Below are 128,147 nucleotides of genomic sequence, written 5' to 3' on the forward strand. Positions count from 1 at the left end.
GACATTAGGATTGATATGAGGACTTTCAATCAAATAAGTTATATGAAGACAGATTGTGTCACTGCTAAAATGAGGTCATATTGCATGAGGATCTAAGAGGAAAAAGGATATTAAAAAAGACTCTTAGAAGAACTTGCTTGAGCTGAGAGACAAAACAAAGGTCAGGTGGCTTTCAGGACAGCAGAATGGATCACAGCTTGAGATGGATGCTACAGAACATAGTAAAAAAAACCCAATAAACCTGCAGGAATTTTTTACAGAAAAGCAAACTGGAAATTGCAAGGATCTATCTGCAAAATGCAGTCAGAAAGAGCCCGCAAGAAGCAAGAATGAAAAGGTGCACAAATTGTTTAACCAGAGACCAATGTGACTTCCAACACCTGCTTTGGACTTACTAAAGGGAAAATTATATTGAAAATAAAATTCAATTAAGGAGATCAAAGCTGAAGATACAGACCAAGAAAAATTATTTGCAGAACACACACTGAAATAAAACTTCTCCTTGGGAGTGAGTAAAGACAAAGCTTCCTCCGGTGGTGGGGATATCACGCGTAGACATTTCCCAAGCATTTCTAAGTTGAACACTGGCACACCAATTAATGGGCCCTCTGACATCACTGGAAACCATCTGGAAGGGAAATCTCAGCTTATTAAGAACAGATGGATAAGAACCAGGTCAGCCTTCCCTGCTCCTATTTGTAAGCTAGATGTAAAAGTAACCTTGTAAAGACAGTTTGAGATGCTCTGGGAAATCGTGCCTGGGACTCAACATGCCAGACAACAGGCACTGAAGAAGAACAGGAACAACCAGAAAAAGCTGTTGCCTGGGATCTGTCTCCTACAGGCCCCTAACTAAAGGCTCCCGCCCTTCCCCAAACCCTCAGCCCCCATCATTACCACAGTGATCTGGGTTCATTATTCCCTCAATCTAGAAACAGCCTCGTTAAATAATGCAATTGTGGAGCATGTCATGCCAAGAACAATATCTGTGTTTTCTTCACCTGGCACCCATACAGTGGTCATGCTAGGTTATGGGGCTCAGGTTGATTTTTAACAGTTTGAATGTTTTGGAAAATAATATGTCATTCAGCACATTCAATCAAGCATTAGGTTTCTGCAGTTTAATCTTCCTGTAATAAATTCTGTCAAAATTGTTAAAAGGTTTCTTAAAAATACTGAGAAGTCAAACTTGGCACCAGTAAATGAAAAGAAAGCCTGAAAACTTGCTGAGGTGTTATTGAATAGAAAGCCTACACCAGTTGCATGAATATGTAAGCAACTGTGTTAAAGCTAGGCATGCTGTGAAGCCCTAAGAGAACCACAGTAAAATCAATTAGAAATACATTATGAAGAAAAGATCACTTGAGCTTGATCCTTTCAGGCAAAGACAGTACATTTGAACACATAGAAAAAATACATTATTTATATGAGTACAAAATGCATCCATTGATCCTTATGAATAGTTGCTGGTTCCTGAAAAGCAATTGCTAAAGAAATCACTGGAGAAACTGCTGCTGCCCACAGCAGCCTGTCCAGGAGATGACAAAGAGAGGCTGCTGCTGCAGAACAAGCCTCCTGCAGCCCTGCCCATCCTGTGTCAGCCTGGCTGAGGTAGGAAGAAGCAAACCCCTCAGAAGTCAGTGTTCCTCAGGCCAGACCTGTCCCATCACCATCTTGGTGACTGTGAAACTGTCAATCACATGCATGAATCAGAAACAATTTAACCCTTTCTCAAGAGATCTTAATTTTTTTCAGGGGGAAAAAAAAGTGAATGAAAAGCCAATAGATCCATGCTTGGTTCCTGCCAACTAGTGCACACATTGATGATGGTTTGCAAGCACTTCTCATCTAAAAGGGTGCTGAGGAATGTTTTCTGCTTAGTACTTTGAAGGCACCCAGGTTCTCCAGAAGCAGCCAGAGGTTCAGGTTGGGAAGAAGATTTAGCAGATTTATGATCCTGAACAAAAGTCCCATGAAAAAGTATTCATAGATTTTCACTTTTACTAGGAGCTTCTGCTCTCAATGCCTCACTGGCTGAAATATTCCCAAATCTTTTAGCTTTAGATTCCCAGATCTGTTTGGGCTAGAGGTTCAGGATCATCTTATGCCAATTAAAAATCATGCTGCAGCCTGAGCAGCATTCTGTTGGTGTTGACACGAGCAGAACTGGAAACTGCTCATGCTGAACACCATATTTTGGGTTTGGGTTTTGTGGGGGTTTTGGCTAGGTCAGTTTTCAAGCAGGTGAATTCCCTGCATCTGCTCCCCCCATCCAGGTGTGGGGGAAACAGCAGCAGCACCCACCTGGAGGGGGGAGTGCTCCTTTGAGCAGTAGCACGAAGGGAGAGTTGCAGAGAGTGACCCTGAAAGAGCACGGGCTCCTCGGGGAGAACTTTCATGTCAGATCTGGTACTGCAGCACCTGCAGAGCCCCAGCAGTGCCACACCACTGCGCACTGTTACAGCTGCTCACACCAGATCCTGCCTGATCCTCTTGATATAACACCCAGCACCTCATTCTGGAGGCAGCTGGAGGCTGTGAGAAACTCTCCCTCTAGTCAGAAATAGTTTTGACTTACTGGAAAATCTTATTTCTCTTCCAAACTGTGCATGTTTGCACCCGTCTTCTGTTCTCTGCCTGGTTTCCTCTTTTTCAGATCAACAACCCCCTCCTTTTCCTGTGGCTGGCCTGCTTCTCAGCAGGCTCTTCCTTACCTTCTCCTGCCTCTGATGAATTTGGCAATCATACTCTGAAGCCCACCTTGCTGGAAATAACTTTCTCCCACATGATGAGTGGTTTCTTCTGTCATGGAGGAGAAGAATGGGGGAAGATGATTTATACACAGGCATCATTCCACAGAGTATTTTGTATAATAGCAAAACTCTTCCCAAACCCTCCGTCTCCCAGCCCCTGTCCTGCCCAAAGGCTGCACATCCAAGTCCCCTTAAGCTGATGAAGCCATGGAGGACATCTATGGAATGTTGCAAGGACCAATGTAGGGTGACAGCTAAAAATGGTCACTGTTCAGTCCCTTGCCATCCACTTTAAGTCACTTTAGGTGACTTTCATTTTTACTTCCTGACTGTGGAAAGTTCTCTGCTCACCTGTGGCTGACAAGACTAGATCACTAATTTGCAAAAGAACCTTTAGGTTTGTGCAAAGCAGTGAGACATGCATTATTTAGTGCAGCTTAGAGACTTACTGCAGTTACCTGTCTTTCAAAATTCTCTAAAGGCACTGATTGTGCCTGAAGATAGCAGCTTTAGGAAAGCTGATGAGATTCTACACACAGCCCTCCTCCTGGTTCCTCCCAGCTATGGCACACACAGGTGAGCTACTTGTGACTCCTCTGCTGAATTACAACTGACACCTCATGACTGTTTTAAAATAAGACATTCGTTTTTGTTTCCATGCTGTCACTCATCCCAAATGTTATCCCATTATCCACCAAGTTTCAAGTACTGTGACCACAATTCAAGCTTTCTCCACCATCCATCCTAGCTGGAGCACACACCATTGGGACACTTCTCCATCATCAGAAGTTTCAGGCAGCAGCAGGGTAATCCAGAACAGCCACCACCAGTGCCAGCCTGCAGGGTGGCAAGGAGGTGGCCATGCCCTCACAAAGCCCCTGTGTCTCACTGCTCACTGCTGCAGGAGCTGGCTTTGCAGCCCTGGTGGGACACTGCTGTGGGCCATTATTCAGCTCACCATGGACTTCTCACTGCTGCTGTCATGGTATGGTGGGGATCTGACTTCAGCAGCTGACATATCCTTGCTTTTCTTGACCTGAATCCAGTGGGAATAGAGGAAGGACAGGGTGTCACAGAGACATGCAGACTTGACACAGCAGAACAAGATAAGAAGAAATGTCAGCAATGTGACCAGGAAACAAAGCAAAGTTCTTTGCCAGCATTAATTACAAAGCCTTCAGGGTGCAGGAGCTTCCTGCCATTTACTTCAAAGACAGGCCATGGTTCCTCTCTTGAGCACCATGAAGTAGGTACTTTCACTTTTCCTTCTTCCACATTCCCTGCCCAGCCTCCCTTTGGCATATCAGCACCATCACAGGCAAGAATCAAACCAAGGTGAGCATATCAGTGGATCAAGGTCATTTCAACTCAGCAGGTGTCACTGCATCACGGTATGCAAGGCAGGTATGTCCCCATTCCAGGCTAGAGATATGCTGAATGCTAAAGCTTGGCACTGCTTCTGGGGAAAGAATAGCCCCTAACAAAAAACTATGCCCCCCAAACAATCAGGGGATTGATGGCTCACTGCACTACAAAATGCTCTAAAGCTACAACTAAAATTGAACAAACACTTTAAAAAAATGTACTGAAGAGTAATTTATTCAGTGTGAATTCAAAAGACATTCCACCATTCACTACAGGACCACACAGCTGGTCTCAAGGCTGTATTCCAAGATATAGGCAGGGTAAACTTGTTGCTTCTCAAAGATGACAAAGATGGAAGGGTCTGTGGGGTCGTCCACGCAGCTGTCATAAAGTCTGTTTGAGTTTTTGTCTCTGGGCGGAGGGCGGCAGTACTCAGGGCTGCCCCGCACAAAGTCTCCAGCGAGAACCTGAGCTACAAACATGCGGTAGCGCCCACCGAGAGAGGAGCAGTACTCGTGGGAATAACTGGCATCTCTGGCAAAGTAGCTTCCTAGGGAGCAGAAAAGGCCACAGGTCAGACAGCACACCAGCCAAGGGACAAGCACCTGCTACCACCACCTCGGCAGCCAGCAATCCAACAAGCCCAGTGTGGGAACATTCTTGCCAGGTGTTGCCACACTGGCTTATTGTAAAGTACCGACCAACTCCAGTCCACATTTCACCATCACCTCGCAATCTCACCTGTCCAAGAGCAGGCACCTGAGGCAAAGAGAGGTGATTTTAGTCCTTCCTGGAATGGGATTACTGCTGTGGGTGCTACCTAAAGCAATGCAGATGTGCACAGGTGACCGTGCCCTAAAGGCAGGAGTACCTGGGTCAGGAACCATCAGTCACTTTGCACCCACATCCCCAAGCCTGGCTGGGGTCTGCAGTCCCTGCTGCTACAGCCCCTACACACTTCTGCACTTGTACCTTTTCCATACATTGTTCCATGAGTCCCACAGAGTCTCCAGTCAAAGTTCTGCTCACAGATGGCAGACACATGGGATGAATTTGTGCCATGGAACAGGAGCCTCTCGTTCACCCCTTTCGATTTATGAAGCTTCTTCATCTTTTCTTTTTGCCTAGAGAAAACAAAAAAAAAAAAACAAAACCAACCAACCAAGCAAAAAAACCAGAAAAACCCCAAAACAAAATTAAAAAAAACTCACCAAAAACAAACAAAAACACAACATAACAAAAAAAAAAAAAAAAAAAAAAAACAAAACAAAAAAAAAAAAAACCAAAAAACAAACCCCTACTTGTTTTCCTGGTTCAAACAAGGAAAATTTCCCAACTCAACTCCTCCTACTTCTGGGTCATGGAGGAACAGTGACACAAACCACTCTCGGTGGGGTTACTGCCTGCTTTGCACTTCTTCTGGTACTCTGCCACAGAGCTGGCTCCTGCCAGCAAAACAAAAAGTTCTCTGCAGCACTATGGACTGTGTCTCCCACAACTTCATACCACATGAGAGAGTAAAGAGACAAACATCTCTAACTAGGAATTGGTCAGTTCCCACGTTATATAAATCCTGAATACATAAATATGATTATAAAACAGAGCTGTGTGAAACTACAGTGAGAATTGTATAATCTCTGCCCTTATCAGCAAAAAAACTCTCCTCCTTTTTTTTTTTTTCCTAACTCCTATGTGGAAGAGGCTAAAACCAAAAGAATAAACCTGAAACACCAAAGCTCAGTTATGATGAAGGAAAAGAATTTACTTTTTGAATAACACTATCAAGAATCACACACATATCTTGCTAGGGATGAAAGGTTCATTTCTGCACACACAAAAGAATACAGATACAATGCTAACAACTCAGTCACAGAGAGAGGAGCCCCAGTCCCCTTCCATGACTGCCCCAGGGAAGCCTCAGCCTCAGGGAGCCAGGTTTTGGGACAGTCATAAGTCTGGGCCACCAGCCAGACCTGGGCAGAGAGATATGTGTCAGCCTCACCTCTGCTGGACTGCTGAATTTGGCAGCTCCAAATGTAGACTATGGAGGAGAAGAGATCAGGAAATACCAGTCTTCTCATACAGTAAAGATAACGAAATAAAATAGATACAAACCACTGAAAGATGTCCCAAAGTGTTGGGTTCTGAATCCTCTGCAGCTGGTTGATGCAGTAACCTTTCATTGTCTTCTCAAACAGCCTCTTGATTTTTATATATTCTTGGGAATCAGTGCTGAGCTGTATTAACTGAAAATTTTTTAAGCACTAAAAATAAGGTATTACTGGGAGTAACAACACCCAGTCCTTTCAAAGGACTCCTCAGCCTTCTCACATCTGCTGAAAAGTCCTTCCACAAAAATCACAAACTGCTTCTGCTTTTCCTATCAACCCTCCTTTACCATCCATCTCCATGTGGAAGCACAGGCACCAACTGAGGGAAACCAGTGCACCCCCACATAAGCTTCCTTTTGAGGGTGCACCTTCATATCAGGACTATTTGTAGCTCAGAGTAACCTAAAGTTGAAATGCACAGCAGCATTCAGGCTGAAGCAGAGTGAAAGTTTCCCCTTTATCTGACACACTAGTCTACTCTGCCCTACAGGGCTCAGCTGCAGTTTACCACAGCAAATAACATCCTGCCCCAAACTGACAGAGGAAATACCACTTTAAGATACATTTAATCTGGTTTCTCAGGGGATGAAGTGCCTTGGGAGAGTGTAAAGGATAGGTATGAGCAGCAATGGCCTTTCTTACCCTGTGTGGTATTATAGGGGAGATGATACCAGATCATTCTCAGAGAGCCTCCCAGGAAATGCACGTCTGTTCTGAATATGAAACTGCCAGTCTTGTTTCACACCATAGCTGCTTATTTTACAAGACACATTTAAAAGCTGGTAACATCTCAATTGGCTTGAATTATGGTCTTGGAAAAAAAATCAGTACAGGAGAGAGTCCTCCCCACCCACTGGAGAGCTGTAAAGTCCTACCTTGTACCCAATATCAGGCAGTGCAGTTTGGTCCCACTGTGGAGGATAGGCAGGATGTGATAGAGTCATGTTTTGGCTACAGAATAGAAAAAGGAGCCAGTCAGCTGGTGATACTCCTAACCAAATCCCCCTTCTGGTGAATCTAACCATGGGCTCTAAAGCAGCCTTCAGGCATCCATTCACAAGCTATAGTTTGTTTTCTTTTTGAATGAACACACCTTAGGTTGAACCAACATTTTAATTGAACCCTCAGCTTCGCATGCACTCTCTGCTGGTGAGTTGCTAAAGCAGAGACAGCTTTTACTAAAAGAAATCAGTAGCACAAATAACATTTATAAGCAGATATGTTTAAATTAAGCTGAACTTATTTTAGAAAAAGCCATAAGATAGGGTATTTCAAGTAAGTGTCTCTAATTCACTTTATTTCAGTGGATTTGCCTGTTCTGAGTTTTAGTTTATCCTCAGCTTTCCCAGAGATGACATCCACATGCACCACAGCTCTTGGGACTGGCAGTCCCTCGCTCCTAATTGCTGCACAGTTTATTTATTAGTGTTGGGGCATAAATCAAGGAATAAAAATTCCTGGCACAGTTGTGTCAGCCCTATGTGGCCTTGCCTCTCACAGAGAGAGCAGATCTGCTCTAGTGGTCTGTCACAGCTGCCAGAGACTGCCAGCGAACATCCCTCCAGAGAGTTTTACAGAAGCGTTGCATAATTTACAAATACTGTCACTGCAAAATGTACTGTTAAACCAGTCACAAAAAGGTATCTAAAAATTAATTTAAGAAATATAACATTGCATTCTAGGCAGGTAGGAGGAACTTCTTAGCAGAAAGGTGCTGTCCTCTAGAGACACTGTTAAACAATGTGTATTACCTTCCATCTTGTCCATCTTCAGACTCTTTAGGCAGTCGAATAACACTTCTTTGAGTCTTAAAGAGCACATTTGTTTGGACCATGTCTTGAAAGAAAAACACACTAACTCAATAATGAGATAATTCATTGTCTAGGGACAAGCTCTTCCATGTTAAGTAAAAATAAAAGAGGAGGTAGCCCTGAATATTGCATTTGGTGCCCTCTCTATCCCACCCACCCCAGTGCAAACTTCATTCCCACTTGCACTGCTCCTACTTGGAGATCAGCAAGGTCAGCCACCTGCTAGCACAGGCTGTGAAACTTGGAGGCGACCAAGCACCAACTGCACCTGCACTGGTATTCACATCCAGGCTGCTGGCCAGAGAAAACCACATCTGATGGCAGGCCTGCAGCAGGAAAGAGTTTTCAGTGCAATGGGGGCCACAAACCTGGCTTTCCTGGCAGCACAGGGCTGCTCCATGGTGCTAAAAGCAAAGCCTGCCCTCCCTTCTCAGTCCTGTAACAATATCACAGAGCACATGCTGTGTGACATGGCTAATTATCCATTGTTTCCTCCTTTAAACACCACTCTTTACTCATGCCAGGAAACATTTAAAGTTTGGAAAGCTAACAGGAGTTTTAAGATGAGTAAATAAATTAGAAACAGAAAAGCATTTTTCATTTTCCCATTTCTCTCTCTATGCAACCAGCCCTAAATTTTTGTTTGCTGCACTGTGCTTTCTCTCCCTGTAAGAAGCTTCCAAGATGTTCAGTATAGGCTCACTTCTTCACCTTTTGACTTTTCAGTGCCTTTCCCCCCTCCCGATTTCTCATTCTTCTTTTTCAGGTGTATAAACACAAATATATAAGCCAAGGTGCCATTTACTCTCAATTCTTCTTCTGAATGTACAATATTGTCAGGTATGTTTTTTTGACTACAGATGCCCCAAGTGTAGAAGCTCAAGTGGGGCATGTCAAAAGTTTAGAGAAATTTACCTACTACTCAATTTCTGCTTGGAGAAAATTTGCAGGAGGAAGAAGAGCTGTTCAAAGAGATGCAGACATAATGTGAAAACCTTCAAGCCAGCTGCACTATGAAATGAAATTAAAACAAGGAGATACTTCACCTGCAAAGTCTAACTGATACTGCTGAGAACCAGCCCTGAAGAAAATAACACCATTCTTGTCAGTTTGATATTCATTCTCCAGAAATGCAGATGTTACAGTGGCAGTGGCATGACCTGGGTGCTGCAGAAAGAACAACGAAATTACAGGTGTTAGAAACCACCCTTTGGTTTGGGTGCTACTGTGGGGAAATATCAATGTTTCCCCAGCCCCTATGACAGGAGAATGTTTTGAAGTCTCTGTGGCTTCAAGCATTTTGTTCTACAGAGATGGAAGGGTTCCCCACCGAGCACAGCTGCTTCTGACAGCAGCAACAAAGAACCCCACAGCCTGTGTGGTCAGCTCCAGCCAAATGATGTTTGTCAGCTCTGGAAAATGCACCCGCTTCCCAGGCCAGTCCTTTGAAAGCTTTCAGAGAGTTCCAGTCCTGCTTTGAGGGACAATTAAGAAGACAATTCCATGCAGGCACTGGAGCAGCACTGCAGGGGCACCCAGCAGTGCGTGTAGAGCTCACCAGCTGCAGAACAACACACTCTAAAGAACTCTCCAAAGATGGCTTAACAAAAGCTTTTGGCATGAACAGCAGATGAATTTCACCTCTTTCCCATACTCAATCCACTGGTTGGAATCATCGAGCCAATACCAGACATACTCCATTTTCAGGAGCAGGCAGATGAGTCAGGAGACAACACAAGTGCAGAAGAGCTGATGGGCACCTGGCTGCTTGCTCTGCTCTGCATTGGAAAAGAAATCCAGATCAAAGTAGGGGTCTTTTCCAAAACTGTTAAATTGTGCAGTATCCCTGGTCTGATCAGAAATCTCTTCACTTCTTAAAAAAGGAGACCCCTCCCTCCAATTGGAAAATGCAGAACTGAAGAATTTGTGTTTGGATGCTTATGGGGCATAGTTAGTACCTTACAATGACCCTGACCTCTGTGGCTTGGACCTGTGCCACTGATTTTCTCCAAAATGTATCTTCCTAAAAACACATTTTAAGAAAATACACTTGACACCAAGATTCCCCTGCAGCCCATAGAGAAGGCCATGGTGAGACAGCTGTGCCCCTGCAGCATGTGGAGGTCCATGGAGCAGAGATCCACACAGCAGCCCATGGGGAAGTCCATGCTGCAGCATGTGGACAGGGAAGCTGCAGTCCATGGAGAAGAACCCATGCTAGAGCACGTTTATCCTGAAGGACTGCAGCCCATGGGAAATGAACCCTGCTGCAGCACAGGAAATTTTTGAGAATGATGGAGGAGTAGATGGCAAGTCTTACACACTGAGGACAACATCCATTTCCCTTCCCTTCTGCATTGCTTTGGTAGGAGGGGGTAGAAAATTCAGGAATGAAGGAGTGAAGTTGAACCTGGGAATCCATGCAGGGGGGAATAAGTGATCTAATTTTCTTTTCTCACAATTTAAATCTATTTTAATTGGCAATAAATTAACTTCCCCCAAGTGAAGTCTGTCTTGCCCAATGTTCACCTTGGCTTTATCTCAGCTCATGAATCTTATTTTCTCCCTGCTGTCCTGTTGAGGACAGGAGTGAGAAAGCAGCTCTCACTTGCAGGAGGGATATCATTACTTACCAGCAAAGTCTCTGCTCTGCACTCTATCCTAGACACAGCACCTACAAAGAGAAGAAAATGAAACAGATAGCCACCAATAATTCCAACCCATGGGATTTTACTTTTCTTCCTGCTGTGCTTCACCCTTCATTTAATCTCTCCGTACTGGACCCAGAGAACACCTTTTTAAATGTATCTCACCAATTTACTGCCTCTACAACATTGCCTATCATGGATCACATATCCATAGCCAAAAGCTGCCAGCTATTGAGCTTCCAAGGGTCTGTGACAGAGCTGCTCTGAGCTGCCTGAAGAATCTGAACACGATATCGAAACAGAAACTGGAAACGATCATGTATCCAGCTCTGACGCCCTTTGTACTTTGGCAGGGATCAAGGGTATTCAGAGCAAGCCAATGAGGGGAAATCATTACAGGAGCAGCTCCCTCACAGAGCTGTTTACAGTGCAAAGGTCCCCAAAAGAAAGGCGTGGCAGCCCCGCACTGCCAGAGCAAAGAGTGAGGAAGAACCCGGGTCTCCTTCGCAGACAGAGCTCGTTCCAGCACTGCCTGTGTACACAGCAACACCGGCCAGGCCCGATCCTAGAAAAATGCTCCAAACTATTCTTGTCTCCCATTGCAGGGCATTCAAGAGATCCAGCACTACCAGGAGATGTTTTGGACATGGCTGTCCCTTTTTTTCCCCTCTGCACAGCACGATGATGCTGCTGCTATTGGCACGGCTGAAGAATTTGAAGTTGGCAGATTTGAAGGGTGGAATTTGAGGAGGGAGGTGGGGAGCGGGGAAATGGAAAGGAAAGCAGGGAAGTGGGGTGGGATGATGTTTCCAGGCAGCTTCTTTCCACTGCTGCCCAACTCTCTCTTCCCTCTATCCCCACTCCAGATAACCGCTGCTAACCCCTGCCAGCTCCCCTGCCGAGACTTGGGGCTCCCAGTCTGCCCTAATCACATGAGCTTGCAAATCTGTCCCTTTGTGACATTCTTTCCTTTTCACTTTCCAGCATTTCTGCTCCATGCTGGGATTCTCCACTAATCAACTAAGCCCAACTAGAAATAAACAGAGGTGAAACACTTCAAAAGCAGATAGAAATGTTTTGCCAGCAAGAGAGGTAGCGTCTTTCACATTTTGCTGAAGATTTCGCTACATGGTCTTGTGCAACTCTGCATTTGCTTTTTATATCTTAACAGGAATAACTTTATACAGAGAAAAAGTTATACTTAAAAAGCAGCCTCATGCCACCTTTTCCCTTACACAAGAAAAAAGATGAATGAATGAAGATACAAACACAACTTACAGCATGACAAAGTGCAAGCAGGTAACCCTCCAGCAGACCCGAAAGCCAAGCCCACAAGCTATGAAACCTGAACTTCCTGTGTGTCCAATCCTCCCCTCTCAGCTGCATCCTGGGAAGCTGTCAGAGCCCAGCATGTGCCACTTCCCTGGCACAGTTCTGTCCTTGGGCTGCCCGGTCACCACCCTCAGGAGCTGAGGGCATCAGCCTTGTGCTTGCCAGGCTGGATGAGCCTACTTAACCCTTGCTCTGCATGGCAAAGGTGGCCCGGGTGCAGCGAAGTGAGCCAGAGCTGGCTGTGAGGGTGAGCAGAACTGTGAGAGCTCCCTGTGGACTGCCCACAGCACATCTGTACCTCACTGTGTCCCTCGCAGCCTCTCCGTGGAGCACGGTGCTTCTCTGCCACAGACCCTTAAGGAAGTGGGGCTGAGTGACATTTCCTTCTGCTGGTTGCGACAGACGCATGCGCTTCTGCCAAGCACGGCCCAGGGCTTTGGCAGATACAGCTGCAAAATCAGTGTCACTGCAAACCAGCAGAGTTTATCCCTGCTTCTGGGTTCCTGTCATTGCCTTACCTAGAGCCAATTCCTCTCAGCCTTCCAGTGGCTGGGGATATTCAGGACTTGCTCCTCTCTATAACATGCAGCTTCTGTTTAACATCAGTCTTGGAAAGCCAACAGCTGGCATTGCCTTGCAAAGTGCCCCCCCAAATCTCAGTGCAGGAAGTGGGTGTTGTCCATCCCCCTCCCTCCAGGGCTGTGTGGGCACTGCTGGGGGGTTTGCAGCAAGCAGAGCCACACTGAGCCTCCCAAACCTGTGTGTGCTGAGCACAGAGCTCTGCAAGACAGGCTTGCTCAGCCCTCAAAGCTCTGCATGGTCCCAGGTGTTTGTGTTCCTGCACCTTGAAGTCTGAACCTCCTCTCTGCTCCTCCCCACACTAATCAGACAAGGCTTAGGAGCTTTCCACTCTGACCTCCAGCCTTTCAGAAGCTGACAACATTTCCCAGCAGAGCTCTGAGGCATAAAGCTTAACAGCATGTCAAGTAGTCTTAAGATGCAAACTTGTTAAGCCAAAAGCATTTCTTTGACTTTTTTTTCATCTCAGATTGTGTTCAGTTGAACTGCCCAGAACATTTTTCTTTCCTGGCATTCCAGTTATACCAGATCAGTAGTGGCTGAAACACATAAATCTCTGAGTTTCCAGAAAGTGTACACTCTGAGTGCATTCTATAGTCATAGCATTAAAACTAACAAATCAACTCAACAACAACAAAACCCCTAGCACACACAGACAAAAACCAAAACAAAACAAAAAAAACAACACCACAAATGTGATTATGAACTCACTTTCTTTCGCTTCTGGCCATTCTTGAAGCTCTTAGACCCGCTGAGGCCTAAATGCTTCAGTAGACATGAGACAGGAGCTTTAGGAAGAGCATTCTGGCTTGGTAGAAAATGTTTACATATCTTTGCTGGGAGCAGCACACCATCCTCTCTAAAAAACAAACACCTCTCTGCAAGCTGGAAACTTGAGCTCACTGTAAACTGATATCTTCTGAACACCGTATTTTTTATTTTTATCCCTTTCAATTCCAATGTCATCTGTGGAGCTGTTGAACCTCTGATTTCTCAGTCATGGTACTATATCTGTCTGCATTTTCAGTATCTGGGAATGGAACAGGTCTCAGAGCAGTCTTCCTATGTATAGCCCTGCAAGATCATATTCCTGCACGGTCAGCGGAGGCACCCAAGTGTGGTTTCCCAGCATATGTCAAATGACTTATCATTTACAAAGAAGCCATGGTCCAGCAGGTAGCATTACTTAGTTCCTCCCAGGAATTTCAATTCTTGTTCACTTTTTCTCTTCAGAGGAAATGGACAAAGAAGGGACTTTTCACCCTTTGTGTGTGCCTCTGTGACACACAGCATCTCCTTTGCAATTTCAGACTGCTCCAAGGTTTGGTGTGGGAGTCCTGGTCCTACAACACGTGCACACTGTGCTCACATGGGTATTGCAGCCAGGCTGGCAGTACCTCATGCTTTTACCTTAAGATGTGTAAAATCCCCTAAACCAAAGTGGGTGGACCCAGGAAATGTTGGGGTGATTGAGCTCACCTGGTTCTGCAAGGTCTTCTGCAGGTTGGTCCCCCAGCCACCCATACTGGGTGCTGGTCCACCACTGGGTGCTCTGGGAAGGTGTGCCAGGCGGTTCAGCTTCAGGAAAGCCTGGCACGAGGAGGGATTGGCTCTTGTCTGGGATCCTGGAAGCATTTCCAGATCTCACTTGAATCCATTCTATCGTTTAAAGCCAGTAACTTCTCCTGTAGGGTGTGATGGTTTCTGCTGTGAGGATTTTCCCAGTGAGACTGTGTTTCCTGTTGGACAACGTCCAGTGGTTTGTAAATTAAATTCTTGGAGGGTAGTGGGGAAACAAGCCCTGCAACCACACTGCTGCTGTCCCAGCTTAATTCAGCACAGGAACAGGAAGCAATCACTACAAGAATAATAATTCTCAATTGCTTTGAAAATAACCCTAAAGTTGCGTTCCAAAATTTTACATGTTTCAGTAGATTACATTGGATTTGTAAATGGTACTTTGTTTTTATTTTAAGTACATAAATGTTTGATACAACAGATTTAAAAATGCTCCACATTCTGCTGTTCCTCTTTCCAGCAGTCATTAGAGGTGCCTCAGCATGCTACTTCCCATCTTTTAGGAACCAATTAACAATTACATGATTGTAAATAGGTAATTGCTGTATTATCTGGACATAACATCACCACATTAATAATGTAATAATGTAAACCAAAGTAATCCAATAATGGAAACCTTTCTTATGCCATTAGTTCAAATGAGCATTTATGGATTAAATCAGCAAGTCGTGCGCAATTGGCAAGTTAAAGCTTGGATGTGAAGTCACTCATGGCTTCTTACAGCACCAGAAGATGCATTTATTCAGGAATCTGCCCAAGTCTCATCAGTGGTCCTGTCTAATTAAAGGAGGAATTGTATTTCACTGGAGCTAGGCCAAATTCTGAATTTTCAACATCACTGGTAAGGAGTGGGTCTGGGAAGCTGGGGGAGGGACCAGGATGTCTCCTGTCATATTCTAGATGATATTTAACTGATTGTTTTAAAAATGCACTTGTACATTTAAAAATGCAATTTCAGAAAAGTAAGCTTCAAAGTTGAAAGATCATTTCAAGGCTAAAAAACTCATTCTGCTTATACAAAAATCAAAGCAAAACATTCTGACTTTAGTTTGTTAATACTTGAATTTCAAGTATCTTCTCAGTATCTCAGTCTGCAGTTTCTGGTGGATAAAATTTTATCCCCCTGTATTCCCCTTTCCAATTCATCTGCCTTATCTCTAATTAGCTCTGCCAACAAGACTGCTGTAGTGGTTCTGTTTGAAACTTGCATTTGGCCTCCATGTATTGGATTCTAAGTTTTGCAACATGCCCACTTCCTCTATTTGCCAAGCCAGGAAAACAAAATACTGTCTCTGTACTCACACACACACACACAATTTTTCTCAGGACTGGGCCAGGCTGCAAAATTAGGATCTTGGTTTCAAAGACACTCCGCAGGCAAAGCAAGCTCATTTCAGAGAACTAGTTTGCTTTCCTGAAAAAAAATAAAAGGGCAGGAACAGATCCCAGTTGGCAAGCTTAGGAACACTTGCAGCAAGGTTTTGGCTCAGTCATCCTCAGTTGCCCTGACTAAAAAGAATAAAAGCATGGACTGCTTTTGGTAGGATCAAAGGTGTCAAAAATGGTGTGAGCAGATTTTTATTGTCTTCTCTGAGTTTTGATGGTTTTCTCAGTAAGTCTTGATTTCTTGTTGGACAACTTCCAGCAGTAACTGTAGTTTGTGAGTAAGATAATCTGAAAGGGTGGAAAAAAAAGGAAGTTTAGTCCAGAGGCAATCCTGAGACATGAATGAAAATCAAGAGCATCAGCACTGATGGCTGGAGCACTTAATGTTGGCAGATCACTGTATCTGTTTCCTTTCTTGCTATGTGTTGTCTTCTATTGAGTGGTTAGTGATGCACCTCCATCCAACATCAAATCAAAAGAAAACAAGACTTGGAACAGAAACAACAATTTAAACTCAAACCCAGGCTCTCATTTCTGAAAAACCCCTTGTGCCGCCATGCCTACATCCAAAGGAAGTCTGTACTACACTGCCTGGAGTGGAGATGTACTTCATTTCCACAGCTACACTTGTACCCAAACCATCCTGGCCTCTTCACCAAGCACACAGACCTCTGGCAGTACTCTTCTCCTAGCAGTCCTCTCCCCTGCCTTTCAGCAAGCAAGTTTGTGCATGGGCTTACAGCATTTGCCTGTAGCCCCTCCATCCTAACTTGTCATCTTTCTGCTCCATGTCAGACAAATTTCACCCAGAGCTGGGATCCCAAAGATGTGATAAAATTTAGTAGGTATAGGGCTGGGGTGGGAAATAGACCCTCTCTGTTCCCCCCTGTTGGTAGACCTCAGCCTTGTCTTTATTAAAACAAATTTGGCTGTGGAGGCTGTGCCTTGGGAAAGACACCAGAGTGATGCCAGCAGTCATGATTTAGGTTTCATGAGGTCTGTTGGTCAAGGAGCAATTTGCATCAGAGGTGAGCCCTGGCAACAAACCAGCCCCCAGACCCTTGGGCATGTTTAGGTCCACAATACTGAAAGTGAAATGCATACTTACAAAACAGGTTGCGGCAGCGGTCTGACATCTGCCTGTGAATGATGAGGTAGTAGACTGGAAAACCACTCAAAACTATGGTGCATCCAATGCTGATGTTCACAGGGTCTGAGTAGAAAGACATTGCCACTGTGAAGAGGCAGATGATGGTAAAAGAGACAGGAACAAACAGGGGAACCTGAGGAAAAGAGCACAGGAGACTATCAGGGAAAACTGGTGGCTGTAGCCGATCAGCCTCTGTATGTGCCAGCACACGCTGTATCCATTTCTCTGCCTAAAGAAAAGGAGAATAATCATAACCTGTCCTGCAGAATGCTTCTGTACTATCAGACTGCAAACAACTGCATCAGCTTCAGAGCCCAGTGTGCCCTGTGAGGTGCATGCCTCCTATATTCATCTGCACCAAAATCTAAACCTCACTTGCAACTGGAAGCCAAGCAGGGGGAGAAGCCACCTACAGCCCACGGCTCTGTGAATGTCCTGCACCTGTGCATGCACAGGAACACACATACCTATGTGCCCCCTAAGGCAGCCACTGAGGGAATATCTGAAACCAAGAAAGAAGAGACACTTTGAATCAAACTGTTCATTGCTTATAAATCCATGACTAGTGTTGACCTGCCTTCAGTTTGCCTGGGACTTATAGTGACTAAACCAAGACAAACCAGACTCCCTATCTCTGTAGTACCTGCAGCAAGAATTTCAGCTTCAGTGACACCATGGTGAAAATCAAAGCAGCACTCAGCTCTTCAGCCATACCCTATTGGATGAGCCAATTCATCTGGGTTATTTGGAGAGCAAATAGGAAGACTGCAATAAATAATAAAACTGTGAAACACTCCCTCTGTCTCTGGATGCAAACTCTGCCAAGCAACTCCTTGCCACGGCTGATGGAATGAAGGAGCTGCTCTCATATAAGGTGAAAATCTTTACCAGTAATAATGATTGTATTTTAGATACTCAACATGCCAAGTTGGAAGAGTTCTGTTGCTCTAGGTATGGCAGCCATCCAGCCATCAAACTTAGGTACTCTTGTCTTTCCAGCCAGAGCATCCTCTGCCAGCCGCTCCTCCATGCACACGCTCACGCTGCACACATCTGCTTGAGAGGTGTGCGAGCGGACTGCTCCCTCCTCTTTCCCGGGTTTTCTCACCGTTTTTAACTCAGAATGCTACAGAGAGAGCAAGTGCCAACGCTGTGCCACGCTTTGCTGTCCCCGGGCACGGCAGGCGACAGCCGCGGGCGGCCACTAGAGCGCAGCACGGGCCCGCGCCACCTGCGCGCAGCCCTTGCACAGAGCTGACAAAAACCAGAGGAAAGGCGAGGGGAAACGAGCCGAACTGACCAAAGGGCCAGTGTTTCCTTCCCTCGTTTAATCAGCATTTACGAGCCGCTAGAACCAGGGCAAAATCTAAGCATCTGAAACCATCTGCAGTGCCAGCCACTAATAAATCTCCCCTGAGAAGATTGGTTTGAAAGAAAAACTAAACTAAACTTATTCAGTTTGGTTCTGGGGGAGTATGCGAGTGCAGCCAACCAACAAACTGAGAAGCCTCAAGGTCTCTGCTAAATGCGGAGACCGAGAAGAAAAATGACCCCAAACTTTGCAGGAGGATGCACCCAGCTCAGAGAGGACCCCTGGGAGCTGCAGGAAGCATTTCTGTCCCCTGAGCTCCTCACTGCCCAGTGCCCACAGCCCCGGAGGTCCTCTCTGTTCCCGGGAGCTGCTGCCAGGGGACACCACGCAGGGGCGACCAGAGTCAGGAGCAAACTGCACCCGCCTCAAGCACCGCCCCAACCTAATTAATGCCTCCTGCACATTATCCGGCAGTGGGAAAGGTGCCCAAGCACAGGAAAGCTGCTCCAGCATCCCCTGCTGACATGAGGGGGGATCCCAGCACCCAGAGCAGTGAGAAAGGCCACAAGAGGGGCCCACTGCTTTACATGAGACAATATTTCTATACCAGCAGATGATTCCTCCCAAGTCAGCTTTGCTCCCAGGACCCCTCCACCCATGCTCCTTTTCCCCCAAGCCTGACACCTTCCTGCTTCTCAGCCAGAGCTGAGACTTAGCTGCCACTGAAATAACATCCAGGCAAATAACATCCTTCTTGTAGGCCACAGGAGATGAGCCAGAGAACTTCTGTCCGTACATCTCCCAGTCCCAAGCCTGAAACTTTGTTCCTTGTACCAAGCAGTATTCTAACAGGTGCATCTGGTGAGCCCATGTAGAACTGGCTTTATAGGATTTATCACATCTGGCTGTTTGGGCACACCAACCAGTGCTGGTCAGGAGCTCCTCACAGACATTACCAAGCATCAGAGACTGAAACCCCTTACAGCCTAAAGACAGCCAGGGCCATGTGATGCTGTAATTATGAGCAAATCAAGGAGAGGGATGGCAGGGCTGCAGGTTCCTGGCTGCCAGGTCCGTGCTGTGCATTACCTGGAAGGGGCTGTGCAGCTCCGGGTGACGGCAGCGATGGACGATGAGCCCCAGGGTGGCCAGTCCTATGAAGAGCCATCGGGAAAAGCTGAAGAAGTTCAGTAGGTGGTAGATGTCTCCAATGCACACCATGGCAGTGACCAAAGGGAACTGAGCGTTTTGAACATGAAATACAGTCATTACAGCCACGGATCACCTCCTCCAAGCCCCCTGCAACTACTTCACAGCCCCAGCATTTTGGAGGTCAGAGAGTTTCACAAAACAGTGTCACAGACTGAAGGCAAAAGATTAAAGGCATTGATCTGTAGTGCTACAGAAAAGAGTGATCATTCCAAGATCAGCAGCATCTTTGATGCTTCATGTCCAAGCCAGGGCAATTAAAACATGCATGATCCAAAAGCCTGCCCTGCTGGTACACAGGCTATCTACAATGACATCTGCTAAGGTTTTACAAGCTCAGCGAAGCTACAACAGACACTGCACCACAGTTGGGATGGAGCTGGACCATTGCCACAAAAAAACCCTGAACAAACCAAAACACGAGACCAGACCATCTCTACAAATGCTCATTCCCTGCATTTTCACCACACCTGGGAATTTTAAATTTCCAGATAGCCAAAGCCTGGCAGAGCAATTTTCATAGGGCAATATCAAGCAGCACCTGTGGCAGATTGTAGGGACTGTACTTTTAAAAAAGGTGTGTAATGTTATAAGGCAGGGACTTCAAGGTTGTACATTTGGATACCACTGCTGGCTCAAGGGGATTTAATACTTTGCAGCCATTTCCTGTATCCTGCCTTCTTTTTTTTTCTGGGAGAAATTTAATGTCCCAACACCCTCTAAAACTCCTCAGTTTATCCAGTCCTTGCAAGAAAGCCAGGACAGCAAAAGAACAGAGCGTGTCACACAGAGCCAGATCTCCTTACCATCAACATGACAGCAGGAAGGGGGGTATGCCTTCGAATGTGGATCATGGAGAAGAGAGGAGGCCACTGCCCTTCCCTGGAAGCCACAAACAGAGTCCTAGGAAAAGACAGGACTTCATGTACATCAACATTCTACAGCCACATTAGAAATGAGATGAGTCACTGGACTGACCTGAGGCATCAAGGCACCCGCTCCCTTCCCCAGCACAAGTCTGCTGCTATTCGAGGCCACAGTTTTGCCTTTAGCTGCACTTTCATAGAAAGTTTGGGTTGGAACCCACCCTCCCGCCATGGACAGGGACAGCTTCCACTAGACCAAGTTGCTCAGAGCTCCACTTTGTGGAGCATTTGGAAGAAAACCAAGGCTGAGTTCCCACAGCTCTGCCAAGACCAGTTCAGGGCAGTTCAGAGCCCACCATCAGAGCCACTGGCAGGGTCTCCTTGGGTGCCTCATCTGCAGAGACCTCTGGGCAAGTCCAAAGTGGCCATGAATGAACTCAGACTGGAAACAGGAGTAAGAAAGTCTCTTGCCATCAAAAAAGGAATTAATTTTTCCAGTGAAAAGGAAGTGGAGAGGTCACAAACTTCAATTTTTTATAAGAGAAACTGGTGAGTTTATGAAAGGGCATTGTCAGCTTTGAAGCCTATATTCTTACATGTATATATAAAGAAAAAATAAAGTGCAATCTCCTCAAATGACAGATGATTTCCAATCCTCTGGTCAGCTGTTGGAAAATACAGTTTGTCATACTGCCAAGAGACCAGCTACACATAAGAACAGCTACAAAATGAGAGCAGAGAGTTCCTTGCTTGCATCCCTCCTTTGACTCGTGAGAGAGCAATTAGGGAGAAGACAATCACATCCAATTTTAGAAATTTAATATCCTCAAACAAACCATGCCAGAGCATCAGCTGGGCTGAAGCAGGGCCCCAAGCAGCTGGGGCACAAGTGTACAACTGGTTTTATTGCTGTCTCTGTGGCTTTGCAGGGGTGTGGCTGGCAGGCAGCCAGGGAGGCCCCATCAGTGTTTATATGGGCTTTCTGCAGTGATTATGTTAATGATGCCAGGATGGGGGAGAGAAGGTCAGTGGGGGACACTGAGAACCTCTGTGCTGCCCAGAGACTTCTCATCCTCAAAGAAAACAATTATCTGGAGCAGCTAATGGGAATGATCATCCACACCTGTATTTAATACAGGACTTCAGAGTAGTGGATCAGATAATTCATTAGCTTTCAGGCTATGAGACATTCCTTTCAGATCAACTCATTTTTCCCTTTGCAATCAAAGCTGTGAAGCAAAACCCACTGCAGAGAGTTTGCTCAGCTCCACAGGACCAGCACAACATAAGTATGTTGTCCATAAGGCCTGCCCTCCTCTCCAATTTCAAGGCTCCCATAAGGACACAGTGTGGCAGACGGTGAAGCTGGCAAGTTTATTTTTCCATAGGACAAAGCTTTTCTTATTGCTATAACAAGACTTCTTGAACCTTGACTATTGCTTTAGGAATAGCCCATCCCAATGACATTTCACTGACTTCAAAGCAAAGTTCTCAAGGGAGAGTTTGCCTAGAGAGCCTCCCAACAGAGGGACGCCATGCCCTCCAGCAGCACAGCTGGGTCAACCCAGTGGAAGAAGACTCAGTCTCACTGAGCAGCTGCCAACATCAACAGAGCCTTTAGTTCACCAGAAACACTGAAATTTCACTTTAAACTGGAGATTTAAACTAAAGGGTAGGGGAGAAGATAAAAATCTTTGTTTGTGACCAGTCCTGGGTACCAAAGTCTGGATCTGGTCAGAAATAGAAAAAGTAGACTCCTAGCCAAAAGGGACCATCCTGTAGCTGACAACCTGGGAGTCAAAAGCCTTATTTTTCCCACAAGAGTGGCTAAAATGCCACTGTGTGGATGGGTAGTTGCACAGGTTGGTCATGCTTCCCTCTGATTCAATGAGCCAAAATCATAATAGACCCTTAGGGATGTGACCTTGAAAAGGTGAAGATCCCTCCATTCATGGTTCCAAAGCAGGACAGTGCGACAAGCACAGGGACCACGGAGATCAGGCTTTTGAAGGCTCGCTGCACAAAGCTCTGGAGGAAGAGCAAACATGACTTTAGGGAACATGTGGTGATCTCTAGGTGACATCAGGGGCAAAAAAGAAAACTTCTTCCATTGAAGGAGTATAGAAGTCATAAATCTCACCTTTTCTACTGTCATCTCCAGGTTACTTTTCATTATCTTTTAGGCACCACAACAAGAAGAATTTACTGTTGCCCAGTATTCCAGAGAAATTACAAAGCAATAAAGCATTTTATAGGAAAACCATCTCTGAAAGACTTGCCATGACCACAGCACAAGCTGGCCACACTGCAGATATAACAATAGCAATGACAACTCACCACAGCCACAGCAGGAGAAGCCAGAACATCTTCTGTTCCCAGGACTGTGTAATAAGAGACGTTGGTGAGCATGTATCCCACAATTACTGTGATCACAGACACGATGACAGCCAGGGGGATATTTCTGCAAGGAAGGGGAACACACACACACACAAAGAACAAGCTGCTATCCCTTGTTATGCACGGCATTACTGCAGATTTTATCTGGCAGTGATACTGATTGCAGTCAGGTGAACCCACAAAGTTATTCATCCTGCACTGCACTTGGGAAAGGTGTGGGAGCCCCGAGGCCGGTAACCCAGGGCAGCTTCCTGCCAGCCTTACCGTTCAGGTTTGACCAACTCTTCACGCACAAAGCCGGTCTGAAACCTGCACGATGGGAAGAGACGGGGTGAGAGTCAGTCATGCTGAGGGCACCCGTGTGCCGCCCGGGAAGGGCCCTCCCACCGCACCTACCAGCCGGAGTATGCGAACATGCCTGCATAGAAAGCCAGGGGGAGCTTATCCAGAACCAGCGACTGCCTGTCAAAAGCATGCTGGAAGTTCTCCGTGTGGCCTGCAGAGGAGATAAACAACGGAGACAGAGCAGAAGAACATCAGAGACAGGCTTCCTTCCATGTAGAATAACATCCCTTGTACCTCTTGCCCAGGCCTGGGAAGTGTCTGTGATTTCCTGGACAAGGGTATTCAAATTCATTTCATTGCTTTAACTTCAGTGTTGCTGCTGATATGTTTACTTTCCTACAGTGACATTAAAAAACAAAAAAATTATATCCCTTGTCCAGCTAGGGTAGGCATTTCAGGAAGGGCAACAACAATAGCTAGTTGTTTCCAACAGACCCTGATGTGAGAACAGGAGATCATGGAGAGGAGCACATCCATGTTGTCCTCTCCCTCCTTCAGGCCCAAAATTAAGTTGTTGGATTGACCCCCATGTTCAGTCCCCAGCCCCCTCAGCAGCTGGAGACACAGTCCCCTTTGATGTGGTGCAGCCAGCGAGGCAGCTAACTCAGCTCTCACTGTGCTCCCTCCTGTTCCTGCTGCTGGAGCACTGACCCCAGCCCTGTGCTGGCCAGAGCATGGGAACCAGCTGCAGGAGGGGGTGGGAGCAACACCTGCCAGCCTGACCCACCACCACTCACCCACAGGAAAGGGCAGAGTGCAAAGCAAATAACATGTCCAAAGTAGAGGTGTCTCAAAGTAGAGATATTTACCAATATTACCCCTAATTTTCCTTCAAGTTCTCTGCTTGAAACAACAAAACAAAACTTAACAAAAAAAAAAAAAAATTCAAAGTCAGGATTTTCTCTAAATCAAAACAAAAGGATTTAGGGAAGAGAGCAGTTCTGAATTGGCCTCTCATTCAAACGCAGTCAGAAAGAATTGCATTCCCAATATTTTCAAATCCAGGTAGCCCAAGGTTTGGTGCCACATCTATGTTCAATTTTCCATAATAAACTCTCTTCAAGAGATGAGAAGCTTTCCTAGCTGGGATTTACCAGGCAAGGTGTGACATGGCATGGAGCATGTGGAGAAAGTCAGGCCACTTCTGTGGAGGTGCTTCTGCAAGAAGTGCAGTGACAAGATTTGGGCACATGAGCTTGAAATGCCGGCCCAGCAAATCTCTAATATAAGCCTGAGCCAAAAAGCAGGTAATGGCAAAGGAAAGGACAGAAGTGCAATCTAAACAAAGTAGCACAAGGCAAAGCAATCAGGCAAAATTTTGTAAAAGCACAAAACTGATTTTTAAGCAGCAAAAAAAAAGAAAAAATGAAGTCAATTTGAAAATAGGTTTGAAGAAAACTAACCTAAAATATAGGAGTGGGTCTATTGGGGTACTTTTTTATGTTCCAAAATGATGACTGGTAAGTGATAGTGCATGAAAAGGATTTATTGCCTGCAATGCATTAATGAGCAATTTACAGTCCCCCGTGAGTCACATTAAATACAACCTGTCATACTGGAGTCTCTTGGTGAATTCTCCCTCCAGATGTCACCTGCATTTATCCTCCCCACCAAAGGACAGGTGCCAGGGCTCCAGATTGTCATTTGAAGGCATTCCTAACAATAATGGCTGGGGATTCCTAGCTGCAGGGCAGTCCTTTAGTTCAGAAGCCAGCCCAAGGGGAGCTCTGCATGTTCAAAGGAGCCAGCTCCAGACATCAGAAAGAAACATGAACACGGAGCCCATTGCCTATGGTGTTTTCTCTGCAGAAGAAGGTAACAGCATGAAGAGGGAGCAGGCTTCATCCCTTGAGTGGGAATGCCTTGGGCTTTTCTATAAACTGAGGCTTGGATTAAAGCCAGTACTCTTGTATGGTTCACAGAAGATCCTACTGGTAGGGTTTATCTCCCCCACTCTGCATACGGGCATGAAATCCTGTACCAAGTTCATTGTAAATTCACTGAATTACCACCCATCTCAATCTGGAGGTAAAAAACATTAGCTTGTGCCACAGAAGGGTTAGAGATGCCATTACCAGGGCTCAGCTGAGGGCTGTAACTCATTACACAGCTGTGATTGGCACAGGGGATGCTGTCACATATCCTAAATGTCCATCGAATATGTGCTGCTTTGGAAAGATTTTGAGCTACACTGGAAATAGGCAAGTCTGACTCCAGAGGAAGGTTAGGGTGACCTGGGTAGGGGTTCACACATCCTCTGGCACTAAGACCCACTAAATTTTGGAGAAAGCACCCCGCAGCCAGGTGCACCAGCCCAGTGCAATGATGCAGCTTGTGCCAGCTGTGCCGGTCTCAACTCCCAGCTAATTCATATCTGGCACACGGACAGAGGGAGCTCCTGCCAGCTGAGTGAGCACCACACTTGTCACTTGTCACTGATAAAAGCCATGACAGGGGTCACATGGAGCACCCTCCTCAGCCACAGGAGCAGCAACACCTACCCTGGGCCAGCAGCATCATCCCTGGCACGATGATGAGCGCAAGGGCCAGGAGTTTGACGACGGAGAGAGCCATCTGCAGCCGCGCGCTCCAGGTGACGCTCCAGGAATTGAGGGTCAGGACCGTGTCTGGAGAGGAAACAACACTGCTACAGCTGCAGCCTGGGCTCAACACACACAGGAGAAAATACAGCAGCTCTCCCTGTCCTGGGGATGCTGGGGGAAGGCTGCATCTTTATGCCTTAGAGAGGATGCCTGGGATGAGAGATGCCAGGAAACATTGGTCCAGTATACAGTGTTTAAAGAGGGAGCTGACTTACGCTCCTAAAAGGCAGCAGGAACCTGGTTCCTGCTGGGTGATCCACACCTGCCTGGGGGAAAGGTGTGGGACATCTCAGCAGCCCACTTCACAGCATTCCCTGTGCCAGTCCACACCAGTCTGGAGCAGGCAGAACAGCTTCACAGGCTGGATGCACCAGGAGAGGAGTCCAAAACCTCTAGCCTTACACCCACAGCTCATGTGGCTTTTGCACAATTACACATGGAGAGTTTCTTCTCCCACACCTGGCAAAATCCCCCTACCTAGGGCTCCAGCTGGTCAACAGGGAGGCCCATTCCACTTCCTAGAGAATATAGTGGCCCAACACCATCACCTTGAATTGGAACATTTTAGTTAGCTGAGGTGATAATACAGCTGTCTTATCCCACAGCTATCCAGGAAATAACACCCCAAGTGCTCCTAGTCTAGGGCAGGGAGGCCAGGATGGACAATCCCATAAATGTTGGTACTTACAGTAGCCTAGGAGAGACACGAGCTTCACTGCAGGGACAGGGGCAGCACAGGGGGCGAAGAACGGCTCCAGCATGTAGCGCCCAAATGCCAGGGAAACCACAGCACTGTTGGCAGGCCTGGAGTGGGGAGTGTGGGGGGAACCAAGCACAAACTGCTCTGAGCATGGCTGAAAAATGGCAGGAGGTAAAACTGCACAAAACTTGGGAAGGGGAGCAAGTTTCCCCATCTGGCTTAATCCTATCACCCATGCAGATGGTGAATCCCCATCGAGTTTTTCTCATGGGTTTTTCTCAGTAAATGGGTTAAAAACCACATGCTGCAAAATGATTAATTTCCAACTTGAAAGCAAAAGTTGAGATTAATCATACTGAGCAATGCAAGTGTAGTTCATATGTTCTGCCTCATCTAAGCTTACATGAAGGATACAGGTTATTGAGAGGTGAGGACTTGCTTTTTAATGTTAAAAAAGGAAGTAGTTCACAATGTTATAAATTATTTAACTTGGGGCTAAGCCAGGAAGTTGTCTCCACTTTCTGAATCTGAAGAAACCAAAAAAGTTTCACACTGAAAACATAAGATCTGAAATAAATCTGGCATTTATTGCCAGTCTCTGAAATATACCTCAGCTCTTGGGGGATAGGAACTGCCAGGGCAGAAGAGAAATATTCTTCAAGAACAGAACACATTCAACATTTGTAACTATTTCCACATTGTGTCATCTTCCTTTTATCACTGAAAAATCTTGAAAAATCATTCAACTCTTTCCTTTACAAACTGTCTGGACTGTTACCTGGTGCCATAACTTTTGGTATTTTAAATTATCACTGCATCCAGGAAGAGGCAAGCAAATCAAATCTCTTACCTGATAGCAAAAAACTCTGCCCACAGGAATAAGAAGCTTGGCAGAGGCCCTAGTGTCTCCAAAATGTAGATATAATGTCCTCCAGACTTGGTGATTCTTGTTCCAAGCTCGGCATAACACAAGGCACCTGGAAAAGTTCAGGTAGAAATGTACCAAGTAAATAATCCCAGGGATTTTTTTCCCTTTCTGTGTGATTTTTCAGGGATTGAACAAATAATTTTAAATAAGTAGTGAATGAGAGGAAGAAAAATAGGTTTAACAGAACCACTTTTCTCTATTTTTGTGCGCTACTGTGGTTTGAAGTAAGTTCTGAAGTTATTGGCTTACCTGTCAGGTGGAAAGAAATTCTCTATTTTGTGGTTAATGCTACAACATTTCCATGGAAGCTCTGAAGAAAGGTGTGTGATAGAAATGCTGCACAGAGCTACAAGAGGTTTCCTTTGAAAGGTACCCTGGATTCTCACTTCTCCTCACTGTTAGACTGATGAAATGGTGCTCACAAAGCAGCTACAGCAGCTCAGCCACAAGCCATGGCTGAACTGTCATTTCCAGCCTGTTTTTGATCCCAGGCCACATTCTTGTGTCCTTATCTTGCATCTCCACATAAATCCCTTCCCTCCTTTGAAGCCAGTGGTGACATGGCCATGCCTCCAAGTCCCATGGCAATCATGCCATATTCAGGTCATGCAGGATGGTGACAAGCTCAATGTTTCCTGCCTCCCTGTTGGAAAATTTGTGCAGAACTCCTGCTCAAAGCATCAAATATAGGCAGAGAGCTCATCTGGTTTATTCCAGTGGATCCCTTTAAATGCCACAAGCATTTAAGCATTCAAGTATTCATGCATATAAGTATGTTGCTGAACTCATGGGATGGGACTTTATATATACCCCACTTGAAAGGAAAAAAAAAAGCACAAAAGAAAGCATATCTTTTAAATATACTGCAAAAAAGTGTCAGAGAAATGATCAGGGGAGGTCATCAAGCTGATAAAAGAGAAGAACAAACTGACAAATCCAGCTACAAAACGCAATCACTTGGTAAAGAGGCTCCCAAGGCCCTTCCAGGAGAATCTATCAAAGGATGCTGTACAGAGAAAAACCTTTACAAGTGCAGAGCTTGGCTATGTGATTACACATACATTACACACACATTCTCATTTACTGCTCTCCTTGGTTAAAAGAAACACCATGCCCACATTATACTGTCAGCTTTTCTTTAAGCAGAAGTGTATAATTCACCAAACAGCCACTCACAGTTGCAATGTGAAATATTGGTACACATATGCTAAGAGCAAGAACAACTTGTTGCCCTATTAACAATTGAATGTCTCAATTTCTAAACTTGCATGTACATGCCAGTGTCAAAGTGAGTGACACTCACTTTGCTTTTTATTTTTTTCCACATGAAGTATATCTCCTTTCTTATTTTTTTCTTCTGGTGGATTTTTTTTTTTTTTTACAAATTACATCAGAAGAAGAATGTTAAAGTCCCCCACTATAATAAGCATTAGATTTCTCTCCTGGGCTGGGAGAACTTGCAGTTGTCCTAATAGCACCTTTAGAGAGTTTCTGAGATGGTGATTTTTACAGTTAATGAAAGAAACTAAAAGCCACATGTTTTATCCACTGTAACTTAGAAGAGCAACATTATTTCAAAAGAACCAGAATGAAGTTGTCATCAAAAAGACCACCTCTATGAGAAAAGACTGGTAGTAAATGACAGAAATTAAGCCAATAGTAACACACAGAAAGTGGGGCAGCATCAGATATCTCCACACCACGTCTTACAGACACCCAGCACCCCCCCTGGGCTGGTGCATCCCTGCAGCTCCCCAGGCACTCTGCTCCAGCCACTCTCCCTGACAGAAAGGGGTCCCCCCATGGGGCACATTGGGACTCTCCCTTCCTCCTCTCTTCACAGTGAAAAGCACAGCACAGCCCTCAGGTTCCCTTTCAGGTTCCTCCATCTCCTTTCTGCCTTACAGAAGGAGTCCCCTCATTCTCTCCCAGCTTTCCTGGCACAGACCATGCAGTCTCCACTCACAGTCACTGTTCTTCCCCTGCCCTGGACTTGTACATGAATTGATATTACAGACCATAAGTGCTAGGACTTTGTCCATTACCCCAGGGAAATAATTTGAACTAAAAACTCCTAGTGACCATCCCCTGACTTCTAAATCTTTGTTACAGCAGGAACTAGAAATTTTGGGTTTATTCATCTCCCAACTTTCTAAACATAAAAACGTGCAGGCTCCCCTCACCTCCCAGGTGCTTCAGCAAGGGCTCCAAAGCTCAGCACTCACCAAACATGGAGAGGAGCCCACAGGAAAACCAGACAAGCAGGGAGAAGCCCACACTGCCAGAGTTTTTCAGGACTCCCTTGGGGGAGATGAAGATGCCACTGCCAACCATGCTGCCGATGAGCAGTGAGAACGCCCGCAGCAAAGTGATCTTCTTCCTCAGGAAGACGGCCTCTTCTTTCTTGTCTTTCCCCATGGCTTTCTTCTAATCACAGGGGAAGGTCACACATTCAGGAGCTACAGTCTCCCAAGTGTCCTCAAGGTTCACCTGTAAGACAAGGAGTTAGGGATTCAAGGATCTTCTTTTTGGGACAAAATTTTTTTTCAGTAACTGGACAGGAGCTGTTGAATCTGTTCTCCTCAGCTGCAGGAAGTATCAGCCAAACCACAGGTGAGCAGAACACCCTTGCTATCATCTATCTCATCAGTACCCAAGAGACTCTTCAAGTGTTTTCTGATTCTTCTTCCAGGCAGCACAGAGTGTTACCTGTTGCATGCCAGCCACACCTCAGGATGATGCCCAAATTTGACTTTGAGTAACGTCAGATTGCCCAGACTGGAACTGGCCAGTTTGGGATTAATTTAATGGGATCTAATAGGGGGATGCATTGATTTCAGCTCACTTGCAGAAAAGAGATTTAAAGTTGCCAACCTAACCATCAATACCTTGAGAATCTCCAAGATGAGAAAAACATTAAGCTGCATTAGTTGGTGCACGGAGACGATTTAAGCTTTTTTAACTTCCTATCCACCCTGGCTGAATGAACTAGCCCTGATTTCTCACTAGAGCTCCATTTAATCAGTGTTTCTTAATATAGTGTCAAGCTTTTTTGCTTTCAAAGTACTGCAGAGTCAGGAATAAATACTGTTTACAGTTGTAAGACAGAGCTTAGTCATTACTAACAGACGTGCCATTTCTTCTATTAATATAAAAAATTTCTTGGTAATAACAGCAGCAGTGAAGTTTTTCCTAGAAAAGAAGGAACTTCAGACACTTCAGGGATCACAAGTTGATCCAGATTTAGTTCTCACAAACTGCAGCAACCTCCCACTTCCCCTCTCCTCATCTCTCCTGTCTCTCTCTATCACCCCTAAATTGGCAGCTTCACCAAGAAACTCACCTTCTGCTTAGGTAGGTAAGATGAATTCAGGTCAGTTACTACAGCCTAATTTGCTGTAGCAAACCTAGTTGTAGTTTTCCTAATAGCAAGGTAGATGTTTTACACTAGTAATTATCCCTGGAAGAGCAGGCAAGACAAGACTGGAGTGGATAATTTGGCTCTTGTCCAGCCTCCTGCCACACATCCCCAACAATGCTCATGCACTCAGTTTCAGTGATTTTCTTTTCATTATTCTAACACAGCAAATTGCTTTATGGTGAATATTTGCCCCAGCCCCATGGTTGTATATTATTGCAAAGTTAAACTTTACATGAGACCCTATTTTATGGGTTTCTTGAATAATTTAGTAATTGCAGTGGTGTGTCCACAAGGAGACAGTGGTCACCTCTAGGAGCAGACCTAAGCAGACACAAATTGCTTCCTTGGTAGAGAGATAAAAATGTTCCCCCAACTTGGAGGGGACAATTCTTGCCACCACTCACCCATGATACTTCTTTGCCTGCCCTTGGTAAACTCAGTGTAACCAAGGTCTTTTCTCCCCCCTCCCCAGCTCTTTTCTCACCTGGAAGCTGGTGGGAGGAAGCAGGGTTATCACTTTCTCTGCACACATATGACAAGCACATGCAGAAAGCCCTTTCTCCTGCCAGCAGCATGAGCTGGTTCCTCTGAGATTGTGCCAAGCCTGCACAAGCATCTTCTCAATCAAACCAGCCAAGTTTAGTTACTAAACCTCTAATGAGTCCCATAGGGCTCTTTAAGGCTCAGATGGGTCACATCAGCCTCGTCTGGTCCCACAGAGCTGCTCCTCAGAGTCCCAAAACCTCACAGGGCTGCTGGAGACAGTGATTCTGGAAGAGCAGGGATAGACCCCAGGGATCCTCCCAGCCCCTCAGCTGCAGTTCCCTCAGACACCAATTAATTACCTTAGTGTGAAATACCAATATTTTCTGGTATTTCTCAGCTGAAGTGAAACCCACACAGCATTCATTTGCAGGGGTGAAACACAGAGCCTCACCAAACTGGAACTGAATTGAAGAGAGATGCTGTGCAGAGCTACGTCTAAAGCACCGTTTGGAGAGAATTAAAAGTGCACTTATCTGTTTGGCTGGGGGGTTTTAAACAAAGCAGGTGCATTTACAATCCATCAGATTCCTTGCTGGGATCCTGAAGCCACAGAAGACAGCGTCTCTTTGCAGGCTCTGAAATTACACAGAGAGAGCAGGGGAGGAACAAAAAAAACAAAAAAAACAAAAAAAAAAAAAAAACAAAAAAAAAAAAAAAGAGAGAGAGATCAAATCAAATTTACAGACCAGGTTAATGATCCAAAGTAAACACCAAACTGTACTTCTGTCCCCATGCTTTTTTTTTTCTTTATTATTTTTTGTTCCAGAAGGGGTTGAAGGAGGAGGGAAAAAGGTGGAAAAGGGAAAAAATGTAAAGAGTAACAGAAAGCTATTGAATAGAACTTCAAAGAGTCACCTAGCAGAGCCCACAGCCCAGAGAGACCATTCCTGCCTGCTCTGCTTTCCAGCTACATTCCAGCACCAGGCACATTAAAATTCAGGGATGTTAATCCTTGTGGCAATGCTTAAGAATATTCACAATGTGCTTAGTGCAAAGGAAAGAGGCAAAGCTGCTTTTTGTTCACCCCTCTGACTTAAAGGACAGGCTCAGACCCTTCTCTCCCAAAAGGCAGCACCTTTACACGGGAGAGATCATCAGTCACCAGGGCTGGAGAAAAACACCACTTTAAGCTATTGCACAACTTATCACATATACTGGATCTTTCCTTCCTTGTTCTTCATTTACACTGATTTTAATGTTAGTTTGGGGGTTTTTCAGCTGTTAATCTTACCTCACAAGCACTGGAGCATGGACGGAGAAGGTGGAGACAAGCATAAAGGGAGAACCATGCCTGTTACTTGTAGTGGTGTCTGGAAGCCCCAGCCAAGAGCAGGACCCACTGTGCTCAGCACAGAGGCAGAGGGGATATTGCTCTGATGAAAAGCTAGTGAGATAAACAAGCAAGCTGGAAAAGGAGAGGAGAGAGACAGCATCACTCTCAGCTGGGAGCTGAGACCTAGAACAACGAGTGACCTTTCTCTTCCTATCACGCAGGGAGCGAGTGGCATCCCTGGGAAAAGAGACTACACCTCCAGAGTCCCACTTCTATGACCTACCCCCTAAACAGCACCCCAGCTACTAGGGAATCTTCCTAAATATTTACAGCTGTATTTTCTTTGCATCCTCAATCAATGTCATATTGCCAAGAACAGGTTAACCCCTTCCTTTTTGTACAGCAAAAGATGCAGGTGTCAAACTTTTCCTCGCAGTCTCGCTATTTTTTTCTTTTTGGTGCCAAAAATGTCACTCCAATTCAATGTCTACCACAAGGCACAGAATCTAACTAAATAAAATCAGCAGTGAATGGGAGCTTTTTTATTCATGCATGAAAGTAACATAAATAAGCTTTAATGAGGCTGGTGGTGGTCTGTTCTGGGAACTCAATCAGAAAATCTATTTAGGAGACCTGAGAGATGTTTGTTTATAGACCAAAATGAACACAAGAAACAGGCTGAAAGGACAAGACATGCAGCTCAACTTCTTTTCAGCATTGTACAGCTGGTTTGCCACCCTGGATAAGAAACCAAAAGGGACAGTAGTTAATAAATCAGTCTCAGGCTTGCAGCCCCAGATGTAGTAATAAATCCATGCAATTGCCTTAGGTGTAAATGTAAAAATAATTTCCATTGGCTTCTCTTTCTACAGAGTTTCACAAATATCATCTTGTGAACTGTCTATCAAAACACTACTATTTCCTAACACTTCTGTCTAAATGAATTTTTTTTTTTTGCCTTTACAGCAAAACTGCTTTTGGCTCAGGTCACAGAATTTCTGTCATCTCATTTAGGCATTTCCAGTTGTCCTTCCAACAGGGGTGATTTTTCTGGAAAACAGGCTGATGGTATGGTGAGTTTGGACTGCTTGATGATACGAGGATGACCTTTTAATTGAGAACTTAAAAGTGTGGAATCCACACTTTGGCTAAAAATTGGACTAAACCAAGACCAAGATTTTCAAGCAGCTAAATTCCTGTTGGCTTGAGAGTTCCTTGCTACCAGGATTTATATTCTGCACCAAGTTTAAAATTCTTCATTATGACCAGTCTGCCAAAGCAGACAAATGGAGATGTTTTGTAACCATAGTGCTGACTGATTTCCAGGATGCATGGATCATACACCATCATCTCACTTTTCTATGCATCCATAACTCTCCATTCAGCTGCCACAAGGAACTTGTACTTCTGTGTATCCACAATTGATTTGCCATTAATGTTGTTGTGCAGGAGCATTGGCCCTTTCATGAGTATTTCTTCCTCACATGTTGCCAGTGACATGCAAAACACACATCTGGAGACATGCACACCTGGTTAAAGAAGACCCCAGTCTATTTCCACAGCACCAGCTATTAAAGACTGTCAGGAAGGTGCACCAGCATCCCTGTAAGATGAACTAACATGATTCCTCTTTCTTGCAAGCAGGAGCTGAGAATAACCAAGGCACTTTCCTCCCAGCCCATCAGATACAAAGGAGCAACAACACCCAGAGTACCAGGCACTGGAGCACATGAATCCTAGGAAAAGAAAGAAACAAAACACTTAACAAGAGACTGTCTCACATAGTTATGTTTCCTGAGGCCAACATCTTGGCTCTACATTATCTCTAGTGGGGCACAGTGCAGGGAAGTGTCCTCAGAGCTTTGTTCTTTTGTGGACAGTCCTCCAAGTAGCAAGCTGTTTTCACTCTCCAGATCAGACCTCCTCCCTGGAACAAGACAATTTGTCCTATTCAAAACTGTTTTCTTAGCTGCGTAAGACAGAACACAAACAAAAATAAATTTAAACGTTTCTAGCAGAAGACACCCAACAGAGAAGTCTAATGTTGTAGCAAAGTACAGCCAAACTTTCCCCAAATGAGAATTCTTCTCATGCACTTTAAATTAAAAAAAAAAAAAATCCAGAGAGAAATATCCCTCCTCATTCCAATGGTTTGTGGCACTGCATCAGTGTTGAGGTCTGGGGTTTGTCTGCCTTTGATCTGAGATTGGGCAGTGCCAATGCTCAACAGCTCTGCTCCTGCAGGGGAAATTCCTCCATGAACCAGGCCTTTGAGGGCTATAAAGGACACTGCTTCCCAGCCACTGCTTGGCGACTTAGGAAAAAACAAGTTTGAGAGACTCAGGCTGCTTCATGGGAGCTGCTACTCATCCACAGGGCTGCTGTGGTGGGCTCTTCATCAAGGCCAGCATTCCCATCAGCAATAGGCCAATGACACCATCATCCAGAGCCAGGCAGTGCTCTGGAGCTGCACACTGATCCCTAAGCCTCTCCATAAACATTCTGCAAGAACAAGACACATTTCCTGGATGGGGGAAAATGCCAAAATGGTCACGCTCATCACCAGCTTTCCTTACCAAGAGGTAATTTCTCACTAATACCAGCAATCTTATCCTGCTACAGGTCTCTCCTGGTGAAACTCCTGCTGGAGTCAGAAGAAACCCTCCGCTGCTTTTGCTGTTGTCAGATGGTGGGCCCCACCAATAGGGGTTCCTGATCTACCCTGCTTTAACCATCTGGAATGGAATCCTTTGAGAGCTGACTGAAGTAATAAAATTCCTCTTTCTGTATTGGTTCATATATTACATTAGTTTTCCCCTCAACCTCACTGCAGTGCTGATGATTTATCACCTCAGGCCTCCAGTTCCCCTCAGACTCAACCTCAGAGCCTGAGTTTGCTCCTTCTCTTTCCACCTTCAAGGAATTCAAAATGAAATTTAAACATTAAAAAACAACAACCCTTTGCACCTGCATTTGTCACTAACTCTGGTTGCTACACAGTCTAATCCACAGTTAAACCTCAGTGTTTTATGCTAAATCACCCACTCTGGCACCTGACCCACACACAGCCCAACCTCTGCCTTGAACATAGCCCAGGGTGGGGGGAGTCTCTCCTTTTGGCCTTTCTGCTCAGCTGTTACTCATTTAATAAAATATAAGCCAAATATACAATTATGCTGGAAGGAACATGTTTTCTTGTTAGGCCTTTTTGGCTCTTATCCAGCAATTTGCAGGCAATGGGGATTTATATTTTACTACACAACATTTCAGATTAATTCCTTACCATTTTCCAGGCCCCTGATGGAAGGAAGGGGAACAAGAAGGGTTTTCTCTGACCCCAACCTCACCCCCCATAGGACAGCACAGGAACACGTCCTGGTCTGTCCTGGCTAACAGGGAGCAGTGACTTGTAAAGACAGCATGTGTCTTTTTATATAACATGGCGCCATATCATCTCAGGCAGTGCAGCCCCTGCCAGCTCCCCAGAGCCACAGGGATGGCACCAGAAACTAATCAAACACCTAACTCCTATTTTTTTCAGGTAACACACAGGCCAACCCCCATTTTCACTTGTATTTAGTGAGAATCGGATTCTAGGAACAAGCATGTCAACAAAACCAGATCAACATGCTCACTGGGGAGGTTAAGTCAACACAAGGGCATGTTTATTCAATTTTAATGTAAGGACAGTCATGGAGGTATCTGCTGGGAAGGATCTCTGGGTGCCTCTGGCCCTGTCCCCCATAAGAAGCAGGATTGTTGCCAACACTTGCTCAGATCATCCCTTGCTTGGTCTATCAAGGCTTAAACCCCCTCCAGAGTCCCTGACCTCTCTTGGTAACCTGTTCCAGTGCTGCACCACCATCCTGTGGAGAAGCTTCTCCCAAAGGCCACTCAGAACATCCCAAGCACTGCTTGTGGCTGTTCCCCACAGCCATGTCCCTCCAGAGGCCTCCAGGAGCTCTCCTCAGAGATCAGCTCATGGCAGCCTTTGCTGATGGTCCTTGCCAGCCCTCCCTCTCCAGCAGCCAGGGCTCCACCAGCCCCCAGAGGTTCACTTCTCTTTGGGTTTCCCTGAAGCCTGTGGACTCAACACAGCTGCAATTGTGATTGCTTAAGTACAGAGAGCTGCAGGAAATGAAAGGCACCAAATGGATGTTCCCCCCCAGTCTAGAGGCTCCAGCTTGCCTCTGATGTCCCCTGAGCCAGGGGACTGAAATAAACTTCAGCCTTGGAAACTCTATTTTTGGTGCTTTTTTCACCCCCTCCCTCTCCTTTTTCCATCCTGGACTTTGAACCTCCCTAGATCTTGTTGGCTGATTGCATCATTCCTGGCAGGTAAGGTCAGCATGAATGGAAGGAAGTACAAACAGCACTTCACACAGCACCAGCAGCAGGGAGAGCCTGCAGCCAGCAGAGGTTATGGACCCAGTCAGCTCTAATAAAGACCTGCATCAGTGGAGGGGCAGGAACTACACCAGGATTGTTCATGTTGAAAGAGAGGTCACTCCATCTCCTGCTTCAGAGGCAAATCTGAGCCCTGTGGGATGTCTCAGGAGGAGATTTCCTTTGCACATAGCACTGAGCCAGGGCAGCCCAGCAAGGCTCCACTGCAGGCTGCACAAAGGAAGAAATACCACGTGCTTTCTTTCCCTTGTAGCTCAGCACAGATGCAGAATGCACATGGAGAGGAAGGCAGGATTTTCCCTCACAGGACTCGGCTGTCACCCTGTGAGGCCCTTGGATCTGGGGTCACTGTGGCCAGTGCCAAGGAGTCACCACCCTGAATATGGAAAATCTGAATTCAGCTCCTCTCCTGGATGCCTTGAAACAATACCAGCCAGTGTGTCTCTAGCTCCTGGCATCTCCACCTGGCTCCATCTGCTTCAAACCTCTGCTTGTTTCTGTCCCCAGCTGACTTGCCATGTGAGACAAGGAGAACAAGAGGACTGCTCAGGGCACCTACAGCTTCCCAGGTAGTCAGGACAAGGAGACCATTACCTGAGGAAGGTCACTGCTCTGGCAGGGCTAAAGCACTCTCAGCAGTGCTGCTTGCCTCATGGGACACGCCCTCTGTGGCATCAGTGCTTTGGGAGAGGTGCCTCATGCAAGTGAGAACATTGCAAAATTCAGGACATCTGTACAAATTCCAGATTGATGCAGCTGCTGAAATGCAATTATGAAAAGTATTAGCCCTTGAATTGAGAAGGTATTACAAAACATCCAAGGAGAAAGAAAATAAACTAGCATGCTGTGATTGATGTAAGCACGTAACAGCCTCCACACGTCACTGGGACCAGCACAGGCTGCACCAGCTGAGACTCTCCTTCCAGAAATGGAAAAACTTCCAAGGGGAGCAACTACACAGCTGGGGCCAAGCCCTTGTTCCCTGTCACAGTGATAGTGAGCCATGTGGGCCTCTACTGCCACACAAAGATGGGTGTTTGGGAGCACAAACTGGCCACAGTTTGGGCTTCTGCACTCGTCAAAGCTTGGGACTGAAACATAATCAGCTGGGATGAGTTAAACAGATGTCAGGAATACTCCTCAGTCCTGTTCAGAATTGGACCTCTGGGCCACCAAGAGTGTTTGCTTTCAATCAGAAGATGCTGAGCATCCCCAGACTCCACCACCACTAACAGGAACTGCCAGTCCCTGCCAGCCATTTTCCATCCCACTGCAGCCTCAGATAACTGCTGACCTGGCCCTTTGGTGCTGGGCTCTGGAGAGATTCAGGGACAAACAAAGAGGTAGGTCATGGTCAGTGTTGCTCCCTGGACTCACCAACGTGGCCAAGGTTGTCAATCACCCTCTCCTCTCCCAGTGTCTCTTTGGATGCCCCCAACAGGCATCCGAGTACCAGTTTGGTGGGAAGTGTTACCATTCCAGCTCCAACAGCCCAGATCCAAGCCCCAGGTCAATGGGTCATGCATTATGCAACTGTACTCACATGCAAAACACATCTAGCCTCCTGCTGTACTCTCACAAAGTATATCCAGAAAGAAGATGCAACATATCCTGCATATCACTGGAGACAAGACAGTAGGAGCAGTATTAAGAGATTATTCCACATGCATCCAACTGTTTCTATTTAACAGGTGGCTGCTCAGCAGCAGGTACAGAGGATACCAAATCACTAAGTCCTGGCAATCCCTGTAACTCTCTCATCCCTCCCCAGCCACCTGGTGCTCTTTTAGGTGAAGGAAAAATGATGGAAAATGTTTCTTGGGGTTTTTTTCCCCTTCCTCCTCTACACTCTTTGTTTTATCCTGAGAAATGTAACCTAGAAAGGCACCAGCAGAATGCCACAGACAGGAAGCTGATGGAGAAGCAAACCATAATTTCAGTCCATGCAGAAGCCAACAAGTCTTTCCACAGGTTTCAGCAAGTTTTAGGTAAAGACCTCTAGGGTAAGGAAGGAAAGAAAACAGAAACCCTTGCACTTTGATCACACCCTGAAGCAGTGAGGAGCCCGGGATCCTCGAGGTGAAGCTTTGGGGGTGCCCTGTGCCCATGCCATGGGGAGAGAATGGAAGATGTTTATCCATGAGACGGAACGAGCCAGCAAGTACATCCGGCAGTGAGATGGTTTTCTAGGAGGCCTTGGAGACAGCTTGAGGGTTCTGCTGCTGAGCTCTGAGCCAGGCTTTCTGCAGCACAGGCAGAGCCCCTGGCACTGAGCCCTGCAGCTGCACAGGGTCTGGCACGAGCCAGCAGGGCCGATCCTGCCGCTGCCACCCGCCCACTCCAGCCATGGCATCCTCTCGCATCCTCTCAGCAGGAAAGGCTGAGAAATAGGCACCACAGGACAAACCACAGGAAACACAGCCCTTTCTGGGACAGAAGGGACTTGTTGTACAGCACACGCCGTAGACATTGGGACACAGAGGAGGGGTGTAGATTTGGGACTCAAGTGCAAACGCTCTGTCCCTGCTGTGCCACATCACTGGCTGACTTACCCTTAAATATTTTGGTTATTCATCTAAGGGTACATGTTCTGAAATATGTAATTGTCAGGCTTTTCTGGAAGCTCCTCAAATGCAGAATGCCTTAGTCCTTCCTCCCAGACAGCTTCCACCTGCAGGGAAAGACAACCTTGTTACTAAAAGCCTCATTTTCAGCTGCCACCAACTGTTCAGCTCTGCAAAGCAAGCAGCCAGGGCCACTTTTCTTCCTGCTTTCCTGTAGGCCTTCAGAGCAAGGAGTTGTTGAGTATGAAGGCAGCACAGACTTTGGCCAAGCTCTGTGCATGCCACAGCAATGCCTATGTGCACATTCTCCTTCCTTACTTCTCTTTGGACAGGGTTGTCTTACAAAGGACTTGGGGCAAGTGCAGATACAATGCCAGCCCCCAGCCAGGTTTTGGTGTCTCCTGAAAAGCCCAGAGCCTGTGCATGCCAGCTCAGGTGTTTAATACCTGACTCACAGGAACATGGTAGGAAAGGCAGTGCAACTTTGTGGCTGTATTTTCATTTGCTGTGTTTCCAGAGCAGCTCCTCTCCTTTGGTAGACAGCGGGAGTGGGCAGGTAAAGCTGCTTCTGAGGGAAGCAAGTGTCTCACCTCTCAAATGTCTCACTCCAAAGGCAAAGGCAGGGGAGACACAAGTGAGAGCAGCAGCTCTGGAAAGGGAACAAACAGGGGAATTGGAGATTAAAACATCAGATTGAAAGGAACAATAAATCCCTGTTGGGGAATATAAATGGGGGGTAGAGTTGGAACAGAATGCAGCTCAGTAATGAGGCAGATGGCATTTTCTTTGGAATCTGCAAATCCATTTGGGCTTTCTAGCAAACAAAGATGCCACACTATCCAGAAGTCAGCTTGATACATGACCTGCCTCCCCCTCTGCTTTCAGTGGCAAAGCTGCTGGAATGAGCAGCCCTGGTAGAGCCCAGCTGGTCCAGCAGCACAGGCTGAGGCCAGTCTGCTCTCACAGCCAACTCCGTGCTCTGCCTGGGCCACGGGGACAAGGCGACAGCCAGGCTCAGTGTCACAGGCAGGGCCCAGACATGAGGGGCTCTCTAGAACCATTGAGGGCTTGGGGCATCTGGCAAAACACTGTCCTGCTGCAAGGTCCTGGCAGTTCTAACACCGTGGCTCCTCATCGTGCAGGACAGCTCCAGCCACGTGGTTTGCATCTGCAAGGGCTGCAGGCAGCAGTGCAGAGCATTCCAGGATAGGACACCCCTGGAGCAGGGATGTCTCTACCAGCCATCAGTGTTCTGGCAGTGCTGAGGCATTCTTGCAAAACACTTCCAGGGAAGGAGAGGGAGGAAAACCAGCAAGCTGCAGATGCTCACATCGAGCCCCACCCCTCAGTTCCCTGTATTTCATTAGGCAAATAATGCTCAGGGTCAATAGCATCAGCCTCTTTCCTGGAAATGAAATAGCTACAGCCAACTCTCATAGCCAGGCTGGGGACCCAGGGGGGCAACAGAGCAGAGGTCCCTGCTCTGCAATTAGCTTATTTTGGTGTCTTCAGCACTGCTTTGCTTCCATGTCTCTCCTTTGCTGTGGTTTGGGTGACACACATGTATGAGATTGGGCAAGAGCTCCCCCCCACACATTCCTCATGGAAGCCTTGGCAGAATACTCTGGAATAAATGGGTATCAAGTGGTGCATCAGCCCTTGGAAATTCACCTTCCCATCAGCTGGCATGGGCCCTCCCTGACTAGCAGTCAGCTGACACCACAGCAGAGGGACAGGCGCAGAGCTCACCTCACAGCATTTTACAGAGCCCCTTCTGATGCAAAGGGCCAAGACTGTGCCACATGCAACAATTGTAGACTGGCATTACGTGCCTGCAAATGCACAAATGAACTTCCCTCCTCCCTGGCTGCACATCCATTATGTGCTATCACCAGTTTTCCATGGACCATCAGATTTAGCTCTTGCATCTTCCTCTCATGTACAAGTTTTCATCATGCCTTGGGCTCAAGCTCCCTGACACTTCACAACCACCTCTGGCCCTTTATTTCAGGCTGTTGGCTCACAGAGGGTGCTGTGTTGCTGGCTGGAGCTGGCACTGCACCCAGTGTTAAGAAAAACCCATCTGTAAGCAAGCAAGGTCAGTGCATTTTCTGAAAAGTAACAACAAATAGTCAGGCATTATTTAAAATGCATCTCAGACTTTCAGTCACTAAGGTGCTCTGCTTTATCAGCCTTGCTTGCAAAGGACTGAGTACCAACCCCTGTGCTTTGGTTTTTTGATGCTCCTGCCTTGTATGAAAAGATGCTTCAAAATACCTCTCTGTCCCAACTTAAAAAAAAAAATTAAAAAATGAACTAAAAAAATTGTGCTCCAGTCATAGAAAAGCAATGCAAATCCCCATGAGCTGATTTTTTTCCAGGGAGAATCCTTACCTCTAACACTGTTGATAGAAAGTCAATGTTTAACAGAGCAGATGCCACAGAGATACACTTCTGTTTCTGGAAATAAACCTGAAGGCCATACTGGACAGCCCTCACATCCCCAGCATGAGAACCTTCCCACATGGCCCCAAGGACAGCCAGAGCTGCATCTCAGAAAGCTGGCTGGGTTTAGTTGAGGAGACATGAGTGAGAATAACACAGTAAATTGCAGTCCTGAAAAACTGCAGTAATTTCAGGGTCTACATAAACATTCTTCCAAAAGACACTGCAAAATCCAAGGGACAAGTGCAACATCGACTTTCTCCAAGTATTTCAGTGTGGAAAACAAGTTGCAGAGCAGAGGTTTTCCATAGTTTAAAGTAGCAATAAAGTGCCTTCAGGGGTAACAATGCCTCAGCCCAGCTGAACAACACATGGCTTTCTAGAACTGGTGAGACACGACATGTGTAGCTTTCACTGTGAACCATATTTTATTTCTTTACTTCTTTTGAATTCCCTCCAATCTTTTCATTTTAGTGACAGATAGATTGCAAGATGGATCCCAACAAAGAGATACTTGGACTTTTTCTTTCTTTCCTGTGACACTCAACACTTACTTTAACCAACAACCATAAACGCACAGTGAAGATGGCATTGGATTCTCACCTGTGCTTCCTCAAGGAGTGAATGCCTAAAAACTGATGATGGTTCTAAAATCCTTCTAAAAGTTTTACAGCATGCACAAACACCTGAGGAGTGAAGCAGGCATGGGGAACTCTGTCAGGCAACCTGGAGCAGGAAAGCTGCAGGGAAGATCAAAGAACCAAGTGAAAAATAAAAGGCTGTAACACATTACACAGGGAAACCCAGCAGGAAGAGGCATTTGTTCTGCCTTCACATGGGTATCTTCAACCACTGACAGCAACAGCCAGCACTACAATGCTGGATTTCTGATAGACAGGACTGCTGAAAACTCCAAGCCTACCAGAATAGCACAACCCCCGCCACTTATCCAAAACACAAAAACTGTCACAAGTTGGTTTTTTCACTTCCCTCCTCTCTCCCACAGCCTTGTCCCCAGAAAAGCTATTGAATTAAAAAAAAAAAAAAAAAAAAAAAACATTTTGGTGTTATTTTAGGGCAGTGGCTATTTTAAGCTCAAGTTACTTTGAAATAAAAATAGAATTGTTTGCTTCCCTTTCCCTCCCCCCACTGAAGGAGAGCAGTATTAAAACCTAATCTCCTTTCACACACAACATAGGTGCAAGGAATTTGCATTTTCCCTGCAGAAGAACGCTGTGGGAAATACATCCCATACACATCTCCTGAGTTCAAGGGAACTGGAGGTAAACTTGAGGACCAGCTGAGAAATGCAATAAAAAGATTGGCTTTATTCTATTGTAGGAATATCCCTTTGACTGTGACCCTGCCATTTCAGTCATGATTTCTCTGGGGTACCTCGTGCCTAACATCTCCCACTGTACATCCCTGAGAGCAGAGGAAGTGCTGGCCTGCAAAGCTGTCGCTGTCTTTTGTTTCCACCGGATATTTTCAGGGTAGCACAGAAAAAGCAATCACATCTGGGACCACCCCAAGGGGCTGCTGGCAAAATTCCAGAGGCTCCACAGAAGCAGCAGCAGATTGCGGATTTCGGGGCCTTAGGCAGGATGTCTGTTTCCACAATGGCTGGGGAAGGAAGCAATATAAAGGGAGATGGGCTGATAAGAGCTCAGCCATGATAAAAAAGACTCTGTTCAGTACTGATTTCTTTCAGCAAGAAGAAAGGTACCCACAGTCACTGGGTTACAGACATCAGTGTCTTGCCTCAGTGAAAAGGGAATGGATTAGTCTTGAGGCAATGTTGAATACTAGATTTTAAAACAAGTACAAAAATAGAGAGCAGAACAGATGTGACAGACAGTGGGTTCTTCTCATTCATCCTGCAGTTTTGCAGAAAATTGTTAAAATAATTTCTTCATCAATTTCCATGCTGGTGGCTCTGTCCTGTTTTGTCATAGAAGAGGAAAATCAGCAGCTGCAAGGTGAAGCTCTGTGCTCTGAAAAATCAGGCATCATTTCCACAATAAAAACTTCCAGGCTTTAACTTACAAATTTGTTCTGCTGCCCTGGATAACTGGGAACATTCACATTGGTGAAGAGAGTGGCATTACTGACTGGCCTATAAAGAGCTTTACTAAAACTTTAAAAAGCACTGTACCATGGGAACACTCCCCTCTTCTGGCTGCCAGCTGGTGTTTATGCCACCTTGCCTTTTTTTTTTTACCAAGGGGGAAAAGACAGATTTTGGAAGTTTTGTTTGAGGCTAGGATTCTCTGTATAAACAAAGCCATTCACAGCATGATGGATAATCACATTCTCTTACTTCTCAGCATCTGCCCATGGCATTGTCCCACTGCCCTCGGGTTTGGCTGGTTTTACCTTTCCAGGTGTAGTTTTATTTTGTGCATTCCTAGGTCAAATGGCAGCACTGACAGCATCAAGGGGTGGCTGCCCCTGCACTGCTCCCATTCAAGCTCCCTCTCTGGAGGAATCCTGGCAGGCTCGGAGGCTGCAGGCTGTGTCTGAGCTCCTCCTGGCGGTCAGGAATGCCGCATTAACTTCCCTGTGCTAGGAGCTCAAGGATAAAAATACAGATTTCTGCGACTCTTGTATGCTCAAGAAACACAAAGTGGAAATGCAAAATGAGCCACGTATTCTGGGAGTGATGTAAGGCTTTCATTCCTCACTGCTTGCACATGTGGCTAAAGGGAATGAACACATCCTTACCCCTCGTATTTGGGGAATTTTCATAAAAGTCACAAGTTTCACATTTTGTTCCAAGCAGAAGAATTGATTTCATTTGCTGTGCGCTTTCCAGTCTTGCATGACCCACAGCCAAGGAAATACATCCTTCCTAAACATTTATGGCTGTTGGAGCACTCTCCATGCTGAGCGTGCAGGACAACAAGAGGGAAAGGGGAAGGAGTTATCCCTACCATCTTCTGGGGTTGGAATGGAACAGATAGAATGGGGAATTCTATCCTAATCAAACAGCATGGGTAAAAATATTACAGACAGTTGAATTATAACTAATCCTTGTCCAAGGTGGTATCTGAATCTCTTTGTTAGGCACTGCACAATGATCCAGCATCCAACAGCTGCCATCCCAGAAAGGACACATGACAAAGGACAAGCAGTGACACCCTAGTGAAACAAGAGGGAGGAAAGGAAAGAAAACAAAATAAGAGTTTTTGCAAAGACTGTCACTTAGCAATGGTTTCCACTCCCTTTGCGGCTGGCCATGAGAATATGACATTATAGCACTGCAGAACACCTTCTGGTTTCTTTATAAAGATATGTAAATATATGAATATGTGAATACATGTATAAATTTATTTATATTTATTTATTATACACACTCTACCAGCCAGGTAGTAGAAACGTAACCTTGGCACCACATCTGCCTTTAAAGGCTCAGAGCCTTGCCATCAAAAAACAACAGGGAGATTTCAGAGGGAGGCATCAGGCAGTTTCCTCAGGGTGTGCCAACAGAAACTGTTGTTAATCCTGCCCATTTTCTGTACACACCCAAGATGTCTCACATCAGAGCAATTAAATGCAGCATCTTGCACTAGAAAAGCTCCCTTTAGAAATGTTTTGTCCAGCACATCCTTCTGATGACTTGGCAGAGAATTGTTCAACAGCTGACCTAAGTAACATCAGAGGGTTCATTTCCCCCCACAATCTTCAGCATCCCTTCCTTTTCTTTTTTCCCTTGCTGCTTCTACATGATCACTGTCCCTTATTCCATACCTGAGGTGCAAACCATGGACTTCCAAAACCTAGATTTTGCTCAGGTTCTGCCAAAGAGCGAGAGAAGTGGACTACACCATGGCTCAGAGGGACAGCCTGGTCCTCTGTCCAACTGCATTTACCTCACAAATCAACCCCTACTTGTGGGAAAAGCATGGATTAAATGTGCTGCATTCACATGGACACAAATATGCATCTTTCCTTCTGCACAGCTCTAAGATACCTTGCAAAATAAAAATGATGCAGGTTCTATGTCTGAAAGTGGTCTAAAAGTCCTTGCCATAACATCTCCAAAAGAGAAAAAAATCCTTTTTTTCTAAATTTTACTGTTACACTTTTAAAATTTCCTAGGTATTGATGTTATTGATGATGATTTGATGGTGTTGATTTGAAAGTTCTTTGGGCTGTTGAGTTGTACTAGCTGTTCACAGGTATGCCAACCTTTGGGCTCACACTGTGTCATTAATTAGCACTTCCAAATATCAATAGCATTTGAGGAGACAAGAAAATCAGCTAGCAAGAGTTGCACTCAGAAACATCCCCAAAGATTTGGGGAATTTGAAAAATGTAGAAGAGAAGGCCAGAGATGTCTTGGTATACATATGAGAATCACATCAGTGAGAAGGAATCAGTACTTCACTGCATAAATACTGCAAAGCATAACCAAAAAAATTAACTGGAGAAGAAGTAAAAATCAATATAGATCTATAAAATGCTCATTGAGATTATTTAGCTTCCAGCTACAAAAATTAAAAAATATATAGAACTAAGCCATTTAAAATTTATCAGATTTTTCATGTTTAACTTGTATCAAACTTGGTTGCAACAGTATACAAGTCAAGCCATGAGAAATTAAAGATATATTAAAAAAAATAGAGCCAGTAAATATCCTCCAGTTCAGATCCTTTGCAAAGCCAACCAGAGTCTGGACTCATTATAGCCCAATCTTTTTGACAGCTAATTAAGAAATTCAACCAGAGGGATCCAGAGTTTTTAAACAAGTCTCCAAGAGATGCTTAGTTTAGAAGTTTTTTTACGAAAGCAAAATATCTGTTCAACCTCCTTCCATCCTGTTACTGCAGTGGCAGAAATGATGATTCAGGGCCACTAACAGGACTTTCCAGGCAAAGCTGCTCCACTATTCTGTGACTGGAACACCAGACAAAGTCACATTCCACTCAGTTTCAAGGTAACAAAGGAAGGATGAAACAAACCAAAATGGCAATAGTTTAGAAATAACTTTTCCAAAATTGCAAAATTGAGAGGTTCACTTCATATTATGACAGTAGCATAAGTCACTTTGGTTTGGAAAAGTAAGACTTCAGTAACACTTCAAAAAGCTCCAAACCCAAGCTGACCTCAGGGGTTGCATTTATAAGAAAGCTCCCACCATTCCAGGTACAGCTTGGGTAACTCCAGGTTAGTTTTTGTCATGTTTATCACAGGAATGTGCTTAACCTCTGCAATCCTGACATCCATGCCAAGGACAAGAGGAGGCCACTGAGGGGAAGGAGCACCAGAAGCCCTTCCCCATCCTCTCAGCTGCCCACCCCGGGCAGGGGGAGGCAGGGATGTTTCAGGGTCCCACCCTTTCCATGCCATGCACACAGGGGCTGGCAGGGTTGGAATACTCTGCTGACCTGCAATTCCTCTGACCCCTTCCCTCACTATTACACCCCAGTGGTCCTCATCACATTAGCAAAACAAAAGTTTTGATTCAGCAGCACAATCCAAAGTCTTCACCTTCAAAGAATTCCTGCATAGGAGAAAGCAACTCCCAGGCACCACAGAAGGTCATCTTGACTCCTTCCCACAGCAGGCTAGGACAAAGCAAATCACTTTTTTCCAGAAGAGCACTGGGAGTTCTGAATCATCCTAAATCTTGACCAAGGATCTCAAAAGAACAAACCACAGCATCACCTGAAAACCCTCAGAGGAACAGGGACATATTGAAAGATACACCACTGTATCAGCTGAGGCATTAATACTAATGTCATCAGAGTTATCATATGCATGTTCAGTATAAGAACTGGTTAGAAGTAAAGGGTAGACATGGTGTACAAATCAAATAAATTCTTCCCTAAAAAACCAAGCCAGTGGAGCTTCTAGCTAGAAACCAACCCTATTACAGCCCTGCTACTTGCAGTGATTTCTATCAACCTAATCTTTCAGGATTAAGCCTGTTCAGTTCAACTCCTCCATGCAGGTGAGAGTGAAAAATCTAGTATTCCTGTATACAAGTAATAAAAAAATACTTAATTTTATATATATGGTTTCCTTTCTATTCTCTACCACTATGCACATTTTGATCTGATGAGTCAACATGACACCTTTAAGATATCAAGTTATACCTGTGCTCATTTGCTTCATGACTGGAGGTATGGGCTCCACAGAATGTTTAACAGATCAATGATTTCTTTTTTGTGTTGTTCCCAATCTCTAAGTCCTTTTCCGTGAACCACAACAGTGCAGCACAGAATAGTAACTCAGCTTTTTCTTCAAGCCATGAACTGTAAAATATAGTGAGAGCTTGCATCAGTGCAAAATGAAAGAAAAAATACAAAAATGACTCAATGTCCCAACCAAGGGGAAAAGAATTTAAGTATTTTAAGGTATTGACAGGACTATTTTGGTGTCTACTGAAATGTGTAATAAAAGGATTAGTGAAGACATTCCTTTAATTATAGCTAATATGACTAGAGTTTGAGAGTTTGGTAGCTAATATTTTATACTGTTCAAAACTGATATTAGTGGCAACAGAAAATTAATGCCAGCATTACTGAAAACAGTCTATAAGCTATCAGGGCATAGCAGTGGCCCTGTATTGTGAGTACATAAGGTTTGTATGAAGGAAATGTCTTACATCACAACAGTGAGTGCTGCACTGGAATTCCCACTCTCCAAATACTTCAGTTGTTCCAACACAAATCACTTCTGCTTACAGACCTCATTCACAAGGGAGCTGGGATGTATTACACAAAGTATCTTTCATGTTCTGTATAAACTGAACTTCTTAAAGTGAAATCCTCTTAATAGTGAAGAGAATTAACAGAACCAGTGTCTAAAATAACTTCCTGTAGCACCAGAAGAGGTTTGTTACACAGTGGTTTTGAGTTTTCCCAAAGCATCTCACAAATTCCTCTTTTCTGATCTGCTGCAAAAGCTGGAGAATGAGGCACCCTTCACATGCCATGTCTCATTTAATGCTTGGTGTCTCTCCCAAGACTACAGGTCAGCACCACTTGTGGTGCTTAATGCCAGGCACAGCTGTCCAGCAGTGTCTGCAATGCAATCACCCCAATTCACAGCAGTGCACTGCACAGCCCACAGAGTTTTCTTCTCCCCACTCCCAACAGACCTGGGCTGAATACAAACAGACTGGGAAGCAAAATGGTCCCACTCAAGGAAGAACTTCATCTGAACAACAAGTTCTGACATTACTTTAAGGACAGCTGGCATGGGAAATACACTTTGAATGCTCTCCTTTAAGAGGTGCCATGCTTTAACACATGGGAACAGCTCTGTTCAGCAACCACATCATGATGGAATTTAAAACTCTTTCTACAGGAGCTGTTTGAGCACAGGAAAATTTCTACTGGATCAGAACTGCGACAAAGCAATTCAAACACCTTTTGTAAAAAGTAAAAAACCCTTTGTAACTATAAATCAACTCAAGAATTAAGCACAAGATTTAATATCTTCATATTAATACTTGGCTGAAACTGCTGCCAAATTAAGCCAAAATTTCCACAGCCCACAGCCTATTTGAGGAGACCAGAGTAGCAGTTTCTAGAGTTTTGTTGGCTTTTAGCTTAACCAGAAAAAAAAGCCAACTTGTATCTTTATGACTTACCACCAAAGTGTATGATTCGTGGGCAAATGTTTCTTCCAGACAGATATCACATTCTCCAAGTATGGATGGGAACTTTACTCACATTCATTGCAGCAAAATTTCTTACAAGGAATAAACTTTGGGGCAAAGCATCACAAGCAAGCAGACTGTTTGTATACTGGTGTTTTTTTTAGTTGACTTAAAAGTTCCAAAGTAGAGTATTTTTTCCAAGACCAAAGCAAATACAGCAGAAGCAGTACAGATAAATAGATCTATTAAGCCAAACACAATTCTTTGAAAAATTGCAGTAGTTATTCTAAAGACTGAATATAATTGGCTTTTGAAAAATCAGACCTTAGTCTAGACAGAGCAAACTGTGCTATTAGCCAGATGTTAGGTGGAATACTACAAGCTCTGGCAATGACAGATTTTATTCACTGTCTTGATCACCAGCTGTTTTTTCTGCAGATAAAAATTTCAGTCACTACCATTGTAGAAACCAAGGAGTTCAACAATCCTGGTTGTATCAGGAGTTACAATAACATTCTGGTTTTACAGTTTCAGTCCTCATTAACTTTTGGCTTGAGACAGCTGACATTACTTACCGGCACTAAAAGTGTAATTTCAAGGGCTCCCAGGACAAACACTTCTATACAAAGAAAAAACTAAGTTTCTACAGAAACTAACACTCAGCATGATTGACTTTACCATATTCATGCTATTAGTCGTGTTTCCATCATGAATCCAAAGGTCCTCCTAAACAAAATTAACCAGAAAAGGTTTGGTTGAAGATGTTACCTGATGAGCCAACACCACAAAAGCTTCACAGCTTAAGCAGGTCAGGACAAACCCTCTGGAGAGAGCTGAACTTCACTAAATGTACAGAAATGGAAAGCCAGTCTGTAGGCACTTTACCAGTGGGTACTTTACCTCAAACACAGCAGAATACTATTGATTAAAGACCAAAATCAGTATTTCAGTCTTCAGATACCAAGATGGGTATCTTGTTCATTCCCTGACTTTAGAAATTCAATTCTTTTGCTGGATTTGGTAGCCTTGAAATCTTTAAAACCCTTATGTCCCTCAGGAAAGAACAATCCAAGTAATTATTTCTCCATTCTCTGCAAAGAGAAAAGCAGGAGACCAGAAACTGACTTTTAATGAAAATACTGAAGGCTGTCCAGCAGCATTTAAAGCAGCACTTGAGATATTTCATGTTTTCCAGTGTATTATCCTGTCATCCACTAAAATAGCTGAGACAGGAAAAAAAAATCTTTTAATTGTAGCTGGCAAAAAACAAAAGGCCAAATAGTAAAGTTGCTTGTTTAGGTTTTTATACAGGCATGGAACTTGTATTCGTGGCCCACTAAGGAGCTCTCTTAAGTCTATCACTTGAAGACCAAAACATTGGTCTGAGCAGTGAGCTGAGTGTGACAGATCCAGATGAGTATTTGATGGAAATGCATAGGCTGTAGCATTGCTATTCAATCACAGTGATTAAGACCTTTCCAAAATATGCAGTTGCTCTGACAGACAAACAGTTCTTTCAGATCTTTGGCAAATCTTGGGCTAACCAAATTTAAAATCAGTTTTAACACATCAATTGAAAAGATGTAAAGGCATGTCAAAATACAGTGGGAACAGATATCTGAAGTATAAATATTGTATCATCAACCCCTGTACTTGACTCTATTTCTCCCTCCACCCAAATGAAATTTGTTTTTGAAACGGCATCGAAGTTTCTGCTCACCAGATCTGGAACACTATCATGTTTTAAACTTTAGGCCAAACAGCTTCCCAGTTTGCCATGGGTTTTCAGCTGTCCCTTTAGGCAGTACATGGTTTGATGAGGCCAGCATTCTTGTTCTTTTCTGTAAAGCACCTGGCACAAGTCAGATCTCCTAGTCATTACTCCTAGTCACCCAGAAATTCTCTGTAAACCAGAAGCCAGGGTAAGCAGCAAACCTGAGCAGGATGCTGATCTCAAACCCTTTTGCCATCTGATTGTTCCAGTGCCCCTGGTGCATCATTTATCTCAGGCTGACTGACCCTCAGCAGGGCACTGCAGCAGCTCAGTGGGGCACAGGACAAGGCTGCACACCAAGCTGCAAACCAGGTGATGATGCCTGGAGGGAAAAGCAGCAGGGAAGTCCTCCAGGACAAAAGCAAGTGTGGCTAAGCACATGTAAGTGTGAAAGAGAAAGCTCTTCTTGCAGAAACTGCACACACTTCAAGGAAAAAGAAAAAAACAAACCAACCAATAAATCAAGAGCTGAGTCAGCCATCAGTAGCATGAGACAAACCTGAACAGAAACGAAGAGCAAGAATACAAAAATACCATTTGACACCCTTCTTACAAATCTAGATCCAATAATATGATGAATCACAAACACTTCCACCTCCTTTTTATATTACGATTCAAAAAGAATATACACATCTTCACAAAATGCATTTAAGTTGCCATATAATATACTTGGATTGAAATGAAATTTGCACTTTGAAAAATTTTTTTTAAAAATGGTATGAGAATATTCCCTCACATTTCTCCACCAAATTTCTTCTTTAAAATATAACAAGCAAAGGGCACAGAGACTGGACCTAGAAAAGCATTTTTTCTCCTGATGATACTCTGTACATTTTACTGTATTTACACTGAAGTAAATGAGCAGAAGTCTGAAGAAATTAAACGCTTTCCAGTGCTAAAATCAAAACATAAGCATACAATTTTTTAATTTCAGTATTTTAAAGTACAGAAAGTGGAAACTATGAATATCAAATACAAATTTAAACAAAGCCACTTGTCCTCCCCTAGAATAATCAATGTGAACTACTTATAGAAACTTACAAATTTAAAGTAAAATCAAAACAAAATAAATACTGTACATACACTTTCCCTGCCTGCAGGCAAAAGAGGATGGGAAATACTGTTATGAATTGAAAAAAATGCTCTTAAAGCTGCAGCATCCCATTTCCCAGCCAAATACTTAACACAGTAGTGCGTTTCTGTAAAAAGGAAGACACACATACACCGACCCCTACTGAGCAGACAAGCTAACATTTTCAGAAACATTAAGAAGGAAAGATAGAAATTAGACTATGAGAGTAGAAAAAGGAGGAAGAGACAAATGGGCCAGCAAAACATTACTACAAAACTAGTAAATATAGCCAAGAACTAGCCCCATTTTTTGTTTGGTTTTTTTTTTCAAATTCCATGTTTGTTTTTTTTAAAAAAAAAGATTCACCAAAGCATTGGCAGCAATACACATTTCCCAGCAGAAGTGACAATACATATCAATATAATCTGTTAAAGTGATCCCTTTCATTCCCTTCCCACAGCATGAAACTCTTATGGCTTAATTTATATTAAAAGTAGAAAAAGTCTTTTTTTTTTCCAAACAGAAATGCAGCCTATGAAGAACATGCATCTCCTTATCAGTGCTACTTTCATTTCCCATCCACTGCATGACTTATCATTCATACTCTCCCACAAAGAGGGTTACCAGGGTGGTTTTTTGTTGGGTTTATTTTTTAGAAAAATGGATGTTGCAGCTTTTCATCTTGTTTAACAATAAACAGTAAGGCCCTTGGTTCCATTTGTATTTCTTCTGTCAAAGAGTAGTGCTGGGCTCACTCAGCCCCAGAACTACAAACAGCTTTTAATGGTCTGGAAGTATTCTGTGACTGACACTCTGGAAAGACACAAGGCTTGGGGGTCGTGGTGGGAGTGTGAAGGGACAGGTGGGCACGTGGAGCCTGAAGAGGGCACAAGCCACTGGGTCATTCTAGTTCTGCTTAGTCTCCACAGCTACCAAAAAGGGGGTAGGCAAGATTCCCACCAGCTCTGGCTTTGAAATCCTGCAAAAATTTTCAACACTTGCAACTTTATGGTCTCATGAGTGAAGGTAGCTTATGCCTTAAGCAAAGCCAAAGTGTCAAAAAAGTGGTTGTGACACTGTGCTCTCTTACATCTCTACCAAAGGTAACACGAGAACTTCAACCACCAAAAATTAAAAAAAAAAAAAATCAAAACCCCAAAGCCTCTCATGTGATCAGAAAACAACAATTTTAACTCTCAACATCTAACCCTTCCAAAATTCTCTTTAAGAATGAATTCATGTAGAGTATTATAGGTTGCATAGGTAATCTACCTCAGAGGTCAACAAAGGCTACCCTGTAGCCAGGGTTTATTAGCAAGTATAATAGGAAAAGAAAAGGGAAAGTTGCTGGAAGAATCTTGGATATAGTTTCTAGGTGGTCTTTCCATTTTCATATTTGTTTTTTTTTCTGCAATTGTAGGAACATGAGAACTTAAGAGAGTGGGAAAACCCCTACAATATTTCATTTCCTATTGTTCTGCCTACAAACAAAAATTTTTTAAAAATTGAGTTTTATGCCAAATGCAAGTTCTCTGACTTTTCAAAAAATATTACCCTTGAAAAAGTTACCATAGCAGGTGTCATTTGCTGTTGTCTAGCCAGTGTTCCCTACTCCCTCCCTCTTCCACCCCAAGTGAGACAGCAAAGAAAAAAATTGGGCTTTTTCTCTCCACTACAATAACACAAGGTTCAGGCCATCTACAGAAAGACTGGTGCAGAAGTGATTTCAGCTAGAATACAATAAATATATCTCTACATACAAGTACACAAAACAAGTGAGGTCACCACATCCTCTTCATCAGCTACCAGGAGATTTCTTTTTTCTTGTTTGTTGTTTTTGCTTTTTTTTTTTAAATACTGCTCAACATGGCAATTTCTTTTGAATTTACTTGTTCTAAGTTGGAACATCAGATTTAACTTCTGCTGGAAGCATGGATATTTGAAGAAAATGGGAATGAACCTCTGCCTGTTGACAGCCTGTGAAGAGACTATGACATAAATTCATGACAGTGGAGAGCCACTCAGAAAAAAAAAAAAGAAAATTAGAGCAATAGAAAGGATAAAACCAAGAAGAAATAATATATATGGGTCCAGCCATATCTATATTTCAACTGTAAGATACAGATAAATAGCATGGATGGTCAGAAAAGAGACTCTGTATAAACCAATCACATGTACAAGAAAGCATACTCTGTATCTGAAAATTCCTTACTCCAGATTCTATTCTGGCATACTTTTACTTTAGACAAAAATCTGTCTTTAAGGAGAGAGAATTCATTCTTTATTCTGCTCTGAATCTGATTGCTGCCCTAAACTGGAATTTTCTATCATTAGAAATTGCACAGCCAGCAGGAAGGAAGCAGTTTGGTTCAATATGCTAAAGCTGAAACAGTTTCCAAAGCCTGGCAGGCATTAAACCCATTTGCTCAAGTTTAAATGAAGAGAAAATTTATATGGGTATATAATTTTAACTAATATTGACAACATAGTTTATTTCTTTTACTTACTTTGGTGAGAACATATTAGAAGATAGTTAAAACATTCTCTTTTAACTATTTCCATCTAGAAAACATAGCACCTGAGAACAGCAAGTCCTTATAGTCATTTTCAGCACCTGTAGAATACTACTTAGCTTATCTTCTGTTTTTTAGAAATCCTTGACTACCTCGATTCCCAATATTCTAAAGGTGGATAACTTGTGTTAAATTAAAAAAAAGAAAAGACTAAAAACTTGGTTTTGTGAAACATTAATTAGCAAACAAAAAAATAGTTTAAAAATTCACCTACACAAGTCACAGAAGAAGTTAAGTCATCATAATAGAAAAGCAAGGCTGCAAAAAACACTCCTAAACTATAATTTCCAATCTCCAGACAAAGTAAAGCTATGAAAGCTACCTGACTTTTTTTTGCAGTGGCACTCCATTTTGATGCTTCTCCATTTAGAAACAGGATAACATAGTGCTAACTGGTTCTGACCCTGCAGCAATAAAGAACACCTGACATCAGAACTATTTCCACAAATTCCTAAACTCATAGTCTAGCCTAAACAAAAATAACTCTGCACAAATATTCCGGAAAATAAAACTGACTTTGTTTTTAAACCACAAGAGAAAATTATTCCAGTATAGGATATGGAGGAAGGAAAAATTGGTGTGGAAAATTAAAATCAATTTGATGACTTGGACAGCTATGCAGGAGTATTTTTACTCTTACCAATCAAAAAACAAAAACCATAAACCCCAACCAACAATATTGTTGTCATTAGCATATTGACATTTACATTTTGGCTGGACCCTGCAAAATGCCCTTTTTCCAGAATCAAGTAAAAGTATTCCCCTTTCTGCCTTCATCCCCGACCCTCAAAAGTTAAATATTTAATTTTATATTACAGAAAAATACAAATTTTAAATCAAAATTATTTACAATAATTCAGAATTGGCATTTGCTATCAGCTCTGTGTGAAGCCTGACACAAATGGTCATTCTGATACCAGTAAGCTACTTAAATGCTTATATATATGGACCAGTTAAGACTTTCCATTTGCTGTCTTGCCCAGCTTTGAAAGCAGCACACATTCTCCTGCTTTCATGACTCCTCAGTAAAATGTATTTAACATACAATAACATTTTAATGCTTCTTCCATGCTACATTAAGTAAAATGCCAAATCTTTTAACTGCAATGTGTATCTTATAGTTATTTGAGAGCAACTGTTATGAAGAAACTTTTATCTTAACTGATGTACTCGTTCCTCCAAAAGATGTAATGGGTCTTCCTCCTTTGTACTAGCTCTTAAATAACTAGTACAAATACAATTTCAGGGAGTCTTTTTACACAAGAAAATCATCACAGACAGATCATCAGGAGGAAAATATGAACTCAGATTTGAAGGAAAGAGGTGTATTTTAAAACAAGTTAGCTACTGGACCAACATAAGAAAATTCTTCTGTCTTTAGGAGTCTCTTCTAGTCCATTAAATAAATAAATCTGATATTAAAAAGGACAGGTCAAAAAATAATCAAGCTGGCAGAGAATATGCAACTTGCAAGTCAACAGAAGCCCAGCCAATAGCTTACAAAAAGCAGGAAAAAATAATAAGATTCCTTATGCCTTAATTTAAAAAATAATTAATAATGCATCTCACCCCTATTTAAGACTATAACCTGAATATCAAATTTAGGAGTCCAGACTAATCACAATTAATGTGGCTCTCCACTGCACCAAACACACATTATCAAAACAATTTAAAACTTTCACATTATTAAATCTAAATTAATAACCCCCCCCACAGAAAAAGTCTTCCAAATAAATAGTTTCTTAAATGAATTTTAAAGTTGTGAAAAATCTATCAGAAATAAATTATTGATAAACCACCTTCATCATCTTCCCCTCATTAATTTAGGTCAGAAACTACCAGCAACAAATGATATTCAAGCCCTGATGAGAGACTATTTCTCACAGTCCGTGTCTCTCTGAAGATTTCCCCGTTCCCGTATGGTTATTGCTGAGCAGGTGTGGCACAGTGAAAATGCAGCATTGGGTTGGGTTTTTTTGTGTGGGTTTTTTGTTTTTCCTTTTTTTTTTTTTTTTTTCTTTTTCTTTCTTTCTTTTGTTCATCAGGCAGTGTTTTCTATGGTACATGCAAGTCTGCTTCAAGCAGAGGAATAACAGCAGCTCCAGGCTCTGTTGCCCTCAATACTGGTCTGTAGGAAAGACAGCAGTAGTACAGGTAGCAGCTACATTAAACAAAGAAGCGTGCATGGCCGTTCCGGTTCAGCTTCAGGATCTTCCCAAGGCGCTGTTTAGCAGTTGCCATTCCTTTCTTTGGACGTTTGCCTGAAAAACCCAAGCAAGGACTTCAGTCAGCAATTTCAGGACCAATTTTAATTATTGTACAACAATGGTGAAAACCCAGCTTTCAAGTTGAAGCAAGCCAAATTTTCACTGGAATCAGTTTGTAAAACAAGCAGGGAACCAGAGTAGTTAGAAAGAACACACCCAGGAACTGTTTATCATAAATAAAATGAGTGTATTATGGCTATCAGCTCTGTATGAAGCCTGACACAAATGGTCATTCTGATACCAGTAAGCTACTTAAATGCTTATATATATGGACCAGTTAAGACTTTTAACATTTACAAATACTTACAAATATTTCCAGTCTAGGAAGCACAGTGGGTGTAGTAGGCGAGAACTTAAACTGAGCTTCCTGAATTTTATTCAAGTTATTCTTGAGTAAACTGCAGAATATAAACTAGAAACCAAAAACCTACATAGTATGCTCATCAGACTGTTTCTGAAGTGTTAAGAGTTTCTAAACATTTCATTAAGCTAATCTGATTCAGACTAGTTACATCTCTCTTAATTCCACTACCCCATATTCTGTACCAAAATCTGAGTGTCCACAGCATGCTCACTTGGTATTTTCCCTCAAGGTCTAATCCTATCCTTTACTCAGTTTTTGCATTCAGTCTGTTACTTCCCTCCCCCAGCCCTCTTTGCCAAGTCAGCATTACCTTTTGTTGCCTGGTTGCTGATGGGGGGTGGGTTTGATGCTGGCCTCTTCGTTGGGTGCAGTGGGACAGACAAGGACGTTTCCCCATAGGGCCTGTCGGGGCTAAGGCTGCCATCACTCAGCTGACACTCTGCTTGCATCAGGCTGGAGTCTCGTGTGTATTTGCCATGCTGAAAACTCAAGCTGTTGCTGTGGACTATGCTTCTATTTTCCTGAACTTTAAGACTGGCTTCTGGTGCACCCTCCTTCTTGATATATTTTTGAGTTTTATTTGCATCCTAGTATGGAAATGAGAAGAAGAGATGTACAAGTTAGTAGCTTCTGGCTAGAGGTTCACTCCAGTTTTTCCAATTATACTACTGTGTCTTTGAAACAGGTATTTCAGCAGTTCCACCAAAATCTGGCCATTTTATGAGTCCATCATTTCTTTTAGAATAGATAACTCTTAAAGATAACATAGTTTTTTGCAAGGTTTTCCATATTCACCTAAGGGTAAAAGTACACATACTAATGTACTCAATTTCTCCGCTTCTTGTTTTCAGTTTGCAGTGACCAAAACAAATGCAATTGTTCTTGATTAAACCAGCCACTATAACAAGCCATACCATAATCACTGACTACTTTATTGGTAATTTGTTTTCAATATTCAGCTGATAAAAGAATAAATGCTAAATTGGGAATTACAAACTGCAAAGGAGTACCATGCAGTCAAATATTCTTACAAAGCATACACCACAAAGCACACAGTTAAAAAGCCTATTTAATGGCTGTAATTTTGCAACTTTAGTTGTTCTAGTTAATTATTCTAATACTTCTAATACAGACAGGTTCAGAAATATTAAAAAAGTTCACAATGTAGAAAAGCTCAGATTGTCAGAGTGTAAGGCACACAACCTTTCATTCCTTGCTGGATTCCATTTGGACATCAGAAAACAAAACTATTTCTACCTGCTAGCTGTTGAAAGCTATCAGTTTAGCAGTACCAATCTCCTAAGCAAGCATTTTTACTATACATACTATCAACAAGTTCCCCTTGTTCTAATGTTCTGGTAAGGAATAACAATGAATAAACAAAGTGCTTCCCCAGTTGGAATTAATACAAATTCACACATTTTTAATGCAGTAATTTTTATTTTTCAAGATATTGTCCTGAGCACCTTAACATTAGGCACTATGAGAGAAAAGAATTTGAAAGGAAAAAACCCAAAACAACAGGGAAAAAATCCATGACAAAAATAACCCAGTTACCAGAACCAGAAGTATCTGTGAGATACACAGTATTTAGAGACCAGCCCACCATGCCTTCTGTACTTAGAATTTCACCATCTCTTCTCCTATGAAAATGTGTCCAATATATTCTAAGTATTGCTTTACCTGAGGGATAATCCTCGAAGCTTCATTCACGTGTCTAGTCCATGCTGAAGTTCCCAAGTCTCCTTCCTCCTCCTTCACAGACCTACCTAAAGAGAAGTTTAACAAGTTTAAATTTTAATACTTTCACTCTGGCCACAACTTTCCCATTCTTGTAAGTATGCCACAAAACTTTTAGAAGGAAATATTTAGAAATATTTAAATATTCTGATGATAAGCTAAGTTTGCTCCAGTTTTCAGAAGTCATATTTACTTTTAATAGAAAAATACAACAATGCAAACCCACAGAATACACCTTTTAAAATGTCAGTCTGATTTATTTAAAAGCTACTAATCTAATAACTACAAATCTAAAAATGTAACTTTAAGTGATTATTCTGAGCACTGTACCGAAAGCAGGGAGCAGCAGTTCCTCAGTTCAGATACCTACCACATTCCATGGGTTTGTGGCTCTGGGATGGCTGTCTGTCTTTATGCCGACTCCTGGGGTAGCTTCTGTGTTCCTGAAGAGAGGTTCTTTTACTTGTGCAGTCTGTGCTTTGAGTATGACCTGGTAAACATGTAGTATAGTGCAATCCTGCCATAGAAAGCATGCCCTGAATAGCTTCTTCTTCTGTACTTGTCGAGGTAGGACATTCCCTAGGAAAATCAAGGGAGTAGTGAGCAGTTCAAACAGAACCCTTTGAAGGACTGATTTTTACATTGCCATAAAGTAGAACCATAAATACATGCTAAAAGATCTAACAGTTCATAAAAATGCCCACAATGTGCTTACTTTTTACTGGGAGTTTCATTTCTGGATGGCTTCTGGGTATTTTGACAAAGGTCTCGTGTGACCTTAGATTCCTCTTTGAAATTGGATGTTACTTCCTGCTTCTCTTCATCACCTGAGCTTTCTGACTCCTCTGTGGAGGAATCCTTCTGCTGAAACAAGAAGAAACAGTATGCAGAATGGTCACCAGACCTCCTAAACAAAGACTGAATTGATGCCTTAGGTTTTAGCTTTTATATTTTTCAGATTCTGTACTGTTTTAGTGTGTAGTTCTGAGCTTCATATTAAGGGTCAGTAAGCTCTCTTCACAGAGTAGAAAGACAAAACAATTCCTTTCCTAGCTTGGCACCAAGGACAAATGATCCAAATTCCAGGTCCAAGAGCATCAACAATGTGAACTGAAGAAAGAAAAACAAGAAGGATGGCACTTCCTAACCTAAAGCTATAATTGGACAATTAACTCCAATATGAAAATGGACCAGAACTTATTGAAGTATAAGACCCTGTGACTGGTTGTGCATTTTGTGACCATTTTTGAGTCCATCTTGGGTCCAGCTCTGGTTGGGTTCTTGTGCTGCCCAGGGTGGATCTATTGAGGCCTTTTATTAAACATCTACTGTATTCCTTTAGCTCTATCTAGCCTCTGTTCTAGGTCAGTCTTCACAAGGCAGCACTACCTTAATTTATGCTAAGTGAAGAACTCAAAAGTTTCAGAGTCCAACTGTTTTTATACTTATAGTATCCAGAATGCAGTTAATCTGAATACAGCAGCTGAGATGCTACACATTCAAATTTTGCAATACTGATAAGTACATGTTTCACAATACAGAAGGCATCTCCAAAAATCCATTTTTTACAAAGCACCTCACATATTACACCATACACAAATCACTGCATTCTCTTTAATGAGAGCATTAATTATTCTTATCTTCAATATTCAAAGTACAGGATAAAAATACAGAAGTATGGTTCCAAGCAGCAGACAGAATTGATGCCTACTATATATAACAGGACACATTCTGCCCCACAAAACTGCTTCTGGTTCCTGCTCTCACAAAACATAACTTTCAACAGCACCATCTCTGATGAATGACAGATGCTCCCAGGTAAATCCAGAGGACAGCAGGAACACAGACACAACAGCTGCTGCCTCTCTTACAGAGGCACAGCCTCATTTCATGAATGAAAGAGCTTTTCAGCTCCTGCTGAGATTACAGCTTGTATGGGCAGGAGCTTCTCAAAGGTGGAGCAACCATATGTGACTCAATATGCCTTTACAGGAAGCAAGGGCTACAGTACATATGTTCCATCTTGGTAATTCAGACTAATCTATTTTCAACAAGTACAGAGAACATCACTATTTTTTTTCTCAAGCCAAGGAGTATATGTGATACTTAACAGAGGTTTTGAAAACAGAAGATCAGAACATTGATAATTCTTAAAGACTGACACTATTATCCCCACCATCAAAAACAGAAGTGGAATGAATGAAGTGCATTTTATCACCAAGAGGTATTTTTATATAATAGTTTCATTCACACAAGCAGCTTCCTAAAATTAAAAAGCAGGAGAACATGGAAAAGAGAGTAAGTACAGCATAAATATAAAACATTCACTCATTTACAAAGTCACACAAAACTGGCTATATTCTCCTGCAAAGATGAAATGTATCACTTCTGAGCCACCACTGATTCTGTGTCTTAGAAAAGGAAACCTGAGCCAAAGCTGCTGGCAATGCAGTTTAGAAAACCAGAAAAAATCACACCATGAAGGTTCCTATCACTTACTCCAACATTTAGATTATGTAATGATAAAAGACAGGAAGCATAAAAAAAAAATCTTGACCACCATGGAAAAAGTAGGAATATGAAGACTTCTTGTAAAGTCATATAATAGGCTGACAACTGAAAGAAAGACCAAGGCATTAGCCTTCCAGAAGCATGAAACAAAAGTGTCAGGTAATCACTTCACCTTACTGCTAACCAATAAAAATTTAAATTACTAAGTACAAACCCAATTTGCAAATTAAAAAAAAAATTATAGACACATTCACACATCTCTAAATTCTAGAGCTTGTATTAAAAATATGTGTGTAAATATCTACACATATATGTGCATTCATACTTCATTTAATTCTGAAGAAATCACCACAATCTAGACCCTCAAATGGAGGACTCCCATCTATTTCCAACAGTCTAAAATCCCTGAAAAGGATTTAGCCACTCCAGATTGTTTATAAAACTGAATACCTGTAAGATGGTTTCCTATTAACTGTGCTCTAAAAGAAAACTGTGTGGTAGATACTCGCAATTTGAATGAAGAAATTTAGACTTGTTATTGAAGAAATAAAGCAACTGGGACCTGACTTTCCTCAGACTATCTTTGTTCCAGAGCAGGGTTCATCCTCTGCCAACCTCACATCAATGACAAAGAATATGAAATTTCAAGATAGTATAGCTTTTTTCTCACCACTAGAATAAATGAAAAATGAAGCAGCACATTGTTTGATATTAATCTGAACAAGAACTACATACTTTGTTATTGCTGCTTTAATACAAATTTTGACCAGACAAATATGAAGCACATGAGCAAAATTATATTTAATTGCTTCATTCATTTCTGAGGCTTTTTTATATGTACCTGTGTAGTGCAATCAGGCTCAGATTCTTCTGAATCAGAAATATCAGAGTACTCTGAGGATCCATTCCTGAGTTCTGATTTCACACTTTCAAAGAACACTGCAGAGAGAAGGATTAAAATATAAGACACAACATTAACTATGTTAATATTTAACAGCTATTTTTGAAGCAAAATCCAAGAAACACATATTTTTACAGTCTGTAAACAAAGGCAAATGCATACAGTGATCTGGCTCACAAGTTTGCTTAGGATGACAGTCAGTTTTCTACTGCTGACCAACAGACTCCTCAAGCAATTGAACAGATGAAGACAGGAAAAAACAGTTTATATTTCTTCTTTCCCTAAGGGCACCCACTTCAGAGATGTCACTTGGATAGTTTCTGGGTTTTTTTGTACAGGCTGGAGTCAGAGCAGTTTTCACCAGCATGTGCCCTTAAAAGACTGCATTTGTCCCAAGGAACCACAAGCAGGAAACACATTGCTAAGTGTTTGGATTCCAGGGCTCAAGGCCAGGAATGAGCTGTATGTATACCTGGGTCAAGGCTGCTGGCAAAAATTTTGATTAAGTACAAATTCATTAAAGATGACAATATGCAGTTCAGGTAGCATAAGTTTTTTGGAGAAAAGCAAAAAAAGGTAAAAAAAATAATTACTGTTTCAAGAAAATAGGATCTAAAGAAAGAAACATTACTTTAAAAGTATTTATAGTTTCATACAAAACAATGCTGAAAGCAAAACTGAACAAATCAGAAACTAACTTTAGAATGAAGACAAGTAAAATTGAAATGTTGTTTGTTTTCAGCATAGTTTTACATGAAATCATATAAAAACAATTCTTCCTAACTATAATTATGCAAGCATAAAGGATGTACCTGTAACTACGTATACAGTGCAATTCTAGTTGAGGTTTGCTCCTATTGAAGACTGTGGCAAAGATCACAATTAGGCATCAAATATATTTGAAGGGATATTATTGATTTCTAAACACTGCCCAGTGATAACTATTTTTAGAGTCAGAAGGAAGCTAACATGAGATTTGTCATCAGAAAGTGAGTAAATTGAACAGCTGGGACCAAAAGCTAGAGAAGACTGAGTAAACTTAAGAGAGTATTAGAAAGAACCATGAGGAATATCCAAGCACATTAAATGAGCAACACCACTCTATAGGAAATTAGGCTTTATAAAGTAATGCTCAACATATAACGATAAATTAATGCTTTTAATTACTGCAGCTCAAAGCAACTCAAGGGATTTCTGACTATAATTCATGCCTCTGGCTCATTTCAAAAAGGCAAATAAGATTCTAGGATAAGAAAGAGTATGAACAATACAGAAAACATAATTTTAGAGATCAAAAGAACTTTCCTTCAGACTACTATCTTTTCCAAGAAACTATATTGCTCTGTATGCCTCCAGAGACAAGGAGGAATATTCCCCAAATTGGGTAAGTGAGAGTAGTCACTATCTGTGAGATCAGGCTAAGACACTGTGAAGTAAGAAAGCTCTCAAACCACTTTCCCTTCATTCACACCAAGTATGTTGCTCAATTAAGGACAGCACTTGATCTCTGTCCCTGTGCTAACACTGGGTCACCATTTAAAACCAGGATCTTGGCATGACACACAAAGCTAGACAGAGTCTGATCTGTTTAAAGGCATCTGTCTGTGGACATTCCTCTTGGCCTCAATCCCAGTAAGAACAACCAAAGTTGGCAGCTGTTCTGGGAACAGGTAGTTCCTCTGCCAGAATTCTCTGCAGACAATGCCTTTCCCCTCTCTCTCTAGAGTCTCAGTTAAGGTAAAATAATCACACATAACACAAACTCAGGGAAGTCAGAAGACACTCAATATTCAATTAAAAATATCAGAATTAGTCCTGAGTGCTCAATTTTTGGAAGAACAATTCCAACATTCACTTATAGTTCTAAGTACATTTAATGCATTTGGGTACTCGCTGCCATATTCATTCTGTATCAAATAAGAGCAATAATTTTGAAGCAAAGTAACCATTTCTCTGTATGATTTAATCTTTGATTCAAGGGCAAAATTTAGTTAGATTTACTTAGTTTAATTTTAGAAGTTGAAAACCACTACAGTAAGCCTTCACTCAACAAGCTGTTTGCCCTGTTTCAAGAATACCCAAGAGAGACTTCTCTCATGTGCAGGTTTTTTAATACTGTCCTCTGTGACATATGGAAGCACAGTCAACAGGGATTATAGTTTGCCTTGTTAATGAAAATAATTAAATATTTTATTCAGGTTGACAGCAGAGTCAAATGGTATGGTCTGTTGTGCAGGAAACTCAGAACTGGAAGTCTCCAGAGGAGTCTAACCATCTTTTAAGTGTTGACTTCAGTTTTGTAATAGACACCTTCTGAGCCCTTTTAAGCTCTACTGTGAATGGATGTGACTTATAATAAAGCAGCTATGAACAGCTATGTCAAGGACTAATTCTATCTGCACACAGGTAAGAGCTATTAAAAACAGGCATTGGCAACAGGCATTTAGTATTGATACTTTACTAATACACTGTGTGATCATCACTGCTGAACACTTGGCAGGAGGCTACCAAAAACCACTAAAGATTAGTTCCCAGTGAAGGGTGGTTTAAAGCACTGGAAAGTGGAATGAAAGTGTTTTACAGATAACCTAAGTTCTTTCCTAACCTTGCAGATTACAAAGCTCAAATGCATAAGATTTTACTAATGTTAAATTATGTCTTTTCACTTGTATGGAATAAAGCAATTCACTAGTAAAACATACAAAATTGTATGATCAACTATGAAATTGCCAGGTTTAAAATTGGCTATGTATTATGATCTTTCATTCTCCAGAGTGAAATGATGAGTTTTTCACAATGAGGTATATTTTGGTTTTAACAACAAAATCCAATCAGTATTCTTACATTATGAAGCAGACCTAGAGTAACAAATACTCATCCAGAACATCAATTAAATCTCCGCTGTGAAAAATGCTCTCCATAGCATTCATGACAGCACTAACAGAAAAAGGTGAGTTTTACTTTTCATCTCTATCCTGTTAGCTTCTTCAGTAGACAAATACCTAAGAAATGTTTTGTGTAACTTCTAATACTGCTGCTCTGATTTATTTCTTTATCATCTATATACTCAATCAGACTGAAATATTACAAAAGGTAATTAGACCCTCATTGAGACCATCAAAATGTTCAACTGATAGGACATGGGGACAATCTTACTGTTCAGTGGTTTCTGGGCATCTGCATTCCCTTCTCCTTCAAATCCTGAGGGCTGCTCTTCTACCTTCACAGCTGTCTTTTTTGACCTTGTCCTGTCATCTTCATCTTCACTGTCTGCTGTGTAAAGACTTCGATCTGTAAATGGACGCCTCTCATCTCTTCTCACAAGAAAAAAAAAAAAATTAGTTTTTACTCTTAAAAACCTAAAGCAACCATTTTCCTTCCACTATTTACAACACACTTTCAAGACATAACAGTAAGATTCTCTTATGCTCATCTCTTCATTCTGAATTGTAGGTATTCCCACTTACTTCCTATACAACTGTCATTTCAATAAAGATATGAAGTTTAACATCAGAGTACTTTTAATGAGAAGCACTCTTATAAACAGATACAAAACAACTTTTTCTACTTTGAAGCATTCCCTTCAGTACTGAGCAAGTGAATGAAATGCTGTAACAAAGGAATATGCAAAGAATTCCTTCCTCTTCACTTCCTAACTGTGGCTCCACTAGGGGACAGCAGACACAGGCACTCCTGTTTTCCTAGCCAGACTCTTACTGGTAAGAACTTAAGAGCTCTACAAATAGAAATATTAACAACTTGCATACTCCAGACCATAATAACCAGGAAAGAGTGTTCACAAGCAATCCTTTATACCTAATTATTCTTCCATTTGACAGCAGAAGGCGAAGATCATTGTCTTTTGTTCTCCATTCAGGTACTGTAGAAGAGGGCTGAAAGGGCTTGTTAAACCTCCCATTCAGTTTTGAGCTTGTGATATCCTAAAGAGGTAAAAGTAATCTTGCTTATTATTTCCTCCTATGAACTCAATTGGTTTTTTCTGCTCTCCATAAAAGATTAAATTCACTACTAGCATGGTTACCACCTGGAAAACCAACTGAGAAAAGCTCAGACAAAACATGTTTGGATTTAAAGAACTTCAGGAGATGACTGCACCTTCTCCTTCCTTGAATCATTTATACTCTCCTGAAGCACCTGAAACAAATACAACTTTCCTAGAATACTCCTTTTATGTTTCCTTTGGAGAAATACCAATACACTAACGCAAACCAGAAGCTGGGCTTGGAACTGCTACAGCAACTCCTGGGTTGGGTGTGTGCTCCCTGATATTAATATCTCAGAACTGATTTAAAGGACAGCAAAATATCAATAATGGATAGTAACTTGCCTTAAGCAGAACTTTCTTAGCTCAAAGCAATTTAAATTTGACAAACTCTGAAACAATATATTCATATCACATATGACAGAGTTCTAGTCTGTATTCTTACGCATCTTAAAACCATTTTCTTTTCAACAGATTAGAAAACTACTCTGGTTCTGTTTTTTCTCACACACCGCTCAATACTTGCCTCTTCCCATGGTGACATCTCCAGCCTTTTCAGCACCTCCCTAGTGTGAAGTTCCAGGATGTCCAGATTGGAAGGAGTTTTGGTAGCATGGTCTCGCAGCTTCCTCACCCTTCGCCTGGAGTGGTGAGGGGAAGCTGTTTCATGTGAAGATCGTGAACTTGGAGACACACCAAGAATTCCCTGAGTTTTAACTAATTTGCTGTTTTCCTCCTGTAATTAAAAGCACTTTTCAGAATAGTCTCAGAGGAATAAATCCACATATTTAAGTACTGCTTCTTATTCATCTAATTAAATGTAAATTATGTAAGGAAAATTGTTAGACATTTTAGATTAGTAACTACATGTTGCATTTGGATTTGATGTACAAAGTTTAGTTCTACTGCACCTTTTTTTCATTTGAAGCTTTTATGCTATTCCACCAGAACAGTGCCACCAAAACACATGGTTTTATTCAGGAAGGCAGCACAGGATAGACATGTATTGTACACAACAGATCACATCCCCTCAGATTCAATCTCTTCACATGGAAATGTGAAAATTTTTCAAGAATCAATAACCACTGAAGAATAAAGGAGCAAAACACTGATATGGGAAAGCAACAAAAAAAAAAAAAAGCCACCCTCCCCCACTGACTAGAACACACAGCCACAAAACAGAGGAGTGAGCAAAACAGATGACAACTGGACCAGAACTAACTAACACAATAATAATAATTTTAAGTAGTTATAAGTAACTACACTTTAGAAATGCTAAACTACAAATAATTTCACCATTAAAATCTAAAAATCAACAAAAACACATAATTATAAAAATAATAAATAATCACACTGTCCATTTTCTTCAGCTGAAATACCCATAGCTGAGTATTCCAAAGAGTTTTCCTCTTGATATTCTATATTAAATAAATGGTAAATAAATTTAAAGGTGCACATGGTCACCCAGAAGCATAACTTTGATGGAGTTGCCCGAATCAAAGATTTATTTTCTGAAGACTTATGTAGGGCTGCCTCTGTTCTTACCTCTACAGAACGAATCACTTTAGAGAGCTCTTTGATGAGATGCCCAGGCCTAATGTTGTCTGGAATTTCAAAGGCGTGTTCTGTTACAAGCTGTGTGCAAAGAGAGAAGAAAAAGATACTTAGTTTTGGGGTTTTTTCCCAGATAAAAGCAGAAATAATATGAAATAAACAAAACTACAAGGGAAAAAATAAAAGTAAAATAAAAACCAGATTCATTTCTGTAATAATCATCACAAACTGCCAGGACTGATATACACATGCAGGAGCTTCCAGTCCAAGCTTTAGTAGCAAGCAGATATTCCTCAGTGTCTCCAGCATTCCAAAGAAGAGATAACAGAAAGCCATACTGACAACCACTTTATTTTTTTTTTATCCTCAGTACAGTAATCTCCTTTTTTCCCTTTACCATGGTCAGAATAGAGCAATACTTTGACATTCATTAGAGTCATGACTTTAAAAACACCTTAAGACTAAGGGAATGTCACCCTGACAAAAATTTAATCTCAAGAATAACCATGAGTAACCAAGATGCAGATTATTAGACATCTTCCTGACACCCAATTCTTAAAATTTACCTTCTTAGTTTATTTAAAATCTAGCAGGTTGGAAAATGCAACTCAGAAAAATAATGCCTATTCCTTATAAAAATATAGGAAGTTGTAAGAGTTTATGTTCCCTTTAATCCTCTGAAACCATATCAGAGACAGATTTCATATATACACACACAACAAGAGTTCAAATACTCCTTAGTTAGATCCAGCAAAAAATATTTTGTATGTAGTTGAAATGTCCATTTAGAACACTTTTAGCTAGAATTAAACAGATAAAACATCACTTAACACACAGGCTAGAATGACTGCCTTGAATTCATCATCCCTTGAAGAATTCAAAAAAAGACTGGATGTGGCACTTGCTGCCATGATCTAGTTGAATAGTTAGAACATCGGCTGGACTTGATGATCTTATAGGTCTCTTCCAGTCTTGAACTTCTGTGATTCTGTGTGATTCTGTGAATTCCTGTAATCAACTACTTAAATGGAAAAACATCCCAAACACTTTCAGCTACCCACATTTCAAAAATGAGATTCAGCAGCAAAATGATTGCTAGAAGCAATTCAATACTGTATGTGCATTTCATTGAACCTGGCTTCCTCTCAGTCATCATAACAAATGCTTTCTCCACATCCCAAAAAAAAACAACACCAACATATAATCATGATATGATTATTCATTTCAGTGCCCCTAATTCTACAGGGAAGATTAGATCAGCTGCTATTATTTACCATTGTTCATTCTTTGAAGGCATCACACCTCTACACATTCACCCTGGAGAAAACAGTAGCTCTGTCACTAAACTGTGTAATTTTTCCATCAAGTTATCGGTCATTTTAGGATCATTAAATCCTTCCTACTTCACTGTCTCAAAAGAAGATGAGCTTGAAATTCTCCAGAAAATGGCACAAACCAATTCTCTAAGATAATTCACCTATGTTAAAAAGACATGCTCCATGACACAAATGTGAAAGCTCATGAGAGGGGTTCTCACTTGAGGAGCATGTATTTGCCATTTTTCAGGACAGGAACTGTCTGAAATCCTCAGCAGGAGCAGCTCAAACTGCAACGCACAAAGCTCCTCCTGTCCTCACCTGCCCACAGCTCCAAACCTATCACACACATGGTCTGCTGCACAGCAGGACTGGCTCAAGGAGGAAGCAGCAGCCAGAGAAGATGGGTGTAGGGTATGAAACATGATAGCTGGTGGCCAGCAGACATCACTGTGGCTGAATCACTGAGGCTCTGCACTTCACTCACAATGGCTGTGTCTGCTCATCCAGTGGTTTAGGAATACTCAAAGGTCTCATTAATAAGCATTCAGAATGCAGCAAGTGCAATTGATTTCTCTTCCACAGAGAATGAGAGAATGTACCACATTCCACATGAATCAAAATACTCAATGACCTACTAGACAGTACACAAATGCTACAATACTACACTACAGCAATCTAGAAAAAAGGAATGCTAATCCAATTTCAAATCAAAATAAGGATTTACATAGGCTGTGTTTATTATCCATGCCACAGATGCAAAGATGGCTTGGATTCACACATGGTTCAAGAGCTTAGGTCCTGTAAACACTGAGACATTGCTTGCTAACAAGCCTTCATCCAGAACAGCAGAGACCAAGAGACACTGGAGAACCAACTCAGAGGGCCAGCAGAGTTTCATCTGGGATCAGTAATGCTACACAGGCTGGACCCCAGCACATTCCACACATAAAAACCACCTCTGCATTTGCACCTCATGTCCAGTTCCACAGAGCTCATACTTTTGGATGCAGTATTATGCAATTATCATATATAATACCATGCAATATGTATGTATGATAAGTTCTCTTACAAGTAGAATTTGTGAGAAGAAAGAACAGAGAGATCTCAAAGAGCCAGTTCAAGTCTGGCTTGTAACAAGGCAGTATCACAACCAGCAACAAAGTAGAATTAATACCCTCAGTCAGAACCAAACTGCCTGTCAGTGAACAGCACTTCCCAGGAGCACTGCTTCCAAGAGAGTTTATTAGCACAGGCACATGAAAAAACACATGGAGTTAGGCCAGACCCAGCTCTGTGCCAAAACAAGCTTTCCTGGAGAAAAGAGCACCAGCAAAGCCAGCACTGATGGCATACTTATGATTTTACAAGAGTCAATCAATGTTGAGCAAGGAGAGTTTTCAACTGAAGTTAATATTCCTCAATCTGAATTTAAACTGACTCTTCAGCAGGTGTAGCTAAAATGTGCTTTCCACACCACTGACATGAATGGAAAATGGAAAATGCCATGGTATTCCATCCCTCCACTGCCTCAGATGACGATTAATTGAATGTATTAACATATTTCTTAGAAAATTCCCCACTTTATCACCTTATCCTCTGGCACTCTTACCCTATCCTGAGGTAAAGCAAGATTCTACCTCAATCAGCTATAATACTGGAGCTTATTAAATGGCCTAACAGACTTGGAATAATCATGGAATCATGATTATTGGAATGTAAGTCTTGATGAGTCTTGATGCCAAAATCCAATATAAACTTTACCCTAGCCATGGAAACATCAGTTTTTATTTTTTATTAAGTTTATAGGTCATAGCATTGTTCAGTGACTAATCATGGAATATAAAATTGTCATTATGATTCTTCCCCAAATCAGCAGTATATACTTTCAATAGACTTTTTCAGTACTCATTAACAAGCAGATAAAAATAATCCTAAACTTTAAAAGGGCATAGATCTTCAGTTAGTTTTATATCAAAACAGAGCTCACCAAAATAGCAAACAAAATCACTTATACGTACTTCTTTTTTCATCCATAATTTTAAAGCAGTAAGTAAAGCCTTCACTCCTTGCACTAAATAGCTTGGAGGCTGGAAACCATCTTCCCTCAGTTCTAAAAAGGATACAGAAACCAATTTAGAAACACATCAAGAGAAAATACAAAGATACCTACCCTTCAGCCAATAAAGTTGCCATTGTGCAACAGCACAGTAAAGGAAAAATTTTTCAAGCAAATGAAACATGGCATGCTGCATTTATGTGCATACTGTAACAAGAATGACCATGAAAAAACCAAATCCAACACCAGAGTGATTCTACATAAAACTTCCTTTTTTTTAAACTTTTTCTTGTATTAATTAGGGTTAGTTTACAACATACTCAAGGTCATTTAGGAAAAAAATAATCCAGATCTAAAATACAGAACAAAAAAAAAATAACACATTTGAAGAAAGAAATCACTTTTATTTCATTGAGAAATATTTTAGTCAAAGGGGACCAGCAGGATGTGGGATGTATCTCTAAATTTGAATTTGCATTGCTTATCTCCATACCTATGCAAATGGCTCACACTAGCATACTTCCACTTCCCAAACATTTTGTCACCCTTCCAATTATCACAGTTCTCTCTCACATGGTTTACATCATTTTTACTCCCAAAATCAAAGGGACAGGGGGTGGAAACCACCCTGCTTCAGAATCTTCTCTTCTTAGGGAAGTTGTGTTCCCAACTGATTGCAATTCTATTTCATTCTCTCTTTGCTTCATAGGGGTAAAAAAAAGAAGAAAAAATAAATCCTTTATAAGCAGTCAAAAGTAGATTAAAACCTCTCCTCATGTTCCTGATAAATATTTCCACTTGTCAATAGCAAATGGATCAACACTAGAACCATTTGACTCATTTTATGCCCTTAAAAGAACACAGTAATAAAACATCATTCTTATGGATTATTGTATTAGGAAGCTGGCAGGAAAAGGAAGGTTCTGTGAGTAAACAGCTGCTCTTCTCTCCAAGGCCTCCTACTTATTAAAGGGTATGAGAGGTACTGGCAGCAGCAATCTTCCTGCCCATTAGCTGACTTAGTTGGCAAAATTTTAAGAATATAATGGACTACCACAGGCTGAATCTTGTAGATGCAATAGAAACAATTGCATGAGTTAAAAGTAATTCAAATTAATGACTACAGCATCCATGAACTACAGCACACATCGCCTATTTTGAAACACCAAGAATTAAGAAAATTATTTAGGTGAATGCAATAATATTTATCCTGAAACACCTTCTGGCAATAAAAAGTCAAATTCAAAATGTTTATGACCCTGTTACCATTCTATAAAATGAAGCAGAAAGACATGCTGTGCTGATTTTGCTCACTGACCTGAATTTCATAAAAAGTACTGCTAACAGCTGGACATCACCATTACCCCACAAAACTGAACTGGCATCATCCTTAATTCATAAAAAAATGGATTCTGACTAGCAAACACCTAATTCATGTGAGCCTTGATGCCAAAATCCAATATAAACTTCACCCTAGCCATGGAAACATCAGTTTTTATTTTTTGTGATGCTTATAGGTCAAAATGCTGTTCAGTGACAAAACATCTGCTAAACCAAAGATTAATATAATATGAGAATAAGCTTCACAGCTCTTCCCTAAGACACAAGGGGCTCATAGCCTATGGACTCAAGGAGTCATGGGGAAAAAAAAAGGAGAGGGAAGAGTGGGTGAACACACACAGCTTATAGTTAGCTAGATCTTACAGAAACATATGTGCTTTTCCAGCAGGAACACAGTTCCTATGGCTTCTGACGAGTTTGTAAACATTAAATATGCATGAATGAGAGAAACCAAAGCAAGCTTTCAAGATAAAAATACTCTTTTTGGAAGAAGAAGTTTTCTGTAAGTTTGTACTGTTTGGTAAAATTTCTGAGCTGATCTGGGGTCACTGCAAGACTTCAAATACTCATTTCAGGAATTAAGGGCTGTTCAATGTTTTAATTTACTGAAAGGAGAAGAGAATTTTCAATAACCTGTACTGTTTTCACATTAGAAACAGTTACATGGAATTCTGATCTATTACAAAACAGAAATTGAATTCAGCAGCCTCCTCTGAAGGTTGACATCTGTCCTTTGAAATACACTGTATTATTAAGATTAAACAGAGCAGGCAGAGGGCAAGATACTTGAGCAAAAAAAGGTGAAGTCAGATAGGCACTCTCTCAAATATACATGAGTACAATTACAGTAATTAAGGAATGGGTGAGGAAGTTTTGAGAAGAACAACAGCTGTTAAGAACTGGAGGCTGTTGAGACACCTCTTGGATAAACACTGATATAGTGATTTAACACAGCCCATAGGAACTGGTACACATCTTTCCTACAAAAACCCTCACAGACATCTTTCCTTCCACAACCAGCAGCAGAGGACAGCAAGCACTGTGACTGGAAAGGCCAAAGAAAACTGTAGAAGTGCAAGAAAACTTCTGTGTTTGGTTGTGAAGCCACCAAGAAGAAACTCACAGATATAAGTTAGGGGGATCATTTCACAGAAAACTTTGCTTAAAGTAAAGGCTATCAAAGGATATTCAAAGATCTTAAATTATATGAAAAAAGCCTGGGAGAAAAACTGAGGCCATGGTCCATTATCATTTAAGAGAAAAAGAATTGTAAAAGCAGGTGTATGTGCATCTGTTAAAAAAAAACATGCATTACCTTTCAATGTTTCCAGTAAGTTTTTGGCCACAAACCAACAGATGGCTTCAAAGAAAGGAAATTTGAAAAGATCCGGGGTTTTTAGCCTCTTCTCCATTTCATAACACCTGAATAAATGCAATTATTACAAAACATGAATGCTTTAATTATCAAATTCATTATTCAACTATGTAATCATTCAAATTGACACAATGTCCAAAATAAAATGAAATAAAATAACCATGGCCATGATAAATAAAAGAAGTCAAGTACCACATAGTTAAACCCCAACAAGACCACAGACAAGATTGAACTCTGGTCTCATTCAGGCTCTGACCTTATCAAGTTTGACTGCGGCACTTCTAAGAATAAAGTTGGACTTCATAAAACTAGGATACAAACCCAATGTGTGATCTTTTAACAGATGGAATTTTATCGGGATTCCACTGTAATAAATAAAAACAATATGTTTAGAAGACAGCTCTACATCTTGGACAAAAACTAAATACAGCTGCCCTTAGAGCAATGCTGACTTGAGGATGCTCATTTCAACTCGGTGTCGCACACCTGGGCTTGCTTAGTTTTGTTTTACTCACTTATACTAATCTCCAAAGTAGATTTTTTCTTTTTTTTTTCCTTCTTTTAGTCACTTAAATTCTTGCACAGCCATCATTTTGCTTTTGAAACAAACTTTGCAGAAGTAAAACAAGAGAACGTGCTTGATACATTCTAACTGAAAATGCCACTATAGTCTGTTAGAGAGCCTGCACCAATTTGATCCTGGTTAAGTGCATGAAGAAAAATCTCTATGAAAAGAATATCCTACTTACTGGGGAACAAGTACAGGAAGAGCTGAGACTAACCTGAGCTGCATGCCAATGTTGAGGTTGTGCAAAAAGTTTCCCCCAAAAGCCATACAATCCTGAGATGTGAGCACAGCGTGAATCCAGCCTGAAATGACAGATTGTGAAACTTAATACATACTTATGAATTGTTCTAGGACTGTTCTTAAGTACACATATAAGTAAAAACGCTGTTCCTGAAAGAAAAAAGCAAACAGATTTGTATGCTGTGCTAGGAACAAGTAATTTTAACAACATGTAAACTACAGTTTTTCAGAAATCTAATGGAACTGTAGTTTTCTGAAATAATTAAGTTTAAAACATTTATCACTGGGAGGGGGCAGTAAGGATGCAAAGCCAACTTGTCAAGTAAAAATTCCAAAAGTTTTCCCTCCAATCCACAAATATAAACAACTCAGGAATGGAAAAATATACTGAACAAAAGATCAAGTCATAAAAATAAAATTATATGTCTTTCAGTATTTACATGTTGCTTACAGTAACTGGCTTGTTTGAACAACATAAAATCATTTAGCAATACTGAAGTTTCTCAAATAGGAATTCAGAAGTGGTCCCATAAATTATTCTAAATACAGCCATTCTAAGTCAAGTGAAATTATGATCAGTTTAAAACCCAGTCTAGACACGCTATAAACTTTGTCACATAACTGAAATATTGTCCTTCAGAAATCCACTATTCAACACGGTAGAGCATGGCCAACGTTACACTATCGATGTAGCTAATTACTAGGGGATAATTTCAACTAAGCACACAGAAGAACACATTACATGAGCTGCCTGATTAAAAATAGTTATCTGTGAAAGCTTTAGTGTAAGTAAACTGTGGAGCTTTAGTGTAAGTAAACTACAAGGAGACTTTCTCTGTCAAGATCTGATTTTGCATGCCTACAGATGCTCTTTGACACAAGGTGAACTGGCCAGACATTTGCAGACTACTTCATGCTTTCACCGAGTGTAGGCAAGATGGACAAACACAGGAAGTTCCCCAATTTGAGGAAAGATCAGACCAAATCACAAACAACTACATATTACAAACTAGCATTAAATCTATGCCCTAATTCAGCTAATGATGAGCAGTTTCATGGCATACCTGTATCAACCTAAGATAGTAATTTTTTTTCATTCCTGCTTGCTATTTTTATGCTGCACTTTTGATCCAAGTCTACATAACAAGGAATGAAAATTTGGTGTAGACCACACAGAACATCTTGAATAATATTTAAATAACTTTGAAGAGCCTCCCAGTAGATGTTATTCACCTACATGCAGAATTAATTTTAGATAAGACTACACTGAACATATTTCCAAGATTATAAAATAATCATGACATCCACTAGCACCAGTGCAAGCAGAAACAGCAAGTGATTTTCACCAGAGATCAGGGGATTTTTTGTCAAAGTCTTTCCTCAGTCTTACAGATGATTTCCCATTTTTTTAAACACCTGTCTTGAAACCTAGTTTAAATTACAGGTTCTTCTGCTGCACTCCATCATATGTATATGAATATGTGTGTATGCACATACATGCACGTGTGTATTTGGAAGTACTCTTTTATTTGTACACACAATGAAATACATGTACACATGAGAAATTATCATCTGATGATACTTTTCTTCACGGCCATATTACAGTGATAGCTCAGATTCAGCTGATTACTTAGAAAGCTATTTTCTGTCAGTCACAATAAAGTTTGTCATTCTGTAATTCTGCTTTCTCTGTTCATAGATCTTTGCAACTTACATACATGGACAATGAATGCTATTTCTTACTGGAAATACTTGGTTTTAGAAGCTCTGGCTGCTCAGGAATATCAAAAGCACATAGAGGGCCTCATCAAGTAGTGCTTATTCTGCACAAGCTGTGAACTAGAACAGTGAACACTGAACCTCACAGGTACAGAACTGAGCTATGAGAAAAATGAAGTAGTCTAGAAAGTACAGGATGGAATAATGTACTGATCATAATCTTCAAGGTTTCTTCCAGAACTAGAATTGTAAACCATTTTCTTGCTCCATGTATTTAAAGCTTTCTTTCCAGTCAAAAAAGAGAAGACAGCACCCAGTACAAATTTTCAAGAATAAAATACTAAAAAGCATTTCTAGGGACAGGTTGGATAAGCAAAAATACCAAAACCTGGCAGTCACTTCATTGGCAAAATATTGTTTGATTTATTAAAGACTTGTAAGCTTATGGCATTTGGGAGTTTGTGTAGGGTGAGGTGTTTTGTTTGAAGCATTTGTCTGTTTTTTATTCTTTTATTAAAGAATTGTTTTGACACTTCTCACAACAAAAGCAAACCAAAAAACCCACCCAACTTTTATTCTTCATACTCTAGCCTACAGCATAAGAAGTTTATGCAATGTTTCTGTAATAATTAGGCTTAGCAGGCCTTGCAATACTGAAATCTGTAAAAATAAAACTGCATTATAAAATTAGGATAAGAATTCAGTCTGAATACTTAACAAATAGTGAACAATCTGAATTTATTAATCGGAACTGATACTTCCCTGATAATCAAAATCAACTTTAATTTGTTGTCTTCTAATTGAGTAACAAATACCCCTTCATTCCCTGATAATTGTTATGACTATCAGTCAATCTTAAAAGCTAATTACTTGCTTTGAAAATCTACAGTTCTAATTGTTTTATTATTCTCTTTTATCTATAATTTTAGAGGATACCAAATGTCGATAATCCAGTTACTTTACAATATTCATAATTCCTGGTGATTAAAATACCTAATACCTAATACCAAGAGTAAAGTCTTACCTGTTGGGACAAATAAAGTGTGTCCTTGCTTCACAACACACTTGTAACACTTGTCAACCTTGTCCCCAAAATATACTTCACTCTGGGTGACAGATGAACTCCAGGACTCATAGAGAGCCAAATTTTCATCAGTGGGCTTGATCAAATAGAATATCTTCTCACCCTATTAAACAAATATACCAAACAAATAAATTAATGTTTTCCTAGAGGTACATTACAACCTCTGAATCACTCCTAATGAAGTAACAGATTGACCTAAATGTAAAGTATTCCATCTTCCCACTATGGCATGTTCAGGCAGTGTCTCACAAATGCAATCCACCAAGAGCTTAGATACAGCATATTAAACAGGTGGTGTCTTGTGATTTAAAGGAAGCAAACAAACCAATCAGAACTTTTCACGGGAATACAAAAATATCCAGATTTTATAAACAATTCATGGATATGTCCACACCTACCAAAGGAGATAATGAATGGATGAAACCACTTTGCCTCTTCTATGATGTACACATGGTCAGATTTTTGAGAATAAAAAATTGAGATTTTCATTCAATTATTTTTTCCTACTAAAACCTTACTGTATCACCCACAAGTCTACTGAAGTGATCAGTCAACCAATTACAGTCTACAAGTCATGCTAAAATAAAAGCATAAAAATGCAACACCAGAGATTAGTAATTCACTTTCAACCTCCTCCCTTAGCATTGCAAGCCCAAGGTTTCATGCAGGTGATAATGCTACAACAGAAGGCTGCACACCAAGTAACTTTTGTTTCACATAGTCAAAGGCATCCAGGGAGTGGCTGGGCCCTGGAACAGCTCCCCAGCAGAGTGGGCACAGCACCAAGCCTGAGAGAGCTCAGGAAGCGTTTGGACAATGCTCTCAGGCACATGGGGTGACTCTTGGGCTGTCCTGAGCAGGGCCAGGAGTTGGACTTGATGATGCCCATGGACTCCTTCCAACTCAGCATATTCTGTGACTCTGTAAATCAAGCAGCATTCATACCCAGAGAACGTGGTACCAAACTGATGTTCCTCCAAAATCAATATGAAAATCTGTATAGCTGTCCTGGACACCCATTAAGCAATACTTCTGAACAAAAGGCTTAGGGAAGACAGAATCATCTGGCCAATAATTTTCCACCCACGAAAGCTTTCTGGCAATGTCTGGTACTTCCACTAATTCAGACATCCTTTTAAAACACAAACAAACAAAAAAGAACTGTTAATATAAGCAGGAGTAAGCACACCTCTTTTTAAATGACAGCTTCCTACAAAGACATTACTTATGAACTAATAAATATGTTTTATACCCACATTACATGACAGTGGCTGTCTACATAAAATACACCTCCTCCTGTCTTTCCCACTACAGGCATTATATTCCTACACATACTGTTCAGCTTAGTGAAAACCACTTCCTACACCTACAGTCAAGGAATTGAAGTCAATACTCACTTTGTGTCCGAGAACTCCAGGCTGATCACATTCAATACTTTGGGTCGGTCAGGATTTGTGAAGTATTTAATGTAATTATGGAGCTTCATTTTACTGTCTGCTTGTCTTGCTACATCTATGACATCTATCACTTTGTCACCACCTGTGAAAAACAGGATGACCTTCTTAAGGCTATCACAGATAAAAGACATTTCAGGAATTTAAGAGAAAATTAGCTTTTTTCCAGTCTTCATCAAAACATTTCTGCAGAAAAACTCTACTACTATCATTATTCTCTTGGAAGAGAGACAGATCAGTATAAACCAACTTTTTATTAGGTTTAACTTTAATTACTATAATCAGCCGAGGACAGAACTGAAAACACTCTAAAAATAAATCCTCTTTCCTGTGGTTAACCAAAAAGAAAGAGTAGTATAGAATGGCTGCATCTGTTAAAAAAAATTAGGTTTATGGCTGAAATTGCAAAGAGCAGCATGGACAAAGTTATCAAGGCAGATCTCTTCCTCACTTTTCCAATCAAGCACCACCAACCCCCCACCTTCCTTACATACAGGCACAACTTGCAAGCACACAGTACTTTCACTGAATAATTATCATGGGTGTGTTTCATTTCTGATAACAACAGAGAGGGGGTCACAGACCATGTGTTCTGAAGTGATACACTTAGAGAACTAGACAGGCCAAGAGAAAGGACTAACAGCAATTGGTTTATGTCCTTTTAGTTACACAATGGCCAAGTTTGACACTTGATTTTGGAATGTTGGAAACATGCCTAGATGTAGATTATAAACACATTCACTTTAAAAATGTAGGTTTGTATCATCTTGATAAATTCCAGCTGAAATAGTACTTATTCAGTTTTCTTATTTTTAATTTCAATAATATGAAGGTATATCTGTGACATTCCAATTTTTCCCCTGAGCTGGAAAACTTGGCAGGTCAGGATGAGACAGTCAAGTTTCTATGTGAATCCAAAGAGGCAGTAATCCAGAAAAAAAGATTCAGAAATATCACCATAATAATTACTCTTTAAGGCAGAACAGACATTTCTATTTATCCTCACAATGGTGACAACACTGCATATTCTGGTGCCTTTGTAAAATATTGATGGACAGAAAACCTACTTTCAGCACACATCATTAGATCAGGTGATGGTGAGAACACACTCAGAATCTCAGCTATACCATGTGTTACAGGAAATGTCCTGCTGCACTTGCCTCAGCCTCTGTCTGCACACTTACATCAGGCTGGCACAATTACACATTGGTGAGAGATCTGATAAGAAAGAAGTGGCCCTTGGGAAGCCTCTCCTGGCAAAGGATGCCAAGGTAAGAAAATTTCAGGAAGATTTAACTCAGAAAGGCCAATATATTGAGTCCAAAACATTAAGTTTTGTCATAGCCTAACCAATGATTAAATTTATTAATCCTAAGAGTGATTCATTCAATTCTCATTATCCTTGGATTACATGTAGCAGAAAAAACCTTCAGCATTCCACATATAGCTTGCCCTGAAATTAACAGGTTTGAAAGTTGAGACATAAGGCTGTAGTCTTATCACACATCTACCAAACAGACACACACACAAAAAAAAAAGGAGGGGGAAGAAAAAACCACTCCAAACCACAGCGCTGATTTTACACTCTCCTAGTCTTGAACTTAGAATAAATATTTAGCACTCTGGAAGCTCTTATAATCATTTAGTATTTAATCATTTAGTATTAGAAGAATTTATTTTAATTTACAGACAGGACCATTTTAGTAAGTACTCCAGAGTGACTCTTACCCACGTAGTGTTCCACATCTAAAACGGAGAAAGTTGGTGGAGGAAGTCTGAGTCCCAGACCATCTAATTTAGGAACCATAATGGGAACATCAAACCCATGTTTCTCCAGATATCTTTGTGTTAACTGGCTTCCATGCATTTTCAAAATTACTTCATCAGCACTGGTGGAAAGAAAGGATGGAGTATTAGCAAGAAAAGCATCCTCCAAGCACTACTGAAATAAAAAAAGTCTCAGTTTGGGGGAGGACAGACAGGCATGGCTACATCTGAATCAAAAAGAACCACACATTTTACTAAGCATTTAACTAATAGAGCAAGGAAACAACCTCAACAAGCAAAGAAATTTTTGCTGTAACACATCATCTGGAAACTCGCAGTCTTTCTGTATGACCAAAGAGAGTAACTTAAAAGGATGGGGAAAAGGAATTCTCATATAAGGCATTCTGCTAACAACAACCACCAGCTGCTCTAAAGAATTGTAAGTCATTATGTTTCAGTGAGATAGCCAACCAAACTCAGGATTAAAGTATAATCATGTTTCTCCACTTTCTTCTAAAGCATGCAAGGATAGGTAGACTCTACCAGTTCACATGAATGTTCTATGAAACTGAAAACTAAAGGAATAGACGGGCAATATTCTTACATTAAGAGCACCAACACACCCAGCAAACAAAACCAAAACAAACAAACAAAAAAAAAACCAACAAAAAAAAAAAACACCACCAAACCAACCCCAAAACTCAAAACCTCTCAGACCACCCTGCAGCAGTCCCAACAGATAGCCCATCCCAGTGCAAAACTGAACAGCTACTGCATGACAAGGCAAATGTATCCATCTGAAACAGGGATGCACTGGGAAGAATTCTGAAGAAGGAGGAAGTCATCCTCAACCTTCACAATATGAAGCAGAGAAATGTTAGTCACTTCCTTTAAGACATACTCAGATGACATTTCACTGTGTTTTCCCACCAGAGTACGTAAGGAAGGTTCTGTACCTTGGGAAAGAGCGAGCCCGCAGCTGTTTAACAAAGGTCCGTGTTCCAGCCTGCACTGGTTTGGAGCCATCATCTGGCTCTGTGTAGTCATGTCTGTGCCAGTTTCTCCTCTTCTTCACTACAAGTTTCAGAAGGATTAAACATGGAATTAGTTAAGTCAGATGGCTCAGATTAGCAGTCATCCCATCGGTGACACAGACATGCCTCAATCACATTAAAAAAAATAAGGTTTATTAGTCACAGTAATCAGGTGACATTCTACCTATTTCCAACAAATGACATCTGCAAGACACCAGTAACTCTGTACTTTTATGCTCCTTCTACGTGAGAATCTCAGTGCACACTATACATAAATTAAGACTCCATATCCAGTCCAACACAAGTAAACTGGTGCAGCCTGAAAGCTGTACAAATCCAAAAAGACAGCTATAAAACGAACAATCGAACTTTAATTTCTTAAAGCTCAGACATTTTTTTTAAATAAACAAAAGAATCACAGCTCTTGAAAAGCCAAAGACTTCATTTTACATATTCACACAAGGTTACAAGACTTAATCCCACTGTGCTATTACATCCCATAAACACAGCCATATCCAGTCTGATAATATTACTGCTATTCACTACCATTTCTACTGCTTATGTTACAGTTACAGTTTTGTGTGCAAACTGTTTTGGGCAGGTGTGACCTTGACAATATATGTAACAAAAGCACTGTACTCCAAAACATACAACTTCTTAACAGTTTGAAGTTTTAATGCACTGCTGCAGCATAGTAATAAAAAATAAAGAATAAATGAAGTTCTATTACAATTTCGGGAATCTGGAACTGAGAATTCAATAGTAGCAAAATTACATTCCTAACTGCTCCTTATACTTAAAGGACAAGGAAATTGAAACACTAGACATTCTCATAAAAACTTGTTGTGATGATCTCCCTATGACAAATGACAGACACCCAAATGAAAAAAAGCATATATAGAAAAAGTGTATGTACTTTTACAGAATCACAGAATGGTTTGGGGTGGAAGGGACATTAAAGATGATCTAGTTACAACATTGTGGCATGAACAAGGACACCTTCCACTATCCCAGATTGCTCAAGGCTCCATCCAACCTGGCCTTGAACACTTCCAAGATAAGACATCCACCACTTCTCTGGGCAACCTGTGCCAGTGTTTTACTAATCTCACAGTAAAGAATATCTTCTTTAATCTAAATCTACTCTCTTTCAGCTTAAAGCCATCACCCATTGTCCTATCACTAAAGATCTCAGTAAAAATTCATCTTATTTCTTACAAGCCCCCTTTACATATTGGAAAGTTGTTCTGTAAAACTTAGTAAGCTGTATACAGCCTCCCCATTTGAATTTTTTGACCTTGAGTGAAGGAGAGGACAAAGTGACTTATGATATTGTGGTTAACTCAACTGCCTCTCTTCCAATTTTCATAATTTCATAACAAATCATTTCATAATGGTTATTTCATTGATTTGGCTTCCTCAACCACTCATTTTTCATCTCCGTTTATAAAGAGCACAAGCCTTGAACGGAAGCCCTTGGTTGTATCATCTGTTTGTTAGTAAACTGCTCTTTGGAGCACTTCCCCCCTGTACAAATAAACCTCTATTTCTCATCCTCAAACTCTCAACAGGCTGAGAAGCCCTATTAAATCATCAAGAGGTGTCTCTGCAAAAGGAACCACCATCTCACCATTTGGGAATCAACCTCCAAGAGTGCTGAACTTCCTACCTTTATCACTTACTGTACTAAGGAACACACTATGGGTCCCATAATTTTAAGGCTGCATTTCAGTTTTTCCTAAAAAAGCCAAACTCTGCTCCCCAGCTAGACAGCTGCTACTGGAAGACTGCCCCAAGAAGATTTACTGACACCAGATCTGTCATTTAACCACTAATGTTAAACAGAAATTCAGTTACATATGCTCAGGAAATTCAGAAGAGGACAAAGCCAAGGTTATTTGTCAACACAAATAATGTTTTACAGTTGTCTGCCAAACAGCCTGAAATACAACATCCAGCAAAACCACTGCATTAATACAAATTTTAACGTCATGGCAGAGCTCATTCTAAAATTCACTAAGTCATGATGCACTCAAAATGTAAAAAGCACTAGCAATACTGAAAACATAGCTCACTATAATAGGAAGCTGAGGATGTATCAGAAAGAGGAAAATACTTTCTAAAAAAAAAAAAAAACCACCAACTTGCTGCTTCTCCAGATAAAACAGTTGTTTATACAGGAATAATGGACATTTATAGTCATTACACATAAGAGGGAATAATTCCTATTGGTGTGCTGTTTCCCACAGACATGACAACATGGATCCTTTAGATGACTTTTAAGAGAATAAACTGACATTTATAGATCTTTGCTAAACTCAAAACCAGTGCTGCTTAATGAGCCAACTATCCAAATACTTCATAAATAATGAAGACAGGTTTATTAAGTTTTCAAAGCTATTTTCTCAGTCATAAATAATAATGCAAGAAATTAGTGGCTAATACTAATTTTCAACAGAGTAGTTTCCCATAAATTCACTGCTGTTACAACAGCTCATTAAAATTGTAAGATGATACAGCTGCTTAAGAGATTTTATAGCACAGACACACTTTTTAAAGTCTGTCTTTGCAACACTTACAAATCAGAAAATATAATCATTCATTTGCTTGTACTTGGCAATGTACATCATCCTTTCATAAGAGAACACTGAAGAAGAGGAAACAGTAATGAAAACTTTCTCTGTTTACCTATCCCTTCATTTTAGAGTTTTTTAACCCCTTAAGACATTACAGAAACAACTGCAAAATAAAAACATTTTAAATGAATGGATCCTAATGCTCAAATTAAGGAAGGAACCAGTGTTCACCCTTGGTGCTTATAAAAATTGAGGTAAAACCCACTGTGACAACACTGAGAACTACACAAGACAGTTGCAGGGAGGGTGAGGAACAGAAAAGTGTGCTGGAAGTTTTCATGAAAATTAAGTGGAAAGATTACTTTTTCTTTTCTTTTTAATTATATCCCTCCTACACTCAAAACAATGGGCCAATAACTCTACTTAGGCAAACACTCCTCCCTGCCTTCTCCCACTACTGGACTGTTTCCCACAGACATCACCATCTGCTAGACTTCAAATGGAGACCATCAAGAGGTATACACATGTAAAATGAGCCCCCAGGTCCTGGAAGGGGTACTGGAGATTCCCAGAGGCCAAAAAGGCAAGAGAAATGTTGGCACTGGAAGGTTTTAAGGAGCAGGCAGTAAATCACAGCACACTCTGCTAAGGCCTGGTCCAGCATCTCAGTCTCAGCTCAGACCAAGCACAGGCATTAATATCACAAACAAAAAGACACTGGTTGGAGGGTATGACAGAATTGAGAAGGCAAAACCAGATAAAGAAAGTGATGTCCTGACAGCTACAGTCTTATTAACATTTACTGAACATTGTGCTTTCTCAAAGCTCTGGACACCACAAGATGGTGACACAGCTGACTCAGCATTCATACAAATAGAGCATTCTTAGACTTGAGAATCACTGAGAAAACTTTGAAACTAACAAAATTACTATGGATACTCTAAGTCAAATAATCTAAAAAAAACCCACCACATATTACTATTTTTTAAAATTTTTTCTCTTTTTAAGTTACTTATGATTTTAGGATTTATTATTTAGCATTTTGTACACATGGCTGCTTGCTAAAGGTCTTGTAAAACTGTTCTTTCAAATCATGATCAGGATTTTTTCTTAAATACATGGAAAAATTGATTTTTTAACTTCATTTTTCCATCTAACTATGCAGTGGCTTTCTTTTCATTACTGGAACTTTTACACAATTCATTTTGTAGGATACTGAAAGTAACCACCTATTTCTACTGTAAGGTATGTGTTTCTTGTATATTTTAAATAAATTTTTTGCACCACCTCATTTGATTACATATTCTGTTGAAACCACAGATATACTTGCCCTCTTCAACAGTTGAATTTTTGTCTCTTAAAACTCTTTGGCAAAGTGATTTTAGAATATGAAGCTGTAAATTAAAATGCCTTTTTTTTTAGATAATAATTTCATATGAATGAAGTACTCTGGAATATTTCTGCATTACCTGAACTCATGAGACATTCATTATCAGTCTCTTTAAAATCTGAAGGAAGTAGGCCCAAACCACAAACTACCATAGATTTGATTCTGACAGCTGAGAACAATTAATGAAATTCAATGTGAAGACATATTTAATTATATCACCTCTGTCTGGGTTGGTAACTGACATGTCTGAAGTTTCTACTAAATCTAGATGATCTACACACTTGAGGCAATATGAAATAACAAGGATAATTTTTACCACAGCTTCTTGTCTTTTTGAAAAGACTTCCAAAACAAAAATCCCTCTTATCTCACTGTCTAATTGCTGCAGGTGAGACAGCACTTACATTACAGAAAAGATTATTTACAGGCATCAGGGTAAAGCAGACTAGTTCTCACTGATAAAGAAAAGAAAAGAAGTTTCAAATTTACTAGTTTATTATTTTGAAAAGTCTGATATTATCTCTTGTCTACTCCTCTTCCTAGTCCCTCTATTCCACAGGAAAAAAAATAAGAGAGACAGAAGTTAAGGGAAAAAATGGCTGTTTTTTGTATTCTGATTTATAAGACAAACATGCAGATTTTGAACTGAAAATGACCACTGGAATACTAAAAACTACAAGCACATAAACCAGCATTTACTTTACTTTTTAGCTAACAGACCATGAACTCATATATTACAGAAAATGCATATCATGCAACATGTATTAATTATATCAGCTATTGATGCTTAATCACTTTGTTCATACTCCACAAGACTATCACTGAGGGTGGTCTTAAACTTATTTCTAAATGTAAAGTAAATTTAGATTTGGAAATATTTTTTAAGTCAGTATAAACTATAAAACATTATGTGGTGTCTTCAAGGGGAAAACAAAACAAAACCAAAAAAACAACTAAAAAATTTCCAAATAAACAAAAAAACAAATTAACAACAAAAAAAAAACGAAACAAAACCACAACAAACAACAAAACCAACAAACAAACCTGCATTAGGAAACACAAATGACCATGGCTCAGTGCTTGGACAGTGATAACACATTGCTTATAAATACTTTTCAGGTCTGAACACAGAAATTTAATTCATGGTTGGAAAAGTAATTTTTTTTAAATATATTTTTTACAACCCTGTTTCCATTTGAGAAGGGGGGACATGAAGGAAAATCTAGAAGAGTTGGATAAAGCAGTATCCTTTCAGTAGTTAGCAAAAGAAAATCTGTTCCATTTTGCCACTGCAGATCTCTATAGCAAAAAAGAGATGTCTCTTGTTACTCTGTTTCAGACTTTTCTGGCAACTCATTTTGACCCTGGTGGAACCTTGTTCATAAATCAGAAACCTGAGATTTGCAACTGTGTAACTTTTAGGGACATAAATGGGGGGAAACAATAAAATCAAAAACAAACAAAAAAGCACAAACAAACACCATTCACAGGATGTTCATATTCTGCTGTCACTGTTGAAAAGCTGTGTTTGACTATTGCAGCATATAACCTACAACCATCAAGAAAGGAAAGACACCTAACTTGTACATTTTTTCAAAGTTGGCTTCCTAGGTATATTTATCAGAACTTGGATAATTAAAGTATAGGACCTTTGAAACCATCTTTTGTATTTTCCTTTTTTTTAATTACGATTCTCAAATTTTCATTTTCTCACTTTCTGCCAAGTCCAGATTGTTTTCTACTTACCCTGTGCACTTTGATTTCTCCAATCTATAGCTGTGCCTTATATTATACTCTATCTGCATCTCCACATCAGGGAATATTTCAAGATGGTTTGTTTGTTTTGCAGGTTTTTAATCAGCTCAGAGTTAGCCATGCAGAACCAGTGCCTTCTAAATAACCAAACTCATCTTGACTATTCTTCTGAACAGTCCTTTGCAGGTGTATATGGGAAGAAAACAATCTGAAGGTGTAAGAGGAAATTTGAATAACCCATACTTACTTAGAGAAGGTCCATGGAGAATTGCACAGTTGGGACAATGGTATAGATCAATGTCAACAGCATGGTGCTCCTCTACCCCAACGCAGCTGGAATAATATTTTTTACATGTTAATGAGAATGCACACAGGGTTTACTTTTCAAGCTAAAAAATAATTAAATCTTGGGTTTTTATTAAAATGTGCTTACTCTACAAAATTATAATGAGATGCCAGATTATCTCCACTACTGGGCTGCCACATAAATTTTGAGTAACAATTTATCACTGAACACAGAATGCCATTTAAAAAATCATAAACATGAAACAAGAATCAAATTCCTTTAGAAATGAGCAAATCCACAATATATACACCATTACCCCCAAAAACCTTGATCCTAATTACAGGAAACAGTTTTTACAAAACCATTCAAGCAATTTTCCTCACAGAAGCTATGAGTTAAAAAAAAACAAAAAGCAACTGAGGTTTATGCGCTGTTAAATTATAGAAGATATAATGGATATTTTCCTTGTCTTTTTTTCTTTCTGCAAAAATCATGTAACTGACTCCTAGCTCCTAAGACAAATTAATGAAGAATACTTTAATGTTATTCTTGAAATCTTTACAATAGAACTGGATTCAAACTACACAAGTGACCACATAAATAACTTAGAAGAACTGGTTTTGGTTTAAAATAGCAGCAAGTATTTTAAAGAGTGCTTGAGAGATGTAATGTTTTCTCAGTGCATATTTTTTCCAGATAACACAGTGAAAATGTGATTAAAAGCAAAATTTTTACAAGTCATGACAAAGCATTTACTCTGCTGATACCTAAACAAAACAATGTTAAAGTCAATTAAGTACATTTTGTTAGAAGCTGAAACACTAGCGGTTAATTGGAGAACATGTGCTTTTGCACAAAGTTCTTAAGAAAAAAAAAACAAACAAAAAACAAGTAATCCCTGCTTGCTGGTCTGAATCCTGGCAGAGTTCTTCGTTCTGTGAAAAGTTCACTGACACTTACAAACTGCTGACTTTACAGTTAATACAGAAAAACAGTACAACCCTGAACATTTCCACCAAAATGAGGTATGTACACTCAATGCACTCTAGCAACACAAGAACTGGAACAGTGCCCCAGTCACGTAACCCACTCCATATCAACTGTAATGAGTGCTTATACACTGAAGCTTTGAAATGATCCAGCCACACAAAGTCTTTTCCTCAGCAGCCCTGTGCCAAAATGCTGACACGCTCCAGCAAGTGTCAGTACATGCTGCCAAAACAACACAAGAAACAGTCTAGCACTGGAAGCACAATGAGCAAATCCAATCTGAAACTGAAGAGAATCTCCCATGTAACCATCAATGGGAAGTGCATTCCAAGTTCCCCCTAAACATTCAGCTGGTTCTACTTCCCCATTCCCTACATACCACATGAAATCCAGAAATTATTTTGCTTTTTTTATATGCATACTATATTAAAATCTAAACACAAAACTCAGCTGCCATAGTTCATCACAATTCTTGCAATATTTAGCATCTGCTATAAGACCACAGCTACAAGAACCATTGTTACATGAAAATCCAGCTGACATATAAACAAAAAGGAAGGCAGAAGCAGTCTTTAAAAATGCATGTCCCATTTCCTTCTGCTTGTGTTCTCTCTCTTTTTATAGAATAGATGAATGACTCATAATCCTATGCATTATAAGAAAATTGTTTTAAAATGTACATTCTAAAAGCCCCAAATCAGAAGGCTGGTTTTATACATCTTTAGGAATCTCATTATTTTAGCTAAATTTCTAATTTTTGAACAGCTAAAGATATTTATGTTGAACTGTATCTTGATCAAGTTTGCACTTCATTTATTCCCTTCCTTTTTTCTTGGTGTTTATCTGATACATTCATCATCATTCCAATCAGATTATCTTGCTAACCACAAGAAATTTGCATAAAAATATAGCAAAAAATAGCTTTGACAATTATTTGTCCTATTCTGTTTAAGAATCTTAATTCTATTGTCTCTTATCAAATGTTACAGATAACAGAATCTCTGCTTTATTTTCAGGCTTCGTACTAACGACTAACTCCATAACCTTTCATGAAGGCACATGGGATTTTGTGTACAGAGACTGGAATGGTATTATAATGTCTGGAATAGCCATTCAATAAGGGAAGCAAACATTTCCAGTCTATTTATCCTGTAAACCCAGCACTGGAAACACAAAACACTAACTGGAGATCGTGGAAGCGAATCCAGCCGCAGATGCCTGACTGAAGCAAAGGGCAAGCGAGGTGCCAGCACCTGCAGGAACAAGCACTGCCAGGGATGCCACAGAGCACATCAATCACACACAGCACCATTACAAGTCACTTCCCCATGTCCCTTTCTCCAACACACACAGATGAATCTGACATTAATCACTCTGGCTACTAGCAAGCAATCAATTACTGTGGCAAATGCAACTTCAGACCTCACGCATCAAAACAAGGTCACCAAGAGGTAGCAGAGAGCCTGGAAAACATTAACATACTCAAACACTGCAACTCCCAATCTACTGATGTTCTCCTGTATGAAATATTATTACCCTTCACCTTGCAATCAACCCAATCCATTTGGGTTGAAATGTCTTGCGTATATATTACCTAGCTTCTGAATTGCTCATCTCCTACAGGGAGGTCACAGACTAATCCTCAGGAACACTGGAAAGCTTACAGTGTTAAACAATAAAATACAATAATGCTAATTAAAAAGAAAAAACAAAACAGCCATACAAGACTGTTCAAAAATACACCTTTTATTCTGTTCATGAAGGTGAAAAGGTTAACCAGGCCCAATTTCACTTGCAATGCTCTAGAAGGAATAGCAAGGTAGAAAAAAGTTAGTTAAAAATACATTCCATTACATCAGCCTCCGACTGGTGAGACATTCCATACCTCCCATGGTATCTAGCATCAAGGGAAGGTCAACAAGAGGTAGCAGAAGATCTCAGAAAGTGGAAAGTTTTTTCACACACAAGAACATGCCCATCCCTCGCATCTGAAGAAATCCCCTGCCACTGTAAGTCTGAGGAACCCATTCTCCCAACTTAAGTCTCTCTAGAAGGTGCATGTGCATGCTTTTGACTTAGTCTCAGCTTTCCATTTGATCATTACATTTGTACCTATGTAAAAGCAGCCAGTATAAATCAAAAACAATCAGAAGATGACTCCAACATCTGACAAGTACCAGTAGAGCCGTGCTTTTCAATAAAGGGTAAATAAGGCTTCTTCCACAGTGCAGGGGGAAGTCCAGCAGAGGCTGTTCTCTTCTTCAGTATTGTTATTAATTTAGAACTTTAGGAGGTAGGTACTGATAATTCAGAATGACAGATTAAACAACCATTTCACAATTATGCTGGAATGTCTTGTACAAGGAGTTTGCACAAGTCCAGGACAGTTACAGGAACTTTCATCCCTGGAGACTGCATGGCTGTACATTGTGAGCCACCCAAGGCACCTGGCACATCTCCCCTACAGCAGCACAGTGTGAATAAATATTGGATCTGTGTCAGTCACCACACAGGCTGCTGCACCTCCTGCATCTAATACCTGCTTGCTCTCAAGCCAGCCTGGCTTTTCTCTTCCCTGCTTTGGATATTATCAAGCACAACCAAATCATTTTTAGAGATTGCTTAACTACCTTCACTAGTATGACTGAAAGAATCCTGATTTAAGAAAAAATCCAAAGCACTTTTGATCAAAAGCATTATTGTCAGTGTTCTTAAGGGTATATGACTACTTTAAAAACTAATTTATTAAAGCAAATAGTGTATGCACCCTATCATTATACAAAACTCCCAGTGTAAAAGGGAATGCTTACATAAAAAAGCACTCAAGAAATGAGCAAAGTGTGGATGCCCATTTTCCTAGTTTAATTCCTAGATGAAACCAGGGAGCTATTCCTACTAGGAATATTCCAAGATTTCCTGTATATGAGGCATACTGAGAATAAAATCTTGAAAATAGAGATGCAAGCAATTCTCAATGATCTAATAAAAAGACAGCAGAAAACAGATGAATCACCTTCTACAGAAAAAGAGCTAACTTGCCAAGAAGCTGGGTTGTAGATGGGACATCATCCTCTTAGATACCCCTCTTGTGTTCCCTCCCCCTACTGATTCAATTCCATAAGGTCCTTTTCCACCTTCCATGTGCAAAACAATTGAATAGGCTCACCTTCCTAGATGCACTTGGACTTTTTAGGAAGTCTCCCACAACAGCTTCCACTCCTCTCCACACCAGCACCACATTTTGCACCTACTAAGCTTCACCTAGCAGATGAGGAAACAGGGCAGGCCATCACAGCATGTCCAATATTACTTCAATGGATATTGTTGGATAGACATTATTTTACAATTAGATGTTGATTTAAAGCTGAAAACTAGCAATTTTTTTAAAGTTTTTTACTTATTGGGACACATGAAGTTCAGGCCCCAAGATCTCTTGGTTTTCCACTGTCTAACCTGAACAATCTGACTTTTTTGTGGTCACTGTGAAGCAAAAATGCAGGTTAGAGCTCTTTGCCAGTATGTTTAGTCAAGCACAAACCCTTGCATCTTCTCCAAGCAAAAAAATTACTAAAAATTACATTCTGCAAAATCGCCTTATATCCTCCATGAATAAACACTGAGGACAACCTTCTCCTTTCTGTACCATCCTTTGTCTTTCTGAGCAAGAACTCAGCACATCCTTGTCCACCCTTGCATCAGCACCCACAACCTTTCCCTGATGTGCCTCAGTGAGCACTCCAGGCTTTATCTATAAAAGGAAGGAAAAAGCACAGGTCTTGACATCCAGTAGGGAAAAAAAAAAACAAAAAAAAAAAAAACAAAAAAGAAGAGTGGAAAAATACTAGGGGTATTAAAGCATGCTCCTGTTACCAAGAACACAGGGCTATAGACAATTACTAGAGGTATAGGGATGTTTCCTATTATCTGCCAGAGCAGATGGCCAAAATCCTTTTTCAATTTCCAGTCATCCACAGAGCAGCCAAGATACAGAGATACAGATTCTCTGCTGGGTCTTAACAGTGATGAGGACAGGACCAAGGCAATGCTGGAGGTAGCAAAGATTCATTAGTAACAGGACAGCCTCAATTGTCCCAAAACCAAAGTCACTACCACAGGGTACAGTTTCTCACTGCATTAAAGTGAACATAGTTGGTGCTGCTGAAAACAGGCCCCACCATCGGCTTCCATTGTTTCTCTCACCAGATCTAAACCATCAGGCAGCCACATGACAAGTCAGTTCAATAAGCTGATCTAAAAAGAAAAAAATGCCACTCAACTCACTTTTTCAGATAGGTTTTAGAAACCTTGACAGTAAAATTCCATAAATAAAAAATAAAATTATGCACATTTCACTTATGTGCAGTTACTTAACAAATATACAACAATGTTATTTTCAAGAAGACATATGAAAGAAAATATTGTTACTTCTCTCTTCTTTCTCTTTGTAAAAATGATTTTTCAACAACAAGGAGATGACTGTTTAGCCATCTTATGCTGTTAATGTGCCTTTTACTATCAAGCCTTAATACTGAATTTCAAATCACCCAGGATGAGAGCTATTTCTGTTAATATACTGAGCATTATAGCAAACTTTGCATTTTACCTGTAACAAGGTCTGCACTTGCTACTTTCAGTCCTAATCTGTTTGAACACAACAAACCAAAAAAACCTATTGTAATTATTGCCAAAATTAGTTAGCGAGCTTGCAAGTTATGCAAACATTAGCTTCTCCTACTCCATTCCAAGAATGCAAATAAAAATATAGGGTAGGAAGTCTGTCTGGCAGATTTTAAGTTAAATGACTAACCAGAATTCCTTAAGTCTATGCTTTCCAAGTAGGAAAAGGATGCCAAGGCAGTATTTACAGGTTAAAACAATGGAAGTACTAAAGATGTCACTGCCACAACCAGCCACATCTGCCACTTGTTAGGGGACAATATTAAAATGCTTAATTAGGAAGAGAAAGACGAAGTCAGTGTGACAATACTATGGACAGACTCCATACCATCCCATAGCACAAGAACGGATGAAAAAATGAAGCTTATTTGAAGAAGAGTTCAAAACCTAAAATAAATGTTGTGAGCTTTTAAAACCTGGACCTTAGGCTAGATAGAGTTCCCCTCCAGCCCCACTCTTCAAAATGCATGCAGTTACACCAAAGAAAACAAAACAGACCAAAAGAAGCCACAAAGCAACATGGCGTTTTTTTCCAATATCTCTCCATCTTACATGATAAGCATGGTAACAGCTTTAGAGCTTTAGAAACACAATAAACTTACAAGGATTTACTTCAGAAATGAAGCACTTTTTGAAAATTAAAAAATTCTATACACTAGATACTGAATTACTACTTTAAATTACAAAAAAAAAACTCACATAAAAATATTTGAGGTTTTGCTTTTTCCATATTCACTTTGCAAAACAAAATTCCTTTTAAAAGGGAGCAACTGATATCAGACACAACACAAAGAACATGTAAAACTGCACTTCAAAATTGTTTATAAAATAGCAGTTATTCTGTTTTTCTTTCTGTAGAAAACTTCCCCTAAGTTAGTCATTTTCTCAGAGGAAAAAAAACAAACAAAAAAACCAAAAACACCAACAAAAACAAAACAAACAGCCCACAATGTTTTAAGATATGTATTGAATAAGTGCATGTTGGCCCAATAGCTTACCTAGTTTTTCTGCACATTCACTCACACACATTCCACCAAGTTCTTAACTACAGAAAAATTACATGTAAGGCCAACTCTCAAAATACCTAAAAATATACTAACTTAGTAAATATTGCATCATCCTTCAACACAGATAATAATCCCAAGAAAAATAATGCTGCACGCCATAATATACAAAAACCTCTGACTGCTCAGACACATCTGTTCTGATACTTCCCAAGTCCTAAGAGGCCTTGGTCTACTTATGATTAAACATCAAATTGCACATTAAAAATGTTAATGTTCATTACATAGGTTTAGACTTCCCTAATGTAATTCAACCCTATTGCTTTTAAATTATGTAATATTTATCTGAAATGAAGTATTGGAGTAACACAAACATGCAGACAGGTGTATGATCTATTTTGAATTCCAAAGGACCTTCCAAAGGTTCAGACTTCCTGCACCTTCTGAAATAAAACTTAAAGTCTGATAGTGATGCTAGTGCTGTCCTTTCAGAATACACTTTTAATGGCAATACTCTTGCACATTTTTCTGTTGAGAAAGAAAATCAGTATACATAATTCATTCTCAAGAAACAGTGCTTTTCACTCCCTCAAAGCCCAGAGGTTAAAATAAATAAAATCAGTATGTGATACGTTGTCAACGAAAGCTTAATTCTAAAGAATAGACTCTGAAACGTAGAAACTTAATAAGAAAATTATGGTCAATAGAACAAAGCTATCGAGTTACATAATGAAATAGATTCTGTTACAAATACAACAAACCTTCTACCTGTACTGAGAAAGTAGCCACATAATCTACATACTCATCGTGTTACCTGAAATGTCAGGGAAAAACAGTGACGTACATTATTTGTAAACTGACTCCTCCATTCCACAATTCCAGTCCAGTCTGAAAACAAACTGGTATGGTTTTGAAACTCAACATTTTTTTTCCAAGATCTGTTTTTAAGTTCAATTTAATGAAATTGCTAGAATGAAGGTAAGAGAGTTATTACTTTTAGAAAATACTTTGACAACAGAATATTTGGCATAATCAACATGTTCTTATTTCTAAGCATTGGTGAAAAGATTGTGTGGAAAGCTGATTTTCCAGACAAGCACTTCATGAAACAATTAGGAATTTAAGCAAAAAGAAGTCATAGGACTGTTCAAACTGAAGTCAATTACATGCTCAGAAAATCCAGTTTTATGTGCAAAAATATACACTGAGGTCAAACAAGATTTTCACTACAATGTATGACTTCTAGGAAGAGATACACAGTCCAAATTAATCCATAATGGCAGCCATCATCATGTATTTTGTGCAGCACCTTTATGAGAAGTTACTTTTCCTAATGACAATTTCCTCATAGAGCCAAGTTAACATTACTGAAGTACTTTTGATGTACTCCTACTGTTTAGTATCGTCTATTCAGCATACAGCAAATTCTTCATCCTTCCTATGCCAAATGAATTTTTTACTTATTCTTCCCAACCAGACTGCTTGCATCAAGCTGCTTTAAAACAGTATTTACAATTAATTCTGTTCAGATTCTTTTAAAAACACTGCTTTACAGAAATGAAGGTCTGAAGGAACCTGAATCTTCTAGTGTAGATTTTGGCAAAATAAGCTGCCTCAAGACAATCAAAGAAATAACACTTAAGAAAACTACAGCAGACCTCAAAACTAAACAACTTGTCAGAGAGCAGAGAAAAAAAAAGAGACATTTTAAAAGCAGCTCTGATAGCTGAAGGCCTTATTTCAATGTGGAACTATTGAGAGAAACAAAGATGATACCAGCCAGTGAATCAGGACACAAGATTCATTTGAAAGTAAGAAAAAATATACATTCATCTGACATGAAGAAATTCTTTTCAGCACTATAAAACCAATAGTGTATGTAACCCTACACATATGAAGCAAAGCACACTGCTCAAGAATTCAGCAAGACTCTGTACAGCAGTTCAGACTCCTCTGTCTCCATTCATTTTCCCAGCATGGCCAGACTGACACACCAAAGAGAAGAAGGAACAATAGCCCAATCTGACTTCAAGCACTGTGTCTTAGTGAAGTTGCAACTGCATGAAGCCTGTTGAAATAAATGAGAACTATCCTGTCCTTCCCACAACTGATGCAGGAAAAAGGATTAACATTGGATTTCAATTAATTCTAGGAACACTGGAGTCCCAATTTATCTGACCACAGCCAGCATGAATTTCAGTTCTGGTTACAATGCACAGTCTGTAAAAGCAGTATTAGGTACTATGGGCCCTAAACACACAGAAGAAAACACATATTAGTCATTTGGTTTAGAGAGAGAGGGCTTTGAAAGGGAGAAACAAAAAGAGAAAATAACTGCTTCTGTATACACTAATGACAAAGGCTTTCTAGGCCATTAAAGATGTTCTTCAATGATATACTTTTATCTCCTCCTCAAGAGTTCAAGTCAACAGTTCACCTCTTCCCCACTAAGATAAAAGAGAGCCTAGTAAACCACCCTGACACATAACTACATCTTATTTAGGTAATTTCTTTATTTCAATTCCCAGACAGGGTTATTCTAGCTGTGCTTAATAAAAAAAAAATCCTGAACTTACAATAAACAAAAATAAGGTACTTTAAAATAATACTTTCAAATCAAACACTCTTGTCTGAATTCTATAAAACAAAAAACCAACCACACTACAAAATCTTCAACCGTTTAAAGCAGCCTCTATATCCATCTTGAAACAGAGCACCACCTATCCATCTTATCATCCACTGAGCACCTCTGTGTGGCTGCATTCTACCAAGGCACAAACTACTACCCAAACCTGCTGCCATTATTCCCCAGTAGAAGCAAGGAAGAAATATCCTAAACTCTACACAGATAACAAAAGGGTGGAAAAAGGAAATTGGTATACAAGTTAATTAAATGTTCACTCAGGAACAAAGCAACCATGGCAACTTCAACACAGCAAATTAAAGCTTCTTATTACATGTCCCTGGTTATTAATTACATGTGTAAATAAATAAATAAATAAATATATATATTATATATATATATATATATATATATATATACACGGAATCACCATCTCTTGGTGTTCAAAAAACATGTGGATGTGGTGCCTGGGGACATGGATTAGTGGGGAACATGACAGTGGTAGTTTAATGGTTAGACTCAAATGATCTTACAAGGTCTTTTCTGACCTTAACAATTCAATGATATACAGTCTACACTCATTTGCCTGCCTCAACTTTTAGATTCTCAGGTTTTTGTCCTAATCTTCCTCAGTTCCAACTTGTGCACAGACTCCTGTCAATTCTCATTAGCCACCTCAAAGAAATACTGCATATTAAATGGTTTTAAGATCTATTTGCACCCCAACCAAGTCTTTTGGCCTAATAAACAGGAATTTCAGTTCCATTTCCAGTGCAGTTTCCTATCAGGTAAAGCAAGGGCTTTTACATACAGAAGAGACATATTAGTTACTTGTCTCAAAGAGAGAGGGTATTGGAAGGGAAAGAAAAGACAGAAATTGACAGAATTATAAAAACACACCCTGTGAAGAGAAACTGAGGTTCAATCCAAAATGACAAACAAATGACATGACGTAGCTTGCAATGAATCAATGGCTTGCAGCTGCTGTAACAGAGCAGGTCACCCACTCCCACTCCCCTTCCCTGCAATGGCCCTGACACCTGCCTGGCTACAAGGCAACCTGTTTTATTCACTACTCTGACAGAAACTAACCTAGCCAGTCTTTTGCCTGTTTATCAAGTCATAGTTGGGCAACTGTGAGAGGCAATCCACGAGAGAGGGACGAGGACTATGTAACCTGGAGAGGAAGGTATGGGAAGCAGGACTGCTGCTTCAGTGGAAGCCACTAGTTCTGGCCAAGCCTACTGTTGGGACTTCATTATTCACTAAGAGTCAGAACTTCTGTGGCCTAACAGATACACTGCCAATAATTTACTAATAAGACTGCAGGGAACTTCCCTGCCTACACCTGAAGAGCCTCCTCAACTTTATCCATACACCTGCACAACATCAAGAGAGGCATTACTGAGTCCAAGAGACACATACACCAGCACTAGATGTCATATGTAACCAAGGTTTTTTAGCACAGCATTAAGATGGTCTTAGTCTGGCTTCTTTTAGGCATCCTTCTCTGATGAAGTGTCTAATCAGTTCCTTGAGATCAGTTACCTGTAGCTCCAGCAGTAGCTAAGGAAAGTACCCAGCAGGTGTATGACATTATGCCACTACCAATATATTACTTGCCTACAAACACTCTTTCCAGTAATGCACTGAAGTACAACAGGAACTATAAAACAAGTAATCCAAAAAGTTTGGAAGCTACATTTCTAAACCACATCAAACAAAGTTTTCTGTAAAGCAGGAGAGGATCAAAAGGACAAACCTTCAGCTAAATTCCCACCTTCTAGTTTGAGAGACACATAAAGACCACCACTCTGAAGTGGGAAGATACCTGTGTTTTTTAGAGACTGGTCAAAACAAAATCTCACTAATGGTTCTTGCATACTCACTGACTTGCATACTCTCAGCAGTTTCTAAATTCCATAATTACCTACATCAAAGCCTCACAAAAAACCCATTTATTATATCATTTTTATGTAACAAGTGTCTCTAATATTAGTTCAACCACCTCTTTCAGGCAATCTGCACCCTAAGCATTTTTTAATCCATTTGGGAATTTTTTGCCATATCTTCAGCAGCTCCATCTCCTTCTCAACAGCTAGAAGTGTCAAATGTTCCTCACCTACAAAGAGCACGGACTGCAGACTCTTACAGAGAGAGTACAAGCTGGTTATTCCGGTTGTCTAATAAAGATGAGTTGTTTAGAAAGATCATGTTGCCTAATAAAGATGAGCTGTTTAAAAAGATTGTGAAGCCTGACAAGTACTATCAGCACTGTTATTTTATGCAATACACAGTCTGCAAAGCTTATGACATCCTGAGTAACACTGTCAGTAGACGCCATCAGATCTGTCTTGTTCTCAAGTATCTCAAGTGATAAAAAAAGATTTGGAGGTGAACAACAACAAACCCACAATGACTTCCTGGCCTGAGGGGATTGATTAGGACACTTATGGTTGTTTTTACATTGTGCCAGCCACTTCAATTGAAAACCAGTGTCAGGAATTATTTGAAAATAGGACTTTTTGCTAACAAATAGGGCGTACATTCTTCTGTCTCCCACATTCTAGCCCCAGCAAACAGTATTATCACAACCTTAAAACTCCATTGCTGCAAATCCCTTACTCCTGAGTTACTGTGTGTCTGTTTGTTTCCTTTACAGCCTGCAGCAACAGCAAACTTGGTTTCAGCCTGCTTTACACACCTTTAAATTGGCTCCTTACACCAAAAACACTTTACCACCTAACTGGGTTAAAAAAATTCTTAATCAGATTGGCTTTAAAGACCTCCTGGAGCTGTCTACTAAGTAACTTAACACTCACAGTAGCATTCAGAGCCTCTACAGCTGTACCTGAAATAAAGCTTCCTGCGCCTTCAAAATTCAATTAATTAAATAGTTCTCCTTTAAGAAAAATAAAAAATTAAAAATAAAAATCAAGAACATTTTTCAACTCACCTTCTTCTGAACTGAGTAATTCTTCCTCCAGCCTGCAATATTTTTCAGACATTGCTAGGGACTTTTAGCAAACTTTTTATTAAGCTGAATAATTTCTGCATCTTCTAATCACAACACAAAAATTTACACGATGGCTCCGATAGCTTTGAAATACCTTACTTGTATAAGGCAAATAGATTTGCAGTCAAGAGCAAATAGAGACAGATGCTTCATTTCTGAGGAAATCTGAGAGCAAACTGGCTCATCTCTAGCTCACCATGCTCGTTTCAAAAGCAGATGGAGTATCTGATTACATTAACTTCTATTTAAGCTATGATACAAGCAAACTGTTTCAGATACACAGATAATGAGTCTAAATATCAGATGTTACACTGGCTGGCTGGCATAGCAGTAAGTAGAAAAAGCTCCTTCAATCAACTAGATAATGCCTGTAATTTAGAGATCTTTATTGGATTCTCAGCTGCTTATAGAGGTCCAAAGGGGCATGCTGGTCAAAACTGCAACCATGCAGTCTATAACATATCAAGAAGTTACTTTTACACATTATTCTAGCTACAGAAATCTAACTGTTCAATCCTCTTCAGATGGAATTAATGAAGCACAGTAATTTCCAGACCATGTGGAAACTTCAAATAGTGAAGAACAAAGCTAAAAAGAGTTTGGGGGTTGAGTTACATCAGCACTGAATTCTATCTGCATCCATTATTTTTATTCTGGATATAATTGGACATACTGATTTTAATCTAAAATTCTTATGAGTTCAGATCCAGGTTACCAAAACCATTTTTACTCTATCATATACTACTTAAGAGTAATCTGAATTATTTGCAAAAGCACAAATCCACATGTTTTAATCTAAATTTGACATACACACATTTAGAGGTAACCTTGACTTCACAATCTGTGCTACTCAGCTCCAGTGCTTTTATATGGGGAAAAAGAAGATGATTTTATCCATATATCAGTGTATGTGTAGTGTGCATATATGTATCTCTTAAAATACCTTTTCTTCATAGTGAGCAAAATTCCCATGACTCCAACAGGAATGTTCAAAGAAATGCACAAGAAAAATATGAAGCATGAAGCAGAGGGCCTATTGCCAAAGGTCCCCTGGAGATGAATACTGATTTACCATTCCAGTAAAAATTACAGGAGACATTATGATTCACTGATTGTTAAAAACACAAAATTAATTCTTTGGGAGAAAATTTCTTACCAATATGTGTAAATATCAATGTGTGAAAATAGCCCTGATGGAAGGGCAAAAATAACAGACAGGACAAATGCCAATGGCCACAGATGAAAGCATATGAAATCCATCTAAACAGCAGGGGAAAAAAAGAAATTACAAGAACACAGAAGAAATCATTCATCCATGTATGGCTATTAGGGCAACATCCAGTTAAAATGCTGGTCCCTAAAGCCTACCTAAACTCAGAAGAAAGCTAACCTCAGAAGTACCTACACTCAGCTAGCACCTCACCACTCACCCAAAAATCCCATTGTGCTCACCCTGTGCTCCCACCCAGCCTGTGCCACACTCCCTGGTCTCTAAGCCAAGCTGACAAAGTGCTGAGCACTAAAAAGTTGTTTCGAAGGGAGAAGTTACTTTGTTTTTCCAACCAAGATGTGCTTATTCAGGTTATTAGAGTTCAAGCACACACAGATCTCAGGGGAATGTTCACCTCAAGCTCACTTGTTATGTAAAGATACCCTTTATCTCCCCCACTTAGGACCTCTTACTCTACAGAAAAGTATCCAAGAATTTTGGGCCCTGAACAGAATGTAACATGACCCCAGCACAAGGGTCTGGTTAAAACCCTCAGACACTGACAAGATTATCTTAAGTTCTGGTCCCTGCTCCTGACATCAGTGAATAAGTGGATAAAGTGAGCATGAATTGCAGCACAACCTCTTCCAAGTTTGAACACATACTAGTACTTCTTTTAGTCTTCAGATTTAATCTGAAGGAAGCACTGCCTACAGAAATATAGCAGTCTATCCCCTGGACTACAAATGCACCTGTTTTCCTTTTAAAAAACGCAGAACTGTCCATTTCTCTAAACATTTCAGGAACTGGCAAGGACTTAAAACTTGCCAAAGACATGCTGCATACCTGCCAGGCTTTTTGGAGTATAAGTAACACTTAACAGGTGTTGCTTTTCTGGCTTCAAAGTGATAATGATGTTTTGCTTTTCTTTACAACCTCCACTAACATAATGTGAAAGTGCCAAAGAGGTTCTTCTTTGATAATTAGCAAAAAGTAGTAAATACTTGACAGAAGAATAATCTCTTACAAGAAGTGTTTCCTAGATAAAGATTTAGAGGTCAATGAGCTCTAAAGAGCCTTTAATGAGTTTGACATATTGCTGAATGTGAACTACTAAGCTATTTTCTTACAATTCAATTACAGAAGAAAAGTTTATTTATCAGTTTGTTTATATTGCATTAGCACCAGCTATGAAACTAACTAAAAATAGAATTAAATAAAAATTTTAAAAATTAAATAAACAAATTGTTCCCCAACCTTACAATATAATGTGTAGTACATCAATTTAAATACACCCAGTCTTTAAAAAGACATCTTTAAAAAGACATATTTTCTCCTTTAGCGATTCAAGACATAGAGTTACGTAAGACAACCTCAAACTATGTATTTATCTTCAGAAAATGCAGTAATTAAAACTGGACTAGCTGCAGCTGATTTAGGTTAGATTTGAATCTATGTAGATCATCACTCCTTATGTTCTGCACACCATAAAGTAGTTTCCATCCAATCAAAAACTCAACCATGCATTTGTATCAGCAAGTTTCACCAAACCCACTGGCTGCTTTAGAACCTGGATCTTCCTCACATCACTTCAGAGTGACTGGTCACTGCAGCAGACACTTTAGCACAGAGGCTTTTTTCAGTCACAAATTAATGTTCAAATTTAAAACTTCACACTTTTGCAGTACAAGTCAATATTCTCCACATATTCTTTGCTTTGATAAGTTTTCTTTACATTGTCTTTCTTTCTCCTCATCTCTCCATCCAGCTTTTCACCTACAAGACTCCTTTATACAAGGCTGCTTACCCCCTTTGTAGATACCCCATGTGAATAGAAAAATCTTCTGATCTCAGTTCCAATTTTTCAGACACCTGAAAGCCGTAAGTTCCATTCAATTATTTTGTGTCTGGTACAGTTTTGAAAAGGAAGTATCTACTTTACTCCCATCCTCTTGGCACATAGTCAGTATGTTTCCAACAATGGTAATTCAGAGATTTACAGTTTTTCTTCTAAACACATGGCAAGCATATTAAAGGACAGAGCACATTTCCTAACAAAAACTTGTTCCAAAATATTGTGCACAAGCTTCATAGAAAGCTGATGGGTTTCTCATGGGCTCAGAGCAATGCATATGCTCACACTAGAAAGATGCTCATCCAGCTTCCTCAGACTGGTATAAGAAACAGAATTTTATTTTACTAGGTTAACCAACACATTTATATACAACATTTATCTGCAACTTCTTTCTCCAAATTCATTATTAAAGGTACAAGAAAAAAAAAAGGAAAAAAGGAAAAAAAAGCCACCACACCAAAAAATAGACTATTCAAAGCATTTAATAATGTGTCATGAAAATCATGTCAGAGTTTACTATTGTTGCCCTGGAATGGACTGGAAAACTGCAAACAGAGGCTTTAGTGCTTCAAGCTCCTCTATGGTCCACTAGCAACTCCCTGGGAACTTTCCATGTAGCTTGCATTGAGAACTGCCACCACACACTGCAGGGATGCATTCACTCCCTTCTCAGCACAGGTGTACCAGGAGCAGTGAGGAATGCTCTGCAGCTCACTCTTCATCACATGGTGTAAATGCACCCATGCCTCTTCCATGTAAGTCTAGTCCAGACAAACAAGATGTCTGCTCAACATCATTTCACTGATCATAATGAAAGGCTAAAAGCTTTTTTTTCTCCATGTTTTAACACTTCTTCATGATATTGGCTCATTTCCTTGTCCCAGTCCCCACCCAGCATCACTATTTCAGACATCAAAGAAAAAAAGGAGAATTAGACACAGTGAATCCTATGAAAAACAAAGATCCAGCCAACTAGACACAAACATTCATATGCTGGGGGAATGAAAAAAGGCACAACAGCACTAATGTGCAGTAAGCAAACAGGGTTGTAGAGAAATGGCAGGTCTCTTCCCTTATGAAAGGAACTACCTGCAGGAAAAGACCACTAGTATGCAAAGCATCTTCAGAGGAAGCAAGTAACAGCACCTGACACTGAGAGGCTGAACACTGCTACCAGTGATATTTTCCTTTCACTAATCTACAGGATTTTGTTCCCTCTTACAGTGATAGATCTATTCAGTATCAGAACCAACCAGGAGTATAAAGATTTATTCTTCTCTAAAGTGAGGGTTTGTAGTTTTTTCATTAGACAATAACTTAGTTTCCACAGTCAAATAAGGACCAGGAAACAGAATGCTCAGTATATTCTCACTGGCGATGCTAGTTGAGCCATCAATTCCAAAAACTAAAGGGAAATTAGAATCTGCCCTTACTGGTTAAGATATAAAAGTCAGGAGGTAACATTTGCAGAAGGTATTCAGAGCTGGGGGAATGAACCTTTGCTTCAGCAATTTCTGATCTACCCAAATGATGCTCTAACCCTAGTTCATACCTAAATCCTCCAGTTTCATGGTGCTTCAAGCACAAGCCAGCTGACCATGCTGCAAGTGGAAGGTACAGCCAAGGCATCTGCTTTCACTCAGTTCTCAAGTGCTAAATAAGCACTCCTCAGCAAGGACATCAGGCCAGTCACTCAGTGCTCCAGCTGCTCCATCCCTTCTCAGCGAGAGCAAGAACAGCATCCTGAGCTACTCCTGTGACACCCATTCCACCAGGGCAGCACACTTTACTGCAGGGTTAGGAGATGCAAAGGGATGCCCAGAGATCATCTAGCTGTTCACACAGGAGAGCACAGCATCAGAGGCAGCAAGTTGCTGCTCACCTGTGCCTCACACTGATGTGTCCTATGGGCAGACAACTACTGTAGTCAGAAGGTAGCTTGAGATTTAAGAGATTACATATGCACACCAATTTCCTTGACATGATTTTGGTCCTCTGTTACATAAGCATTAGAAGCACAGAGAAATACCTAGGACAGAGTGGGCTTGAGGCTGTGATATGTCAGCACTGCACGCTTCCATGGAATAAGGGATAACTCTATGCTGAGGGGGCAGACTTTTAATATTTTCCTGAGCACAGAGCCCCGTTAGCACAGCTACCTTGCTTTTGGTACTGCTCTAGACTGCTCCCTACAGCACTCTGCACCTCAGAGATGTGCCCAGCAGCACCCTGAAAGCCCTGTGCTGACTTGCAACACCTCATTTCTCCTCTTCTGCTTGCTCTTAACACCAAGTTGTGCAAGTCAACAGCATGATGAAATCTTTCAGTGAAAAGATCCAAATATTCTTGTTATTGAAACAAAACTAAAAACCTGTATGTTGAGCAAGACAACCTCTTACAAGTACTGCTGGGTAATAAGATACAGCAATTTCTTTGGCTGCTCTTCATTTATCTCATCTGGACTTTGTTTATTGGCAAACATCAATATCTCTAAAGAAAAATGTCACTCTCTTTAGAAAATACTGCCTGATAAGTGGCAAGAATGACAGAACAGAGCAATCACATATCTTCAATATCAAAGATTCCATTTCTCAGAGAGTCACCTTTCCTTGCACTCATTTTCATGAAGAGAGCTTTAAGAGCCTTTAAGTGAATAAAGTATTCATGTAAATGGAACAAACACAATTAAATTTAAGAAATTAATTTCCCAGCCTAGCTACAATGTCAGCCAACAGTTTCAGATGAAAATAAATAGACTTCAGACCACAATATATTAAAAATCTAGAACAATCATACTTACTCCAATTGGCTTTTAAGACAGAATAATGTGGGAGGATTAAAAAAAAAAAAAAAAAAAGCTTTCTTGCTTTTGAGGTGAACATCAGCATTTATGCCTGCCTGAGCAACAATGAACTCAGTATTTTCAAATAGAAACACCAGTTTTGAAGTCTACTTTAGTTAATGTTGAAGTAATGGAGAAAACAGTATTAAATATTAATTCAATTCAAAAGCAGAATTGACCTGAAGAGGGTTACCAGCCACATAAATCCATATTACCACCACACAGCAGACATCTCAAGACAATTCATACTCCATAGATTGTTAGTTCTGTGTATTCATGAGCTAATGTTATAATACATTAGAAAGGACTGACAAAATGAAAAATAGCTTAGCTTTTTAAAAGCTATATATTTCACTAAAATACCTCTCATATGTTGATAATAAAGCAAGAGCAATGCTGTTAATTGAATTTTCATACTTGAGCAATGAGAAATGTAAAATGTGAGCATGTTTATGGTTTCAAGTATGTGCATTGCACCTATGGAAATCTTTACTGATTACTCAGAGCTGTTTTGAGACAATGGTATTTATTTTACATGCGATGTAGGGAAAGTACAAATAGTTACATGAAGACTATTAGTTCATCTTCAATTTGCGCAAAAAAAAAAAAGCTAGAAACCACAAATGAAGAATGAAAACAAAATTAATGTGATTTTGCCCACTGGCAGTTAACAGAGTGATATTCCACTGTAAGGCTTAAGCCATTTGACTGCAAATGTGCTGCTCTAAGAGAACACATCATTTTATTTTTATTAATATTTTTTATTATTATTTATTATTATTATTATCATTTTATTTTTATTCTATTTTATTATTAACAGATAAAGATAAGTTTAAAATAAAAAGAATATACTTCACGTTCTGCACTGTAGCACTTAGTAGGTATATACAGAAATTAGGTGCACCAAGCAGCAGTCCACAATCAGACTCCTCTCACCTCTCCAGTTCTTAGATACAGAAGTCACAAAGCTGAGCCTTCTGAAAACATCTCAATTCCTCAAATCATTTATGTATTAAACATAAAGGGAAAGGAAGATACTGAAGTGCTTCATGAGCATCAACAAATAACATTTCAGAATATAAAATCATCATAAATTAACTAGCTAATTAAAAACTCACTACACTTACAGTGCCTTCATTTGCACAGTCAAGACGAAAACAAAACAATTATACCAAAAATATAGGTGAACTATAATATTACAGAAAATTAGAGGTAGTGTTTAAATAACTCTTTTAACTAACACTGAAAAGGTAATAATTTGTGCTTTAGAAATCAGAACTATTACCATTAAATAACTGCTTAGAAACTCACTAGAATCTTGTTGGACTCTAATTTAAAAAGCTGAATTGAATACCATTCAGTCCTCTTACAGATCTTCATTGGACAATGTGGTTTTTTCTTGTCCTAGTTGCTTTATCAGAAGGCATAAGCTGAACCACCTACTATGTTTTATTCCAGAACAAATGAAAAAAAATTACAAAATTACAGATCTCAAGGAAAGGAGTGTTAACTTTCAAAGTACACCTACCTCCAATAAAGCCAGTTCTTCAAGAAAACCATAAAGAGAAACTTGCACACAGTTCTACATGTTATTACACAGTTTCAAAAATTGAAGCAATTTGAATACTTGCAACTCTTCAGTGCTTATTATGGTAGAACACATCTAACTTTAATATATATTAATAAGTCTTCCCACTTCACAGATGGGAACCAAGACGAAAAAAATGGTTTGTCCAAATGAAGAATATAAAAGGATTGGAAACAGACATCCAGTTACACAAGTGCTTGTCTGGTATCCTCATTATAACAAGCCTCTTTTCAGTTTAACCAAAACTGTTTCAGCTTTTGTATTGTTAGAAGAGCTTGAAGTCACTTCAAGTTACTTAATTCTTTGGCAGAGGGCACCACAGCTCATTGGACTGAAGTTGAGACTTCCATCTTACTTCTGAGGAAACATGGCTAAGCCAAGGAAAAGTAAAATTAAACACATCAGCTTTCCCTTGAGGTCTAAAACACTTCCCTAAGATGCACCAAATTGCCACATGAAGGATTTAAGGCTCATACATCACAAGAGCCAGAAAGTTTCAAAGTTCTCTGGTGCCGGACCAGAGCTCTGTTGACCAGACAAGGACTTGTTGATTCAGTTCAGGTCCCTGAATGTTTTTAACTACAAGGCCTTAATTTTCTCTAAAGAGAAGGTCTGCACCAGAAAAAGTTTGTAAGCATTTTCTTTGCAACCTCCACATTCCCTGACAGGAGCATCACCATGCCTTGTCCTCCACCTCCACGACGGACACCAGAGCTTCACCTACCCCTGCAACAGGTGATGTTCTGGGGTCGTGCTCCTGCAGCTGCACTGGAAATGCCTTGATTCCACTGGACCCCGGGCAGAATCACACATGGAGACTGAGACACAAAAACAAGGCTCTACAAAACTGGGTGAGCTATCAACCCCAAAGTGGGCAGTGAGGAAAAAAAATTACCAACTCTTCTGTCTTTTCCCACCAGTATAATCTCCAACAACACATTCCTTCAAGTGTTTTGCAACACTCTGGGACTCATCCTAGCCTTTGACAAGCCCACTCAACTCAGTAACCCAACAAAAAGCTAACCCAGCAAGAGAATGGGCTCTGTCAGTTTTGTGAGCAGAGTTGATTTACCAATCAGGCAAGCACTGAACCAGCAAAAGAGGAATTATAGCAGCACACAGGCAGGAGCAGGACAGCCTCTTTCAGCAGCAAAGAGTTGGCAAAGCCCATGGTGCAGAACCTCATGTATAAAGCTCCAAAACAAAGAACCAATTCAGGAGAAGTAGTCAGTATAGCACATGCATTTCCTTCTTTTCTTAAGGAGAAAGCCTGCCTTCAGAGTACAAATCAGTGTGTTCAGACAGACCTGTACCACAGAACCTAACAGCTGCAAGAGGGAAACCTGGATTTTACATCGAGATCACATGAAGGTGGGGATGAGAAGTTTTGGGTTTCTTCAGCAACCAAACAACGGCATGCTCAAACCCATACGATATCAGAAAGAATATGTTCTATGTGAACTTCACTCAGATGTGACTTTGACACTGAATTTTTCCTCCATGTGAGGAAAAAAGGCCTCAAGGCATCTGCAGTTTAAATTCTAATCTTCAAACGATACACGAATCCCCTTTCTTTTCAAATTATGTTGTTAAATGTTTTCTAATAGTGACAAAGCTGTAAAAAACATCAAACACTTAATGGCAAAATACCACCAATGAACTGCTGTAGGAAAGGGCAAAGTTAATTCTTTCTAGATTATACAAAATATAAAATTAATCCTGAGAGCAAGACCTATCAATTTAAAAACAATTCCATATAAATTTAATCAATCTGACTTTGCTTTGCAACAGAAGCATGTTCTTATGTACACTATATACAGATTAGTCTGTACTTCCCTGACTGCCCTCTAAGCTGCTCAAATTAAATATTTATTTCTGTAAACATAAAAAATTTTCTCCTTGAGGGGAAGACACCAAAGTTGACATCATTATGAAATTTTCAGGTAAACTGCTAATTTTGAGCAACAAAAAAAAAAACTATGCTTTCCCTTTCTTTTACCCCATTGCTCTAACTTTGAAGAGTACAACATTTCCTTTAATTAAAAAAAAAAAAACACCTTTTTGTAATGTAAAAATACATTAGAAAAGTTGCAGGCATTTCAAAAGGCAGAGATCTCTAATTGAGATGCACACATTTGATAATTTCTTAACCTATTAATCATTGAGACATGTTAGAAGTTCACTGTAGGTTTGTTGAGAAACAAAACATCCCCAGAAAAGTGCAACACACAAGACTTCATTGGGACACCTGCATTTTTAATTCTCAGTTTACCTGACTTTTTGACACTCCTTTACAGCTAGTACAGTACCAGTGCAGCTTTACAAAGCCAGCCTGCTCAAAAGGCAATTATACAGTACTTTACTTCTGAAATATCACAGACAACCCTACACTGTGCAGACAAAAACTGAATTATATGCTTAAACTTCAGTTTGTTCTGACCTGAGATCTAGTCTCCCGGAATAAGTCATATCTATGCAAGGCATATAAATCTAGTTGAGTACATGTATCATGGACAGAAAAAAGAACAAAAATTTCAACAGGATTTGTGCAAACTTCACAAATATATTTCAAGAACAGAGCTGACTGCAAGAGCAGTTTAAAAAAAGATCTGTAACTTTGGCAAAGAACATATCACAGCAAAAAAACACAAACAAGATGACAGCATGTTGTTAACCTAATAACTGAGGCAAAGCATCAAAAAATGAAGGAAGGCAGAGACAGCACAAGAAGTATCATAGAATGATACATATCATTTGAAGATGAAACCAAGAAATTAAAGAGGTTTCAAGAGCTGCAGAACAGATCCAAGAAAAGTTGAACACACAGAGCAGCATAAAGGACTTCTTATGCTTCATTCTAGCTGGAGTACATTCTAGACAAGTCAGAAAGCGGGAATCAGCTTAATGTGACATTTTCATTTAAAGCAGATAAAATGATGGGGAAAACACAAAAATTGCCTAAAACATAAATGGCTTTGCACGTCTGAGAGCTTTGACAGTTTGTCACATCTGAAGCTCTGTAGTCTCTGCACTCTCACACGCCATTCAGGAAGGCGACGAAGCCTCAAACAGCACTCAGGCACCCGTGTTACGCTCTTTTGTTCACAAGGGGTAATTACACCAGACTGTGGCTGCATGTTAGGCCCACTCCGAGAGTAACTGAAACCCACAAAGCAGGTTCACAGCCTTGCCAGGCATAACAAACACATCTGCTTTAACACAAATATTTGCCAAAAGCAATAAAATGCGTATTTCATAATACTAATATATTGATAACAGCAAACCAAAGTACAAATCATTTGAAGACAGAGAGTGCAAGAAGAACACACGGGAAAAAAAATCACATAAAAATTTGAAGGGACTAAGTAACAATGTGCCAGAACAGACTTTGTACAGCCTCCACTGTACTGTTCAGGCACTCTCTTGACTATACACAGGAAGGCAGCAAAGAGTCCATAATCCAATAACATGCGCTAGGTATCATGCTAGCACACCACAGCCTGGGTTTATGTTTCTTAAGATAGAACACACATCAGTCTCACTCCACAGGCCAGGGGAAAAAAAATTAAAAAGAAATAAAATCAAGAACACAGGAAACTAAGAAGTTCACCAAAAACTTCAAGATTTGAGAGTGTGTGTTTTCTTTCACAAGCTATGTAACTGTCCGCATACACTCTTACAGCAAGGGGAAAGGCATTCCCAGAGCAGACACAGCTGGCAGGGGGAAAGGAGTCTCCCAAAAACCTGCCCCTTAGTCATGAGACTGGGTGAGCATGCAACTAAATCCCAAAGCAGCATGGCTGCTGCCAGCTCTTGCTGGCCTGCTTGCTTACTTTCCACTCTTAGGGTTTCAGACTACCAAGGCAGTTCAGTGCTAACAGGCTTCTTCTACCCAGTACATGACAGAGCTCAATCACAGGAGCCTGTGGGGAGCTTTTTGCACATCAAGATCCAAGAAAGCTACCAAGTGGTCTGTCCCACCTTTAGATCAGGCAATGCTTTCCTCCCCGTAACAATTTCAGAAATCTAGTTCGCCCATACCCCAGCAATACTGACGCACAGGGCTGGCATTTAAGTTAAGCCTGCATGGAACCTGAGCAATTGCCAGGACATTCTGAAAGAGCAACTACACAAATGCAGAAGAAGACTTGGAAGAGAAAGAACCTGTAACAAACACTTCAGGCAATGCCTGCACCTTCATTGCAGGCAGTGACCGAGTTCTGACAAACTTCTATTAAGCTGCTGTAAACCGAAGAGCTGCTCTGTGTCTCTCTCTAAACAACAGTACTGGCAAGAGTAGTAGCAGTCTAGTTAAAAATATTAATTGGAGGTTGTTTTTAAGGTACAACGATCCTGCTTTGCCAGTTTTTATGGTTTAGAACGCCCTTTTCACACTTTCTACTTCATTGCAGCTCGAGCCGGGAGAAGCCCATGTACAAAGAACAAATCAAACAAGTAAACATCTGAAACGCTGCGAGCCTTCCTTTCTACCTCAAACGTGGCAACAAAACACCCGCGTGTAACAATTACTGTTAAGTAACACCTCAGTACGCAACCTACTTTCGGTCGGCGTTTGTCTTTTGCTGTTTGAGGGAAAATAAACGAAGGGAAAACAAACCAAAACAAGTACGACCCCGCGCACGGCCCCCGCCGGGGCGCTGCGAGCGCCGGGCCCGGGGGCAGGCTCGGGGGGCGGCGCTGCGGGCCCTGGCCGGCAGGGGGCGCGGCGCGGGCGGCCGCCGCTGTTGTTGTTGCCGCTCGGGGTATTTAAACGCCGGGCTGTCAATCACGGGCGCCGCGCGCTCCCCGGCGCTCCCCGCACGGCGGGGGCGGCACCGAGCGGCCCCGCAGCCCCGGCCCGGCCGAGCCGCCGCCGCCACCGCCGCGGGCCCCCAACTTGCTCCTTTGTTTAACTGCCCGTGAATCCCCTCCGCCGCCGCTGCCGCCGCTTCCTCCCGCTCGCAGCCGCTGCCGACGGGCCTTTTATTATTCACACGCTCGGCTCGCAAAACACACGCGCGGCGGCGGCGGCCGCTCGGGACCGGGCTGGAAACGTCAAAGCGGCGAGAGGCGCGGGGCGACCCTCTTTCTCCGCTTCCGCCGTCCCCCGAACAAAACGCACGGGCAGCCCGGAGCTCGCACCCGGCCGGGGACAGCCCCGGTGTCCGCACTTCTCCGCCGGGAGACCGCCCTGTCCCGGGAGAGACCCCCGGGGGGCGCGGGGGGACACGCGACGCCTCTGCAGAGTCGGCACAACTTCGGGGTGGCCCCGGCCCCGCCAGCCCCGCATCTGTTGCTCTTTCGTAACCAGCCCCCCCCGCCTGGCCCGGCCCGGCCGCCCCCTCACAGCCGCGGACCCATGTGCCCGGGGACGGCCGCCGGCGCCGGCACTGTCCCCGCGGCGAGGGGGGGCAGCCGGACCGGGCGAGCGCCCGCCGCTCCCCCCGTGCTGCCGCCGCGCAGCCATTGTCCCCCCCGGCGGGAGGGGGGAAGGCGACTGCCACCGCCTGTGCCCGGTGCCGCCCGCCGGCTGCCCCGCCGCGCCGCCCGGCCCCGGCGCGGCTCCCGGCGCCTTACCTGCCGTGGAACCAGTCCTTGCAGATGTCGCACTCGATCATGAAGCGGCTCACGTCGTAGGGTTCGCGGCACACGCAGTACACGGGGGTCGCGGCGGCGGCCGTCGCTCCGGCCATCTTTAAAGAACTCCCTGACTGAGCCGCCCGCCCGGCTCCGCTCCGCTCCTCCCCGTCCCGTCCCGTTCCCCCCCGCCCCGCTCGCTCCGCCGCGGCCGCGGCGGCGCCGCCAATAACAACAGCGCGCGTGCCGGCCCCGCACGCCGCGCGCGCCCCCCGCCGCCGGCTGGCACGCGCACGGGGCGGGCGGCACGGGAGCGAGCGGACAACAGCGCGCGGGGGCGCGCGCACGTGCGTCACCCGGCCCCCGTGGAGGCGGGAGGAGGAGGAGGACGGGGACGGCGATGGGAGGGGGGTGGGGGGAAGCACCGCCCCGGCCGCCCCGCCCGGCGACCGTCCCCGCCGCGCCTGCGCCCCGCCGAACGGCCCGCGCCCCGCCCCGCGCCGCGCCGCCCGAAGCGGCGGGGACTGAGCGTGCGCGGGCAGGCCGGGAGCGGAGAGGGCGATTTATCCCCGTGGAGCGCGCGGGGCGGGGCGGGGCGCGCACGTGCCGCCCCTCCCGGGAGGCGGGCCGCGGGGAGACACGCGCTGGTGTCACGCGGGGAGGGGCGGGGCGGGGGTGCCGCGAGGACACGGCAGGAGGCGGGCGCGGGACGCGGCGCGCGCCGCCCCCCCGTCCCCGTCCCCCCCCCCCCCGTTATGTAACGAGAGCGGCGGCGGCGGCCGGGGCGGACTGCGCTGTCCGGCCCGGTGCTGCCCCGCCCTGCCCGGTGCTGCCCCGGCCCGTCCCGACAGCCCCCGAGGAGCCGGTGCTTCCACGCTGCCCAGCCGGGGGTGGCAATGGTTTATTTCTTGTCAAGCTCTCGCTGCCTACGTGCGCATCATGCGCTGTTCCGCTCCATGCGGTCACCCTTTCTTTCAGGACACAAAAGTAACACTGATGCTTTCATTATGTGTCATCGCGAACGAAAAAGTTGATTTAAAAACAGAGTTGGTTTTTTTCCCGGCAGCCTTTCAAGGACCTATGGAGATTATATTGTATGAGGGAATGGAGAGCCATGTCCTCCACACTGAATGTACCGATTTAAAAGCGAAACAATAAATATGTCCAAGTGCATGTTACAGTGATCATAACTGTAATAGACACTCCCTACAGCATTATAATTTTACAACCCATGGCCTTAACCACTAGTAGCCACAAAAAAGCAAACTCTGTAGGTTTGTTTGCCAGAGGGAAGCTCAGAAGTAAATGTTTCCTTTCCAGACTGTTATTGTGAAGCTTGCTAATGTTAACATTTATATAAGACAAGCAACACGAGATGATGATTTGGCAGCAAAATGGACAGCAAAGAAATGTAAAACAAATAAATCCAGCACGCAGGCTCTGTGACTGAATGGAGAATGACACAGAGAAATAAAGGAAGTGTAGAGGATATGTTCAAGAAATACCAGATTCTCGAACGAAACCCTGACCTATTTAGAAAGTGCACAAGGTTCTGACCTGCAGGATGCTGTTTGTGGATGTTTCAATACTCTCTAGTTTTCCAACACACCTTGGTATTTCAGCAACTCAAAATGGGGCCGTAGACACTCAGTCTTCTAAAAAGCTGATGTAAATTTATTAGGGACAAGAAACACCAGTAAGGCAACAAATTACAATTTCAGAGTTTCAGGAAATAATACATACAAAAAGGCTCTGTCATTAAAAATACTGTTTCCCTTTATTAATCTGATTCATAGACACATGCAGGAAGTTGCTTTCTAATAGTAGGGCCTGCAAATTCTTGCAGAATCAATTACAGATAAGGTAACGACTACCAAGAGAGTGTTCCAGTTAGAGTGGTTACTCTGTGTTTGTGCAACAAAGTGTTGGCACATGTAGCCACCCTGGAGCCTGAAAATGGGCGACTCCTTGCTCCTTAGCTGGGTGTTTCTTATGTTGTCACGGGGTCAGTCTTATCTGGAAGCTGCAGTTACCAGCTGGAGTCATGTCTTTATCCAACCCGGCCATAAAAATGCAGACGTGTTGCATATGGGGAAGTGTCTGCAAAGGACAAACCCCCTGAGCCCCCCTTGGTACGGCAGGTGGGAATGGGGTGGGTGTTCCCGGGAGAGATGGGCTGGGGCTGCACTGCGTGGGAGGGGACCTGGCCGGGCTCAGGGCTGGGTGAGGAAGTTTTCACTTGACACAGAAGAAAGCAACCCATCAGTGAGAGTGCAGAGAATGAGGAAACGGGCTGGACTCAGCACCCTGTGGGACCTGCCCTTTACTGGCCTTGATTATGGAAAAAAAAAAAAAGTTTGTTTGTTTGTTTGTTTGTTTGTTTGTTTGTTTGTTGAAAAAGAGTAGTTGTGATTTAAGCATGCAAAGTAACGCTCGCTGTTTAATAAGCGCTTTGCCTACTGCCACAAGCAATGTCGTTTTGTCACTGTGATTTATTTCAGAACAAGGTGTGTTAGTGATTCAGTCTGCTGCACCTCAATCAGGTGGGGAATGCCAACTTCATCTGTTGCAAAAAAAGTGTCATAAACCAGCTCCATCTCCCTCTGTCTGACCTGCTGTCAGCTTTTCTCTTTCCAAGCTGTCTTTCACCAACAGTAGACTATGCTTGAATGTAACATAGCAAAAGTTCAGGAAAGCTGAGCACCACACACCATAACAATTACAAACCCCCTTTTAATAAGTATTCTTGCCAGAAACTTGGAGAGCCTTTCTATGACAATCTTACTAAATACAGTTCAGAAACAAAAATGCAATACCTACCTTCAATGTAAAAAATTAAATGAAGCAAGTTTAAAGGCCAATCCCAAAAAAACTTCAGAAGCAAGCTCAATATTCACAACTGCACAATGATACCTGAGGACACCTGAGGCCATAGCAGTCTCCATTCTTGTCTCCCAACCAGCAAGACACATCAATGTGAAATACAGTGTGTAGACCACCTTCTAGTAGTGGTCTAGAACTATATACCATATGAACCAGCGTAGGGTTCATATGATGGGCCTCTGGCTCTAACTGCCAAACCAGGCAAGGCAGCAATGACAGAGAGCTGGGGAGAGCTGAACAACCAGCTCTAGAGCAGCTGGTAGCTCTAGAAATCCAAAGGCTGGAGGAAAAAGGCTGGAGACAGTGATGAAGAAACCGTGGAAGGGCAGTGAGAATTAAGAAGGTGGGAACAATGAAGCTTGTTTTAGGAAAGCAGAGCGATCAGTGCCACAGACCATGACTGCCTGCTTGCTCACTGATGTACAGATACTGTCACTCTGCCCCTTGCCCTGTCTTGTACCCAGCTCACCATCCCCTCAGCAGCTGAGCAAGCCAGTTAGTTCTTCAAGCCATGCCCAAACGTAATCTTTCCACCCTAAAATCCACCAAGACATGCTCTGCCCCATCAAACCCAATCTGAAAAACACAATTTACAGCTTGTACACCTAGCAAGTCCCAGTGACTGCCCCCATCTCTGTGCCTGGAATCCAGCAACAACGTTAGAAACAGTCATGGATGGGGCTGGGGCTGGCAGGGTGAGTGGCTCTGGCACTCAGAGTACAGGACTGTGAGTGAGGAGCATTGGATCTTCATCAGACACTGAAGTCAGGGTTAGAGACTGGGGCACCAGGGACTAAAGAGCACCACCTCTGCTTGCTCTTCAGGACAAGCCTGAGTGCTGGTGCTCAGTAAGGCACAATGCTTCTTCTTGTGATTCAAGGAATGCTGGCTGATAGTTTATCCTTAAGGCTGGAATCAGGCTGTAGGCTAAAAAGGGTTTAAGTGTAGGATTCTTCCTGAATTATGTGAGGATTGTGCAGAAATTATAAGGCCTGCTACCTGTTTCTTATCATTATGAGATAAGCCTGCAAAGGCACTCGAGTCAACCACGTCAAATGGCTTCCAATGAGATCTGTAGGGATGATGGATCTACTCAGGCCTAAGTTTGGGGTGAAATATTGCCATGGCTGGACAGTGGAAGATAGAGAATAGGAAGAAAATCTTAGGACTGAGGAAGCAGAATGATAGGAAGATGATACAGTTGTCTAGTACTGTAGTGCAAGCTTGTGAATAAATGGGTCAGGTACAGCTCACTGTTGTAGGGGCCAGTATGGAGTCAGGATTGTAGTGGGGTTTGGGTGCTAAGTACAGGTCACATTAGGCCATTGCTAGGGACTGAGTGTGGCAATTCTATGGTTGAAATTGACAACCAAATAAGCAGAGTGTATGGAATTCATTTCACTCTGCACGCTCTACAGAATGAATCTACAGGCACGTCATCTTCACAGACAACCTTTGCTGTGCAACATCCTTCATCCACTAGTGTGTTATCCTCTAGCCATTCACAGACCCTCAGCAAGGGCCACAGGGCTGAGGGCTGCTATCAGCACAGAAAAGTGGTTTATTGGTAGCCCTGGAATGCTGACTGCAGGTGAGGGTCTTAGCCAGAAATCTCTTCCTATCAAAGACATAATCACCAGCACATTGCACATTAGTAGAGAAGAGGGTATGGGAGAAGAGGGCACTGATTGTTGCACAATAAAAGCATCCACAGCCCATGCCTGGCTTTGTGTATCTCCCAGAGCACATGCCATACACTGTACATGACATAAAGGGAGGATAAAGTAGAAGAGCAGGGCAGGGAGGTTGCCAGAAGGGAGAAAGGGGAATTTTCTGGTACTTCTGGCTGAACCACATACAGGTACCCACAAATATGCCTACTTGTCTCTTGGCAGGAGGGGAGAACTCACAGCCATCAGTCACAGGATGGTGACTGTCACCCAGCAGGACATGGATGGCCAAATAAACACCAGAGATGATATCCAGCAGAAAAAGAGATGGCCCAGCAGCAAGTCAGGCTAGGGAGAATCAGAAAGAAAAATCAGACATTGATAGTCATGAAAAAAAATCAGATAAACTGTTGGGAAAACATAGGAGTAGAGGGACTTTCCCCATGTTTGGTCATTTCTTCAGTGTATTTATGTACATTTTGGCAAAACACTCATTTTTAAAATCACTTATTTTCACATCAATAGGCTTAAGGCTGCTGAAAAACAAAGCTCTGGGCTGAAAAACTGTTCCAGTTCTCCGTAGGAAACTGTCTGAAATATACCCAGAATTGGCAGTGTGATCTTTGCATCGGCAGAGAAAATACTGAGTCATGTTGTCAGCCCACACACATTTAACAAAAATAAAAGCAGACCAACGATTCAAAATTCTCCCACTCATCATTTAAAGAAAACAGAAGTCATTCAGTCATGCCTCATGCTTCAGAGACCTTTAGAAAACACCCAGTGCAGGGAACATTCGCCCACGCCGTGCCCACGCAGCGTTTCAAACCCACGATGTCATTTGCAACTTGTTCACTCCCAGGTCTGGGCACTGTTTGCTTCAGCATCCTCACAGGAAGTCGCCGAGACTTAAAAGGTTTCTGCTGAAAATGTGACACCATAGCTGGAGCCCCAGCCCTCCTGTGAGCAATGCTGAAATGATGTAACACAGCATGCCTGGCTTGAGTCCCTGGAGGAAGCAGGAAAGTGCCGTGCACTTCACAACAACACAAACTTAAGCTGCAGTTTGAATAAGAGGCTACTGTGCTCTTCCTTCAGGGGTTAATCTTGTACTGAACCATTGGCTCTGCTGTGCTGAGCTCCCCAGTCATTCATTCAAAAGGGAGGTTCTTGCACAAACATCAAGCCTGGGGGAATTACCTAGGAAGTCCTCCTCCTTTCAACTCTTCCCACAAAGTCCTCTGGCAAGGAAAAGCTGGTTTCTGCATTTCACCCAGCTGCTGGCAGCATCTCTTCCTCCTTCACTTCTAAAAGCTGCTTGAAGTATTAGCAGCTGAACCTGGGTGAGTGGCAGCCAGCCCGGCTCATGACGGAGGGGGAGACGTCACCACACAGAGCACGCACAGATGGAGTTACACAATCTCTGTGGTGTTGAAAGCCGCAGAGCTGGAAACTTGTCAGGAGCCCAAAGGCCAGAGCTAATTTGTATTTCCTATTGCACAGCATGATTTTAATCAGAGCGAAAAGCGCCCGGTTGTGTTTTATGTACCAAGTGTTATAAGCAGAGACAAGTTAACAGAGCAACTAGGGGCAGGACATGCTCTGAAGACAGCATAGAGGAGCATTAGATGGGGAATATACCCAATTTATCAGCATTTCCTTTATTCTTCAGGATGGCCATGGGCTATGAAGCAAGAGAATAGGAGGCAACTTGCATCAAAATTCTGTGGTTGCCCAATTCTCTTTACAAGAAGAAAAAAAAGTAAAAAAGACACCTGCAAAAACCTTAAAGACAAACTTATTTTTAAAACCTCTTTCCAAAAGTTTTAGATATGTCACCAAGTAAAATATGGCATTCAGGAAACCCATCTTACTTGCAACCAGCATTTGACAGCAGTCAAATCAAGGTGATCTCTAACAGAAGCTGCTTTGGCTTCAGCTGCAGATAAGGGTGTGCGAGTTCCTTGTTACAATTGAATTTCTGCCTCGTTGAGAGCAGACAGCACAAAGGACTGGCACAGCCCCCAAGCACCACTGTTCCCAGAACAGGCTCACCTCCAGCACCCCTTTTCCATGCTGTGATGGCTGCAGAGCAGGAGTCAGGAGCCATTTGGTCACCTTGCCCCAGCTGGGCTCACAGCCATGCTCCCTCCCCAGCACACAGCACTGGACACACCTTTGTGTGCTGCCAGCGTGTGCCAGAGAGGGAATGGGGCACCAGGTTAATAGGACAGTAAATATGCCTTGATGTTTCTGGATTGGTTTGCTTTGTACTCCCAACAGATTTACTGGAAACTCAGAGGTGGGGTTTGCTGCCCAGGGAGGGCTATCATTGGAGAAAATCCTTCATTTCAGCCTTTCTCTCCTTATCCACTGGGAATAAATGCTCCTTTCCCCCTCAGTTCAGATTTATTCCTTGACAGCTGAGAAAAAGAAAGAAAGGGGGACAAAAAAAAAAATCAGACCTTGGACCTTTATTTTACTCTAGAGAGCCAATGTCTGTTTCAGAGTGGGATAAGCTGCATGTCAGGGATATAAAAGGAAGGCTGTCAGACTAGCATATCTGTAGCTTCCTATATTCAGTCCCTGGACATTTTCCCCACTAGCTAGCCATTGCAGCCCCTAAAATCAGCATCCTCTCAACTCTCATTCTCCTCCACATGCTCCTTTACCCCCTCCCCCATAGACATTTGTCCCCCAACTCAAACAGCTCCCCAAGGAGGTCAGGCACCACCTATGTTCAGGGAAGGGGAAAAGAGGAGAGCGAGTCAGCTGAATATGCAAACAATCCTATTTGCACCCCAGCATGTACAATCCAGTTCTTTGTCAGCATGATGGAGTGCACTCTGTCCAGTTTGTTTTCTTCTCTGGGATTATCATCCACACCCTTCCCGCATGAGCATTATCAAATGCTGTACCTGTATCAGCCTTTTCAAGACAGACTGACTGCTGCCTGCTTAATACCTGTCCACCAGCTGCCTATTTGCTTTGTTTGAAAATTATAGACAGTCATGAAGTGTAACGTGACATCTACAACAGCCATAAAAAAAAAAAAAGAAAAAAAAAAAAGGAAAAAATACCAAGGGTATTTTGCTGGTGTCACTAAGGCACTGGGTGGAAGTGGTTTTAGTTGCACAAGCCCTCCTTGGACGCGGCCCTGCCCGGACACCCCACCTTGCACTCAGAGGTGTTTGGGGAGCTGCCTGCTGCCCACCTGCCTTCTCCCCTGCTCAGCAGGGACACACCTGGGGTACCAGACAGTCCCGCCGCTCCCCGGCCTGGACAGACGGACACGCCGGGCGGGAAGGACGGCGGGGCGAAGGTGCGAAGCGCTTTTGGGGCTGTGGCAGGCGCCGGAGCAGCACGGCAGGGCCGCGGGCCTGGCAGACAATAGCTGTCTCCCTGCTCGCTCTCCCTGCCGGCCGCATCCGACGGAGGAGCCTCATGAATCAAGGCGAGCATCCAGCGACAGGCTGCAGAAATGCATTAATATGCGGCCGCCGCCGCACGCCGCCAGCCCCCTGCGCGGCGCGGCGCTCACCTGCCCGTCTCACCCCTGGCAGGCAGCGAGCGAACAAAGGGGCGGCCGGCAGCGCCTGCCCCCGCCGCCGAGGGAGGCCGCGGCTGCACACAAAGCCCGCTCGCCCGCCGCCATGGGTGTGAGGGGCTCTCCCGCTCGCCCTATTGTCTGCGCTCCTTTGTGCTCCTCCGGCCCCCCGGTCCCCAACCGCACGGGCAGGAATAGTGGGAGCAGGACAGACACGGCTTTGTTGGAGGGAGCCCTGGGATGCGGAAAGCTCCCTGGCCTGGCCCTGCCGTGCGTGCCCGGCTGGCTCACGGGCCCACGCTGGGCTCACGGGCCCACGCTGCTCCTGCCGCACGGGGCAGGTAAGGAGCAGGGCAGACAGACGGACGGGTCACGGGTGTTTCTCCACGCACACAGGGCACTCGGCAGCCCCTTCTTGAGCATCTTCTCCCTCCAGAGAGTGCCTTTGGGGAGGTGGGGAATGGTCACCAGGTCCTGCAGAAGTGATGGTGAGGGCTGCCCTAACCCCCCACCACTGATGAAGGGCTGGCACTGCTGGCTAGAGGGAGCAGTGAGGGAGCAGATCTGGGAGCAGATCTGGGAGCACGCACCACCCATCACGCCACCTGTATCCCTCCCAGCCTTAGGAGCAGCACAGACACCTCTGCCAAGCCTCCACTGCTTTGTCAAGCAGTAGCTGTGGCACCCCCTGTGCGAGCCATGTCTGTGGCTGCAGCTTTGCAGCCCCCCAGGTCCTGCAGGGCTGGTGGCAGGATCCAGATTGCCTGGTCTCGGGGCAGAGCTGTAATTATCAAGCGCTCCCGAGGGGTCAGTCCCCAGCTGCAGCACACTGCCAGCTCTCCTCCCACTGCACACTGGCATTGGAATGGCCAGGGAAGAGAGAAGGGGAAAGCCAGGGATGCTCTCCAGCGCAGGAGCAGGGTGTCCTCGCGGTGCCCATGCCACTGCCCAAAGGACAAAGCGCTCCTGGTCCCATGGCAGCTGTAGCACATGGATAACTTCCATCAAGAGAGCCCCAAAGAGGTCTGGCTCACCTGGGCTCAGCACTCTGCCTTGTGCAGTCCCTGCCCTGGCCACCCTCAGCTGTCTCACTCCTCTCCACTGGCACTGCTCACACAACCAATCCTAGCAATGCACAGAAATACCTGCAAGGATCTGGAAGTCATTCAAACAATATGGCCAATGGAGCAAAGACAAAGAAAGAGAGGAAAGGCGCAAACATGAGGGACAGCACCTAGGACTACAAAGGAGCCCCAGTACACTCCTGCTCCACAGTTGTGGCAGCAGTGCTGAGAGCTCTGGCACACAGAACAGGGTCCAGGTACAAGAACCAAGACATTTGCTGCAGGGATGCTGCTAGTAGAGCCTGAGGGTGTCCACAAGGAACAGGGATGGTGAGGAGGCAGCATGCAACTAAAAAGTCTCATTTCTCAGTCTTGTTCTGGGGAAGCAGTTTCTGACATTTTCTGGTTCTAAGGAGTGTCATTAAAGAGGAAGACTCTACCCAAAGTGCAGTTTCTCTTCCTATATTTTCATTATATTTGGTATATTTTAAATAAATTATAAATAAATTCTTGAGAAAAACTTCTATGACCACCAACAGGGAGGCGTCCAGACAAGCTTTGTTCAGGAACACATTTTTCCTAAAGAAAACTCTAAAATTCCTACTTCAAAATAAAGGTAGAAACCTTGAATCTAAACAGCATCACTTTCTGCTTCACAGTGAAGCCTCAGCAGATCTTATAAAGTATATTTGTGCTTTATAAGCAAGATTCATACTAGGTTTGATGGACAAGAGATTCTCAGCAACATCTAAGCTGCAGAAGGAAGACAGTTGTTCCTAAAGCCACCAAATAAGACTCTGTAAGCAGATAAAGCAAAAAGCCAGATAGAAGCAAAGGGCCTTCATCTTCAAAAAGTCAGAGAAAGGGAAAAGGGGAAATAGCTGGGAAAGAAAGGGGAAAGAGCTGCTGGGCAGCAGGCTGGTGGCAGAGCTCCTGGCCTCTCTGTGATCCCTCCCTGTTTCCCCAGGCAAAAAGGGACACAGCAAGCTGCAGAGTGGCATTTCAGCAGCTGGAGAGCTGGCTGCTGCATCAGCCCAGAGCTGAGCTAATACAAGAGCCCTTGTGAAATCCAAGCTTGGAGGGGCTGCCTGAGTTAATGAAGCTGATGGGATTGAGATGAGGTGTAACAAGGTGCCTCTTACTGAAAAGCAGAGAACTTCCCCCGGGCTACCTTTGGCTCCTGCAGAGCATTCAGGTCAGTTTGTAACTTATTAACACCAGCACTCACAGGATCAAAGTTCAGCACGGGTTCAGTTGCTCTTCTGGAACAGCAGGCTTGAAAAGCATATCGTGCAGGTTTCCTAGGAATAAAAGAGACATGCAGAGAAAGCATCCACTGCCCATCTGCTCAGAGGCAGCCACTGCACACCACCTGGGGTCATGAGACAGGCTTCCTTCACCACCTGATGCCTGAGGAGCCAGCTCTGCTCAACTACTGCACCCCTCTCCTTCCTCCTCTTGTGACAAAACAGTTTTGCACCCAAGTGACGCCCAAAAGGGTCCCCAGGTTTAGGAGGAAGTTCTCTGTCAAGAAGGCAGATTACACTGTTTAAGTGTCTCTATCCCCTGCAGCTGGAATTGTACCTTAATCTAATCACACCTCCAGTGCTCCAACTTAAAGTGTTCAATAGATGATGTCACTTGAAAAATTAACCAAGTGGACAAGCAGAGATGGGTCATGGAGTCAGTGTGGCAGCGCAGAGTCCCATGAGAGCAACGGGGCTGTATCCCCCAGCACTGGGAGTTGTGCAGGGGGACTGCTGGGGTTCCCACAACCAGCCTCCTGTCAGGCCATTAAGCCCACCCTAGGCAGCTTACCTCCAAAAAATGCAGTTCCCAGGGCTGGTTTTCTATCTGCTGCTCCTGAGAGGCCTTTCCTTTGGAGGGAAAAGTGACCCTGGCAGATGTGGAGCATGGTCACCCCGCTGGATGCAGTGAGGGTGCACACAGAGCACCTGCAAAGGATCAAACCTGGGAGAGAAACATTGATGGATAAAGCTGAGTGCAGCCTTTCAAAGGTGTCACTGGGCAGGATGGCCCCAAAACCAAAATCAAATCAAGAGTTTCTGAGCAGGTGGCATGCTTTGAATCCTGCCTGGCCTGGGATCACCACTACTTACCCTGGTGTACGTCTGTTGCAGTGATCAAGTTACCCAGCCAGAAGAGGTTACACAGCAGTTACAGGTCCCTCCCCACCAGCAGAGCAACCAAAGATCCCATACTACCCTCGTCTTCCCTGCAGGCTCACAAGTTACAGAGCCAAACAGGTTCCATTTGCTGTGCAGCTGCTGCCCAAACCAGTGTGGGTGACAGCATGGGGCCTGATTGCCAACAGACAAGGCTGCATGGAATTGCAGGGTGATGCACAGGTGTGCTTGCTTGCTTATCCCAACCTGCAGATGTCCAGAGAGCATATAGTTCTGTTGTTTACACAGGGTTTATGTCCATACCTTATAATGAACAGTATAATTGGATTATTCTTTGTAAATATCTGTGCCCTGTGAAGGTCAGAGTTAAAAACACCCAAGTAAAGTTCCTGGAAGCATTCTTAATTTTTAAGCATTTTGTTGGAACAATTGGTGATTTATCAACCACTTCTGGGATCAGTTGAGAACACACTGCTACTGCTTGCTGTGACCCAGAAAGGGCCACTATTTCAGCCCTATTAGAAGTGAGATGTTCTTTGCTGTATGCAGGCTACCAGTGCCTAGTGCCAAACTTGCACACACACATCACCTGTCATCTCTAATCAAAGGCAGGATCTGGTGGGAAGGAGGTTCAGAGGTGATTCCTTTCTGTGTGCTATTACAAGGCATCACTAAACACTCTCCACACTTACAAATGGGCATATGGTAGGAGAAATCATCCCTCCTCCCTCATGTTTGCAGAAGCAAATACAACTGGAGAAAGGAACAAAGTTCCACTTCTGCAGCCACTTACCAGAAGAAATGGTGTGTTTTGGCCATTGGGATCACCTGTTTTCCCTGCAAAGATGTATTAACAAGGTCCTTGTTTCTCAGTGACTAAGGAGGAGGGAAGAGGAACCTTGACCACAAAGAGGAACTCAGTCTCTGGGAAAAAGGCAAAGAGGATGCTGTTAAACATTTCAGGAAACACTAGGGAAAGGATGGGGGCAGACAGAAGTTTTGATTTCCCCAAGAAAATAAACTGCCTATTCTAACTAGAGGAGAAATGGCTTGTGAGCCCTCTCTCCTGGAGAAGTTTCTCCAACAGTACTCAATACTGTAAAGGGCTGCAAAGGAGGGAACACTCTTGACTGGATTAAGTTACAAGGTAAAAGTGACTCCCCAGGGAGAGTTAAACTGGACTCGTCCTTGATGAAGAGTGTTTGAAACCATCCTGCTTGTACGAGGAGCACAGGAGCTCCTGCCGCTGCAGCACAGGCATTGCTTAGCCCAGGACCACCCCAGAACTGCCTGAGCAGCGTCTTTGTGGGGGAAGTTAAATACTTCAGATTCCCTTTTCACCCAGGCTACTTATGCTTTGGATCTGTTTTTGTTAAAGCCTTCTTATTTTAATTAAGAAAGTACTTGTTGAAAAGCAGTACCCTGCCCCTTTGGTTACCATTAACATGTGTCTGCTGAGACTGCCAGCAAGCCTTTGAGATGCAGCAAGGCTGAACTCAGTAGTTCTCAAGGACTTATAAAAACCTTTTAAATGTAGCCTGGGAGAATGATCATACTCTCAGCAAACTGAGGATACAAAACAACCCTGAGAAATTCAGGTTTTGGGTCAACAGCAGCCTCATGGTGCACAGGAACAGGAGTGCAAAGCTCTGCCCTAGGCAGGAGTAACAACAGGCATCCACATGGGCTGGGAACAGACTGGCCAAGTAATTGTCCGGTGAAAAAGGAGCTGGGAGTCACAGGCTTGCCAAGCAGTGTGTGAGTTAGCAGTGTGTCTCACTGGAAACCCAAACTGCACAGCAGGCAGAGTCAGGAACAGTGTGGCCAGCAGGCCTTGGGGAGAGCATAATTCAGCTCTGCTAGGGCTGCATCTGGAACAGAGCTGGAATAGCATGCTTCATGGGTGTTATGAATCCCAGAAAAGTGTTCATAGAACTCCTAGAATATATGTTCATTTTTATTATTAGAGGGGAAAAAAAAAAACCACACAAAAACCCCTCAAAAAACAAAGGAAAAACTCAAAAGTTACTATTTCCCCCCAGTTCCCATGTCTTGACTCTCAGTTCCCATGTCTTTATAAGTGGGCCTATACCACCAAGTTTAGGATGTGTATCTGAGGAAGAAAAGTTTCCTTTCAAAGGAGAGTTTCTTGTAGGAAGAAGAATTGAGAAAGGCTACTAAGCTCTGTGTTGTCCAGGTCACAAGACAGTGCTGCCAGCAGCCCTCCTGCCAGCAGAACATAAGGAAAGGACAGAAGGAAAAAAAGAAAAATAAAAACCACAGTTGACAACCCCTCCCTGCCCTCCTGCAACCCTAGCAGCATCATAGCAAGATTCTTTTGAGACAGCAGTGTACTAATAGGTGGTTTTCACAGGGTAAGGTGGAGAAGATCAGATAGGAGAAAATATGTGTGCACTGGAATAGCTGTGCACTCTGTGATCTCCTTTGAAGACATGCATTGCTTTTAACCACCATGTGCCTGTCCCCAGTGCAAGACCAGTAGGTAAACAGACACAGACAGTGTTTGTAGCAGGAAGCCAAACCAGAAAGGAATTTTATCCACCCAGAACAGGCCCCTGCCTGGGGCAGCTGGGAGACCTCTCCAGCAGTCAAACACTGACACCAGTGAAGGTCTCACCTGCTCACGTACCTACTGCTTCTCTGCTTTTACTGGCAGAGGGCTGGTTTTCACCTCTGGAAACCAAGACACCCATCTGCATTGACCAAAATCAGTGTTCAACAACAGTTATTAAAGGCAACTGCTGCCCAAGCAGCACTGAGAAGAATTTGGCTGGCCATGCTGACAATACTACAGATAATGCAGATGAGCCCCTTACTCAGGGGCTCATGGGGAACAGCCCTCAACTCCCCACTTGGGCACTTGCACACAGCCTACAAATCTCAGCTGTTGGACTGCTGCTCATGGATTATTATTCTCCCCTCCCTTCTTGCCTCTCATCCCTCCATGAGCCCACTGTCCTTCCAACACAGGACAGATTTTTTTCTCTTCTCCACAAGACCTCCCAGGCACCGGAGGTGATGGACAGCAAGACAGCAGAGCCTAATCCCCACATGTTATGTGGTTTTTTTCATCCCATTGCCTTCCTTTTACAGCCTAAGTGTGAGAGACTCAGGCCAGACCTCAGCCTCCATCTGCAGCCTGGGATTATGATCTGAAGCATAATATTTCTTTATGAGCAAATTATCACCAAGACTTCAATGCGCTGTTGGCCTTTTAAAAAACTAAGTGTTTAGTATTTTTATTTCTTTCTGCTCTGCAGTTTATGGCTCCCATAAATCAGATGACAGGCTGTGGAACAGAGGGCTGATCTGATCTGTAGGAACAGGGAAAAAGGCGGGAGAAGGGAGCACTGACAGAGCTGTTAACCA

At 42.0% G+C, this 128,147-nt stretch overlaps 2 protein-coding genes across 4 annotated transcripts; both read right to left on the reverse strand.

Annotated features, from left to right (window-relative positions):
* Positions 1–4,334: 4,334 nt before the first annotated feature.
* LOC132073866 (cystine/glutamate transporter-like) lies at positions 4,335–29,770 on the reverse strand. The gene is made up of 18 exons (XM_059473144.1): positions 29,299–29,770; positions 26,996–27,122; positions 26,134–26,249; positions 25,344–25,469; positions 22,894–22,993; positions 22,762–22,806; positions 22,438–22,561; positions 22,025–22,128; positions 20,041–20,137; positions 16,672–16,846; positions 10,674–10,714; positions 9,087–9,207; positions 7,981–8,065; positions 7,105–7,180; positions 6,234–6,364; positions 5,091–5,242; positions 4,860–4,877; positions 4,335–4,668 (listed from the first exon to the last, which is right to left on the reverse strand). The coding sequence occupies exons 1-18, from the start codon at positions 29,489–29,491 to the stop codon at positions 4,388–4,390; spliced, it is 2,112 nt and encodes a 703-aa protein (XP_059329127.1). The 5' UTR covers positions 29,492–29,770; the 3' UTR covers positions 4,335–4,387.
* Positions 29,771–51,626: 21,856 nt separating this feature from the next.
* On the reverse strand, positions 51,627–113,609 carry KDM7A (lysine demethylase 7A). 3 transcript variants are annotated; one of them, XR_009418538.1, is made up of 21 exons: positions 113,447–113,609; positions 88,026–88,111; positions 81,980–82,097; positions 80,985–81,145; positions 79,200–79,341; positions 78,748–78,934; positions 77,743–77,905; positions 74,974–75,061; positions 74,132–74,238; positions 71,438–71,529; positions 68,092–68,181; positions 67,073–67,282; positions 66,360–66,484; positions 65,700–65,857; positions 62,484–62,581; positions 59,847–59,995; positions 59,498–59,710; positions 59,075–59,156; positions 57,702–57,978; positions 56,560–57,021; positions 51,627–55,164 (listed from the first exon to the last, which is right to left on the reverse strand). XR_009418538.1 is itself a non-coding variant. In XM_059473157.1 (20 exons), exons 1-20 carry the CDS (start codon positions 113,560–113,562, stop codon positions 56,927–56,929), a joined length of 2,754 nt encoding a protein of 917 aa, XP_059329140.1. In that variant the 5' UTR covers positions 113,563–113,609; the 3' UTR covers positions 51,627–56,926. The 3 variants fall into 3 exon arrangements, 2 of the variants coding, with proteins under 2 accessions (XP_059329140.1, XP_059329139.1); XM_059473157.1 differs by having other exon boundaries at positions 51,627–57,021; positions 59,847–59,992; XM_059473156.1 differs by having other exon boundaries at positions 51,627–57,021.
* Between the last annotated feature and the right edge of the window lie 14,538 nt (positions 113,610–128,147).

Source organism: Ammospiza nelsoni, chromosome 5 (genome assembly GCF_027579445.1).
Source record: "Ammospiza nelsoni isolate bAmmNel1 chromosome 5, bAmmNel1.pri, whole genome shotgun sequence".
Classification (NCBI taxonomy): domain Eukaryota; kingdom Metazoa; phylum Chordata; class Aves; order Passeriformes; family Passerellidae; genus Ammospiza; species Ammospiza nelsoni.

Coding starts and splice junctions, on each gene's coding strand:
- KDM7A (XM_059473156.1), bottom strand. CDS start 113,562: ATGGCCGGAGCGACGGCCGCCGCCGCGACCCCCGTGTACTGCGTGTGC. Junction 74,239..74,973: donor AACATTGGCATGCAGCTCAG/GTTAGTCTCAGC, acceptor GCATTTATTCAG/GTGTTATGAAATGGAGAAGA. Junction 68,182..71,437: donor AATTATGGATGAAAAAAGAA/GTACGTATAAGT, acceptor CTTTGCACACAG/CTTGTAACAGAACACGCCTT.
- LOC132073866 (XM_059473144.1), bottom strand. CDS start 29,491: ATGGGGAAAGACAAGAAAGAAGAGGCCGTCTTCCTGAGGAAGAAGATC. Junction 16,847..20,040: donor TTCCTGCTGTCATGTTGATG/GTAAGGAGATCT, acceptor TCTTTTCCTCAG/GTTCCCCTGTTTGTTCCTGT. Junction 9,208..10,673: donor GCAGAGCAGAGACTTTGCTG/GTAAGTAATGAT, acceptor TTCTTTCTGCAG/CACCCAGGTCATGCCACTGC.